The sequence below is a fragment of the Urocitellus parryii genome, chromosome 12 (assembly GCF_045843805.1).
Source record: "Urocitellus parryii isolate mUroPar1 chromosome 12, mUroPar1.hap1, whole genome shotgun sequence".
Lineage (NCBI taxonomy): Eukaryota > Metazoa > Chordata > Mammalia > Rodentia > Sciuridae > Urocitellus > Urocitellus parryii.
Genome location: NC_135542.1, coordinates 59695842 through 59827094, shown reverse-complemented (window position 1 = coordinate 59827094; position 131253 = coordinate 59695842). Strand labels below are relative to the sequence as shown.

The 131253-nt window shown below is 41.5% G+C and overlaps 1 protein-coding gene across 1 annotated transcript; it reads right to left on the bottom strand.

Annotated features, from left to right (window-relative positions):
- Nucleotides 1–22976: 22976 nt before the first annotated feature.
- Vit (vitrin) lies at nucleotides 22977–127961 on the bottom strand. The gene is made up of 14 exons (XM_077791927.1): nucleotides 127793–127961; nucleotides 105555–105624; nucleotides 96095–96160; nucleotides 81740–81896; nucleotides 76019–76152; nucleotides 70681–70758; nucleotides 63396–63587; nucleotides 51569–51613; nucleotides 50012–50074; nucleotides 45571–45718; nucleotides 32987–33090; nucleotides 29267–29493; nucleotides 26037–26550; nucleotides 22977–23527 (listed from the first exon to the last, which is right to left on the bottom strand). The coding sequence occupies exons 2-14, from the start codon at nucleotides 105604–105606 to the stop codon at nucleotides 23349–23351; spliced, it is 1959 nt and encodes a 652-aa protein (XP_077648053.1). The 5' UTR covers nucleotides 105607–105624; nucleotides 127793–127961; the 3' UTR covers nucleotides 22977–23348.
- Between the last annotated feature and the right edge of the window lie 3292 nt (nucleotides 127962–131253).

Genomic DNA, 131253 nt, shown 5'->3' with positions numbered 1-131253 from the left:
CTGAAAGTTTGGCATACCCTTTAATACAGACCCCACAATCACAAAGCATCCTCCACTTATTAACTTCTCAGTTCCAATGACTAGGACATTCAATTTTCTATAAAGAAACACTGACATAGAGCTCTCAGATTCAAAAAATTGGAATCCATATTTTCCAGAACAGAATTTTTTTTTTCCGTATTGGGAATGAATTCAGGGCCTTGTACACAGGCAAGCACTCTACCACTGAACTACTCTTCTGGCCCTTCGGGATAGAAACTTTAATTTTGTACATTCTTTGTATTTGCAAAACCAAACAACGCTCCAAAAATGTGCCAAAGAGAAAATGACTCACTTTAAGTATCACTTAACTCCTACAACAACTCTGTTCACCCTTAGTCTTAGTTGATATTAGACTGATTGATATTAGATTAAAAATGGCTTCAAACTTGAAGAAGGATCAAGTTATTTGAGTGCAGAATCTGCAATATCCTACTGTTTCTTAGAAAATTCTCCCATCCTTGGTGATTAGTCACCTACCTTACATGGTAGAGACTGGTCTAAATGCACTCCACATTGAGTTTTCCTGTGTACTTCTTTAGAAAGCTAATTAGCCCAGTCATGTAAAGAAGATCCCACAGTTAGACATGTTAACTAGCACTTGGAGTACTAGAATTGGTATTATTAATTCATGTGCCATATTTTTTTTCTGCCCTCGTAAGATCCAGTGTTATGTTCCAGATTACTAATCTATAATCTCAAACCAAAGATAGGTAATAGAATCATCAAATTAAGGATAGTGGTAGAAAAACTCGAAAATCACTCACATATAAGAATTCTAAAACTGGAAATGTTAAAATAAAAAGTTTGCACAGAAAGCAAACTTTTACATTAATCATGAGTTGTAGAAATAAGCTTATAGATTTTATATAATGTGCTGAAATGTTAATTTATATAGACTTTCAACTACTCCTTCCTATGGAATTGGGAACAAGACTGTAATTTTTCATACATAAAGATAACTTCTCAAACTACCCTAAGATACCATCTCACTCCAGTAAGACTGGCAGCCATTAGGAAGTCAAACAACAATAAGTGCTGGAGAGGATGCGGGGAAAAGGGCACTCTTGTTCATTGCTGGTGGGACTGCAAATTGGTGCAGCCAATTTGGAAAGCAGTATGGAGATTTCTCGGAAAGCTGGGAATGGAACCACCATTTGACCCAGCTATTCCCCTTCTCGGTCTATTCCCTAAAGCCCTAACAAGAGCATGCTACAGGGACACTGCTACATCGATGTTCATAGCAGCTCAATTCACGATAGCAAGACTGTGGAACCAGCCTAGATGCCCTTCAATAGATGAATGGATAAAAAAAATGTGGCATTTATACACTATGGAGTATTACTCTGCATTAAAAAATGACAAAATCATAGAATTTGGAGGGAAATGGATGGCATTAGAGCAGATTATGCTAAGTGAAGCTAGTCAATCTTTAAAAAACAAATACCAAATGACTCCTTTGATATAAGGGGTGTAAACAAGGACAGGGTAGGGACGAAGAGCTTGAGAAGAAGATTTACATTAAACAGGGATGAGAGGTGGGAGGGAAAGGGAGTGAGAAGGGAAATTGCATGGAAATGGAAGGCGATCCTCAGGGTTATACAAAATGTCATATAAGAGGAAAGGAGGGGTAAGACAAGAGAATACAAATGGAAGAAATGATTTACAGTAGAAGGGGTAGAGAGAGAAAAGGGGAGGGGAGGGGAGGGGGGATAGTAGACAATAGGACAGACAGCAGAATACATCAGACACTAGAAAGGCAATATGTCAATCAATGGAAGGGTAACTGATGTGATACAGCAATTTGTATACGGGGTAAAAGCGGGAGTTCATAATCCACTTGAATCAAACCGTGTAATATGATGTATTAAGAACTATGTAATGTTATGAACGACCAATAAAAAAAAAAAAAAGGAAATTCAGCAAAATGTAATAATATGAATGAACTTCAAGGACATTATGATAAGTGGAAGGAACTAGTTACAGAAGAATAAATACTGCATGATTCCACTTAAAAAAAAAAACAATTAATGGAAGTATGAATAGGTCATTTAGTAAAATTTGCAAAGAATTAGCTCATATATGAACAAGTTGTAAGAAAAATAAACTCCAAGTACATTAAAGAAAAAAAAAAAGATAACTTCTTCTAGAGCAAAAGTCATTTCATCAGAAAGTTTACTTTGGGTGCTAAATAACTTGGGTGAAGTTGTGGAAATAAGTACCACACCAAACTGAAAAAGCAGCTAGCCCTGTAAACTGGGCCACATTGTCTTCCATTTCTCCTTAAGTAGGCTGGAAAGATGATCACTTTTGACCTCAAAAAGCGAACAGCTCCAATCCAGGCACAGTGACACACACCTGTAATCCCAGTAGCTCAGAAGGCTGAGACAAGGACGATTGTGAGACCCAAACTCAAAAATAAAAGTTTAAAAGGGGCCAAGGATGTAACTCAGAGGAAGAGTACTCATAGGTTTGATGCACACACACACACACACACACCCCAAAAAAATCCCACCTTTTTTAATTAAAAAAAATTAATTATGCACATGTTATTTGTACATGCTTATGAGGTATAGTTTACACATGTACTAATCACCCTGAACTAATCATTATCCAATATATCTACCACTTTAAATTTATTTATTTATGGTGAATACGTTCCAAATCCTCTCCTATTTTGAGAGAGAGTGATCATCATTGTTAATCATATTCACCCTGCTGTGCCATAGAACACTAGACCTTAGCCTTCTATATAAATCTAACAGTGACCTGTTGGCTAACCTCTCCTCATCTTCCCCCTACTCTCCCCAGGTCTGGTATGCTGTTCTACTCTTAACTTCTGTGAAATCAACTTTTTTAGATTGCACATGAATGAGAGCATGCAGTGTTTGTCTTTCTGTGCCGGATTTACCTCATTTAACTTAATGTTCTCCAGGTCCATCTATGCTATTGAAAATAACAGGATTTCATGCTTTTTTGTGATTGAATAGTATCCCATTGTGCTGGTCAAAATGTGGAGAAAGAGGAACTCTTACATACTGTTGGGATTGTAAATTAGTACAGCCATTATGGAAAACATTATGGAGGTTCTTCAGAAAATTGTAAAACAAGTAATGTATGATTCAGCAAACCCACCACTGGGTATATATACCTGAAGGAAATGAAATCACCATGTTGAAGAGACACGTGTACTCCCAAGGTCATTCTTTTCAACAAGCAAGACAATGAATTCCTTTATTTCTATAGATTACTTACTTACTGATTGTAGGTGTTCCCCACCCACCCACCCAAGTTTACAAACAGACTTCTTTATCTTTAGAAACATCATGGCTCTGTGGAGGTAAAAATGATTTTACTTTCAAACTTGACTGTGGATCCAGGCAATTTTGTGCCTTCAATGTATAAAAAACGTATATATATATTATCATTCAAAATCTTTTGGAATTTTTTCCTCCAAGGCATGGGGCATAGGTAATGAGTGTTTTGCTGAATGTCTTGACTCTCCTCCATCCTCAACCATCAGATTTTGTATATTAGGTACTGCTCATTTGTCACCTAAAAAAAATGTTCGAAATTGTTTGCTTCTGCCTTTATAAGCTCCTTTAGGCAGGGACCATGTTTATTTTTCTTCTATTCTCTCTCAGCCTTTTGCCTATAGGAAGAATTCAAATATTTGTTGGTAAGTAATCGGAGAGCCCATCTATCCTGATCATCAAAAATAAAGAAAAATAATCCCTGCCAGTCCCTAGATAATGCTCACATGCATTTAGATCTGTGGATATGATTCTACTGATGCCCGGCTGGGAAGGAATTTGGGCCTCACATGCAGGTGCAGCAGAATGCTCAAGGGAACATTCTCATGTTGCACACTTACGTGCTGCTCATCTGGGAACTGAATGGAGCATGTAGGAGAGAAGGAAGTATCAGTCAACCCTGTTAATGGCATCCCTTCCTTCCCTGGTCTTCCTACATTTGAGTGCTTGCTGTGCACCAGACAATTCTAGGGGCTGGCAGTCGTGAACAGACAGAAGTCTTCACCTGATATACCTTTAAGGCTCACTGGGAGAACTGACAAGTAAAATATATGGAATCTTAATAAGAAGTGCTGAAGAAAAAAATAAATTTTATTTGACCTTTCTCTGATAGTACACACTGATGTTCCTAGCTACTCAGGAGGCTGAGCCAAGAGGATTACAAGTTTGAGGCCAGTCTCCACAATTTAGCAAGACCTTGTCTCAAAAATAAAAAAGGGGTGGGGATTTCACTCAAGAGTGCCTCTAGGTTCAATCCCTAGTACTGCCAAAGGGGAAAAAAGTGATACAAATGAAAAGAGTAAGACAATTTAAATTAATACAGTTAATTTGAAAACAAAACAATGAAAGGCATATAACATCAAAATAACTCCCACTTTACCCCTTCATTCCTCCCTAATATGTACCTTTCTAATTGTTCATACAAATATATATACATAATTATTACGTTAGGGGTTTTATCTGTCTTATTCTACATATTACTCTACAGCTTACTTTTTTAAAAATTTAATGTTCATCATGAGCATTATACATACATATATATGTATGTATAAGTCTGCATATATGTCACTTCCATTTTTTAGCACATACACAATCTAGATAATCTATAGATAATTTTTAGTGGGCCATGTGCTATAAATAAATAGAATTATATATTCTCTGAATCTCACTTCTCCTTCAACAATCTATAATGGTAATCCTTCTAAGTCTTATAGTTCTTATTTTATTCTTTTTAATAGTTGTATATTACTCTATTGTGATGACATACCATGATTTATCAAACCTCTTCCAGATTAATGGGTATTTCCTTTGTTACTAGGTTTTTACTATTATAATAAGCATTTCTGTGTGTGTGTGTGTGTGTGTGTGTGTGTATGTATATTTGTGATTGTGATGGTTTTACTTCTGAGGAGTACATTCCCTGGAGTAGAATGCGGATTCAAGGATATGTATATTTAAATTTTAATTCATGTTGACAGATTGTTTCCTAAAAAGGCTGGAAAGATTTATATTTCTATCAATAAATGTGTAAAAAACACTTTTCCCTTTATACCTACTGGCATTAGATACCATAACACTTAAAAGAAGAAGAAAAAGAAAAACCCTAAGCCTGGTGAGTGTAGTGATTTCTCAGTGTTATTTTAATTTCCACTTTCTTGGCTACTGTAAATCTAGATATCTTTCCATGTTACTTGATCATTTGGATTGTCTCATGAGTGAGTAGTGTTCTGTGACCACATAACAAATTACCACAAATTTGGGCCTTAAAACATAACCATTTATTATCTCAAAATGCTGTAGGTTAGAACTTCAGGTGGATTCCCTTGAGCTCTCTGTTCAGGTCCCAGCAGGACTGAAACAAAGGTATTTGCCAGGGTGGACTCTTACCTGAAAGCTTTGGTGAAGAATTCACTTCCAAGCTCCTTAAGGTTGTAGGATGGAGGTTATCTTTATGTTGGCTGTCAATCAGCTCCTGGGATTATGCTCTGGTCCTTAAGCATAGTTCCTTCAATTAGTTAGCAAGGGTTTATCAAATCTTCGCATACTTTGACTGTTTTCTCTTCTGCCACCAGCCAGAGAAAACGCTTTGCTTTTAAAAAGGCTCTTGTGACTTGGTTAGGCACACCCAGATATGTGAAGATTGACTCATTAGTAACCTTAGTTATGTCTTCGGGAGTCCCCTTGCCTTGTAATGTGGCATCGTCAAGGAAGGAACACCAGGGTTAAAGTTCATGGGAGCCATCTGAGACTTTTGCCTACCACAATATTCATAATTATACCTGTACGTTTATTTCTCATCTTTATTCTTATTTTGTTCCCCTTGTGTTTTTTTTTTTAATTTAACTGGTTTATAAGAGCTTTTTCATGTTATATATGTTAAAGCCTTTTTTCTCTTGGTCGCAAATATTCTCCAACTCTTTATTAACCACCTTAATGGGTACCTTTTCCGTATAGCATTTACCCACTTGCAGTTCTCTCTTAAGTGAATTGCATATTTGCATGTTTAAATTTACATTCTAAATTTTTATTAATTTTAATTTTTTTCATTTTGTTAACATTTTTCCCATGTTTCACTTTAATTTATAAGTACTCTTTTTTTTATATGTAAACCTCTTTTATTATATGCTATTTTTTCTCCAACTCTATATAATATTTCTGTTGACTGTATTTATGACACCTTCTGCCATTCAAAACTATATTAGTATATAAGCATATTAATACTGTTTTATATTGTATAAGTATTTACAATAACTTGTAAACTCTTCAAGTACTCTGTAATAAGTTCTCCGCTCATGAGTATCATGTGTAGTCAACTAGAATGGATCTGTAGTTTTTGGTTTGGGGAGAATCTTTTTGTTATTGATTTTCTACAGTTAAGTCTTTACTGCATTTGATTTTTCATGTTTGTAAAATGTAAGCAATAGATCTAATTTTTATTTTTCCCAAGTAGGTTGCCAGTCTAGCGCTCTTTCTTAAATGAAACTCTTCCCAATAAATGCTGACTTTTTCATATGTGAAAGTTTCATGTACAATGAGATTTATTTCTCAATATGCTTCACTTAACACTTTTTATATGGCAGTTTCATATGGATTCAGTTACAGTGGCTTTATAATATGGTTTCATAATATGGTAGAGCAGAACTTTTTTCATCTCACTCTCTGCTGTATCTGCTGTGTTTTTTTTTTTTTTTTTTTTTTTTTTTTTAATACTGGGGTTGAACCAAGGGACACTCTACTACTGAGCTTCCCCGCCCCCAATCCTTTTTATTTTTTAGTTTGAGTCTTGCTGAGAGTCACTAAATTGCTGAGGCTGGCCTTGAATTTACAATCCTCTTGCCTCAGCCTCCCAAGTTGCTGGGATTCCAGGTCAGAGCCACCACACCCAGTCCCTGCTATTCTTTTTACTGCCTTTCTTGTCTGTTCTCAAGCATTTGAAATTTATGACATTTTAATCCCAATTTTACCCAATCAGGGGCTGAAAGTTAATTTGGGGAAGTTTGACATGATATTGTCATCCCATCTAAGAACATCTTATTTTGTTCAGATCTTATTAATAACATATCTTATCAATATCTCAAAATAAGATTTGAATTTTCTTCATTTAAGTTCTGTCTTATTAAATTTATGACTGTTGACCTTTTGGTCATTATTATGAGTGATTTTTTTCTCATTTCTAAGATCTTAGAACAAAGACAAAACCTATTGTTTTGTATACTTATATTCAACAAATTTATTATATATGTTTACTAAATCTTCTCATTAATTCTAGCAGGTTTTTTTTTTTTTACTAGAGTCTCCTGGGAGTTTTAGAAATGTAATTCTGACATTGACAAAAATAATTTTATCTTGTCTTTTCTAATGTTTGACAAATTCTCTCCTTTTCTGAAATCTTAATTGTCTAGAAACTCCAACCAAATATTGAGTGATAATGGTGACAGATATTATTGTCTTTTACTGACCTTAGTTGAAATGCTTTGAATATTTTATTATTTAGGATATTTGTATTGCTCCTTATTAAGTAATCTTTGTCTAAGTCAAATCAGTTTTTTCCCATTTTGCCAAGATATTTTATTAGGAATAGCCACTGAATTTCATCCAATGACTTACCAGCATCTTTAGAGCTGATCAAAATTGCTGACTTGCTAAATTATATGTATAAATTCTGCCATTATAATACCCTTGCCTCCTTAGAATAAAGCCTTTTGTCATAATGTGTTGGACTTTTCTTTAAAGTCTGTTTCAGTTACTGATCTTTTTTATTTAGAACTTTAGATGCATATGCATAAGTGATATTAATCTAGTTTTCTTCAGTGAACTGTTATTAGATATAAAAATTACACAGTTTGGCAAGGATATGAGAGTAACCAGAGGGCTCTCACTGCAGATCAGGGTGTAGATTGATGCAAACCTATTTGAAAACAATTTGGCAGATTTTACTAAAGACAAAAATATTCATACCATGGAATCTAGTAATTCTACCCCTAGGTGTATACCCAATAAAATGAAAACATATCTTCACTAAAATTTATGTGCCAGAATGTTTGTAGCAACACTGTTTGTAATAGCCTCAATTCAAAAACTACCCAAAAGTCCATTAACTGTAGAATGAATACATTTTTTAATATTAACATGAAATATACAGTAATGAAAATGAACGGTTACTACATGCAATATATGGACAAATCTCACAAATGTTATATCAGGCATAAAAAAGCCGAATTTAAAGTAGTACTGTATACTTTTTATTTATATAAAGCTCAAAAGTGGGCAAAACTAATCTGTGCTGTTACAAATCAGAAAAGTGTCTATCCTTGGTGGCAGGGAAGGAGGCTATGTCTGAAAAAGGGAGTGTGGGGGGCCTTCTGGAGTGCTGATCATGTTTGTCTCTGTTTACATCATATTGTTTAGTTTATGAAAGTTCATCCAACTTATTTGTGTACTTTATGTGTACCACACTTTTTAATAGAGCTTTTGGAAAGTTATACTTATTTCATAAAACAAGTTGGGGAATCAGTAAATGGATGGAACTGGAGAATATCATGCTAAGTGAAATAAGCCAATCCCCAAAAAAACAAAGGCTGACTGTTCTCTCTGATATGTGGATGCTAACCCACAACAAGGGAGGGTGGAGAAGGGAAGAACAGAAGTCCATTGGATTAGAAAAGGGAATGGGAATAGGAAGGGCAGTAGAATTAATTAGATATAATTTTCCTATCCTTATATTTGAATACATCACCAGGGTAACTCCACATCATGTACAACCACAAGAATGGGATCCTAATTAGATAAGTTATATTCCCATGAATGTATGTTATGCCAAAATACACTCCACTGTCATGTATATCTAAAAAGAACAATTTTTTCTTTAAGTTGGGGAAGTTTTCATCTTTTTCTACAGTTTAGAGTTCCTTGAAATTATCTGTTAGATTTGATGGAACTCTGCTGAAGAATTTTTTTGGTTCTGTAGCCTTTTTAAAGGTGGGATCTTTAATCACCTTCCCACTATCTTTGGTTCAGAATGTCCTCTTTTTGGATTAACTTTGATCATTTATATTTTGCAAAAAAAGAATTTAGGTTTCTACTTTTTCTACAGGACTATGCTTCTTTTAGTTTTTTCTTCATGTGGAATTATAATTTTTATTCTTTTATTCAAGAGTTGTCTATACGTGTTTTTTGTCACCAAGAGGTGCTTAACCCCTGAGCCACATCCCCAGCCTTTTTTATATTTTTATTTTGAGATGGGAGTCTCACTAAGTTGCTTTGGGCCTCACCTTGTTGCTGAGGCTGGTTTTGAACTTTTGATATTCCTTCTTAGCCTCCTAAGCCGCTGGGATTACAGGACGTGTGCCATCATACCTGGATATATGTGTGTTTCTTAATCTTCATGGAGTTAAGAACTTTTCAAAAACAATTTTATGATATGTTTCAGTTTTCTGTAAATCTTTATAAAATTTAAGGTTTCATTTGAGACCAAGTTTATTGTTACTTTTCTAAAGGTTTTGTGGACCTGTTTATTGTATGTGCATTTTCGATTTGAGGGATATAAGTCTTTTTAAATATCAGTGAGACAGTTACTGATTTTGTTTTTCAGTTCTTCTATAACGTTAGTCATTTTTTTTTTCTGAGAGCTGGCCAGTAATAAAAGAAATATGTGAAAATTTTTTTTATCAAACTTTCCTTACATTGCTAATAGCATTTATTGTACTTTTACCCTTATTTTCATCTTTATCTTATGCTTTTTGATTTATATTTCCTTTTCTAGTAGATAACTCATGCTCTACTCTATTTTCAACTGTTCTTTGTCCCTTTGTTTTAAGGGTATTTTCTATAAGCTCCTCATTTCGGGGTTTTATTTTTTGACCTGGTAGTTCCTTTCAGTAAGTGTGTTCAGTGTGCACACTTACTTTCTTTATTATGTTCATTTTTTTGGTTTATTACATTATTTTCTTTTTTATTTTTCATTCTTTTTTTTCTCATGTTAATGTGGATTTTGTACTGCACTTTTCCAAAAATTATCTTTCCTTTTCTAGCCTTAATAATCAAAGTGATATTTACCTACTATTATATGAAGAAAAAGAATCATAGTAGTCCTCCTCTTATCTCCCCCATCAACTCCCAAAATGCAATTTTTAGAATACTTTGACTCCCCTTCCCTCCCCCAAATATACTTTAAATTTTTTTTTTTTAAATGTTACTGATTAAACCCAAGGGCAATCTATCACTGAGCAACAACATGCCTAGCCTTTTTTTTATTTTTGATTTTGAGACAGGGTCTCACTAAGTTGCTTAGGACTTTGCTGCTAAGTTGCTGAGGCTGGCCTCAAATTTGTGATCGTCCTTCCTTAGACTCCCAAGCTGATGGAATTACTTGTGTGCTCTACTGTGCTCAACTTCCAAAATAAATACTTAAAGATACGTTTACTCTCCTTCCCCATCCTCTGTCTGCTTCTCAAGTTTTACTGATATAAATTTCCAAAGTTCTAGACAATTATCATTTCCAGAGTAAGTGTCTTCTTGATCAGTAATCAGTGCCCAGCATTTAGCTTGTGTATTTCCAGACAGGCCATCATTATCTGTATCTGTAGTTCCTGAGAGGGCACTGTAGCATTTCAGGTGGGACAGTTCTTTGTCATGTAGGGTTGATTCGTGCATTTTGGTTTGCCTTTGTGTCTCTTGGGTTTATCACAGTTTGTTGCTCACCCTCTTTTTCCTCTGCTTGCTTTATCTTCTTATTTTGGTTCTCAGTGTTTTCCTTCGATGAGGTTATAAATTCTCTGAATCATTGGTTAGCCACAACTCTTTTTTTTTTCATCCCAGTTAGTGTTGTCTTGGTTGGGCATAGTTATTTGGGGTTATGTCCAGTGGCCTGAAAAACATTCACCATATTCTAGTTTCTAGTGTTGCAGGAAAGGTCTGATGGCTGGCTCGGATTCTCTTGCATGTCTCTCGCTCATTTTGTCTGGAAGTGGGTAGATCTTTTAAAAATTCTCTGGTTAAGGAATAATTTTTGATCCATGATTTGAGATCTGTCTTCCACATTTTGGCCACTAATTCAAATCTCATGCATGACTTTCCCCCTTTCCTTTTGTTGTTCAAGTTTCAGGAAGTCCTTTTTGTTTTTGCTGTAAATGAATCTACTTACAGGGTCCTAATTTTTTCAACTTATCTGTCATGTACACATTCTTTAAACCTTTTCTAATTATTCTATTGTTTTCCTCCTCATGTGTGTTATTGTCTTTATTAGGCCTCTTAGTTTAAAATGATCTGTGATGGCAGTTCCAAAAGTTGGGGTGGGGGAGCATGGCCATCTCTCAGGATTCTTTGGAAACACCTAGTTGTCTACACCACAAAGGCCAAGGATGAGGGCTTTTCCTGTCCTTGTCTCTCCAAGGTTTTCCTGCCTCAGCGGATGGAAGACTCTCTCTTTACCTTCTTCTCAACCTCTCGGCAGTTAGCAAGACTAGTCCTGCTCAAGCCAATTCACTGCTGCTTGCTATTTGAATCACACCTGGCGAAGGCACCTTGCATTAGCATGAAGGAAGTGTTCAGTGTTGTAATCAAGGGAAAGTTCTAACAGATGACACCCACTTTGGGACTCTATGTTCACAAACAGTAAACAGTGCAAGCCAAAGAAGTATTAATTTTTTATACCCAATTCCCCACAGCCAGGATTTAGGAAAAGCAGGAGTTTTCCCAGAATCCCATCTGAGGAATCCCAGGTCAATCACTGAGGAAAGTGCTCAGCTTCACCATTTCCCTTGCTTTTAGGCAGGAGGAAGAACACTGGCTCTTGCTTTGCCCTCTCCTCAAATTGCATGGCTTTATCCAAGCTCTTCTTTTCTTCATGTCATTGGGAAGAGTTTGCAAAATATTTTGGGTTTTGATATCATAGTCAGTGGACGGGTTTCTCATCAGTTTAAAATCTCTTTGTAGATACAAATGTAAACTGAATGACAATAATACAGACTGGGTCATGGAGTGTAGCCACATTGCCTATCCTATCCTTGGTGTGTTTTATCATTATTACTAAGACTACTTTTCTTCAGTGTTTAGATGAACAAGTGCATCCCTGCCAATGGAATTAGTCTGAAGTTTGAGAAAACCCAACCAATAATGGCCTATTCGACGGGGTTTCTTTTATCACAAGAAGCCCCAAGGAAGGCAGTTGTTGATAGTGCTTCCACTGTTCATTACGAAAGACCCAGGGTCTGTCTATATTTTCTTCCATCTTTAGAGTTTTTTGTCTCATTTGGTCTTGAGATGACTCTCATAATGCAATTTATCCAAATTCAAGACAAAAGAGCAAGGGCAGTACTAATTAGAACTTTTCTCTATTTAATTTTTCTTTTTGGTACCAGGGATTGAATTTATGAGTGCTTAACCACTGAGCCACATCCCTATCCCTTTTTATTTTTTATTTTGCTTAGGGCCTCCCTAAATTGCTGAGGCTGGTCTTGAACATGTGATGTTCTTGCCCCAGTCTCTCAAACCACTGGGATTATAGGCCAGTGCCACTGTACCCAGCAGAACTTTTCTCTTTTGACAGTGCTGTGTACTGGATCATATTCCCACCCCCACAATTTTTACATTGGAACTCTAATCCTTAATGTGACGATGTGTAGCATGGGCCTTATTTCTCTATTCACAAGACGCTTCTTCAGACACCAGGTGTTCCTTTTTTGCCCAAGCAATTCTCCAATTCTCTGGGGACATTGATTGTGTGTCTTATGATTTATTTCAGTTCTGACACTGTCTACCTTGAGTCAGAAAGGCACTGCACTTACATCTGCCACTTGTAATCCCAGTGACTCTGGTTGCTGAGGCAGGAAGATGGCAAGTTCAAGGCCAGCCTGAGCAACCTAGTGAGAGCCTGTCTCAAAATAAAAAAATCAAAAAAAGGCTGGGGATGCAGCTTAGTGGTAAAGAGCCCCTGGGTTCTCAATCCCCAGTACTAAAGTAAGAATAATACAACTCAAGAATAATGAAGTGGAAGAGACACGTAGGCAAAATACGGTGAGGCGGTGTGGAACTTCGATGTCCTGTCTGTGGTTTGAAGTATTCACCTACTCAGAAGTTCTCTGAACCCCATCATTTAGTATATTTTTAATGGAAGATCTGTAAGCATGATGATTAAATCACTGATGATTGTGCTCACTCTCTAGTTCCTCTTCCCTTCCAGAAATTATGGGCTGGGACTGAAAGTCCCCCCTCTGATCACGTGTTTCTCTCTCTAGCTATCAGACCCCAACCTCAAGGAGTCACCTCATTAGCATAAAGTTAGAAGTGGCTGGAGAGGGCTTATTATGATTAAAGATACTGCTTTCACCCCTAGCACTCAGGAACTATTTCAAGAATTTTTAAATGCTCTCTGCCAGGAACTGGGGAGATGATCAAATATGTATTTCTTACTGTATCACAGTATCACAGGAGGTAATCTGACATAGATAGGTTATGAGGATGGGGTCCTCATGATTGTAGAATAAGAGATACCTGCGAGCTTGTGTGCTGTCTTCTGCAGAATGCCTCCACCCTCCCCATGTCATGAGAGAACACAGTATTTGAAAATCAGCGTAATTCACTAATCAACAGAGTATAGTAGAAAAACTACATACTTCTATCATGTAGGAAAAGGAAGTGTAATTCAGATACATGGTGTGAATATTTTCATGGTTATCTGTAGTTCAGGTCATCTCAAAGTGAGAGCTGAAGTCCCACAGTCACCTGCTAGGTGCTCAGAATACCAAGACAATACAAGTTATCATCAAATGGACTTCTTTTACCACCTCCCATGTATAGTACTTACCAAGTTCTCTGGCACTAGGTGTTGTCCCTGGCATCTTCTACAAGTTCTTTCCCTTCTGATGGATCAGACTGTCACTTGCCTGATCTCAAGACACTTCTTTGCTGATTATATATGCCCCTCTGAAGTCTGTTCTGATAGGTTCTCTACACATGCTTGTGACAGTGGGTCAGAAAGAGTACTTGCAGTGCCTTCTCCAACCCAGGAGAAAAATGTAAGAGGTACTAGTGCTTTCCTAGATCCTGCTGGTGGTGGTCTGCTTTCAAAAACTAGGAAGATCTAATAGGTTCTTTTTTTAAAAAAATGTTTTTTTTAGTTGTACATGGGCATAATACCTTTATTTATTTTTATATGGTTCTGAGGATCAAACCCAGTGCCTCACATGTGCAAGGCAAGTGCTCTACCACTGAGCCACAACCCCAGCCCCTAATATGTTCTTCAGTGAGGAAAGAGTGGGATTTCTTGCTTTATCCAGGAAAGTTGTTATTATCTCATTATTTGAGAAGTTTCAATGAATTAATGAATTATAAAAATATGTTTTATGTTTCCATGCTTCAAAACTAAGAAACCTCTCTTCTAAAACAGATTTCTTTAATTCCATATTTCTGACTTCACATTTTAGGCATCTCTCATTTCACTCAATATTCAGAATTTATAAATTAACCTTCATAACTTCACATTATTTTGTTTCACAACATTTTAGCTTATTAGTTTTCTATGTTTTCATCTATGAGGAGCAAACCTTAATTATTTTTTTCAAAGTGTTGATGTATAATTTTTTTGTATTTACTAGAAGTGGGTCAAATTTGGCCGTAGAAAGCCACCATACATTCTTACATAATGAACTGCTAACATAACTTTGTATGTAAACTAAATGACTTACTTTTGTAACAAATGGCTGAGTCTCAGCCAAGCATAGCAGCTAAGCTTCAGTCTATTACAACTGTTCAGCCCATGTTCAAATAAGGCAAATGCCGAGCAGTAACCAGTTCAACTCTGTCTGTACCTCATTTCTGTTTTCTGTCTATAAATGCCTGACCACATTGCACTTCTGGAGTTTCTCTGAATCCATTCTGGTTTTGAGGGCTGTGTAGTTCTCAAATCATTCTTTGTTCAATTAAACGCTGCTAAATTTAATTTGTCAGAAGTTTTCCTTTTAACATTCCTTAAATAATTCTGGAGATAGACTTGATTTTTTGACTCTGAATTTATCAAATGTGTGACCATGGGACAAGTTACTTAACCTCCTTTCTGAGTCTCTATTTTGTCCTTTATAAACTCTGCTTGGAATTGTTATTGTGGGACTTGGTTGGGATAATAGATGTGAAGGCAGCCAAGGTAATGCAAGTACACAAAACTCCCTCTGGATGGACCAGTTTCTCAGCTGCATTTTCCCTCATCCTGACCTCCTGACTTTAGGGCAATTGTTAAAAGTGCCTAACCTTCAGCAAGAAACTTCACTGTAGAGAATTCTGGACCTGGTAACCAAAAGCAACATATTACGAAGACCTCTTGGTTCAAGTTATGAATGTTTCCAGGTGGTTTATTTAGAAGCCTCCTTAGAAAAGAAATCAAACTAAAGTAAAACTAATATTCTCCATCCCTAATATTTTCCAGAAAATAAAGAGGTCTGTTTGAAGAATTTATAGGCAATGACATATTCTGGAAGAAAAGCAAAGAAACCTCCCTTTTAATCCCCTGAGTGCACTTTTTCAGGATATTGCCTTCCTCTTTAGACTATAGAGATGGCTAAATACCAACTATGGGAAATGACACTGCCCCATCCCTCTCCCATGACAGACATGGACAATCAATTTTAACACATCTTTAAGAGCCCTGTCCTCAGGGTCTTTCTTCAACTGATTCTTCAGGTAGTCACTATTACTTGACCTACCCATGTAAAAACTATACACCATCCCAACCAAAAGGTTTCCAGGACACCAGCCCAGCATGGTGGAGGCAGCATCATTGCAAACAATTGTAGATCAGAAGAGAGAATTCTTCAAAATGCACTTTGTTTCTCAGTAAGAAAAAGTTCCCCACTCACTGGACAATCATTTGCAACTGGAGTGGGTGAATGATATGCAGGATCAGGGACATTCAGAAACTTCTTGGAGCTGGGCACAGTGATGTACACCTGTAATCCCAGCTACTTGGGAGGCTGAGGAAGGAGAATTACAAGTTTGAACCCAGCCTGGGCAATTTAGCAAGACCCCATTTCAAAAACTTAAACCTCCCACGAGTTTGGTAAGGAAGGCTTCCTAGGGTGTCTGGGAAAAAAAAAAAAAAAACAGCTGCTGTCCTGTGGTCAAGCAGTCTCTATGACGGTGAAACTACCATGGCTAGGCAGGCTTGCCACTGTGCCGCAGGCTTGGCAGGCAAAGACGCAGGACCAAGTGGATCAGACAGTTTATGGCGAATGTAGCCCAAGCAAGATGAACACAGTGTCAACTCCCTGTGCCCCAGGACACCAAAACAGAAAAAGCCGTGTTTGTGGGTAGAGGGGTAGCCATTCTAGAGGGCAGAGAGCTCACTGTGCAGCCTGCAGCTGTCTCCTAGGGAACAGCATGGTGGAAAGAAAGGCCCAGGCCTCACTAAAGCCAAGGAGACTGAAAAGAAAAGTGCTTGGTGGATGCCTCCCACAAGATAGAAAGCTCCAAGTGGCTCCTCACAAACTGCCTCCTTTGCAGTGTCCCTGAGATGATCTCAGGGCACAAGACTTGGTCAGGCTGCAACTGGGCCTTGTCCACATGGACCATATGGAGCTGTGTAGGATTGCCAGGGTTCCAGGGCAGAGCCATTGCCGAGTGGCTTCCACTTCACTGTGCTCTGTGGAAGGAATCAGGGAACGGGAAAAGTCTTAACCATGGAGGCTGGATTGGAGGGTGCCTCACAACCCTGAACTGACTTGTACCCAAGGAAATTACCCTGAGATACAGTTAGAGTTTGGTCATGAAAAAAAATTCTCAGAACAGCTTGTTTCTAAAATACTTAGTTTTTATAAATGACCAGAGCCCCTTGAAATTTGAAATAATGTATTAATTAAATAGCTTTTCTTTAAAATTACAAGGGGATTCCACCTCAGGGGTCATGCTTTTCCTTTTTACCCCAAGCCGCCCAGAGCATCGATAGTCCCTGCCACACATTTTGTGTGAAACCATTTTTAAGAGCCTGCCAGTGGATGGACCCATGTTCACCAAGCTGGTGAGAAAAGGGACACAGGGAAAAAGATAACCAACAACTTCTAAGTAACTTTCCAGCCTTCCAAGATCTAGGAGTCTAGGTGGCAGGGAGGGAAATAGAGGCATAGCAAAAATATAGGCCCAAAATGTGTGGAGCTGAACAGGTGGTTTTCTCTACTGTGTGAAAAATGGCAGCTGGTGGAAGGGCTGATGGTAAGGCAGTGGTGACTGGCAGGTGAACAGGGAGGAACAGGCAGAGAGGGCAAGGTGGCTGTTCTGTAATGAAGAGAGCATCAGGAGACCCGGGTTCATAGCCCAGCTTTCCTTCCTACCTGCTGTGTAGGCAACTCCTCGACCTCCGTGTCTCACTGTCCTCCTCAGAAAACAGGAAATACTGAGGATGTGATGAGTTATGAAAAGACACAAGGTGGACTCCTAATGTTTTAGTCAGCTTTTTTCACTTCTGTGGTTAAAAGACCTAACAAGAACAATTTTAGGAGGAAAAGTTTATTTGGGGGCTCATGATTTCAGAAGTCTCAGTCCATAGAGGACTGACACTATAGCTCTGGGCCCAAGTGAGGCAGACATCACGGTAGAAGGGCATGGAGGAGGAAAGCAGCTCAAGACATTGCACCAGAAAGCAGAGAGTGAGAGAGCGTTCTGATCAACAAGGACAAAATATATACCCCAAAGGCACAGCCCCCCCAGGGATCCACCTCCTCCCGCCACATGCTACCTGCCTTCAGTTACCACTCAGTTAATCCCTGTCAGGGGATCAATTCGCTGATTAGGTTAAGGCTCTCATAACTCAATCACTTCACCTCTAAGTCTTCCTGCATTGTCTCACCCATAGTTTTTTGGGGGACACCTCACATCCAAATGATAATATCCAATTTTGGTTGATTGTCATATAAGATAGTCTCTCCCAAAAAGATGGTTGTGAAACTCAATTTCTCATCAGCATGGATTCTGTGTGTTTTCAGTGACTAGGGTAAAACTTCTAGAGTTCAGCTCATGGCACCCTGGGGAATCATAACCGATGTCAGTGGTTGGCATTCCTATTGTCACCAAAGTTTCCCTACACCTCTCCAGGCTGTGGGTACATGGGAACAGAAATTGCTCAGTGGTATTGGCTTGTCCTCACTAGCATATTGCAAGATCAGGTGTTTTGGGGGTTCTCTGAGGGATGCCCCCAATCTGCTCATGAGCAAGGCTGAAGGCCCTGCCAGGACGATCTTGGTTGCTGCCCAGGTGGGCGACTCCCCTTGAGGCTGCCATGGCTTGATGGCATTTGCTTCCAGAGATCTTTGTTGACTGATCAGGACTAGAACTTTCCAGGATGAAAACTGGATTTTCCATTTCAGGAGAATGCCCCCTTCTCTCAAGGTAGAAACAGGGATGTGGTATTCCAGGTCTTGTGTGTGGGTCACAGAACTGGAAATGTCCCCTGCAGTTTCCATGCTGCGGTTGTCCCCAAGTTCAATGAAGGTGTTTTTTTTAAATAAATTACACTGCCACTTTGCCCTTTAGAAAATTGTCTGCTCATTTATTTTGCTTGGTGCATATCGCAGTCATTACCACAGTGGTTTGCAACCTTTTCGACTTTCCCTGATCCCTCTTTGGCTTTAAAATGCAGCACAAACCCTCCTATTGAGGTTGGAGAGAACTCCTTTCACCACAGTTCCAAGGAGGACTTGTAAAGTGTTAAGATAATTGAAAAAAATCAATACCATGATATCAGGATACAGCTTTACCGATGCCTTTGGGATGTCAGACCAACAACAATTACATTGATCTTGGGCCTTGTTTTGGCCTTTGAGAAGTTTCAATGGCTTCCAAGCTCTGTGGGTTTCTGTGCCCTGGCTGGTCATGTAAAGGCTCTTTGTGAGGAATCCAGATTCCATTTGCCATTAACCTGAATACACCCTGCTCACCTCAAGCAAGCACAAGGCTGGGGGAGTCTCAGAAAGGAGCTATTCAGCCGGGATTGTGTGTTTTAGCAGTCTCGGCTGCCAAGCCAACAACAGTATTTGCTTACTTGGGCAGCTCAGTGCCTACAGGCCCTGTTTGTGTAAGAGGGGTGGCAGCGAGAAAATTCAGCTCAATGTTTTTCAATTAAAAAGAATTTTTTTTTTTTGTTTAAAGAAGAAACCTACCTTGAAACTGAGGTCTTTTCAACCTTATTTGTTTTCTGTGTGGATGGTGATTTAAATAGACCATTTCTCCTCAGTTAAGCCTTCTGATGGATGTAGAAGTGGATCTCAGGAGCATCATGTCTGCATCCCTGGCCATGGGAACAGCTTTGCCGTAGTCAGTGGTGTGTAAAAAGCAACATCTTGCAAGGCCAAGAGAAGTGACAGGGCATCTTGGAGAGACAGTTCTTGGCTTTCGTACATAAAGCTTTCAAGCAAAACAGAGATTGACTACGGAGCGAGGAGGCCAACAAGCAGCCCACGTTGGTTTTCCAAACTTGGGCCCTGTGGACATGCATTCGTTAGGATTAAAGTTGACTTGATGCTTCAAGGAACTTCAAAAAAACGTATTAACTGTAGGTGCTCAGGTAGGAGATGTGGCTGCCCTATCAGCCACATCAACCTGGATTACCAGGTGGCCTTGATGATGGGGGCTGAGTTGTGGGGGTTGGTCCCTGAGCTGAGGGAAGTTTCCTTCTGTTTTATCTCCCAAACTGTTCACAAACTTCCAAATAAAGATCATTCTGCAGAAGGGTGCAATATAAGGGTGATCTGGTCTCCTTTCCTGCTCCTGTCCCTTATTCCTACTGTCTCCCTGGCCTGGAGTTCATGAGTTAATCCAGTTTCCTTCCAAAAATGCCCCCTCTGCTTGAGCTCCTATGAATTGAGTTCTGCTACTTGTCACCGAGAGAACCTGAAGTAACAGCCTTCCACGGCCTGGCCCCTGCCTGAGCCTCCAGCTTTGCTTCCTGGTGCCCTGGCCTTGGCTTTCATGCTGTCAGTCTTGCAAGGTGCCATGCTACTTCACGCCTCCTAGCCTTTGCTTCCACCACCCCTCTACTGAGACGCCTTTTCCATTTTTCCTCGCCTGAATGAACTGGGATCTTTCAAGAAAACTCAGCTCAGGAAGCCTTCGAAAGCTTGCCCGTCACCTGTCACGTTGATGAGCTGCTCTCCGCGTTCCCATCTCTCAAGCTAGTCTGTAAGCTCAGGCCGGGATCAGGCCTCATTCATCTTTGTATCGCAGTGCTTGGCACACAGTAGGCACTTACTAATTTTGGTTAAACAAAGCCCAGCAAAGGAACAGCCAACAAGGATTTCCATTTCTGCAGGAGAAATGAGAGCAGGAGAGAAACAGAGTGGAAAGAGGATTCTGACCTTAGAAAGACGGTGATGGTAACATACTCTACGAAACCTGAGGAGGACAGCGGAGGGAGTGCATTGTGAATGGGACCTAAGTTTCCTTCTCCTCCAGCCACCACATCCTGCTTCTCTCTTCTTATTTTATCTTTGCCTCTCATACTACCGTTGCCATTGCACTGGGGGTTGCCCACTATCAGGTGACCTAAATTCAAAGTTTCCATTGTCTGCATTCCAAGTCCTTGATAATGTGTGTGGCTTGTATCCTTTAGTGAGAAGGGACTAAAGAAGTCTCTGGAGAATAAATAGGTCAAAATCCTGTAGCCAGAGAGCTTAATCTGTCTGAGCAAGCCAGAGAAGGGTCCACAGAGGCTGTACCATTTGCACTGAGACTTGGAGAATGAGTAGGAGTGTATCAAGATGACAGGAGAGCCTGCTGTGTACCGGAAACTACAGGGACTGTGGACTAGAGATTGAAATCATCCTTAAGTGAGACATGGTGTCTGTGCAGGCAGTCAGGGCAAATCAGGGGGAGAGTGGAGTTTACCCTGGACCTTTCAAAGTCTCTGTTCACTTTGTACATTTAACGTACCCTCAGGATGTATATTTTAAGTTGTCAAACTTTCTAGAGAACTCCCTGGGCAGCCCCTTTGGTTATTTTCCGTGCCACCCCTTTAAGAAGCAAAGTGGGTGAGAGTACAGACCCTGGAGAGAGATTGCCTTCGTGAACTTTTCAGATCTTCCTTGTGCCAACTCTATGACCTCCAGCAAGTTCCTTGACCTCTCCAGGCCTCAGATGTATGATCTACAAGATGTAAATAAGAAGAGTTTCTCAGCAAATCATAGGGGTGAGTTAGCACGTGTGAAGCCTTAGAACAGTGCCCAACCTGTGGCAAACACTTACTTCATAACTACAATTTTATTTCTTATGAGGTCGTTTGCAGTTGCCCTTCATGCATTTGGTGTATAAGTCCATGACGATGATATGGCTTTAATTCTTCATTGTGGTTTCCTGCCGGGCTATGAATTCCTCAAAGGCATTGGTTGAATAAATACCTTTTTCCAAAGCAATTGATTTCGTGCTTTCAGTTTTTATATTTATCTACTGTAATCTAAGGGGAGCTCTTCTCTTAGTATTTTGACTAGAAAACAACATTGTTCTTTGGAAATTCTTCCTTGAGGCTGAAACATCCTTGGACACAGGAAGATTTCTGTAAACCCATGCAGGCCCCTGAGGCGGCTGCCAGGAAAGTTATCTTATGAAGGTGCTGTCCTGTTCAAAAGGATTAAAAAGCCCAAGAAAACAAGAAATATCTGGACCTTGTCATTTTGGCCAGAAATTTGTAGCAGAGCCTTATCCCAAAACTTTGAGACTTGCAGGCATGGTGGCACACACCTACCCGTGATCCCAGTGACTCGGGAGGTTGAGGCAGGAGGATCACCAAGTTCCAGGACAGCTTTGGCAACTAAGTGATTTAAACTAAGTGATTTAAACTTTGGAAACTAAGTGATTTAAAAATAAAAAGGGCAAGGGATGTGACTCAGTAGTAAAAGATCCCTGGGTTCAGTCTCCAATACCACAAGCAAACATTGAGCCTTAGTAAAAAACAAACAAACAACAAAAAAAGCTTTTTTTCCAAAGACCCTAATTCCTGAAAAAAAATCAAGTCTAGTGGAGTTTTAGACATCACATATACCCAGACACTGGGTGAGCCCTTTTTAGGATTCTTTTGAAAGTCTCCCCATTGTACATGTATCTCATATCTTGACAGGTATGTTCTTGGCAGAACATGGAAGTAAAAAGGAAAGTTGAACCAGATTTCTCCCAGCTTATTGTAGTGCAAAAACATCAATAATAACATCTAGCTCTCAGCCCTCTGCGGTGGCACATGCCTATAATACCAGCAGCTCCGGAGGCAGAGGCAGGAGGATCTTGAGTTCAAAGCCAGCCTCAGCAAAAGCGAGGCACTAAGCAACTCAGTGAGACCCTGTCTGTAAATAAAATACAAAATAGGACTGGGGATGTGGCTCAGTGGTTGAGTGCCCCTGGGTTTAATCTCTGGTACAAAAAAAAATTCAAAAATTTAACTATCACTGAAAAATCCAGGACAACTGCTAAACTAGATGGATCCCTTAGGACAACAGGCATGGAAACTTGTAGGAAATGACTGTAACACTGATCCCTCAGAGGTAGTGCAGTGGTTCTCAACCCTAGCAACCTTTAAGAGTCACTGGGGAGCTCTTAAAATATGCCAATACTTGGATTCCAGTTCTTCCCAGAGACTCGGATTTCACTGGTATTAAGATGGAACCTGAGAATCGGGATTTGGGTAGCACCACTTTCAAGCAAGATCTACTTGTTCCTCAAGGGCCAGTGTTCCAAAAGCAGCGTGATACAGGCATTCAGTGATTCAGACAACAGGAACAGCAGGGTCCCTGCTACATTCTCCAGTGGGTATGTTGTTACTTTGGGCTGGAAGAGTGGAGGGTGGCCCCCACCACAGACCTCCCACCCCATGACACGTGACACAGTGAGAAAGAGCACATGTGATCCTTTTAAACATTTAATTAAGCAACTCCTACACCGTCATGACAAAATGAAACTTGTTGAGGGTTACAGAGTTCCAAGAGAAATAAAAATAAAAAATTCTCACAAAAGCTCCATTTAAGCCTGTCAATAAGTGCTGCACTCTCTTCTGAACATGGATTTTGAAAACAACTGTCAAAATGTAAATCCTCAGCACCCTAAAAATGACGTATTATTTTGATTCAATCTGTAAGTCGATGATCATGTTTCCAGTGCCAAGTTTTGACATATGAGAACTGCAATGGCAAAGAACAGAAATGCATCTTGTTTGCCCAAGCCCTCCCCAAGACTCGCCCACCCTGTGGGTGCCCCAGAAAGCACTGTCCAAAGAGCCAGTCAGTAGGGCAGCATTTGCTATGCTTTGCTGCTCTGAATTCAGTTCCGCGGCTGTGCATTGAACTCTGTACAAATGTTCTGGATGATCCTGGGGACGGATTTGTACAGGTTGTCAAACTCATCCACAAAGAAGGAGTGGTCTCTGGCAGGGTGAGTGGCAATGACTTCCAGCTCGTCCTGTGCAGCCCATGCAACCCCTATTGCATAGGTGATCACTCCTGTGGGGACAAAGATCAGGTGAAACAAATGCCCCTAAGAAAAAAGTGTTGCTAATGAATCTTTGCTTTGCTGCTGCCCTGTCAGCACAACCCAACCCCAAATCAGAAATGTGCCAAGCAAAAGAAAAAACTCCCGTGGAACTCTAGGTTCTAGAATTAAGCATAGGTATGGCCATTCATTCATTCATTCATTCATTCAAGAAAGACTTTTGAACATCCACTTCAGAGAGGAGGTAACAATCTTTAGTGGGGAAAGTGGGGAGACTGCCTGCTATGATAGTTCTTGATTTGGTTGGGGGCAGCTGGATATCAGGTACTTGACCTTACTCTACAAAATCTTATTCCTATACCACCTTCAGGTTAACCAGGGTGGATGCACAGGATGGCCAGGAAACAGAGGGCAGAAGCTGGGGTGGTCTTCCTGCCCAGGCACCTACCCTGCAGCCCCCTTTCTGCCAGTGGCCCGTCTCATCTTCTGGGTGTCCCGTCCTGCTTATTAGGAGCTATCAATACTTCACATAGCTCTGGTCTAATATGCTTTCAGTTGTCCATCATGCTGCATATAAGCTGCCAGTCCCTTTTCTCTCTCCTCTCCAGCTTCTTTTCTCTGAATATTATCTCAATTAGGGGAAGCCAGCCTTGGGTTTTAAAATGCTGGCCAAGTGGCCATGGGAACTGAGCTTAGACTGAGCAAGCCCCTGCTTCTGCTCAAAGAAAGAAAGAAAGAATATCCCCCGATAAAGACTACAGAGCAGTATGCAACTTTTCAGATCCTTGAGACCACCCTTGCACAGAACCTTCTACTGTCAATTCTGACAGATGGTCGTTAACTCTGGACTTGGATGATCCTAGGAACACAATGCTCATTGCATTTTTAGATGAATCATAGTGTTTGGCTGAACAGGAACCAGCCTCCATGTAATTTGTATCTATTGATCCCAGTTCTTTAAAGCTTCCCAGAATATGATCCCCTGAGAGCTCCCATTTCCAACAGTCTTCTCATTCCCTCACTTCCTGGGTGAGGCCCAAAGAAGGTACCTAGAGAAATAAGTGAGGGTGGGACTGAACGTGAGCTTGGACAGATGTGCTAGAAAAAGCCCTGAGCTGATGAGCCAAGAGAGCTGGCCCATCTGCCACTCACTCAGAGATTTGGAACAGGTAGCTTATGACCCTTGAACAACTCTGCTGACGTGAGACCAAGAGAATTTGTGACCACTGGCACAAAGAACATCACCATCTCACCATTGTGAAGGTGCCCCAGACTCTGCAAAAGGCAAGTCCCTGAGAAGACTTTGCCTGAATGCATTGTCTAGATACTTTGGTTTCTGGAAGCCAGCACCACCCATTCATTAAGAATTGTCTTAGGAAGGATTTAAAGCAGCTCTCAAGAATACAAAAAATCCTGAAAAAATAACCCATATTAAAAGTATGCACAGAAAAGGGAAAAATAATTGACCACTGCATTGAGTGAGTTTTGTACCCTAGCACTTAGAGGTCTCCAGTTCCACTGACTACTCGATTCAGTTTTATCATTATTATTGTTACTATTTTTCTTTTTTTTTTTAGTTGTAGATGGCTACAATACTTTATGTTTATTTATTTTTATGTGGTGCTAAGGATCAAACCCAATGCCTCACACTTGTTAGGCAAGCGCTCTACCACTGAGCTACAACCCCAGCCCATTTATTATTACTATTATTATTATCATTTTGGGTTTCTTCAGGCTGTTATATTTTCATGCTATTTTATGGCACTTTTTAGAACAGTTTTATATACATATTTAAAATTAATTCATAAATGTGACTTATTTTCTAAACACTAAAGTACTTTGTTCATTTTGTGTGTTTTTTAAAAATAATTATTTCTTAATTTTAGGTGGACACAATATCTTTACTTCATTTTTTTTTTTTATGTAGTGCTGAGGATCGAACCCAGTGCCTCACGCGAGCACACTACCACTTGAGCCACATCCCCAGCCCTTATTTTTTGTGTTTTGAGCCTTTTCTCGAAAAACTTAGAAATTTTTATATGGAAATATCTCTTTTAAATATTCTGAATCAAAATTTCTTTGGGTTTTCCCCCCCAAACCCTCAATATCTAATTTACAAACATAGTACAACTTCCTTAAAGAACACTATTAGGCTTTAAAAGGTACTAAAGACAAATTGGTGTCTTCAACACAGCTAGGGATTTGTTTTTCTTTCATAGAAAGTGACAAGTAGAATTCCTTTTTAGTGTCTCAAGCCCTGGAGGGAAAAGTCTCAGGATGTAGGAGGTCAAGGTAAGGGTCCCTGTTTTCAAAGACACTGGGGGAGCCTCTGGCTGCCCTTCCTCCTTCCCTCTTTGCTACTCGGACACCTGCAGTATTTGCTCCTCTAATGGCCTTGAACATTTTTGAGAGTCACAGACAAAACCAATGCACAGAAGAGCAGAGCCTTCCTTGCCCTCCAAGGTAGCCTCTCCCGGCCCTAAGAAGCCTCAGCAGTTGGCTGAACCAGGTTCCCCCTACCCTTCTGATGGGCGGCCATGGCTGGTATCCGCACGTCGTCGTAGGACCTGCCGTCGGTGATGAGGATCATCAGCTTCCTCTTGTTGGGCTTGGACTTCTTGAAGAGCTGCTCCAGGGCATAGTGGATGGCAGCGCCGGTGCTGGTGCCACCACTCCAGTACCCCACCCTCTTGATGGCGTTGAGGATGTCGGGCTTGGTGCTGTACTTGTCAAACCCAAACTCCAGCCGCTGCTCGTAGGTGTACTGCACGGCCCCGATGCGTGTGTCTGTGTCTGAAATCTCAAACTCCTTGCTGATGTTGGCCACAAACTGCAGGACCGTGCGGAAGTTGCCTGTCCCCACGCTGCTGGAGCCGTCAATGACAAAGCCGATGTCGGCTGAGTTTAAGCAGGTCTTGCTGCAGGCCAGGCGGTCGGTGTCACAGACCCGCTTCACCAGGGGCTGCATGGTCTTGGAGAGGCCCAACCAGCTCTGCACATTGAACGAGTAGAAGCCATTGGTTCTGCACACAGCCTGGAGGACAGAGGGGAGGGACACTCACCAGGTCAGGGGTCAAGTCCCCCAACCTGGCACCCTTACCTTGGGCCTCCAGTTGGGTGAAGAAGCAAACAGACTCCTGTTTGCTGTGCTTGTCCTTGTTGATGGCTCTCTCCCTTTCTGTTCCCCTGTCTGGGCACTTGCTGAGGCAAAGACCGCTCCAGTAATCTCTGAACTCACTCCTGTCTCCGAGGCGGCCAGTGCCTCAGTGGGAAGCCCTTGTGCTAGGCGAATGCACAGGGAGATGGAAGTCACTGATTTCTGCTTCAGATTTCTGCCTCTTCAGCTCAATTCATTTGTACTGGCAGCCAGCCATGACTGGCATTGGTGGGCACCAACGCATGAGAGAATTAAAGACAGCTTTTGTTCTCCTGGGGAAAACAGAGCACACATAAGAAGTGACTGAGGAATGTTTCCAGAGCAGCCTGCACCCACTGGGAAGGGGCCCCAGAGGTGCTGAGTAGCCACATGGGTCAGGGTGGCTCTAGGTGCTCTTGGAGAGATTCTCTCATTCAACCCTCACCTCACCCTACACGGGGGATGATGACCCCCCATTGTTAGAGAACAAACTGAGGTCCCACTACAAGGGACATCCCTGAGTTCCCCAAACTAGACTGCCTTCAAAATCCAAGCTCTGCCCTCCAGACAACCTTGCCTCTAGGCAAACGAATATTTATTTACTTGTGCCCAAGCTTGTTCCAGAAAAAATTCAAGTCCGCTACAAATAAACATTGAGCAAACTCGTTGGTGTGTTCCTGGAAGTGACTGGGCTAGTGTTCCTAAAGTGGGGCATTTCTTCCTGTCCCTTCCTTTGGGGGTCACAGAGCATGTCTGATTTCATGACTATGGATGAATCTGTACAATTAAAAAATTATTTTGAAACAAGTAATGACTTAATCCTTCCCAGGAAATACATCTTTTTCTTGATTTGTAAAATCCTAAAGCAGGTTGCAAAACTTTCCATGGACGAGGCGGCACAAGAGGCTGAGTGCTGGTAGGAAGCTGATCCTATGGAGGAAGAGGATCCCCATCAAACTGCCTGTGGGAGATTCCACCAGCAGAGAGTGGTGGTGCTGGCCAGGGACAGGTGGCCATTGGCTGGAGCACAGGGCCTGTGTGGTGTCACAGCAGCAGGGCCAGGAAGTGGGGTGGACCATGCTTTAGAAGGCTTCAAGAACAATGAGGGACAGTGAAGGATTTGGAGCAAAAGCCCCATAGTTAGAAGAACTCTTTATAAGCATGAGTTGGGCTTCACTGTGAAATCTCTACAAGGGAGACCCAGGAGAAAGACAGGCAAGATGTTAAATACTGACTTGAAGTGGGGAGATGTCACTGGGCAAGAGAAAGAACAGAGAGATGAGGGATGCAATTTGGGAGCTGATGAGGAATTTTGGGATGGATGGGGCTGTTCATGCAAAGTCCCGAGAAGGAGACACTTGGGTGGGAAAGATGATGATGAACTTGGCTTGCTGCATGTAGGACTTCAGGTTCTGACAGGGCTTCTGAAAAGAGAAAGGTCACCAGGTGTGATGGCATATGCCTATAATCACAATGACTTGGGAGGCTGAGGCAGGAGCAACAGCAAGAGACTGTCTAAAAATAAAAAGGGCTGGGATGTAGCTCAGTGGTAGAGCACCCCAGGGCTCAATCCATAGTATGGGGGTGCCGGCAGAGTCTTTCATCTGGACAGAGAAGACTCAAGAGATGAGGACTGATGCTGTGGCCCTGGGGAGACTGGAGGGAGAGAATCTTGTGAGAGAAGATGGAAGAACAGGGTCTAAGTCCTGAAAAGGTCCGTGTTCAGGGTACATAATGGAAAAAAAAGAAAAGAGCAAGTGAAATAACAGCTGCACAGGGCCAGGAAGTCAAGGAAGAGAATTTTATGGAGCAAGAAGAAGTCAGCAGCCTGCTATGCTGCAGGAGGTCCGGCCCTATTAGCTCCAAAAACATAATAATAAAGTTGGAGGAGCATCAAGGACAAGATTTTGCCAGGCGTGGTGGAACAGGCCTGAGATCCCAGCAACTCTGGAGATTGAGGCAGGGATCCCAAGTTCAAGGTCAGCTTCTGCAACTTAGCAAGATCCTGTCTCAAATAATAATAAGTAAATAAATAAATGAAAAGATCTTTTTATTTTCGTACCCCAGTACGAAAAAATAAAATAAAAAAATCAAAGACAAGCTTCCAAGCTGGCTGGCTCTCTTCCTCCCTCCCTCCCTCCTTTCTTCTCTCCTTCTCAGTCCTTCAGGTGAAGCTTTGCCTTTGAAGGAAGGTTTATGTAGACAGCCACTGGAAAACACCAAAGGTGGTGTAGTAGACTGGGAACGGGAGGCCTACTATCCCATGTGTCCTGCCTCATCTCTGGCCAGACATACCCGCAGAACCCAGAAGTAGCATTGGAAACATGACCTGCCCGAAATGTTGCAACACCTCCCTTGGGAGGAGCAAGGAAGAGCCTCCACATGAGACCTCAGGGACACTGCTCCTGCCTTCTGTTCCCAAGCTGCTGGCCTTGGGGTGGGTGTGGGACTTTTCTTTGAGAGGGTAATTTGAGGTTTCCTCATTGGAGACACTACTACCTAGATGTGAGCTTCACACACTTTTGAAAGCCCAAGAAAACAGTCTTCCTGGAATTTCAGCTTTTCAGAGTACAGGGGAGCTTGACTGTGGGTGAGTCTCTGGCAAATTACAAACCTTGTTGGCAAAGTTGGGCTCCATCACATACTGCTTCTCATTTTCCGCAGCAGCTTCCACAGTGATGAAGAAAATGTTGATTCCGGATTCTCTTGCAAGCCTTGAAGCCTCCTCCACTTTGTCTGTGGGCCAACCATCCACCATCACTACGGCCACATTGGGAGCACCACCTCTGTTTCCATTGGCTTTGGAAAAGAAGGTCTTGGTCACAAAGGAGATGGCCCGGCCTGGAAGAAAAAGAGACTCATGCTTGAAGGGATCATGCCAGTGATAAATTCAGAAACAGATCACAACAGCACAAGGAGGTCCAGAAAAACACACTCATTCCCTCCCAGTTTGTTCTATTTTTTGAACCACTTTACTTTCAGGTGTACAATTCAGCGGCATTTGTGGGTGTACAGTTTAGTGGCACTGGGGCATATTCACAATGCCATGCAGTCGTCACATCGTTCCCTTAGTTTAATTTTAAGCCTTTAATTTCTAATTGCTTCCTGCTTTGAAAAAAGTTATAGGGACCAGCAAGTAGCAGGGAAAGACTTTCATAAAAATAAAGGGCCTCTTATCTGCCTGGGTACTAGACTCACTCTAAGGCTCTAAGCTGCCCCCACGTTGTGTCCTAGAGCACAGGATCGGAGGAGTTGAACTGGAGTGACAGTAGCTTTCTCTGGACTTCCTAAAGCCTGACAAGCCCCAGTGTTCCAGGAGCTGCTGGGCCTGCAGGGCTGTATTCTGTGGTCAGCGTTCTTTCCTCCGGTTCTAAGCCAGGGGCCCAAGTCTGGCTGTCCAGGGAAGAGCTATACCCACCAGGAACTGAGAGACTGTGTTCTAGCCCTGGCTGTGCCAACACTGGCTGTGTGGCCCTGGGTGGTCCCTCATGGTCTCTGGGTCTAGACTTCCAGGCCAAGGATCTGCTTCAGCTGAATGCAACAATCATGAGGCTTTGTGAAACCTCAAGATACCTTTCTCCCATGTGCAGGGTCTCAGGACATTTTCAGAGTCAACTAAATGACAAACTATCCTACTTTTCCAGCAATTTCCCAGTCTCAGTGCTTTTAGCCCAAGTTCCTTTGGGCAAATTGGGATGACAAGGCTCCCTTGCTGGGTTGTGTGGAACCAGTGTGTATGTGTATGTGTGTGTGAGAGAGATGTGTATGTATACCCATGCATCCTCTGAAATTATACACAGCATCTTGTGGATGAGTACTATCTGGGTAGCAAGGACATACGTATTCTTTTTGGAGATTCTCAAATGAGTCCCTGATAACAGCTAACAACCACCTTCTTTAGGTGAATATTATTACACTCAATGCTTCTCTGGTTTGGGCAGTATAATATTACCTGTCAAATGAAAGCATCAAATGGTTACATACAAAGTCCTGGAGAAGTGTCTTAGTGAACCCATGTGAACTATCTGCACAGAACCTGGTTGCTAAGGGAAAACGTTGGCTGCTGAAAACTGTTTCCATGGCCAAGGGATAATTTCCATCAAGTCCCAAAGCACCCAGAAGTCCTTTCTGGCTTAATATTAGGTACCATAAGGGAGCCAAAAGATCACTTTGACCCTATTTAATCTTGAGTCTAGTTGAGCCCACAGTGAACCAGTGCTTGATGCACATTCCATCCACCTTGCAGTGGATTTTTATTGTTGTTGTTGATTTCTTTTTTCTTTCTTCCTTCCTTCCTTCCTTCCTTCCTTCCTTCCTTCCTTCCTTCCTTCCTTCCTTCCTTCCTTTCTTTCTTTCTTTCTTTCTTTCTTTCTTTCTCCTCCTCCTCCTCCTCCTCCTCCTCCTCCTTCTTCTTTTTTTTTTTTTGGTACTAGGGATTGAACTCAGGGGCCCTTAACCACTGAGTCATATCCTGAGCCATTTTTTTTTAAAATATTTTATTTAGAGACAGGTTCTTACCGAATTGCTTAGGGCTTTGTTAAATTGCTGAGGCTGGCTTTGAACTTGCAATTCTCCTGCCTCAGCCTCCAGAGCTGCTGGATTACAGGTGTGCTCCACTGTGCGGGGCTTGTAGTGGGTCTTGAAATCAGATGCTGGATGTCTGAAAACTACATTGTCCGTACTCTCTTGCATCTAGATTTTCAGCTCTGTTTTACTTTCACAAATTGATGCATTTACATGAGATTTAGAAGATGACAGCAGGCAGGGGCTGTACTTTCCTTTCAGCAGTTTCTGCTGATCAGAATCTGTAGAGTATTTGACTTCTCTTGGAGCACCATTGACAGACATGTTTGTGTTGGTTGCTAGCTTCGATGGTGTTAGGAGACAGGGTGCAGGATAGCCCTTTTGTGGGTAAGAATGGGTCGGGGAGGACTTGGTTCTGGAGTTGGCAGCTGTAGAAGAAGGTTTCTAATCATGGGCTTCCTGCTGAAGCAGGTTCCTGAAGAGGCTGTGGTGGTCGAATTCAGAAAGTTGTTTCTAGATCTTGGAAGAGGTAGCAGCTCCTTTGGAAGCCCCGTTTCCAAAAGAAGCTTCCAAAGTCTGCTTCTTCAGTCCTTTCTATAATTCTCATAATGTTTCATGCTCTGAAATAAATCACTTTATACCTGAACCAGCTGGTTGGATTCTGTCCTCTGAACCCAAACCCTGAACCAGAGGCAGAGTTCAAACCTGTCCTACACTGAAAAAGGTAGACTGATTAGGTTCAAACACCTTTCTGATCTCCTCGGGGAAGTTAGTTGTCTTCTGAAGTTTTTCTCCAGTAAAATTTTGCTAATGGGAGGATTAAGTGGAGAACAAGTCAGAAATCAACTTTATCATGTTTGTAAGGAAGATGCTTTGGAATTTGGGGGATGGAGAGCAGCAGCTTGGTCAGTGTTTATTTAACATTGTTCAAAAGTGAAAGGCTCTGCATTTGCTTCTTTCTTATGTTTGGTGGCTACAAAATGTTCTCTGAGGGTTGGGGGAAGGAAATAATTAATCAGATTTATTGTAACTCCCTCAAGGATAAGATAGTTCTACACCCTGCACGTAGATTCTCCATGCCAAGCAAATGCGGCCCACATCTCCAGTCCTTTGGATTTTGATGGTATGAACAGGTTCCCTGAGAAGCATAGAATCATCCCCGCTTGTATCCTCCAAAGTCAAGCTACCATTTATACATTAATAACACATTGGCATGGGTTCTTTGACAGCCTGAGCACGGTTAGTGTGAAAATGTGAAACTGTTGTTTCCTAATGCCCCGTCACCTCTGGGTGAAATGATAAAATGGAGTTTCTGAACCTGCTCCAATGAAGATTAGATCTTGAACTTCTGGTTCCCCCTCCAAAGGCTCAAACATCACAAAAGATTCATCTTGAAACAGAGTTCAAGACTCTGTTTGCAAAGTCATTGCTGCAACAGTAGCTGATTGGAACAAGACTTCCAAGGAGCACTGAGCTGCTTCCTGATGGAATTGGTGGTGGAATTTAATGTTCAATCTTGGCAACTTGGAGGCCAACCAGGAAATAGTCACAACAGCAGTCCTGCTTGTCCTGAAGAATGTTGGCATCCCGAGGAACCAAGCAAGCTGGAACTAGATGACACATATGTTTTGACAAGTCTTGCCACCTGAACTCATTATAATACTTTAGAAAAGATACAGATGTTACATTGAGTCATTTCTTGATGGATTCTTTTTTTTTTTTCCTCCTTCAATATAGAATGTTAGAAGACAACCACGTAGAAAGAGAACCATGGTAACAAGATAGAATTATCTGAAGCGGGGTCACATACCTACATTAGAAAGCCCTCCTCGCTGGGTAATTTTCTCAATAGCTGTCTTCAGGTCTCGAGAATTCATGTGAGTTTTGAGGTTAAACTGGGTAGCAGGGTTGTCACTGAAGAGGTAGAACAAAAAAATAAAAATTAGCTCAAAAGTTATTACTGTCAAGAAAGGTAGAAATAACAGTTAATTCTTTTACATACAAAGAGAAGCTGCTTCAAAGCCTTAAACTGTGGTTCATAAAATGTTCCACTGTGGGCAGAGTGATGGGAAGACAGGAGACAGGGATCCTTCACAGGGCATGGAGAGAGACAGGCTATTTCAGAACTGTGACCCACTGTATGGTGTGCAATCCGTGTAGTCAGACGGGGCTTGGTTTACTGCTTTGCTACCACCACCTTGGGATTCTTAACAATTTTGGAAAGGGGACCTGCATATTATGAGGCTATTTTGGGCTATAGGTTACTAAGTCCTCAAGTGGGGGCATGGAGACTTTGTTTTTGTATGTGTGTGTGTGGTTTTTTTTTTTTTTTTTTTTACTTTGATGGTACTGGGAATTGAACTCAGGGCCTCCTGTATGCTAAGCAAGAGCTTTACCACTGAGCTACACTCCCAACCCTGGAGGAGACCTTCAAAGCATCTTTTCCAAGATCCCCAGAAGTAGATCAATGAGAAGTTGTTTGGGGCAGCAGCTTCAAATGGGAACCCCAAGTTGGCTGACAGTGGATCCCTATTGAGTTCTTGGGGATAGACAATGCAGTCACCAGGGAACCAGTCACCAGGATCTAAGAGAGAGGAGACATTCTCTGCTTCTTTCCCACCCTTCCTTCTTCCCTCTTTTCTAATCTTCTTAGGTATCTCAAGGTGATCTGAGTTATTTCCATAAGCTGTGCTAATCCAAATGGCAGGTGATGTAAAGCTGGGGTGGGGAGATAGGAAACCACTTTCAGGGAAGACAGGAAATTTAAAACAAGTTCAACCAAGGTAGGGCCTTGGGGCAACTCCCCACCAGATGAAAACTAAGTCCCGTGGTGAGGATTAAATGAAAACAAGTATAAACAGCAAAGCAATCAGGAAATGGGGAATTTTGGACCTCTGAACTGAGCATCAAGTGTCCTTATCTGGGATGAAGTCATACACTTACACTTTTATAAAGCAATCCAGTTAAGGCTGGAGGCTCAAACCTTTCTCTTTTTTAATATTTATTTTTTAGTTGTAGTTGGACACAATACCTTTATTCTATTTAATTATTTTTATGTGGTGCAGAGGATCGAACCCAAGACCTTGCACATGCTAGGCGAATGCTCTACAGCTGAGCCACAACCCCAGTCCTCAAACAATTTCTTTATAGTAACAAAACCCAGACTAATGTACTCTCATTGTTTGGCTTCTTATTTTGGCTTTCAAAGCCTCCATGATTTGGTTCTAACTTATGGTGTTACTCCTCTCTCTCTCTGTTTTTCTCTCTCTCTCCTCTCTTCTTCTTTTCTAGGATATCCTATATTCTAGTCAAAATGCCAAAATGAACTGCTCACTCTTTCCTGTGGTCTATAACACAATGTCTTGGTACTTTGTTTTTGTTTTGTTTCGTGGTACTGGGGATGGCACCTATGGGGGCTTTGCCACTGAGGCTGGCTCTGAACTTGCGATCCTCCTGCTTCAGCCTCCTGAGGGGCTGAGATTACAGGCATGCATCATTACACCCAGCGAATCTTGTTATTCCTTGTGGTCATGTTTTTCAGTCACCACAAGCACTGGCTTGTAGGGGACAGTGACGTGTTCCCTAAAGGAAACATAGGGATCCGTTCCTGTGTACCTCTGGTCATAGCAGTATCATCAACAGATCATCACATTACCTATTTTACATGTGTTTGTCTTTGAAAATACTGAAAGTTAATATTTCTTACAAATTAATGATATCTAATTTTTTTTTATAATACAACATTAACTGAGAAGGTTTTAATAGTTTTCTTGACCTTGGATAATGTGACTCTAAATGTCTTTGGCTTTCAGCCTCATAACAGTGCTGTCCATTAGACTTTGTTTGGTGATTCTCTTTTTAGTCAGTTGTCACTCATGAATTCCTGAGTTTGGTCTCTTTTCCATCTTTTCCACAGCTTCGCCACACACCGTAGATGTTACTTAAGCACTTTCTGAAGCACACTCACATACCAATCAGCAAATCTCCTCTCCTATTGCTGAATGTACCAAATTATCAATTAACACTGAGCTCACAAGCAATGGCCCTACACCTCATGCCTGAGAGAAGCTCATCTAACTTTTGTGACTTTCTCTGGAAGCCACAGCACAGCCTTCTTGCGCTCACAACGCTAGATGCCATTTCAACACTATATTTGAAGGGCATGAGCCACTGTGTCCAGCTTGAGGGGCATTTTAAATAGTAAAGTCATGAAAGAAAAACCCCAAAATGCAAAAAAAAAAAAAAAATACGGCACTCAAGTGGAGTGAGGAAAGGAAGGAAGGCTGTAAACTTGTTTGACCATGGCTGGAAATAGGTGAGGCAGGTGACTCAAAAATTTTCCCACCTTTGCACACGTGTAGAAAAGACTGTGACAGTGCCTCAACTTGCAAATTTGGTTCAAGTTGAATTTCAGTGAGTGTATCCATTGGCAAATAAGTGGATGCCCAAGTCCTGGAGAGAGACCGTAACCTACTTGAGAACAGGTACTTCTCCTGACTTCTGATCCCTAGTGTTTAGCACGCAAGGCATAATAGGTTAGTGTGGAACACATAAGTGAAAGGAAGCTCCAATGTCCTCTGTCTGTCTCTGGCGGTTGAGGGGGGGGTGGGTAACCAGGGATTGAACACAGGTGTGCTTAACCACTGAGCCACACCTCCCAGATCCTTTTTATATTTTATTTAGAGACAGGGTCTTGCTGAGTTGCTTAGAGCCTTGCTATTGCTGAGGCTGGCTTTGAACTTGCAATCCTCCTGCCTCAGCCTTCTGAGCTGCTGGGATTAAAGGTGTGCTCTACCTCGGTGGGCTCAAATGTCCTCTCTTAGCTCATCTGCAGTGCAACTGAATACTCTGCCTCCAAGCTCCATAATGATCACTCTTTCCTTTGATTACATCATGGATGTAGACAAATCCATCCTTAGAGGTGTATAGTTGAGCTATTCATAACCTAATAAATAGGTGCTTTAATTTCATTTAATGCCATTCCCTCTAAAAATGCCCCCCTGCAAGACCATAAAGTTCTAAAGAACAGAATCTCTATCACATTTACTCATTTATTTTAGTGGATTGAAAAGTTGGATCATGAGCTGGGATTGTGGATTGTTTGATCCTCAGCACCACATAAAAATAAATAAGTGAAATAAAGGCATTGTGTCCAACTAAAACTAAAAAATAAATATTAAAAAAAAAGAAAAGTTGGATCAGGGGACCTCTGAAATCCTTTCCAATTACTAAATTGATGATCATTGCTATTATTAGGGGCAAAACTATGGAGCTTATTCACCAAGAGTCTTACGGGCAGAGGTAATCAAACCAGTTAGATAAATATTATAACAATATTCCCTGCAAACAGCATAGGGCTCAGTACACGGCAAACATTTAATAAATCTTTGTAAAAGTGCACTCTAATTAAATCACAGGAATGAACGATGAATTGTTCATTTGTAGACTATGGCAGCTCTCAGGACCACAGTACATGAATACATGGGTTTATGTGTCCTTCAGAATGTGTATGTGGTGGCCTGTCCTCTTAGCATAGTGTCTTTTCAGATGGAGACAGCTATAGGTTGGGAATGGTTTCTCTCCTAGAAGGTCATGTGCTGGAGGCTTGGTCTCCAGTGTGGCGTTGCTGAGGTGGTAGAATCTTTAAGAGATGGGGCCTGATAGAATGTAATAGGCCATGGGGGTACCGCCCTCCTAAGGTATTAGCACCAGTCTGTGGGACTGGACAGGTTTCCTGTGGGAATGGGTTTGTTATAAGGAATCCATTCTGGTTTCTCCACTGAATTCTTCTATATGATTTTCCATGTATTTCTACCATTCTCACCTGAGCCTTTGCCAATTTGATACCATGAAATCCTCATCTGAGCTGAGCAGAAGCTGCTGCCGTGCTCTCTAACCTCCTCTTCAAGCTAAATAAAGCTCTTTTCTCTCTAGAGTACCCAGCCTTATGCATTTTGTCATAGCAACCAAAGATAGAATAAGACAGAAACTACTTTAAAAGTTCAAAGAGGAATACCACTATTTTATGTAAGCAATCTTTGAATTTTATTACAAGCTCTCATGAAAGGAAAACACATTTTCCCTCTCGACAATATTAAAGATTTCCTTTAAAAACATGTGAAGAAAATAAACAGGTTTATAGCTCAAAGAGAAAATGGAAAATTGTCCTATGTTTGGAAGGAGAACTGGGGTTAATGAAGAGAAGTTAAAGGGAGCCAGAAGTTGGCCATGGACAGAAAGGGACAATTTGTGCAATAAGAAATGGCAACCTGGTACAAAGTGCAGTGGCACACGCCTGTAATCCCAGCAGCTCAGGAGGCTGAGGCAGGAGGATTGCGAGTTCAAAACCAGCCTCAGTAACAGTGAGATGCTATGCAACTCAGTGAGACCCTGTCTCTAAATAAATACAAAATAGGGCTGGGGATATGGCTCAATGGTTGAGTGCCCCTGGAATGCAATCTCTTGTACCCTCCTCCCCAGAAAAAGAAGAAATGGCTACCTGGCAAGGGCTTAAGAAGAACAAATGTCAGACGTGGGCCTAGGTATTTCCTTAGGAGGTCTTAGGGACAGGGGGGCAGAGAAGTGGGTGAGATCATCAGTGTTTCCAAACCTTCCTGATGACAGCACCCACCAGGGGCACTTGGAAAACTATAGAGGTCACCAGGCCTTTCTTGGAAGAAATTCATTGGGCCTGGGAATTTTTTGAATGAATCCTGGTGATTCTTATATCAGGGAAGTTCAGAAGTTCTGGATTCTAAAGAACTTCTGAGGCCCTGTCAGTCCTAACGCTGTCGTTTTGTCAAAGTCCCAGGGTCAACTGATTTGCCCTGTAACACTTTCGGTCATATGCAGTGACCTTGCAAAAGAAATTGATAGCAATACAGAAATATTAAGTAATCCTATTTCCTCCAGCAAGAATCTTTCAAAACTCTTTCCTCCAATAAAGGCTTACCTTAAGGTTACACATCAACTAATCAATATTTAGCCATTTAATATTTTTAAGAAAATATTTTCTAGTTGTAGGTGGACACAATAGCTTTATTTATTTATTTTTCTGTGGTGCTGAGGATTGAACCCAGTGCCTCACACATGCTAGGCAAGCGCTCTACCACTGAGCCACAACCCCAGCCCTTAATTTTTATTACTAGCTAAACTGTAGTGATTTATTGACCTACTCAATGGGGTAAGTATGCCTGTGAGACCAGGAAGATGTTCCAGGGGACATTCCAGTGGCTAAGAGTGGGTGTAGACTTGTCCCTTGAGGGCATTACCTGGCTCTGATTGAAAATGATTCTGCCCCCATCATACAGCTGTGAGCTTTCTGGAGCAGCTGTGACCAGCCTAGGTACAGTGGCCTGGGCCAGCCTGCTCTGGGACTTTGTACAACTAGTACTCAGGAAGACACTGACATTCTGCACATTTCCCAGCATGAAGGAGGGGGAGCTGGGTCTTACAATTATGTTTAATTTTTACATGAGGGTTTTTGCAAAACAGTGGTAATATTTCCACCCATATACCAAAAAGAACTGAAAATTAACCCGTATTAGCCTCTTCCTGCTGGAGGAGATGTGGACATGTAATCTGTTGTTCTCAGAGTCCCTCCTGAACCAATTGGCTGGCCAGCTGCTAATCTGCAACCGCAGAACAGGGCTTCCCCAGGCAAGCGCTGGAATGTGTTAGCAACAGAGCTTCCCAAGATCAGATGCGCATCCGATCACCTGGGGATCTTGTTAAAATGTAGATTTTGCTGCTGTAGGGCCACAGTGAGGTCTGAGGTTGTGTATTTCTAACAACCTCCCAGATGATACTGTGAGTCACACTTTGAGTAGCAATGTCTTAGTGGATGCTTTAAGAATTAGAAAATCGGCAGTGGGGCTGCCAGTAATATGAGGAAGGGAGGAGGATACAATATGAAGTCTAGAGAAGGCAAGAGAAAGACAGGGAGGAAGGAGATGGAGCTCCTTCCTGCAACCGTTAGGTCAACTGGGGGCAGGGGAGAGGAATCAGGATCATGGGATTCATCAGAAGACAGCCCAGGTCTGTGGGAGTCTTCGTGCCTTCACTCCATGGTTACACAATAGAATCATCTGGGGACTCTAAGAAGAATGACGCCTAAGTTCCTCACACAGAAATTCTGGTGTTATTGATCTGAAGTTTGATTTGGGCATTGGGATTTTTAAGAGCACCTCAGGTGGTTCTAATGGGCATCCGGATAGCCATCTATTCCTCAAGGGGGAGAATGATGTCAGGGGGGTGCTGGATAAGCCCAGAAAAGGTGTAATGGGAAATCAAGGGGAATTGCTGGTGGAAGTCAAGTGCAGTCATTTTGATGTACCTCCAGAGAACTATATGGGAAGGAATTGAAATGCCCAAGATTTTTGTTGTATTTGCAGATCAGTGGACTCTGAGACTCTGCTTTCCCGAGGAGTATACTTTCTCAGGCTTGCCTGCCTATCTAGAAGAGAGGAAAGAAATGGCCAGGCAGGGCCTTTGCAAGGGTCAAAAGGCCCTGGAGAGTCAACCCAAGTAGATAGCAGGTAGCTTTTGGGGGATCCTGTTCTGCAATAGGCAGTGTTGGCTGAGAGGGCAAAAGAGCAGTAGGGCAGAGTTAAATAAGAAAGTTAAGTACCAATATCTGGGCCTCATTCCCTTGCTTGATTCTGGTTTCATAGGTCTGGCCCAGTCATTAGCATTTTTAAAATGTTCCCTAGGAAGTCAAGGTCCAGGCAGTCCCTTCCTGCTCAGAAGTCCACAGGGTGGTGGTGATGATAGTACAACTTGTATCCGTCTATCACATCCCAGCTGCATCCTGTACCTCAGCCCCTCCCACTTATTCCTGTGCTGCAGACTCAAGGAATTTGCCAGCTGTATTAGTTTCTTATTGTTGCTGTAACAAATGACCATAAACTTAGGAGATTAAATAACATGCATTTGTGAGTTCTGAAGTTCAGTGGGGATGTCCATTGGCTAAATTCAAGGTGTTGGCAGGGTTCTTTTGCTTTCTGAAGGCTTGTGGGAGAATTTGTTTCCTTTTGCCATCTTCTTAAGGTTGCCTGATCCCTTGCCCACAGCCCCTTCCTCCATCTTCAAAGCCATCAGTGTCGCATCTCCCCCTGATTGACAATAGCCGGGGAAGTTCTCCACTTTCAAAGATGGGTGATTAGATTGGACAATCACTCCATCTCCGAATCTCTACCTTTAATCACATTGGCAAAGACCCTTCTTTCACAGGTTCCAAGGATTTGGACATGGACACTCAGTACTGTTAATCTGTCAGACACTCCAGGGTTGAACTCTTACTTCTTTCTTCCACTCTGACTGTCCTGCCCTGGGCAGCTCAGCTGGCCTGGGCATGCTTGCTTTTTCTAGCAGGAGGGGACGCTCAGCACAGTGCACCGGCTGTGAGTTTTCAGTCTGAGGCTGGGGTTGCTGAGAAGTGAGAAGACATGTGCAGCCCAAGTCAGAGATACTCACTAAAACAGATGGCAACTGTTCTAGACCCATGAGCAAAGAATTCAACTTCATTTTTAAATGAAGAAAAACCAACATTTTGCTTTTTTCCAAAGCTGTTTTCCGATTTTGACATCCGAGGTTTGGTAATGAAATTCAAAAGAACATGTACAATTCTCTTCCATTTATATTGAAATTGGAGCCTAAAGTGAAAGCACATCAAAAGTCTAGAGGACATTTAGCATCTGTGGATCTAGGCTATAGCTAAAGCACAAGCTGTGTGGCTGCATTCGTTCTGGTTGCTAGAGTTCACCTAATAGCTACTTGGTCTGGCTGTTCTTTTACTTAGCCTTTTCGCTTTCCTGTTGGTATTGAAATTGCAAGCCTGTTGGTTGTATAATTTTAACTTTGAATGTACATGCAAGACAGGGATTTGATCCTTGGCTTGCTGTTCAAGCCCAGTGTCTCAGTATGGTGAAAAGCATCAATTATCAGAAACTTTCCTGGCAAATGAGCAACATCTTCCCTCTGAAGTCAATTTTGTTTGACATTTTGGGGATTAACCCAGGATTGACATTTGCACTCTTCCCATGGTGGGGTATTTAGCTGGTGTTCTTGGGAACATCATCTCTAAGTGTATATCATATGCTTCCTGCCTCTCTCACTGGAGGTGGGTGATAATTTTAGTGGAAAGGCTTTGGGTGCTGACAGGTTGATGCAATGGTAAGTTATGAGCCTCTGCAAGTGGGGAATACAGGAGAAGGAGTATTCTAGCGCCATAGTGGTTAGACCCTCCCTGGGCCTGGACCAGAGGTAGGAAGTCAGCCAGTACAAGGTGGAGTATTGGAGGAAGAGAAAGCAAGAGCCGGGCAGAGGATGCTGGTCTGCGAAAGAAGGAATGGAATGGACAAGCAGAGAGCCCAGTGAGATGTCTGGAGAGGAGGGATGGAATGATCAGGGACTTGTCAGACCTCTGAATGTTCTTCACCATAAATCTCCCTGCACCTTGGTTGCCTAGAGTGGTTTTCTGTTCCTTGCACCCAAGGGATCTTTAAGTAGGGTATCTGAGGAATCGGGATGTGTTTGCATTTTTATACATCTTGGATTGTATTTCTTATTTAATTTTTGTTTCCTGTTAATGTTTAGTATGAGCCTTTTAAATTCTAAATTTAAGTCTTTGGAATTCAGAATTTAAGTCTGAATTCTGACTAAGCTCTCCTAAGACAGAGGAAGGGAAGGAGGCCTCTAGGGAGCTGAGTGGAACAGCACTAGTGGTATTGGCTGGGAAAAGCCTGAGAAGAGAGAAATTCCGAGTTACCAGGCTCTGCTCAGGTCCCTGTCAACTTCATCATCTTTCAAGTGCTTGTCCTCAATGGGTGGTCCCTTTTTTGTAGGGCCTCATGTCCTCATCATCACATGAAGAGGCAAAACCAGGAGTTCTCTGAGACCTCCAGGCTTTGTGACTTCAAGACATGGGGGTGATTCCAAGTTGGAGTGAAGAGGTTGTGGTGGTTGATTTTGGTTGACCACTTGACTGGATTGAACACACTTCTGGATTTGTCTATGAGGGTGTCTCTAGGCATGATGTGGGCCAGCAAACTGAGTGGGGAAGACCCACCCTGAACCTAGGCAGCACCATCCCAGAGGCTGGTGGTCCAGATGTAATGAAAAAGCAGAAGGGAGAAGAGTGAATGTGCACACTTGACCCATCTTGAGCAGGCACTATTTTTTTTTTTTTTGCTGCTGCTGCTGTTGCCCATGGACATCAGACTCCTGATTCTTTAGCCTTTCAATGTGGACTCTTGTCAGCAACTCTTCCAGGAGCTCTCAGGCCTTTGGCCTCAGACAGGGGCTGCATGACTGACATCATCCCACATACCCCTGCTTTCATGTTCTGAGGTTTGCAGATTCTTGGACTGAGCAGCTACTGGTTGCCCTGTCTCCCCAGCCCACAGATGGCCCCTGTGAGGGCTATTCTGCCTCTGATGGTACTCATCTATTAAATTCCCTCTTTATAACTATAATATTCTATTGGCTCTGTTTGGAGAAACCTCCCAGGAGGACAATAGAATCTTGTGAGAACCCAAAAGACCATGAGAGGAATCAGATTCCCAACCAGCCAAGCTTTTCCTTTTTGAGGAACACAGACCCCAGTTCCACACCTGCCTCTAACCCTTTCCTGCTCCACTCCCTTCTTCTACACGTACGAACACATTTCATGAAAAAAGGGTTAAGGGAGCTGCCTATGTGAGAAAGACGGGCACCTGAAATCAAAAGCGATTTCAGCTGGATAAACACGTCTTCCCTTCAGCCTCATATTCAGCCTCATGGGCTGCCCTCTGATCTACTTAGTGTCTCACATTGCACAGTTGGATGTGTAACCTCAGCACAACTCCACCGTCTCATCATGGATCATCCTGCTTCATCGGGACCCCAAGACTGGAAGGAAGGAGGAAGCAGCTCACCAGCCCAACATTCATTTGCTGGATGTCTTCTGCATACAAAGCCAGTTGCTGAATTGCAGGAAGCCAGAACCGGTAGAGCTCTAATAAATCATCTCCTGACTGCTGGACTTAGAGGCAGCGGCATTTACATGGAGAGGTTAAGTGACTCGCTTAGGGTCACACAACAGAGCCAAGGCCAGAACCCAGGTCTCCCGTCAGCAGTTCATGGTGCTTTCTTCTCCTTACCATTGCCAAGGCAAGGTGAAGATGATGGATTAGTTCATGTGAGGGTGAAAGGGAGGAAAACACACACATTTCCCTTATGTGCTTTAAATTAATAAGGACCCTGGATGGAAAACATATGCAGATAGCAAGGAATGTTTAACAAGTGAAACTGGAAAGCAAGAAAGTCAATTCTTTCTTGCAAATGGTAATTGTGTTAGGAAAAGCAGAAGAAAATTTAGGGGGGATGTCTTAGTCTTTGAGTTGCTATATGGAATACTACAGGCTAGGTAATTTATTAAGAAAAGTTCCTACAGTTCTGGAGGCTGAGAAGTCCAAACTTGACAAGCCCACATCTGGCTAGAGCCTTTGTGCTGTATCATCCCATGGTGGAAGGCGGAAGGGTAAGACAGTTCAAGAGAGCAAGGGCAAGAGTAAGGGGGGATCCAACAAACTTGCTTCTGTAACAAACCCACCCTTTTGATAATTAATTGGTTCTGTGGATAATGCATTAATCCATTCCTATTCACCTCTTAAAAGTCACACCTCCTAGTGCTGCTGCATTGGGGATTAAGTTTCCCACACATGAACTGGGGGCACAATCAAATCACAGCAGAGGAGAAGGAAACTTCTGGTTTTCCTTCTCTGCCATGTTTGCTTTTTAATTCACATTCTCATTTGCACACAACATTCTCCTTACGCTATTTTTCTTTTCCTTGACATATTCAGCACCTTATTTTCATACCATACTATAAATCTTGGGATATACAAGCTTTTAAAGCAACAATTTTTAATGCAAGATAACACATGAAGCTTTGAACCTCCCAAGAAGAATTGACTAGGGACATCTGTTGTTAAAATACTTACATTATCTCCCTGTGGAAAAGCCTGATATCTATTTTTTTTTATCTTAAAACATAATACTGGAATGAAAATAGTATGGCATTTTGAAAACAAGAAAATAACATCAACAACAAAAATACCCTTCCCCCAAACCCTTCTTTTCTTATTTCAAGTCAAGAGCCTCAAGATAGATCATTTGACATCAAGAAGTGGCATTTGCAGCAATTAGTTATTTTTAGATAACTGACTACATATTAATGCCAGTTAACTAATTTTTCCTGATAGGAACAGAAGATAGAACTAAATGTGCTATTGAAATTTAATTCTAAAAATATAAACCTTGTAGTTTTTCTTTTAAAGCACTTTGTTTATTTTTCTTGATAGCCTGAAAATAAATATCCTAATGTCTTTGATACACATCTTCATTTAAAATGTTTTCCAGAAACCTCTGAAGGGTCTGGGGTCCCTTTGGGTCCTGTGAGGTATGGAAGCTTTTACTTTTCAGGCGTGAAGAAGCTGTGGCTAGAGCTTTGGGGCAAGAAGCATCAAAGCCTTTGTTAGTTTCCACTTCCAAGGGCTAAACTGCAGATCCAGGTGTGGGGGTGGGAGTAGGGGGAAGGTCACCATGCAGGTCCTTTGTGGAAGGCAGGATAATTATCTTGCTCTCAACAACTGCTCATCAAATGACTGCCTATTTGAAATGTGAATCTTGGATTTATGCATGTTCTCTCCCTTGATTGTTCATGATCTGTCAATATCTGTATATCTGTTTTAGGGAGAAACCTCTTCATATTTAAATTAAGATTCATTTATTATCCTAAACAACTGAAAAGAAGGTTGAGTATGGAATGATAATATGACTCCTTAATTTCTAAGTAAAATAATAAAGCAGATTGGGGACAGTCACCTCCATGATCAGTTGAGTGATGGGGCCATAGCTCTCCACTCTTGTCCTTCCCCATTGCCTGGTGAGCTTTTCTGGTATCAGTGCAGAGCCCCAGGGTGATATGGAGAAAAGAGAAAGTGCAACCTGAAGCACCTGCCCTCTAGGTCTTAGCTCAGGGTGCAGCCCCTCAAACAAATTTCCAATTGTTAAGGTTAAAAGAAGACTTAACTTTCCTCATCTACAGAAGAACAGAGAGGCAAAGGCTAGCCAAAGGCCACATGAGTTTGTTAGAGGCTGAGACGTGTACTGAGCTCTCCTTTTCCAAATAAATATTCTATGAATCATGAGTCCAAATGCTATTTACTCACAAACATTTATTAGCCTCTCCTTCCCTTCAGGAAAGCTAAGATTTCTTAAATGGCATACCAAAGGCTTCATTTACACTTGCATTAGGGAAGAGGACAAATCTATGCTCTGACATGTTGGCACTGGTGACGTAAGCATGCAGCATCACTTGGCCTCTGGATTCAGAACATTCACTGCACTTACCCATACTGAACCACACCCATCAGAGGACCAGCAGGGCCAATGTCAAGGGCCTGGGCGATGTCAGCCAGGAATTGCTTCTGGATTTGGAATCGACGTTTTCCAATGCCGGAGCTCCCATCAATTAAAAATGACAAGTCTACTTTGCAGTCTGAGGAATGAAAAAAGACTCTATTATTCTGGTTCTCTCCCATTGTATCTACCTGGGGTTTGTGTTCCTTTCTTTCTCTGCTAGCCCATGGGATTTCAAGGAGAAGAGAGTGGAAAAGAGGTAGTGGTGCAGATGTACTCATTTCTCTATCTCCCGACAATTGCCCTGAACACCAGGTCCTGGATACATGTGCTCACACCTGTTTCCATAACTGTTTTAGAACTCTCTGGATCAGCTAGTGATACCCCTATCTAGCTTGGGAAAACCATCAGAGTGGATTCCCAGGCTCAGATCATAGAAGTGCAGACTCTCAGACATGGGAATTCACCAAAACTGAGTCTGAAAAACTTGTGGCCTTTTACTTTCATCTTAACTTTTTTGAAATATGTGTCAGGTCTTTATAAGAGTGTGAAAGAACCTGCAAGCCCAGTGCTAAGCAGAGAGTAGGAACTGCAGGATAAGAAGTAGATACTAATCTGCTTCCCCAGATGAAGTAACCAAAGGAATTATCCACATTTATCTATAATATCAGCACTTGTTTGTGATTATGTATTTTTTTCCTTTAATTGTGAAAAGACGAGGGTAGTTGTCCTGGCTTAGGATTTCTGGACCTCTGCAGATACAGTGGTCCTTCCTTGTCTACATGGGGCATGTTTCAAGACTTCAAGAAGATGCCTGAAACCACAGATAGCACTGATACTTATATATACTGCATTTCCCCCTATATGCACATACCTATGCTATGGTTAAATTTATAAATTAGGCACAGTAAGAGATTTGTAAGAATAAAACAGAAAAGCTATAACAATAGGCTGTGCTAAAATTTACTTAAGGGGGTAGAGTGCTTGCCTTGCATGCACAAGGCCCTGAGTTCAATCCCCAGTACCAAACAAACAAACAAAAACCTCATGAATTGCTTATTTCTGGAATTTTCCATTTAATACTTTGGGCCATGGTTGACTGTGGGTAGCTGAAATCATAGAAAGTGAAATGATGGGAACAGGGGGGGACTACTGCATAGATAGAAGTTCTGATACAGGTAGAGGCAATGGTGGGGTTGTAAGCTATTTTCAACTTTTCTAATGCTATAGGAATCAGTGAAAAGCCACACAGGATATCAGAAATTAGTGTTTTTTTTTTTTTTTAAACTCTCCATTATCATCTCAGTTTGATAAAGTTGATTATTCAACACTGACCAGAGGTTCTTATTGGGAGCTGTATATCCCTATGATTTTAAAAAAATGAAGAATGAATTATTAAACAATTGCAGTTTGGGAGATGAAAATATTTCAAAACAGAGTTCCATATAAAGAAAAAAAAAGAGAGAGAGAAAGGAATTTCTGGGCTGGAATATCCAAGAGAACATGGAGACTCATACTGTCCTTGTGGGTGGGGATCAGTCGCCCACGCAAGCCTGCATCTCCCTCAGATGTGCGTGATTGCCCATGTTCTCTACACCATATGCTGCTGTGGGACTGCAGTCTCCCCATCTCTAGGGGAGCGGCTCCATAAGCAGCTTTGTTATTATTTGAAATGGAAGCAGTAAGTGAACATGAGTTGAGTTTCAGGTAGGAGAACTGATATGAATATCCATGGATGGGTGACACCGCAGTCTACGGATGAAAGAGGAAAGTTATACCTGAGAATGTGTTTTATTATCTTGCAGTGACTGCATGATATCAAACCTAGAGATGATTTTGAGAAGGAGATGACAGGGACCTCTCTGGGTCTATCTGCCTCTGTTCCATCTGGATGCAGGGCACTAATGTGTGCCCTGGCTCATCAACAGATCTCAAAACTTTCCCCTCTGGTCTGCCTGCACTGGATGTTCAAGGCCTATCAATACTTCTGCTCAGCTGGCTTCCGCTGTCCTCTGCTGCCCCTCAAACTGCCTATATCCAAACATGATCTTTGGAGGAAGATTAAAAGAAGTAAATAAAGTCGGATGTAAAATTTAAAGATATCACTAAATCCTGGGATAAAGAGAACTAGTACTGCTGTGCGGCTTCTCGAGCGGTTGTTCCTCCAACAGGGCCAACTCGCTTTCCTAGGTAAACCTTGCAATGTAAATTATTGCCAGAAGGTGGCAGTGGTGTTCTTCAGGGCTTGCCGCCCACCAACACGGAGGGTTGGTTAGAAATGTGGACCTTCGGACACTCCATTCAAATCTACAGAATCAGATCTGCATTTTAATAAGATCCCCAAGTGATTCATGGACACAGTAAAGTTTGAGAAACACTCCTTAACATGGATTTTTCTTCCAATGTCAGCAGATTAGTTCAATATGCCTTTTAAAATAAAACAACAGTGAGAATAAGGGCTAAAGGGGAATTTCTTCCATTTATTTTAAAAGAAGAAAGTACATGATAATTTTCCCTTCTTATTTCTTTACATCTTGAGCTATGTACAGGATGACACAGTCATTTCATAGCTAGGTGTTATGGAAGTGACATATTTCTCTATTTGCTTAGTTCTCTACTTCCCTGGCCTGAGGGTGGATACAGGGTTGATGCTTGGGAAAGGTTGCTTCCCTTTTCCAAGATGTTTTAATGACAATGGCTCCAACTTATGGCAAATGCTGGTTAAGACCTGCTGGCTTTCTCATATTGCCATGAAACCATGCTGATCTGAAGATGACTGATGGGTAGAACTGGGCTATGGAATGTTCAGTGTGAATGAATTTTTATGATCACAGAGAACAGAGTTTGGAGGACGTGAAAAAAAAAAAGGTAAAATATAATGTCTACAGGAATCAATTATTTTTTAATGATTTTTAAAAATTGTTGTGGTCCAATTCTGCATGGTACAATTCCATAGATTAATGCTTTGTATTGTCCAATATATCAGGCCAGAGTTTCTTAACCCTGGATACTTATCAGAGTCATGTATGTGTCAGAGTTGCTTATGCTGCTTCCATAAATGATGATGCCCAGGACTTACTCTGGGTAGTGCTTCTCAAGGCTTAATGTGCAAAGAGATCACTTGCAGGTATCACTTGTAGAATCAGTAGGTCTGAGGTGGAGCCTCAGATTATACATTTGCTATAAGCTCCTGAGAGATGCCAATGCTGCTGGTCCCCAGACTCCACAATGAATAGCAAAGTATATGGAGAGTCTGACATAGTAGGTGAGGCTTTAGAAAGCAGGATCTCTAATTTAAAAAATATTTTCTGGTGGTTCTCACATGCAGCAGAACAGATTCACAGGCCACTGGTGGCTGACTGGTAGAGATTTTTTAGAGGAATCTGCAAGTGCTTTCTTTTGGTAACTTTCAAGATATTACACCTTTCCGGTTTTCTTCTCTTTCTCTGGTCCCTCCTTCCTGGTATTTTCCAGTGTCTTCTCTACCTAATGCAGTTCTTCAAGTTCAAGTCCTCTATTTCTTCCTTATTTCCTTTGGTCACATTTTCTGTTTTGAACCGTATTTCTTTATCTTCCAACTCTAAATTTCTTTTGTTTATTCTCACGAATCTTAATAACTATTTAACATTCATGATGATGATGAGGAGGAGGAGTAGGAGGAGGATTATTCTTTGAGAAAAAAGGTCAGAGTACTAAGTGGTAACCTGGGTTCCTTAGCTCTTGTGAAAGCAGTTTGGTGTGTGTGTAGCTGTTCAACTTGGTGTGTCCATGAGAACATGATCACCAGAGGATCTTACCCAGTTGCCAGACTTGCTCTAACCCCAACTCTTAATATCTGACTGGGCTGTTCCAGTCAAATATTGGATCTGAGTAATCATCTCTTAGGCTGAGTGTCTCATGGACAATCAGAGGAGAGACAAATGATCTCCCAGCTTCCAAACCTGCTCCATCCTGTGTTCCTCATTGCAATGCCATTTACCTAGTTATTCAGATAATTTTTAACTGTTCCCTCTCTCTTTTTCCACCCCAACCCTATAGATTCTTCCTTTTCTACATCTCTTGAATCTGCCCATTTCTCACCATCACCACTCACAATTCCAAGCCAGCTGCCATCACCTCCATGATACCACTGCCCCTGCTGATCTGCCTGTCCATTCCACTTATTCATCCTTGTCTCCCCAATTCCTTGCTATTCTTTACCTTGTTACCATAGCAATATTTAAAAAACTGGATCCTCTCCCCCTGGTGCACACAGTTGTTTAACTCTTTCAAAAGTTTCCTTTTCTTCTTAGAACAAAGTGACAGAAGAGAGGAGATAAATAGATCCATGGTAGGAGAAAGGCAAGTTTGGGTGGGAGTGAGTAGGTAGAGAAGAGAGAGAACAGATCAAATGTCAAAACTGTCATGGGTTGCTAGTTGTCAATTAACTTACTTGGATCTCCCTGGGATACTGGCTCCGAAGACTGTGTGCTTAATTCTTCTTTTGGAATAAATCCTGGAAAGAACAGTAAAACTTTTGGTGACTTACCAGCACAGGAAACATCTGGCCTGATGCCAGAGACAGGGACAGAGTGGATATTCATGCTCAGCTCAGGGGCTTGGCTCATTCTTCTCTACACTACCGCCTCCGCCCCATTCTGAGAAAAATAAGAGTAAATTAATATTTACCGATAGTCTACTAAAGATAGTACTCTGTTGGGGGGTGGGGCGGAGGATTGAAATCAGGAGACTTGAGATCTACTCTTATTTTAACTTATTCTATTTGAGTCTTAGTTTCCTTATCTTAACTTATTCTATTTGAGTCTTAGTTTCCTTATCTGAAAGCATTAAGCACTTTGCAAGTACAAATGACCCTTCTGTAAAATTCTGAACATCTTGAGGTCTTGAGGAAATGTGTCTGGCTTATATCAACATGTAGTGATTGAGGCAAAAAAAAAAAAAAAGATGAGTAAGACACACGAGGGCAATCTAAAGATGGTTGGATATAGACTAGCGGGGAAGAGCTCAGAAAAAATCAAATGAGAGTGTGCAGGATGCATCCTCTCCACCCAAAAGCTTGGAGGTACAGACACAAACATGTTCTTGCTTGGAGAGGCTGCATGTGAGGTGAGTTTCACCCTGGCAGAGGTGGGGGTGGTTTTTCAGAGCCATTTACTTGGAGCCAAATTCATAAGTATTCCATTCAAGGAAATAAAGGCAATAAATGGGAATTCTCTCAAGCTTGGTGAGACCAATGAGTTTCCCAGGCAGAGCAAATGCGCAGCATCAGAAGTGGGTCTCCCTGTTTCCAGGATGCCTGGAAGCCCCGTGAGGAAGGTGCTGGTCTCTGCCCTTGCTCTTCGCTGCAGTGTGCTTTCTCCTGGCCCTCCTGGCTTGTTATTTTTTCCAGTTTGCGAAGCACATGATTTCATCTTCCCATTAAAGGTCAGCTAGCCCACCCTACTTCTTCACATCATTTAAAATTTTCTCCTTGGGTGTTTAACAGCGTTTCTCTGCCAGAAAAAACCTCTGGGGAAACACCCCAAGGCTCTACTTGGTAGGGAGGGGGAGAAAAACAAGTTCAGGGATGGAGTCCTCTCCATTGGATTCTATCAGTAACATCTTCCTTTCTACCAAGAGCTGGAAGGCTCTGTTTGCGGGAGTTTCAAACATTCAATGCAGTAAACAACAAGACCCACTCAGGTGAGGGGAAACCTGACAAGGTGTGATCGGGAGGGAATGAGGGTCTGAATGCATTTTGGAGTGGGGGACCAATTCCCTCTGGCTTTTTGTCTTCGTATTTCCTTTCTTTTCTTAGCCTCTTACTCCAGGCCTTCCTAGTTGAGGTTTCAGTGTCCTCCACAGGACCTCAATGCCCAGGTGGAGGCCATTACAAAGGCTGCTCTGGATCAATGGGCTTCTCCTGCCACCAGCCGGACTACTAGACCCTCCTGGTCTGTAATCCTGTGTCTCCATTCAGCCATGCAGAGAGGATGGTCTGTATAATTACCTGCATCTAAAAGGACTGATCCAGGCTTCCACAAGTCCATTTCTCCTGATTTTCAAAATTAAAAAGAAACAAACTTGTTATTTAAACCAACCCAGCAAAAACACTCAAGTGAACGGCCGGGGTGATGTTCCCCAATCGTGGCAGAAAGATGAGTGAAGGAGCATGGCACCAGAATTTTTGATGAAGGAAAATGTGTGTGTGATTATCTCATTTAAAGCTCCGAAAGCCAAAGACATAAACATCACCGTCTATTTATTTATTTTCTTTTATTGGACACCAAGAACAATGGTACAGGAATCCTAGGATTATAAAGGACCTTAGAAGCTCATCTAGTCCAGAGCACCCTCTCAGCCTGCTCCTACAACATCCCTACCAAGTAACTGGCTGGTTGGTGCTTTAATATCTCCAGAGACAGGAAACTCATGATATAGCCAATAAAAGTAGGATTTATGTTTATTCTTTCTTGGATTATTGAGACTGTGAGAAAAAATTTCATTGTAGCAATCTGAAACCTTTTGACTTGAATCTTTTTCCATCTATCAATTCATCCATCCACCCCACCCCACACTTATTAAGCACTCAGTATGTGCTTAATATTTTAAGTACATCTGTCCCACCTGTTTGAATTCTCTTCCTTAGAACTACACAGAGCTAATCAGGCCCTTCAGGGAGCAGGCAGTTAGTTCACTAGTTTTTTGAGTTTCAGCTCTTTATTGTGTGCCTTAAGCGGAATAAAGCAACTTGGCACCTGGATTCTACCTGGGACAAGATGTTCACTGTCTTTCACCACCATCTGCTGATGACGCAGAAAGGGTAGAGGGGAGGGGGCGATTCTTACCAAATAACCCTTGATCCATTGGGGGGATTGTTGTTGAGAGAGGCTCAGAGGCAACACAAACATGTCAGGGAACCTCATAAGAACCCAAAGATTGCTGTCCCCCGGCCCCAGCTCTGCCTCCTTTCCTCTCTTAGAAGGCTGAGCGCATGACCAAGTGCTTCATTTCTTAAAGCCTATTCACTTTGCATCTGGCTGAAGTCATTAACACACTCAAAAGAAGAAATCTTTTTTCAGTATGTGATTAAGATGCCGGGCAATTCTGAAGGGCAATTTGTTTTGCACATTCTAGTTTCATGGTGAGACCTGTTTAACTGGACTCAGTCGTTACCCAGGTATGTGGCCTTGAGCAAGTCATGTACCCTCTGTTGTGGACCTTAATTTCTTAGTAAATAACATTAGCAGGGTGGACGAGATGGTCTCCACGTTCAAAATATTTATGATTTAAACACTCTTGCTTCTTTAGCTTTATTACTCTATTGCCACCTACTGGTGAAGAGATACACTGCTCTTTTCCTAAAAATTGGTGCTGGTAGCCTCTGTCTTTTCTCAAGCCCCCTTTCTTTAAATGTCATGAAGATTAGAATTTATAGTTCTGGGTGCTCTAATATTTTATCAGGAGGTTAAAAAAAACCCTGACATCCGGGATTTCCAAGTCTCCTACTTCTTCTGGAAAACTGTCCTTCCATTAGTGCTACTTTTGTCTTGTTTGGGACAAGTTTGAACCAAATCACCTTCATCTAAAAGCTGAGGGCTAAAAAATATTTGGACAGCTGAGACTTGGTGATTTTTGGACTTGGTAGTAATAACAAGTAAATTTGTGGGAACATTTGAGTTCTGGCATCAAGGAGGAACAGGGTGGTATGGGAAAAGAGAAGTCAGAAGACCCATCCAGGGTCTGCCAATCCCAGGCTGGGCCTGGTTCACCCCACCTCTACAGTTCACCTGTGATTTTTTCCTGAGGTCATAAAGACCCGTCTTTTCCTATCTCCCATGGAGGAGACTCAGAGGACATCAATGAGCATAAAATCACTCTAAAAAGCATAAAAGTATAAGTCCCTCTTTAAAAAAAAAAAAGAGGGGCTGGGGATGTGGCTCAAGCGGTAGCGTGGTAGCCTGGCATGCATGCGGCTGGCCCAGGTTCGATCCTCAGCACCACATACAAACAAAGATGCTGTGTCTGCCGAAAACTAAAAAAAAAAAAAAAAAAAATTAAAAAAATTCTCTCTCTCTCTCCTCTCTTTCTTTAAAAAAAGAAAGAAAGAAAACCCAGGGAATTATTTTTGTGACAATCCTCACTTGGCCATACCATGACATATTCAAATCTAAGAAAAGTGTTGATTCTGAGCAATTTCCACGGTAAAAATGCAGAAACCACTAACATTTATCCAGAGCTTGCTCAGTGGGAGGCACACACACTGAATAAGTGTTAGATCACGATGACCCTATGAGTTAGGTACAGCTAAGATCCCTGTCTTATGGGAGAGGGCACTGATGCTCAGGGAAAGGCAGAGCTGAGGGGTGAGCAGCTGAGGGCTTGCATTTAACCACCACCTGTTAATCACAGATGAGGAGGAGTCATTAGCTTCAGCATCTCGGGGTACTCGGTTAGACCACTGAAGAGCTAGGCCTGCCACAGCCACTTGTAGCTCCCACTAATGTGATTAAGTCTTCAAAAGGGCCTGGAGCCAACCCTGGTCCTCAGAACCTAGCAATGAACTTTGTACTGGTTTTAGTTCCTTCTGTTCCTCTGCACATCTGGAAGTCACCAGAACAGGACCCAAGTGGGAGTTACAACACATGGCCCTTAGGGCTTTTATGAGACAAGCCCTGGTGGCCCTTCAACTTCCACATTCTTCCCCACTGGGTCCCCTGGGGTATGGTTTTTATTATTTAAAAAAAGTTTTTTTTGGTACTAAGGATTGAACTAAGGGGTGCTCAAGCACCGGGCCACATCAGCCCTTTTTGATTTTGACATAGGATCTCACTAAGTTGTTCAGGGCCTTGCTAGGTTGCTGAAGCTAGCTTTGATCTTCCTTCCTCTGCCTCCCGAGTCACTGGGATTGCAAGCACACAGCACTGTTCCCAGCTAGGGTACAGTTTTGAGAAGAAGGTAGAAATCTGAAGGACAGGAGGCTTCTTGAGGGAGAGGACCTTCAGGCCTTTCTTCCCTCCCCTGGCTTCCTGTCCTGAGGTCTGCACCTTTCCCTTGAAAAACTTCCTCTCACTGCACTGACATGGGAAGCATGAGAGAGCAGAGCCCTACAGCTGTGCCCAAGGCATTGCCACACCAGCAGCCCACTGCACAGGGACTTTCAGAGAAGACTGGGGACAGTGTGAGGTTCTGGATCAAGCCCTTACACCAGCAAAGCATCAATAGTCCTTGGTTTTTAAGTGAATTACTCTCTAAGACTCAGTGTGGGATATTTATTGGGGACCTGGTAACCTTTTCTCATGGCAGCAACATTAATTCCATGGTTAGGTTTCCAGGCCAGTGCAGGGTATCACGTGTGATAGTCCAACTTGAGTTCACAAAATCAATTGTACGAAGATGAGTTTGGGGTCATCTGCTTCTAAAGAAGAAGACAGAAAATCCTAAGGACTTTATTAATTGCATGCTCAGAAAAAGATAAGCAAGGATGAGACAGAGCTCCCCCCAAGTGGATCCTGAGATGTTTTAGGGGGAGAGCAGTTCTTGGGCACACAAACATTGTGCTTTGCTCTGGGTGCCCTGTTTCACGAATCATTTGCAGGCTATAGCATGGTTAAAGCATGTTCTGCCAAGTCATGTAAGGGCCTGTTGGAGGGAATGGAGAAATTTTTTTTCTGGAAAAGATGAGACATAAAGGAAGACATAAAGTCTAGTTTTATGTATTTGAAAGGCTCTCAAATTTGAGAGATTCTCAGTTTCAGCCTCTCTATCCTCTTAGAAATTATTGAAGATCCCCCTTTTTGTGGGCTATATGTATTGATTTTTATTATTTAGAAATTAAAACTGTGACTTCTCTCATTTGAAATAAAGTATCGACTAACAATGTATTTAACTATTAATTCATTAAAAATAACATTTTACATTTTATCATAAATCTCATTTTTTTATGGAAAAAAGAGGCTGTTTTCCAAAACAGAAGCATTCAATGAAATGAATGGCTACTTTCTTCAAGGTATGTCATAATAGAAGACAGCTGGAATCTGATATCAACATCTGCAATCTGTCGTGATATACTGTTGTTGTTGAAGTATATGAAGGAGATCTGTCCTCATGCGGATGTAGTCAAAAGGAGGACCCCACAGAATCCCTGAAAGTAGGGTCCTTGTAGCACAGTCTGAGAACCACTGGTTTAGACAAATTAGGAATGATGGACTAATTAGTTAACTAATTAACTAATTAGTTAAGAATAAGAATAAGGGTTTTCATGACTAGTTTAAGTCTTAGCACCTTCCTGCTAGGAATTCATGGGAGAGTCAGATGCTCAGAGAAAATATGTAGGGATGATGGTGAGGAGGCGGGGAACATGGGAAATGGGAAGGACTGGAGGGTAAAAAGGGAACTAAGAACCTCGAGTGGGTCAAGGAGTCTGGGTGTAATTACTGGGAGCATGAAGAAGATTGGAGAAGAAGCAGACTCAGGTGAAACAAAGCGAGGATGAGAAAATTGGAAAAAAGGGAGTGGAGTCAAATATGTTTGGCAGAATACAGCCTTGAAACCTCCTAAAGGTTGTGAGTTAGAAATGGGAGATGGAGGTTGTGTTTGTGGCCACTACCTACGCAGACACACTGATTGACGTGGTGTGTCTGCGTATTTGTGTTTTATTCCAGAGCCCAGCCTGGGGATGTGCCAGGGAGTACAGAGCCTGCTTAGGTGGGGAACCTGGCAAGGGGACATAAGACAATAAGAGACCTTGGGCTTCTGGGTTGGTAGAGATGTGCTGTATGATGTGCCCAGAACGGACAAAGCAGACATTTTTTTCAAGGAAAATAACTTGGCATGTCCCCAAACTCTGGCGACCTGGAGTTGAGCTGCAGATGCCAAGAATGAGTGTGGGAGATCCATATGTGCAAATATTGCAGAGCAAGTTTCTAGAGGGTGGGGGGTATGGTAGGCAGCGGGAGGCTCACCGAGGCCGACATCTGCTCCCATGGGTTCCTGGAAGGCAGCTCCTGGAGAATCCTGTTTTGGGGTACCTGAGGGGATTGACCACAGGGTCAGCTGATTTTTACGTGCAGCCAGCAACTGCTTTCTTCCCTTATTTTGCCCCTTAATGAAAGTGACCCTAGTTCAGATTTTCTTTGCAATCTGCCAAATGCTCTGTGGTAGGTTCACTTTGGGTTGTTGCAGAGGAAGCAGAAATCCTGGTCAAGGAGACAAGAGAAGAAAATGCCCTGGCTTGGTCTTCCAAACTGTCCCATGGGCCTGTTGAGGTCTCAGATGGTCTTGGAGATCTTGCCCTGGCTAGTGTTCTGATTCCTAAGCCTGTTTAAGCACACCATTGTGAAGTCCATGAATGTTGCTAGCCCTTCCCAGGGAAGCCAGGGAGCCCCTGTTCACATTTTATATCAAAACAAAACAGAACCTACAATTTATAGGACTCTATTACCATGTGGAGAGCAGATGACTATCCCCAGAGGAAGAAGACTGAACTCTTCTCTATTGTAGGCTTGGATTCTGATCCTACTGCCCTGTGACCTCAGTGCCTAGCACAGGTCCTGAGCAGAGTCTGTGATCCTGCTCTTTCCTTTCTGAATCTGTGCAGTCCTCTCCAGTGTTGCAGAGAAGAGAATTTGCTGCATTCCCAGTTCTAGGGTTGAACCACTAAAGAACTCCCAGAAGCAAAGAGAGGTGAGCCTAGGGGTCACGATTCAGAGGGAAATTCCTGAAGTAGAGAGAATGTGTTTCTGTCCCTTTATTCGCTCCCCGCATTGAATCCAGGGCCTTGCACGTCCCAGGCCAATGCTGTACCACTGAGTTACACCCCCAGCCCCATCTATCCCTGTATTAGAGAAGTACCAAGCACAACTGGCTCTGCCCTTGTCTTACCATTTTAACAGAGTTCCTCAAGCATGAAGCCCATAAAGTATCCCGTTCCAGGTTTTGTAAGAGCCCTGGTTAGGGATCCTTAGGGTTTTCTAAAATACCCTGCATGAAATCACCTCAAGGGAAGGAGACTGGCGAAAGGCCTTGTTTATTTAACAACATCCTCACTTTCCTTACAATATCTTCTAGTGGGCCATTTGGTTCAATACCCTGTCCCACTCTAAATGAAAAGGCGAGGATTTGGAAATGAAGAACCCCCCGTAAAGAAGCAGCTAGAAAGACAGCTCAGGTTCCTACCTGGCTTGGCCCCATGACTGTTTTGTCTGCGCGCGCGTGTGTGTGTGTGTGTGTGTGTGTGTGTGTGTAAGGGGGGGGGTGGGGGTGGCCAGAGATCTGTAATCACATTGGACTGGTCAGAGCATGAATTTTAATTTAACTGTTCTCATTCTTTCCATGAGCCAGCCTAGCAAGACATTACAAGGTAAGGACCAAGGAAAAGCTTTGTCCTTGGGCTCCTTGGGCTCCTTGGGCGGTCTGAACCTGCCCTGCAGGAGACATTGAAATGGGGGGCGGGGGAAAGAAGAAGAAGAAGAAAATAGATTAGCTCAAAACACTGACTGGAAATTCCAGGTACTAATAACCCTTGTATTTCACAATTGTCAAAGTAAGTTTCTTTTACTAAAGTGCCATATTTCTTTATCCTTTATTCTTAAAATAATTCTCGACTGTGCCACTTGTGGGGAGGTTAAAGTAATCCTTCAATAGAAATGTCACTTAACATTTAGCAATTTGCCTAAACTGCATTAACATGGTATTGATGCAAATAGCATTAGCTTTCAGTCATTTTTAGAGGTACACAATGGTTATCCTTAATTACTCCATGAGAGAATCAAATCTACTTCAACACTCATTATTTATTGGGCAGTTTCTCTGAAGCAAGATTTTAAAAGGGAGTAGGGAGATGAAGGATTCTATAAAGAGAAATGCAAAGTCCCTGTTGTGGAAAAGGAGGCCACGTAAGAGCCCGCAGAGGGAAACAACCATGTTTTATAGACAGAAAGATAGAAGAGGTCAGGGAAAAATATCAATTTCTCTTAGAACTGGATCTATCCACAGTCAAAAATTTGACTCTTTTTTGTTTGTTTTTGTTCCAGTGATTTGACATGAAGTCAAAGTAGTTTTGTTTTGTTTTCTAATCATAAAGATAAGACAGGCTTGTTGTAAAAAAAATTATGTACTATGCATAGTAAGAAATCCTCTTTTATTCTCTCTCCAGCAGTTTCTGACATACAATTTTGGTATGTAGAGTTTTTTTTTCTCTGCCTTCATTCTCACCTCCAACACACATTTACAAGAATGGGAGAGGGACCCCCATGTTGCCTTGTCTCCTGCTTCCTTGACTGAACATTCTGGATAGAGCAGACTTCTCATGTCGGTATGCGCACATTTGCAGCAACATTTTCACAGCTGTGTGGTAACTTTAACCGATCTTCTAATGATGGATAATTAAATCATCTCCATTTATTTTTCTATTATGAACAACATCTGTGTCCATGATTCTTTTCACCCTTGGCTAATAATTACCTTAGGATATCATATTTTTGGAAGTGTGACTACGGGGTCATTTCTCCACACTCTGCAGCAAGCTGTGGATTATCAGTTTGTAGTGCAAATTGAGGGAAGAGTAGCATTTTGCTGTTTAATTTGCACTCATTTGGTTCTTAGTGAAGGTTGAACATCTTTTAAAAAATACATTTAGGAGCCATTTGCAGTTCTACTGAAGCTTGCCTGGCCATGACCTTTCCCCATTTTTCTTTTGAAATGCTTATTTTTGTTTTTTTTTTCCCCCCCTTACTTTTGAAAGACTGGATTTTAAGAAAAACCTTCTCCAGGCACTTTGGGGAAAATAAATTTCACAGGTGAGAGAAATGTCGGTGAGAAGGGAAATAGTAGGTGGAAGGACTAGGCTCTCCCTTTCCCAGTTTCCTGGTTTGCTCTTCTTGGTTGCCCTTGTCCAGAGGGTGGAGCAAAGGGTCATGCCATTGCAGTGCTTTGCCACTAGGCTGCACTCTTCCTCCCCTTTCTGGTATATTGGTGGTTGGGATAGACTGGCTAGATCAGCTGAGGCAACCTAGGCACGCAGGTCTTGAAATGGAAAAACAGTACTTAGAGGGCAGCCACTCCACCTTCTAAGCCTGTCAAGTGTTCACCTGACCCTTCAGCGGGGCCTGGAGGGACTTTCTATATTTCCCAGAACTCTTTCCTAAGCATAACTTTGGATCTGCTTTTTAGGCTGCTCCCTCTGGCTCTGGGATGCAGCATGGTGGCTGTTTGGCTCCCAGGGATACCAGTTCCATCCTTGATCTCTCCCAGGAGGAACAGCCTCAGTTCTGCCCCTGTAAGAAGTCTCTGTCACCCTGGCTCTTGGCTCCCTTACTCTTTTCTCTCTTGTTTGGTTTGCATATTCATAGGTCAGTGAAGTGGCTGCAATGTGTCCAGCCTCATCTTTAAATTTTTTAAAAAATTGGTGCATTATAATTACACGTAAGAGTGGGATTCCCTGTGATGTATCTGTACATGCACAGAACATAATTTGGTTGGTTTCATTCCCCGATACCTCCCCTTCCCCTCTTCTCCTCCCTGCCCACGATGCCCTTCCTTTCCTCTGTTGCCTTCCTTCTATTTTCATGAGATGCCCCCAAGCCTTTTCCCATTTTTCACTCTAGCTGCCACATACAAGAGAAAACATATGACCTTTGACTTTTTGAGTCTCAGTCTTCTCTTCTTGGGCTAGGAGAGCCTCTGTCCATCTGCTTCCAAGTTTCTACTCTCCACCAGCCTCCTTCTAAGTTTACACATCTTGATGAGAGGCTGCTTTTGACCTATCGTAGGGCAAAGATGACTCACAGATCTCAAACTCAGGTAGCTCCTGTTCTAGCTACACACTTGTCAGGTGTTCTAAGCTGACATGACCTGTTGCAGATATCTTAGTAGGATGTGCCCAATGTCCTAGAACAAACATTCGACATATATTTCTCTCTCTCTCTCTCTCTCTCTCTCTCTCTCTCTCTCTCTCTCTCTCTCTCTCTTTTTGAGGTACTAGGGATTAACCCCAGGGCCACTCACTGAGCTACATTCCCAGCCCTTTTTATGTTTTTTATAATTTTCAGATAGTATCTTGCTAATTTGCTGAGGCTGGCCCGGAACTTGCGATCCTCCTGCCTCAGACTCTTGAATCACTGAGATTAGTCATGTGTTGCCATGCCTTGCTCAATAAATATTTCTTTCTTTCATACACACACACACACACACACACACACACACACTCCTTTATTTAATTTATTTATTTTTGTGTGGTGCTGAGGATCAAACCCAGTGCCTCGCATGTGCTAGGTGAGTGCTATACGGCTGAGCCACAACCCCAGCCCCAATAAATATTTCTTAAGTGAATAAGTAAACAAGAATTTGCTTGAGTGCTCCATCCACAACCATTTTTAGAACCTTTTGACTACAGACACACACACACACATATATATAAGAAAAAAAATCCCTTAATGAATACAATAACAGCAACTCACTCTCAGAAGCTTGATGAAATTTCTTATCATTGGCAAAGTATTTTCAACTCATTTGAAGCAAAAAAGGGAGTTATCTAAATACTAAATATTTGATATAGTTGGGCTACAGTATCACAGCAAATATGAACTGCCATACATTCATGAAAGTAGAGTGGTAGTTACCTGGGGCTGGGGGGAGTGGTTTAGGGGAAATGGTGAGTGACTGTTCATGAGTGTGGGGTTTTTGGGGGGGATGATGAGAATGTGAGAATGTTCTAGAATTGACTGTAGTGATGATCACACAACTCTATAAAAATATACACTGAAAGTGAGTGAGAAAATTATGGTATGAGAACAGTATCTCAATAAAGCAGTCATTGAAAGCACCCATTGAACACCTTTTTTTTTTTTTTACTACTTTTTATGCTTACAGAACACTCTTTGAGTGAGCTATACAAATTGACCATCGTGGTGCATGATGCACACATGCTTGCTCTGAGGATTCTTCCAGCAGTGTGTAGTCAGCATGAAAGTGGGTGCTGGGCAAGTTCAGAGAAGGAACATTGATGGGCTAGGAGGCCGATGTCCAGTGCTCCTGTCCCAAGCCAGGAATAATGAAGCTTTGCCAGGCTGGGAGCCACTACTTCAAGTTTCTTGAGATTTTCCACAAGCCCAGCCCAACTTGCTCCCAGTGTTGCCAAGTAAATATGCCACATGTTTAATTATATGTGTTATGTAAGAATTGACCTCCTCTGAGAGGCACAGGAGCAACTTATTCAGATACCCAGACATTTTTGAAAGCATTAAGGACTCTAAAGTCAAGAGCCTGAAATTATAAAAAGAAAAACTGGCTATGGGACCTCTGTTAGCCTTGGGTCACCTGGCGTCCTTTCTATTTCTCTTTTTTGCTTTTGTTGCCTGAATTAAGTCACAATAAGATGATGGGTAGGTGTTGTCTGGTATATTTCAAAACTTCAAAAATTATTTTTATGATATTCTGATTTGGAAACTTTATATCACAGCTTTTTCCACGCGTCTTCTATAAAATAGAATAATAATAATCCCTGTTTCATAGAGTTGTTGAGAAGACTAAAACAATGTCTGCAGTGTGCCTGGCCCCTGGAATGTATGAACAGTGTGCATCCTGCCATTTATTAGTTGCAGAAGAAGTTGGGCAGGTCTAGCACTCTCTAATCTGGACATCCCATCATGTCCAGGTGTGCTTTGTCTGGGCCCGGGTGTTTGGGATGCCTCCCTCCAGCAAGGGGAATCAGAGTGGACCCAGGCTGCTGGACTTTGAATTCCTGCTTCGCTATTTTTTGCCCTGTGACTTGGGGCCAGTTTCCTAACTACCCTATTCCTCGATTTCCTCATTAATACAGTTAATACTTCAATTAAGAAGTAATATATTTACTTTACAGGTTGCTAAGGATTCCATAGATTATTCTGTAAGTTGTTTGGAAAAGTGCCCAGCACTTTGAAAGTGTTGATTCACCTTGTGTTAAATAAAAAGATGGATAGAGACGGGGGTCTGCCAGGGAACAGGGAAGGGCCAGGCTACACGGCAGTCATGATTGGAAGCTAGAGGTCAGGCTGAAAATAACAAGTTTTGGGGATTTCTTCCTAGAAGGAAAAAGTGGCATTGGTGGGAAATACTCAGAAAAAAAAAATTCTCAGGACAATAGAATTCCAGCTGTGGAATGCCCCCACCCCGCCAGAAACTCTTTGAGATGAGACAGGTACCTATTAGCAGTGCTGATGTAAGCCTATGTAGAAACTTGAGATTGGATTATCAGATGAGTTTTAAGGCCCTGTTGATGTGATGCTGCTCTTTGATAAAATCTAAAACATTATTTAAGCAACAGATAAAAGTGGTCAGATAAAAAGAAATTAGGACAGGAACAAAAAATTTCAACTATTTGACTCTTCCTCAAGGTGTCCCCCCCCCCTCCATTATTTGAAGACTTCCAACTATAAACCATTTGCCTCTTAAAACTACCAAAACCCAGCCAGGTGCAATAGTGCATGCCTATATCCTCAGCAACTAGAGAGACTGAGGCAGGAAGATGGCAAGTTCAAGGCCAGCCTCATAACTCAACGATAGTTACATAGAAACTTAGGATTCCTTCAAAAGAGCTTTTGGAGAAACTAGGGTTTTTATAATAGGCCAGTTTCATGTAATATCCTACCTTTGAAAGCACTGTAAAAGTAGTCCTAGTTTGATTACGGAAGACAGAACCACATACCAACTCCTGGTGCAGGTCTCAGCTGCTCCCCACTCGCCTGGCTGAAGAGGTGGGGGCTAAGCCCTACATATCAATGTTCAGAAAGAGCTGTTACTCTGAAGACCCCCAAATCCTACTCTTCTAGTACACAGCAACACATGGTTCACCTACTCACCCATCTCCCAGCTCCCGTGGCCCACAGGCTGAGGTCTGGGGCTGCTGATGGCAGAGGTTGCAAATGGGAATGGCTTTGGCAAGGTGGCGTGGGTGACCTCAGCTGCTGGCATAGCCAGAATCTGCATCAGGGTGACTGGCTGTGCAGTTGTCCCTGGAGCAGATAGCCTTTGATAGGCTTTTGTGGTCTCGCCTGTAAGGAAATGGAATTATATACCAGGGCCTGCAAGAGTCTATAGGCTCTTGGAGGACTAGAAATCAAATAAACATTCACTGAACACTCGCTATGAGCAGAGACCTGTGCTGGCTGCTGTGCAGGGGGAAATCTAGACAAACAGCCTGCAATTCCTGCTTAAAGGAATGTTCAATCTCAGAGCCATAGGCCAACCAACAAACCAAAGACCAAATAACAACAATAAACTTAACTGACAGTTAAACACTATAGCAACATAGACATTGCAGAACATGATTCGTTGCCAAATTAATTTGCCAGGCACCATGAAGAGGGTTTGTGTACTCTATGACTTACTCTTAGAGATTGCATTCTAGCTTAAGTTGGTTCATTACCAGTTAACTAACTCCTCTGGGCCCCAGTTTCCTGGTCTATAAAAACGGGTAATGAACTGACTCCATGGTAAAGGAGCATCTAGATTCGTCTTCTAAACTGTGCTCTTCATCCACATGTGATGACTTGGAATGCTTCCACAATTTGAAGCTCTGCCATATAGCAAGTCTCAATTCATTAGTGATCTAGTTGCCCTGAGGGGATCTCTGAAGGTTCAGAGGAAGAGGAAAAGTGGTTACCCATTGACTACTGGGGACTATCTTGAGATCCTAGAAGGAGATGCCCTGCAAGGTCAATAGCACCTCAGTCCTGGTACAGTTGTGCGTGCCTGTGGGCCCCAGTGGGGTATGCCAGCTTCTGTATCTCTATCTCTGGTGTCTTAGGACTGCTGTAAGAAAACATCTCAAACTTGGTGGCTTACAAAACCAAATTTATTCTCTCAAAGTTCTGGAGGCCAGAAGTCCAAAATCAGTATCAGTGGGCCAAATTCAAGGCATCTGCAGTGCTGAGCTCCCTCCGGGAGGGTAGAGGATTCAATGTGTTTCTTGCCTTGTCCTGCTTCACCTGGTGGCTGGCCTTCCTTGGCTTTTGTCCTCTTCAAGCCTAGCAGCCTCAATTATTTCTCAGCCTCATCTTCACATAACCTTCTCCTTTATGGGTATGGAATTATCTCCCTCTGCCTCCCCTTGACAAGTGTGCATATGATGGCTTTTAGGGCCTACCCAGGTATTCCAGGGTAATTTCCCCATCTCAAGATCCTCAATCACATTACAACATATGAGAAAATATTCACAGTGGTCAGGACGAGGGTCTTTGGGGAATGGGGAGCATATTTTGTCCTGCCACAGTATCCTGGCTCCAGCCTTCACTCTGCTTAGGGATGAGGCACTTTTTTGGTACATGGAACAGTAGGCCAAGGGGGGTTGCATCTGAGACAAGAGTAAAGGAAATGTCATAAGTTAGGCAGACAAGGTAATGGAAATGTCAGAAATGTCCCTCTTGGTGGGAACCATCTCACTCACTCTTCACTGTTGTTCAGCATTGTAGATTGCACAGCATCCTGGGAAAGTGGTGTCAGAACCATAGTCCTGTGGACAAACTTGTGGTGGGTGTTCAGATGCATTGCCAGGCACCAGCACCTGCTCCTTTCTCCACCCTGACACTGTCACTTTTTTGAGAATCCCAGCTCTGACCAGGAAGGACAGTCAGCAAAGAGTGAACCTGGAATTCAGCCATTCAGTCCACTCTGTCAGGCATTAGCCAGTCAAGGCAGGAAGCAAATCCCTCATTCACCTTGATGGTTGCTAATAGTTGGTCTCCTTTGAATCTGTCTGTAGATTGTGCCAGACAAGTCACTAAAGAGTTGGAGGCCACCTTGGGGGGTCAGCTTGCCTTCCAGTCTTCAGGCCATTCTCAAGCAGGACCAAACCTGCCTGATTTATGACATTTCCATTACCTTAAAGGGTCTGAGCTTCCAGAACAAGTCTAGGGAAGTGTTTATTTTTTCCGGAACATTCCCCTGTCTTACACTCAGGAAAATGCTAACAGGCATTGATGCCTCTTTAGGGAGATGCTGGCCCGGGTTTAACCTTCATCCAGGGAAAAGCCATATAACAGAATTGCTTGTACACTTTAGGAAATAGGATATTAATTTGAAGAGAAACATGTAAATAAGCTGATGGTACTAAAAAACTTAATTAATCTACAGTATACTAAATATGAAACTTCAACTAGCAAATAGTGAACATTTTAAGTTATTGCATATTAAAAACAAAAATTATCTCTTTTTTTGGGTACACCATTGGCTAATTCCAAGGCTTTAGAATACCCTATCCTTATTGGTGTGCTCATAATGGTTTGCTAGAGAGAAAATATCCTGGGGACAGCCATTGCTGCACTTAGGACGCAGGTGCTGTCAAACATTTTGTAAATTCAACCCACGTGGCCATCTCTCCGGTCTTCCATGAGCTGTTTCTGCCTGCTCCCCTTCACAGATCTGAAATGGCTTTAAGAGGAAGACAGAGAGAGTCACTTTCCCTGCCCCAGCCTTACGAACACAGCGCTTAATCTGGTCCAAAGGGAATTCTTCATGGAACCAGATTCTTTTTGAGAAATTTGAAGTAAAACCCATAAAATAGTTTTTTTTCTTTCCACATAATCTCAGATACTTGGTCTCTCTTCAGAGTTTCAAAGATGTTCATGGGAAAGCTTTTCAAAACTTCCCTTAGACTCTCTATTCTTTTGGACATAATCAAGAACAGCCCCAGAGAGCTCCTTCCTACACCTGGCCCCTCAGCAGAGTCACCGTGGAGGTGTTAGGAAGGCAGACTTTAGGGAGCCGCTCACAGAGATGTCAACTCACTGAATCTGAGGTGGGCCGGGGATTCTGATTTGGGAATCATAGCCAGGGCCAGGCTCCACTCTGGGCTCTCCCTACCAGCCCTGCCACTAGAGCTTTCTGAGCCTGGTTCCTTTTGTTGTACCATGGGCATGGTCATACCTACCTGGGAAGGTTGTTGTCATAATTAGAGGTCAAGTCTATCGGGGGCACATGCACACCATGCTTGACACATGGCAGACATTCCATAAGTGGCAGCAGCTGACATTTATCCCCATACTAAGTCTCCCTCTCTGCTGGTGGAAAACAGTGTTCTCACTAGGGGTCAGATATAAGGTGAAGTGAAGGAGACAGAGGTCAGAAGCCTGAAGCCGGTAGCTGGTTTAGCAGCAATGTCTGGAGATAAGAGTGCTGGGGGAAGATTTGGTTCTTCCTATCACTAACTCATCCCATGCCTCAGGGTTAGATATGAGGGCAGGAAATGCAATATTCATTGAGCACCTACCATGCGCCACATTTCAAAGTCCTCTTTTACACAAACATACACATTTAATATTTATCATGATCCAGGAAGTTGACTGAAGTCTTCCTATTTTTGAGATAAGGAACAAGTTTTCCAAGAGGTCAAGAAATGTATTTAGGCTCACATGGACACATAGGTAGCAGAGCCAAGATTTGGACTCTATGTATTTGATTCCAAGTCGATGCCTCCTCCCTGCCTCCTTTTTCCATAGAAGGGGGAGAAAGTGGGAGGCAAGTCTTGGGAGGGTTTAGGATCCCTAGACATGGTTTTCATTAGAGGTGACCCAGAGCCCTTTGAGATCTCACAAAGCTATTGTCTTCTATGAGAGGGTGAGGAGTGGCCTTAGTGGGTAGGTTTGGGCAGTGAGGGCAGAGGTTCCTAGAAAGTCAAACTTACTGCAATAACCTTCAGTTTGGCTTTCTTCCAGGTGAGGGCCTTAGCATTTGGCCAGAGGAGCTGGGCAGGGGGTGGGGGTGGGGCGGTTTCTGGCTGTCTTGCTCAGTAGCTTCAAATAAAGATTTACTTTCCCTTTTCTTGCTATGGTACCAGGAATGTGCTTTTCATTTTTTTTTTTTTTTTGTAAATTTCTACAAATGAACACTTACCTGATTTTATTTAGCTCAGAGTACATGGAAGCTCTAGCCAAATAACAGTTGCCCGCCGGATGCTTGCTAACTGCCTGGGGGAACAGCATGTAAATCTCAGGTACTGTCTGTCCTCAGCATGAGCTGCACCAGGCAAATCAAGATGCCTTCTATTTTTCGAGTGAGATAATTTTCCGCAGAAGAAGGTTGTTATGCTTTTGGGGGTCGTCCTAACCTGATTTACCTGTTAACTCACATTCTTGGAGAGGCAAGGAAGCATTTTACGTGGGCATGCTGGGTCCTGAATGGTCTCCATCCCTTCTGCTTCAGCCAGATTCTAAAGGAATTTAATCGTTTAAGGCAAAGCAGCAACACGAGGGGCACTCTTTAGTGATTCTCACTGGAATTTTTGATTTGAATTGGTAAAAACCTACTCCATGGTGGGCATGAGATTTTTTTTTTTTTTAAAGCCTGAGGTCCCTCTATCTTGAAACCAGGCAGGACTCCAAGCCTCCCTTTTAGGTTGAAATGCTTATTATTTAGCTCAGGGTCTGGCACACTGCAGGTGCTTAATATGTGGTTACTGTGTGAATGAATGAAGGGATGAACGTAAATCTTGAGACTAGTCATCTAGTGATAAGGAGCTGATAGTAATACTTGGTGAAACTGTTACAGAAAGTTGAAATGGCTTGGTAAAAGGACAAGTGACAAAGCAATGCCTGTTTTAACTGTGGCTTTTGCCAGTTTATGAATTTACATAGCAGCCAATTTCAAAATGAGTACCCAGGCCCACCTGCACTTCTCCGGAATGTTAACAACTGATATTGGGAACAAGCACTTGCTGGGAGTGGATGGTGTTAAGCTTGGCCACAGTGCTGGGGTAGAGGGAAAAGTTTTGGAAATGATCTCTGCTATGAACATAGAAATCAAATGCATTCTATAACACCAGGCATCCCTTGGTTATAATTCCTCTCTCTCCCTCTACAACTTTACCTGTTACCAGGTGATACAATCAGAGTATGGGCCAGTTAGGACAATGCCTTGGGCAAGTTACTGAACCTCTCTAAGGACCAGTTTCCTTATCTGAAGAAACGGAAGACACTGGTACTCTGTTTCGGGGTTATTGCACCGTAGGTGGCACTAGAGAAAGTACTCAGTTCATGGCTGTTGTCATAGAGGTTGTGTGAGACCCTTCCCATTGTTTAGAATTGAGCCAGAAGGGCCGAATGACCCCTTCCTAAATGAGAAGATGTGTCCCCGAACTTCCCCTACGCTGGGCCATTGCAGTACCATCTGTGCCATCACCAACCCCTCCTCTCTCTACCCCAGTGAGCAGAAGGAAAGGTCCAGAAGGGGGAGGGCTCAGTAGCCAGGTTGTGGGGAGTGCAGTATTCAGGGCAAGAGAATATTCCCTCCCTTCCTTCATGTTTTGTCCTCCCTATGACAGAAGAAGGTGCCGCAAGAGTCACTCATCAATGTGCAGGGAAGGGAGCCGGACATCTCACTTCCTGCCCTCTCCCTGAGGCTCAGCAGCACAGGCCCAGCTTATGTGCTGCAGAAGCAGACTTGGCAGGCTTTTAGGAGAGTATCCTGGGAGTCTAGAAATACTCTACCCTTTTGGGGTAAAAAGAGGAAGTGCTTGACCTGTGGCTCCTGAGGTTAGGGGCTTACTTGAACATGGGGATTCACTCTGCTCTAGGCTCTCCAAGAAGGGGACGAGAGGGCACCTGGAGTATCCTAGGCCAGCAGTCCTTAAATGTGAAGAAGAGGAAGGTGACCTCACTCTATCCCACAGTTCTCAGACCTCAAAGGGGACCAAAGGGAACCCTACAATTCCCAGAGCTCATATTCAGGGGCCGCCCAGAAATAGCAACCCTTATTTCACTGCTGTGTACAAGTGTGGATTTCCAGGGGTAGGAAGAAGGGGTGGGGGCCCAATGAGAAGGTCTAGGACAGATGGACAGTACCCCTGTGCCCCACACAGTTCAACTACTCAGAAATCACTTTGTGAATAGAAGTTGCTGGGCTAGGGAAGACAACAGGACACACCTCTTAAGGATGTCTCTGTCATCGGTTCCTCTTCCCTGTGTCCACACTCAAAAAGGACAGGTGATATCTCAGAAATGGTCCATCAGACTGGCAGCTTGTAGATTGGGGTGGAGAAGAGCTGTATCCTTATAACTAACCACATCTAGATCACCACCATCATTAAAGATATAGATGATACAAAGATATAGTAACTAGGAAGACAACAACAAATTCCTATTTGTATGTCAATGCTGGTCAAATTGAGAGTTTCTGTATGCACTGGTATTAAAATAAGAAAAGTCTAGGATAGTGATTTAGGGAGGAGTTTTTGGAGCCAGACTGTCTGGGTTGAACTCTCATCTCTGCTACTTTCTAGCTGTTTGGCAAAAGGAGATCTCTTAACATCTCTGTGCTGCATTTTTCTCAAACTGTACATTAGGGCTAAGAATAGTACATGCAGATGGTAGTCTGGGGTTGATTAAAGGCAACAATCAGGTAAAGGTCTTGGAACAGTGCCTGGCATACAGCCAGTGCTCAGTAGATGCTAGCTTCCACTGCCATTCTTAAACCTGTTCACTCCACATCCGTGACTAGAACCTCAGCTACATCAGCTCATCCTGTAAGCTGCTGGGAGCAAACACCAAATCCCACCAGAAGGCAGGTCCCAGACCACGATCGTGCACATGAGTTCTTGATTAAACACTGAAATACGGACAGAGGAATTCCTTGGCCTGAGGTCTACCTGTCCTTGTCTTGCTGTTCCCATGGAAGCCGGGTGGGCACAGTCCTGTAGACAATGTATTTTGGCTGGGGTTGTTCAGATTAGCTGCTCGCTGTTATCACAGAAGCCGCCTCGTTCTCTTTGCTTCCTCCCTTCATTTCATACTAAGTAAATCTGGCTTTTCTCCTTTTAGTTGCCAGGGAACATTTCCAGGCAGAATGTCATGTCATCTTCTAAAGCAGCAATGCAGTGAAATTCAAGGCAGCAGTCACTCCAAATGAAAATGGCACAAACGCAGGGACAATCTCAAATTGTGAAAACAAAAAAAATTAAACCTTCACTCCTCAGTCCCAGATGTCTGCTCCCATTGATGTCCGTGCCATGCTTCTGGCATCGGGTAAAATATCACCAGAGTCAGTGTGGCATGACCAGTTAAGATGTTAATTTCGACACCATCTCCTAAAACACAATATTGCTTATGTTTACGAACTCAGAAAGTTTAGATTAAATCACAAACGAACACTTGCCTGCTTTGGCATCTGGGCTTTTGGATGATGAATACGTAAGAGTTGATGGGTAGGTTACACCCTTTTGGGGTTTACTTTCTGCAAAAAAAAAAAAAAAAAAAGATTTATTTCTAGAGCTGGAGATTTTAGATGATTCTATACCGGTAAGTTGATTTCCTCCTTCCAATTTATCTCGAGTTCAATAAAAGCAGTCTCCTTTGTACTGACTTGTTGATTACAATAAGAAAGCCAAGTGGCATTTTGTTTTCTTGTATGCCCTGTGTTTTATTAATGTTAGAACGGAAGCAATAAAATCTCCATAACTCAGTCGTTTAGCAGTAGCAACCCTTATTTCACTCATGATGATGTGACCTGTAAGTTAAGGTTTCATGCATGTGGCTTTGAATGCTTAATTATGACAGCAGATGGACATGAAATGCTGCACATTCTCTCCTCCCAGGTGCAAGGGCTCTCGGGTCCCCCACAGGGTATACGTGCATGGCCATCTCTCATTCTCAGACTGCGCTGATCCATTCATACTTTATGGTGGTAGAGAAAACTGAAAGTAGGTAAATATAGATCAGCCTTGAAAATAACCAAGTGTTGCCACCCAGGGAGAGACTTTAGATGCCCAGAGAGGGTGTGGATGGTACTGTCTAACAGGGAAACAATGGAAGCATAAAAAGGAAAAGACATTAGGTGATCCACCGGGTAAGCAGCACTAAGCTTGGCAGGATGCAAATTGCCTGAGAAGGCTGCTTCCTGCAAAAGTCTTCTGACCGCGAAGAGGAGCTGCCTGAAATTCCAAGGGAGCTTTGTTCTGCAATTAAACTGAGAGTGCTGGTGGAATGCAGTAAGCCCCCCAAAGGCAAATAATTTGTCTGAGTTGGTAGCTCTTGAATTCCCAGGGCCTCAGGCAGTGTCTGGCATGTCAGGGCTCCCGGAGTCCTTATTCCTGAGGCTGAGGAATGCCGCCCAGGCCTCTGTGAGGATTCATACACCCCAGGAGGTGGGTGTCCATTGTGATCCGTTATTTACATGGAATAATGGATGCATTGTGGCTCTCGACCTGAGGGAATTCTTTTATTAGAGGATGAAGGTTGTAGAAGACATGGTAAGGCACAAAAATCCTGGCGGGTGGGACTAAATCTTGCCAAATATCCTATTGGCTCAAGAGATTGTAGGGTTTTAGGAAGTGCCTGGGCCTGGGAGTCAGAAAGAAAATCTAGGCTCTAGGCTTCTGTTTCAGTTTTCCTTTAATTAAGCTGTAGCAGCTTCCAAGACTCTTGTTTTTACATTCAGAAAATATGAGTAATGGTATGGCCACTACTTAACAACACAAAGCTGTAAGAAAAAAAAAAAAAGCTCATGGGTGAGACAATGCAAGAATTTTCAGAGGTGAAATGATTGGGTCCTAAGAGCTTTAACCTAATTGGTGAATTAATCCTCTGTTATGGATTAACTAGTGAATCACCTGTAGGCAGGTAGGTGTGGCTGGAGGATGCAGGTCACTGGTGGCATGCCTTTGAGGTTTACAGTTTGTCCCTGGTGAGGAGAGCTCTTTCCTGTTTTCCATGTTCTGAGTTGCTATTCTCCGTCATACCCTTCTACCATGTTGTTCTGCCTCACTTTGGGCCCAGAGCTATGGAGTCAGCCATCTATGGACTGGGACCTCTGAAACCATGAGCCTCAAATAGACTTTCCCTCCTCTGTGTTGTTCTCATCAAGTCTTTTGGTCACAGAGATGAAAAAGTTGACTAAAACAGTATATTTAATGTATATTGAAAAATATATATATCATGTACATATCTATAAAGATGCAAAAACTCATTCTGGTGTAACCTATAAGTGCCACTCAAAGGCAAGATGAGGCAATACATTTGGGGTTATTGGCTGTAGTCACTTCATCTCATTAAAATCACCTGGGGAGTACAATGTGGCATTTCCAAGTTCTCCACCTGGGTCCAAGTATGCTCCCAATAGATACTAATTGGGGCCATTTCAGAACCCATAAGGGCCCCACAGGCTGTGGGCCACATTTTTATTAACAGAAAGTGATCAGACACATCATCTCCCTGCATTCATTATTCTTCTCACCAACAAAACCTAATGTTTCTGTTTCTATTCAGAAGGAAAAAGAGCGTGAGCTGAGTTTTCTGAAATGTGGATCAAAAACAATTGGGGGTCCTTCACTGACTTTTAGAATCCCAGGACTGTCCAAAGATCATGCTGACCAAAAATGCTCATGCCCCTCAAACCCGGTTTCCCAAAGCAAATTAATTATAGGAGCACAGTGACCTGTAAAAATTAGAAATAAAAACCTAGAGAAAGGTCATAAGGATTCTGACATGATCCAGTTAAACTCGTTGGCCATGAACCTCTGAATAACGGGGCGTTCCTTGGCTGCAGCCTTCTGCCGCAGTGCACTCCGTAACTCATCCATTCGAGAGGCTTCCTAGCCACCGCAGAAGCACAGATGTTTATTGTCGTTGGCGAAAAGTACTTTCGGTTAAATGTCACTAGGAGGAATGAGGGGAGATGGAAGTTGAAATTTATAGGGAATAATCTCAGCAGATTGATTTTCATTTTAAAAACCTAAAACATCTCTTACTCTCATGGAATTAATTTTTTTCTTTTAAGCCTCTGGTGGGAATCTTGAGTTGCAAGCTGAGCCCCTTAAGGTTGAAATGCTCTTATTTAGCCAGGGGTTACTTGGAAACACCTATGCGGAGATTATATTTCTTTCTGTTTCAACATATTTGTATTCTAGACAGTAGCATTTTCAGATGGTCTGCTCTGAGTTCTGTTATGAGGCAAAGACACGCAATATTGCAGTTGATGCCCTTCCACTATCTGATAAAAAAACCTATCCAATTTGAACCCAAGTTATATAGAACCTGGCAGGCAACAGGGAACAGGGATTGTTCAATTTGAGAAGAATCCTCAAAGGTCTGTTTTTAGTTGTATTACAACCTTGACAGTTGGAGGGTAGTCGGGTTTAGGGCACAGGATGCCTAACAATGCTAGAGAACCACCCAGGCTGGAAGACCTAGTATGTTAGGAGACATTTCTCTGCTTCAGGTGCCTCTTTATAGGTGGCTCCTACTCAGGAAGGTCCCATGACAGTTCCAGGGAGATTTTCTAGAATCTAGTTTAAGATCCTGCTGAACTGTCTTAGAGAAAATGGGAGATTCAGGTCCTAAACAGTGGAGGTTTAAGTCGACATCGGAGACTGTGTTGTGCTCAAACGTTGATGGGGAATATGTCCAAAGCCTGAGGGGCCCCTGCTGGCCAATCTCATAAAACGTGAGCACCAATCAGGACAGTGATAATAATATACTGTATTTAAAAAAGCAATTCACCAGTCCATAGTCCACATTTAAAAAAAATGCACAGGTTGGGGGAAGGAAGAAAACTCCTCTTTATATAAGAATACTAGCTAATAAATGTGGAAGGATGACAGAATTAGGAAAAATTATGATTTTGCAATTACAGTTGTTTCCCTGGATTCCTGATTCTGTGGATTCAACTAACCTCAGATTGAAAATACTTAGAAAAAGAATTATATCTGTGATGAACATGTATATACTTTTTTCTTGTCATTATTCCTTAAACAATATATATATATATATATATATATATATATATATATATATATATATATATATATATAACTATTTACAAGGCATTTACACTGTATTAGGTATTATATAAGTAATCTAGGGATGACAAAAAGTATATGAGAGGATGTGTGTAGGTTATATGCAAATAGAATACCATTTTATGTAAGGGATTGAGCATCCTGCAGATTTTGGCATCCACAGGGGATCCTGGAATCAGTCCCCATGATATTGAGAGACTACTGTACTAATATAATTCTTACTACAGCAAGGATGAGCACTGGCTATTAAAACTACCAAGTTAAATTAATTTGGGAATCAGTTAGCCAAGTGGTTTTAAAGTATCACTCTATAGATTGTTTACTAATTATGAGTATATTTGTCTGGAGAGAAATGGAATGTAGCCAACTAATCAAATTTACTATCACCAATAATTAGATAAGTCAACACTATGTGCCTCTTGATGTGGCCAATGTGGTATGACCCCATGGATATGCCATATGACCTATCCTTTTCAAAATATTTAACCTGAATTCAATCATGAGGAAGCAGTTGGAAGTGTTTTTCATCCAGATTATAGGACATGCTAGACAACTGACCTGGACTTCATAGATGTCAATGTCATTCATGACCAAAGAGGTAGTGTGGTGGGTGATTAAAGATACTAACTGAACATGACAACCAAATGCAATGCATAACTTTCGATCAGATTGTGGATCCGAATAAAAAATAAATTATAATAAAGAATATTTTGGAGATACTTGAATAAGAACTTTTTATTAGATGCTATTGTTATTTCAAGTTTATATTCTGGTTGCAGTATTGGTATCATTGTCATTTTGGAAAACGATTCCTACAAGATGTGTACTGAAGTATTTAGGGATAAAGTGTCATGTTGCCGGCAACTTTTGTTCGCATGGTTCAGAAAAAAGTATCCATAGATGATAGATAGATTGGCAGACAGAACAAATGTGGTAAAATATTAGCAATTCATGAATTTGGGTGAAAGAAATATGGGTACTCATTGTACTCTTTAAAATTTTCTGTTAATGTGAATGTTTTCAGAATAAAGGCTTGATTTGGGGAAATTCACAAAAATAGAAAAAGGTGGGAAGGCAGGTCATGATAGCACCAAGAATACTAGGTTAGCTTTCACTGGGAAATTGCACTACAGTGGTCATTATAGATCATTGTTATTAACTTTTTGAAAGAGAGAAGAGTGAAAATGATTATCTATAAAAATCCTGTGGCTCTAGATAGGGAGAACTGATTGAATAGTAAAACAATTTTTTAAACACAAATTTAAAAAATTGAAACTAAAGTTGTGGCTCAGTTTTTTTTTCTAAGCACATGCTCCCATTTGTTCATTTACCAGAAATCGTAAAAGATAAATGCCCAGATATGGGGCATATTAGCCTAAAAAAAAGACTAGTTTAAAAATATAAATTATTAATGCAATCCACTTTATTAAAAGTTTGATTGTACTTATAGATAGCAGCAATGTGTTTAAAATGAGCAATTTGAGGCTCTTAATAGTTCCAGATTTGACTTTGTAGTGATTTATCATGTAATTATAATTCATCGTTTCATGATCTTAGAAGAAGTAGTGCTTTGGATTTTTATGAGATGAAGTGGGCCATCAACAAAAGCTAAAAGCTCATTGAAAAGAGCAAACTTCACCCTGGGAGGTCATCCCAAATGCCTACTGTTAGCAGTGTTTCTCCGGCATGTGGCCATACCTGAGACGATGAAGGATTCTCTCCATCTTGGTAGGGATAAGGACTGAACACCATTGGAGAAACTCCCTTTGTAACCGGACTGTCCTGCCACTTTCTGAACAAGTATTTTTCCTCCTGAATTATCGAGCACACCACTATGAAAAGAAAAAAAAAATTGAAGAAAGTACAGAAATGCTCTTTGACATCCCCAAACATGCAAGCCAGTCTCCATCTTTATGTAGACATACAAAAGCAGTGAGGTTAAGGAAAAGTTTACCCTGACCTGCAGCCAAGCCCCAATAAGGGTGCCTCCATCAACCTAGCCTGGTACCTAACCTGTCAGGTTCAGTGTCCTCTTCCTTCTTATAGAACCCCATCTGTCAGTCAGGAATTGGTCACCATGCCTCAAATTTCTTTTTTCCCTGGATTTCTCATTCCTAATGGATTTTCTCCCTTTTTTTTCTTTATTTTTCTTTTTTGTTTGTTTTGAGTCACAGTTTCACTATGTTGTCCAGTTTCAAGTGATCCTCCCACTTTAGCCTCCTGAGTAGATGAGACTACAGGCTGCACCACGATACCCAGCTTCTCATTGGTTCTTTCAGGTAAAACTTCTTTCCTGACAAATTCCAATTTTGTTTTGTGATATCATGGAAAGAATCCAGTCATTACAAATGGCAGTATGAAATTATTAATTTTCTTAACAGATTTATTCCCATTCTGTACTTGCTCCTTCCAAAGTATGAGTTGCTTTAGAGCTCTGCTTTAATTCTAATTCCTTGAAGAGGTATTTTTTAAAAATTATATGGTTGGGAATGGAACCCTGGGCCTCTTGCATGCTAGGCAAGTTCTCCATAATTGAGCGACATCCGTGACCCAGTGTGGAGTTATTAAAAGTAAATTATTCTTTTCGTTTCAGGACAGGGAGGGAATATGTGCAGCTAAATTAAACACATTAAAATAGTCCCCAGTACTGGGAGTGTAGCTCATTGAAAGGATGCATGCTTAGAATACATGAGACCTGGGTTCGAGTCCCAGATCTGCAAAAAGAAAAGTGTTTCCCAAAGACTCAAAATTGTGTCTTTTAATTTCTAAGATTTCTCCAGGTTTTAAATCCTAATGTGATAGTGACTGACATGTCTATGTATTTGTTTCTTCTTCTCTGTTAGGCAAGGGGTCCACTTTGGTTCCTAAATAGCACTTTCACAATGTCATCTCCTAGATGAGATGAAGTGGGCCATCAACAAAAGCTAAAAGCTCATTGAAAAGAGCTAATGTGGCTTCTTTGGGTATCCATACTTCATGGCACTGGAGGCAGGGCATGAGAAAGTATGTGGATTTGTTTCTATCGATATCTTTCCCTGGCTCTGGTAGTGGTAGTTGCCATTTCCCGCCCTCCCACCTTTGTGGTGAGTCAACCACGTTCAACACTCAACTTCCCAATGACCCGGAAGGAAAGAAAGTGATAATAATACTTGACATGTGAAGCACTTACTTTAAAATCATGTCACATATGACATCTCCATGTGTCCTCCCAGAAAACCTCTGAGTTGTGGAGTGGAGGCTGTTTTTATGAGTAACTGATTCACTCAAGGTCTTGTTGTTAATTGCAAGAGGAATTTGAATCCTAACGGACTCCTAAGTCTAACTGACTCCAGTCCTGGACTGGTCCCTTGAGGTCATGCTACCTCTTAGGGTTCAAGAGCATAACTTCATCTCACTCCTCAGAGTCTTTACTTCCTGCTCTCTCTCCACAATCGGGGGAGTCGGGCTGGTCTCTATTTGCCTGGCCAACCACGCATTTCCACTCAACGTGGTTTTGATTATGCTCCTGTTCCCCCTGGAAAATATGGTTCCATGTCTGCCTGACCAGGCCTGAGCAGCTTTCCAGGTGTACATCTATTCCCAGCATCTCCTTTCTTCTACAGATCCTGCCATTGCCCTTCACCCCCGGCCCCCTCAGAATCTTGTTCTCACAACTCCTAAAGTACTTCCTAAAGATTTCTGGAATTAATTTTATCTCTCAATTGAACTGGAAAATTTCTTATGGAAAGGACAGAATTTTATACCTTTGTGTAGGAAGGCCTATTTGTGACCTTTGGGCACCAATTATACCAGTGTTTGGGAGAGGATTGTCATGATTTCAGGATTTTGAGAGCTGATTGACTTGACATTGGTAGCTTGAAATCAATCATGGTAGGAGGAGGTATATGTGGGAAAGGGAAAATCAGGCCTCTCCCCTCCTTGCCTTCTTTTTGAAAAGTTGTTTGTTAAAAACATTTTCCAGCACACTATTGGCTCAATTTGAAAATTATGAGGATTTTTTTAAAAATTACCTCATGCTCTCTTTAACTTATAATGAATGGGGAAAATGGGAAATAACACTTACCCTTTTCTTTTTCTCCAGAGAAATCATTCTGCCCTTGGGTTTATATTATATTACACCTAGGACTGCTCTTTTGAGGAACCATGTGCCTGTGCCCACACTCCTGTATAAGAGTCAGGAGCCCTGTAGCTGTGACATCCCTTGTGAGGGCTATGGAAGACGGAAACCCAGATTTTTGAACAATTGTAAATGTAGAACTATAGGTTCTCATGAGATTTGCGTGTTAGGGTAGAGAAAAGCCTCATCTTCCCTCCTAATTGGAGGGTGCAGATATTTCAAAATCAGAGAGACTAGACCAATGTAGAAGATATACTAGTGAAGGAGGGAGACAGCTGGGAAAAGGCTGTGGGTCCACTTGTTGGCAGATGGGAGCTCAAAGAGGTTGCAATTTGGAGAATGTATGGAAATATGTATCTCCATTCTCTGACAGAGCAAAACAAGTTTTTCTTGGTGTTCCTCAGATGCTCCGCATGGGGCTGCACACGGTGTTGATGTCCACATGCTTCCTGTCCCTGGTACCAGGGGTTAGGGATGAGCTGATTGTAAGTGCCTTGGTTCAGAGAGAAGGAACAGTGCTGCTGTCCTAGGGGTGGGCATTTGGCCAGAAATCAGTGGGAAGAGTATTCTGCATAGAGGTGGCCTCTTCATTGCTCCATCTCAGAGAAATCTCTTTTCCCTAGCACTCGGCTCCACATTAATACAGGGTTAGTTTAGGATAAGACTTACAATGTCTCAAATATGTCCATTATCTTCTTGGTTTGAAGGAAACAAGGAGATGACTGATAAGAAAACATATGAGCTTGATATAGTATATAAATATGAATTCAATATGAATTCAAGTTAACCTGAATTTCTAAGTCAATATATGTTCTCTCCGACCTTCCAGTTCTGACTGTGGGGAATTCTACCAGGACAGTGGCTGTAGGTCCCCAATGCACTTTTGACTCAGTCTTAAATCCTACCTCCTGAAAACAGACTTGCTCTTTTGGTAAAAAACAAAGCTAAAGTAGCAACCAAAATTCCAGTTTTTCCTTTTTACCCTTCCCAAGGATAGCAATACCTCTTTCCAACTAGTTTTCCCATTGTGCCAGGAAGCCACATGGCATTCAGTTGGTTGAGCAGCCAATATTGTTTCTGAAGCATTCAAGCTCTTTTCTTCCACCTTCAGCTATATTCTTCCCACCAAGCCTCTAGTCCATCCCACACCCTGGGACTGCAGAGCCCTGGTCCAGTGAATGCCCTTCCTGTTTTCTTTCCAGGGGTACACCTGTCTTCATAAAGCTTTTCTAACTCCTGTGAAGTCTACATCCTCCTGGAGTCCTCACTTTGTACATTAAGGGATGCTGAGACTCCCTTGTTCTTATCAAAATGGGTCAATTGGGCTCTGAGCTGGAAGTCAGGAGAAATGAGTTCTAATCTTCAGTGTGCAAATAACGAGCAATTTAATTGACTTCCCTATGACTAATGTCCTCTTTTGAAAAATTGGCTAAAAGTGCTAAAAGTGCCTCATAGGACTGAATTGAAGTTAGGAGAGAATCATAACACCTGGATTCCTTATCATTAAAAAAAATGTATTAGCTATAGATGGAGGTAATGCCTTTATTTTACTTATTTTTTATGTGGTACTGAGAATCAAACCCAGTACCTCTCACATGCTAGGCAAGTGCACTACCACTGAACCACAATGACATCTTTGGTGAGGTCAAATTTACTCTGTGCCTCTGTTCTTCCTAGGAAATGTGGAAGGGTAGGAGAGAGTCAGCAGGTACCACAGTCAGCAATGCATCAACCATCTAGGATCCCAATTGGAAAAATACAGGCCACCTCAGGGACAGGCTCAGCCTCTGCAGCAGATGTCACTGTCTACACAGACATGAGAGTCGATACAGACTACAGACAGGAGAGAGCTCACAGTGTTGGTGGGCTGTATGGGCCTGCATGAGTGCGTAAAGCTGTGTGTGAGCAAGCATGTGTGTGTATCAGTATGTGTAGGAGGCATGCACATGGCACAGATAATCACATAGGGAATGCACATGTGTATTTGTGTATGTGTGTATATACACTTATTTTTGGCATGAAATTGACTTTGGGGCAAAAGGGAATTTTTATTTCACAATCTGAAGTTAGGAAACAATGTTTGGTGTCATTTTGTTTACTATTCCACTACTTGCACTTAATAAGTTATCATAGTCCTGCTGCCATTGAAAAACCAATTAGCTCATGAACCCTCAGCAATAGTGGGGAAAAGGGAAGTATGAATGATCAATTTTACCAGTAATTCCTAAACTTTATCTTATGTAACTTTATTTTTCCTTACTGTTTACCCTAAAGTTTAGGACATCTACTGATGCTATGAGAAAGAATGGATTTCACATTGTCACCTCTCTTTCTGGCAGAGAAAATGATTGAACAAACCATTGGCTTATGTGTAAATACAGAAAAGGAATAAGGTACCAGAAGCCTGAAGAATTCAGAGACCTCATCCGGCATCCAGTTGCTGAGCATTGACTTGGGAGTCACCTCTCAAAAGTTGTGCCGACAGCGTTAGGAGCATGGGCACTGTAGCTGGCTGGACTTGGGTTTGAATCTCTAGCTCATACCTTTAAACAGGGTGGCTTAATCAAAGTTATTAACTGGTCTTCATCTTTAAGAGGTGCATAATAGTAGTAGATACCACTTAGGAGAATTGTGAAGACTAAATAAGACAGCCCAGGTGAAGTGCTGGGCCCATATGTGCCAGCCTTATCCTCAAAGTTATTAAGAAAATATGCATTCCCCTGTGTGTTGACCCCAAACTTACGAAAAAGTAGTCTGAAGATTTTGGAAAGGTCACTTTGCATATCTCCTCATTTGAGAAGTGACTTAGTTCAAAGCATGCCCTGTTTCCTGTCCTCCTTCCTGGATCTCAGACCAACACTTGACCAGGTGATACCTCCCACCACCCTTCTTCTCACTTCTTTGTCTCCAGGCCATCACTAGAAGCATGCTGACATTTTTTCCTTCAAACCTCTGAGCATTCTTTGGCCATATCCCTCTCATTTCCTTGCCCAGCACATACAGGTAGAAACAAAAAATGGCTTTGGTTTGCTTTGGTTTCCTTGTCATGAACTTAAAAGAGTAGAATTCTTCCCTCCCTATTAAGGTATAAAGAGAAGTGAGCTGTCTTTTCTCAGAGTGTAGTGGAAGGAGATGCAGGGCCACATATGATGTCTGGGTCCTCCCTTTGGGATGTAGTTGCCAAATAAAATGCAGGATGCTCAAATTTGTATATTTTTGTTTGCTAAATTCAGCAACCCTGCACCATTGGCTCCCTGTCAGCACCTTGATTGCTAGTTATTAAGTAGCTCAGAGCCACCCACCTGTGTACAGCGGCGCCACACACACTGGAGTAAGACGCGTAGATTCCAGTGCCATAAACGTGGTACTTGGGGTCTTGGCATCCTGCTGGACATTTCACAATGAACTCAGGATTGATTATCTTTCCAGCTTTGACATCACAGTTGATCTGAGGCACAGCTGGGAATAGAAAAGGAGGTCAAAATTACAACTGTTGTATCACCTTATATATGAGATGACTCCATTAGGTTGTAAGTGTTCATTTGCTTAATTTCTAGAAGTCAGAACCTGGGCTGACCCTGCATCCCTTCCAAAATAATGAAGGCAGAGATGTGAATAGAACATTCCTCACACCAAATGCACAACAATGTCCACCCATTGCATTCAACCTGCTAGGAGCAAAAATTTATTCCTGTGCTTATTTGGACAATTAATTAATTTAAGAAGAGAACTCTGGGAAAAGGCCCACTTCTAGTGACCAGAAATGTAATTTTGAGTCAATAGTGGGAGGGTACTGGGTTTTCAGAATCTGTGTTGTTAGCTCAGAAAGAGAAAACTGTAAGACAATCTCACATGAGGAAGGAAAGCTATTCCAGGAAGGGCCAACAAAGAAAACCTAAGTCTTGAGGTCGGAGATGACTGGGGTAAGCCTGGTGGGAGGGCAGTGGATTGGTGGGGCTGCATCAGATTCAGGGGGTTGAAATGCTTGTGTTCTGTGTAGGATGTGGGACATCAAGGAAGGTTTTTGGACTGGGAGAGATATGATGAAAGTGACCTTGGTCCTAGAGGATTCTCTAGGCTTAGGTGCCAGGCCACTATGGGAGTGATCTTTTCTCATTTGCTTCAACACTTTGTGGAAAGCTGGGAACTCCCCTGATGAACATCCAGGGAAGCTCATCCACTCTTTTCTCCCTCTCTTTGGCTTCGTTGCTTCTTGCAGACTAGTGCTGTGCAATAAGCAAGTCTTCTGGAGTTGAAAGCTTGCCTGGGGGATCAGGTGGAAGACATGCTCTATTAATAATAACTAAAAAATGATGGGGTTGCATCTTCCCCACAAAGATTTTCCCTCAAAAACTCCTGAAGTAAAAGGTCCCGTAGGTAAGACAATCCTGGTGTCCTTTAAGATGGAAATGTATCCGGTCCTGGGCCCCATTCTTCAGAAGAGACTCTGCAATATAAGCCCAGTTGTGATGGTCCCCAGAAACAGGTCATTTCAACCATGAAAAGGGAAGAATTTGGAAGCAAGTGCAACTGTTGCGTGCTGCGACACTGGAGGGCTGAGCTAGAACTGAAGGGGTCAACTTTCCATAGAGGCAGATTTTGCCAAGAACTTTCTAGGAATTGGCATCGTCCTTAAAGGAATGGGCTGCCTCCTGAAGCAGTGAATCCCCATTGGTGGAGGTCTGCAAGCAGAATGGTTGGAGAGGATTTCTACATTGGGTGGGAGGTGGAAATAAAACCTCTCCCAGTGCTAAGAATCTGTGATTACACGCATGGATCCAGGAGCTCTGCCAGGCCACCCACCCTCTAACTGAGTTACCAAGATGGTCTCAGAGTTGCTAATGGGTTCCAGCTGTTTCCAAAAAGCACACGCTTTTTTTTTTTTTTAACCCTTATGTACCTGAATGAGCTGAGTTACATTTCCTTCAGGCTAGAGAAAGAACAGAAATTAGAACTTCAGCTCATTTCTTACACCTCCCAGAGGAGTTTTGCCACTTAGGGCTAGGCCAGCAAGGTACTCCTTCTGGGAACAGGGGCTGAATTTGATCACAGGCTTAAGCAATTTGTGGTCTATATTAAGAAGTGGAGAACTGTGATTAAAACAGTTGGTTTCATTCTCCTTACCAAAGGTTGTATCCTCACCACTGTTATTTCCTTTATACCTTTTGTGCCTTTCAACTCTGATATTCATGGCTGCATTTACTGTTTTGGGTCTAGGAGTACATTTTTTAAAGGCAATTTTTTGGGGGTTGAAAATGCCAAATCAGCTAATTGCTTGGTCCCTAGGTGGAACTGGAGCACGTTCGATTCTCCTTTCCTTCACAGATCACTTACGCATTCCCAAATGCATCTCCTCCTTTAGATGTAAAGAAAATGAAAAACTTCTTTTGGATCTCAGTTCTTTGAAATAGGAAGTAACCAGTCCTGTGGCCTGGAATTACATTTCTGACATAATTCAACACTTGGAGATTTGGGGTCTCCTGGCAGGCCAACCAAATCTTTTGGGATTGAGTAAAGGGGTGTAAATCCAGAAGCTTCTGCATGAATAATGTACAATGACCAAACCTGTTGAAAGACTTTCTGGTGCACACAGTACATGTGGTAAGATTTTCCATGAAATAGTTGGCTTAAAAGACAAGGGGAAAATGCCACATGGGAATATTTTGCATCCTGCTAATTAATTCCCCCCCCCCCTTCCTTGGAGGGGCATTTGTTGTTTGGTGTGTGTGTGTTTGTGTGTGTGTGTGTGTGTGTGTTTGTGTGTGTGTTAATTACAATGCCTAGAAAATATTTTGAATAAGTTTTGCTATATTTGTACCCAACAGGACCAGCAAAATTGGTGGATGAACTCATTAACTTGAAACAAAGGAAATCAAGCACATATGCTCATGTACTTTGGAAAAACACCAAGCAATGGCAAAGTGTGGTTAAAGGTCAAATATTTGTTAAATTTGTACAGAAAATTAAGCAGGAGAGAATGAACTAATTAAATTTTGCAGAGTAATTGCCAAAATCATTGGAAAGTGTAGTGCACGTCCAGCCAGAAAAAAGCAACCATTTGTATCTTTCTAGCGGCTCTTCTTTAAGAATATTTTAAAAAAAGGCTCATTTCTTTACAGTGTTTCCCCAGTTATATGTGAAGTAGTTTGTTTTCTTTTAACCATCAAAGACTCTTTCATTCCTCCACTTGGTCTTTGCATTTCCTCTGAATGCTTTTGAACTATTCAATGCTTACAAGTTGGGTTTTCCTCTCTCTCTCTCTCTCTCTCTCTCTCTCTCTCTCTCTCTCTCTCTCTCTCTCTCGTTGTTTAGGTTCTTTTTTTTTTTTTTTTTTTTTTTTTACATTTTCTTTTCTCCTCTGGATTTTATCCCTAAAATATAAAAACCAGACTTCCTTGAGAGGACAATTCAATAGCAAGGCAGCTCAAGAAGCATCATTCTCAGGCCTGAATGGAGCAGGCTGACATTTTGACTGAAGTCCAAACAGACATTCAGAGAGGAAGGCTGTGTCCCCGTGGCTAACCTCAGGTAAGAACTTATTTGCAAGTTCCAAAAAGATCTGTTACCAAGAGCACAGGGGAAAAGCAAGACAAAAGCTTCCTCCATTCCTTCTGGAGTGTGCTGTTTCTGGTGGCAGTGAGGAAGACCCCGGGCTGTGGTCACTGAGGACAGGGGGAGTGCCCACAGAAGCCTGTGCTTGGCTGTCTGCTCTGCTCCTCCCTCTGTGTCCTCACCTTCTCCTTTAAATGGTTCCTTACGGTTTCCTGGCCTTCTTATAGTCGCTATCATTTTCATGTCAGAGTTCACGTAAAAGCATCTCAGTATGTGCCAAGGATTCCTTCCCAGAGGTCTTTGGAATCAGCCACCAGGAAAAGAGAAGAACTACTTGCAAACTAGATAGCTAGAGCTGCAGGATTACTTTAGACACAGGTCCAGGTATCAGTAGCATTGATCTCTTAGTGTTCTTGGGCAGAGGTCACACCTCAGAACAGAAAAGAGGTACCATCTGAGCCACTATTTTAATATTGCACATGCTTCTGCTGTGGGTTGGGTCTCCTGCCAGGGTTAGTAACAATGATTAGGTGAAATAACACATAACAAGCCAGGTATGTAGCAGGTAAAATCAAACTGTATATTCTTCTTACTTTGCCATTCATCTTTTCAATGATCCCAGCAATGTAAGCCAATTGCTTCTGGGGAAATGTTTTTCCTTATTAATTACAGAAAGCCTTTATAGGCTTGTCTCATTGATGGTAATGAGGAAGAAATATTATAACATAGAAACACTTATGCACAAAAAGTTTTGATATTAAGCTTGATTTTGTTGGACTGTGATATTCAACCAGTGCAAAATCCCATTTTAAGAGAATTATGCAAAAATTGTTAGCTTAATGAAATAAAAATGACTATTAATTTGAAGATGAATGTGTCTTCCTTCTTGGTTCTGATAACCAGTGAACAGGTCATGCTTGAACAGGTCATGCTAATTCTTCCCTTATACCGACTTTCTTTCACAAAACATTCTTTTCCATTTTTCTTAAACAATTTCTGATCATGGGAAGTCTTTGCTCAAAAATTATCAATAGCTTCTGGTTGCCTTTAAGAAAATCTGAAAGTCCTTAAGACCTTTCCACAGTCCCTTCCACACAATTTCTGGGCTTGCCAATACTACTTCCTAAATGCGTGCTGTCTTTCAGACTTGGCTTCTCACCCCTGGAATGCTTTTTTCTTTCACCTACTTTTTCAAAGTCCCAGTCCCAGTTACAGCTACATGCATCCACTAGAATATAAACTCCACGAGGGAGGGGATTTTTGTCTGATGTGTCCATCAATGGATATAATAGAATGCTGAATGCATGAATGAACAAAGCAAATCCATTGGAAAGCCCTCTTCTTTCATTTCTAAATCTGCTATTTCCCTCTACCTTCACTTGGTCCAAGTCACGGGCATTTCCTGTCTGGACTGTTAAGACAGCAGCCTCTGTCTTGGCTTCTTCCTTCCAAGCCTGCCATCCTTTGCCCCAATCCTTTCTCCATTGGACAGCCACGGGGGTGCCTTAAAAAATGGAATCAGATTATATCTTTCTTCTGCTCAAAACTCCTCATTGGCTACCTATTACTCCTAGCTTAATGTCCAAACTCCATAAGAGGGTCTACAGCCTTACAGGATTTGGCCCCTGTATGTCCCTCTACTTAATCTTCTGCTGTTGTCACATGGATGATGAGACTATGCCGGTCAGAAAAGGCCTGAGAGAAGGAAGAACCAGGGCAAAACCTTGATGTAGAAATGGACTGAATGGTTTGAAGAACATTAAAAACCCCTGTGTGCATAGTGAGTGAGTGGGGAGAGAGGTCCAGGGTGAGGTCTAGGAGGATCAAATTACATGGGAAGTAGACAAATGAATAGTCCCACCACCATCAATACATCAATTATTCAATTATTACCACTAGTCTTTTTGAAAGGACCTTCCCCCCTCTTTTGGTATTTTTGGTATTAAGGATTGAACCCAGGGGTGACCTGCCACTGAGCTACCTCCCCAGCCCTTTTTATTGAAACAGCGTCTGGCTAATTGCCAAGACTGGCCTCAAACTTGCAATTCTCCTGTCTCAGCATCCCAAGTAGCTGGGATTACAGGCTTTACTGCTGTTCCCTGGAAGAAATTTCTTGACAAGTCTACTGGGCTTCCAAGGACCTATGTATGCCTAAATGTTCAGAGAGGAATAAAAAGAGTTTCCCTATGTAATGGGCTCATTGTATGGGAGAGGGCCGGGGGGAACAGGAGATGGGAAGGGGGGGAGACAAAGTGAGAGGGAAATGAGGTGCTGGGGAAGAGCTTGTGCTCCATAAGTTGGTTCCTTCTGTTGGCCCTCGAGAATCTATAGTAAAGGGTCCAGAATATGACAAAATGTCAGGTGAAGGGGAAATTCTCATAGAAGCTGGTAAAGGAGTTGAGCCACAAGACAAGAGGACCACGAGAATGGGACAGGAGGACTTAGGAGTGGCTAGGCAGAGAAAATCATGAGGACATCTATCATAAATTTTCCAGAAATTATGGGGGAGTTACAGACTTTAAAAAAGGGTCCAGGATTGAATTTACACAGGTTTAATCTGACATCTAAGAAGTCATGGAGGCCAAGCTCACATTGGGATGAAATCACTTTAAACTCTGAAATTACAGCTTTGGTCATTGGTGGGGCTAGATTCAAACCCTGATATGTCTGAATTCAGTGCCATACCACACTCCTACTTCAGTTGAACCTTTGCCAGGAAAATGTGCAAGGTTGTAGGTTAAAGAAATATTTCTCATGGTATAAAAAGATTTCAAGAAGAGTCTACAAATAACAATTGGAGAAAATATAGTACAAGCAATGGAAATTGTTTCACATAGACAAATCTAGTAAAGCGTACTTGTCTTGATAGATAACTCCAAGCTCAATCTTTAAGTACCTAAGAAAGTCTATAAAGTTTGGTTCATATGTATTTTTTAATCCATAATCCAAGGAAAGACTGTGATCAAGGGATGATTGAATGACAGAATAATTTACCTGTGGCAACATAGGTAAGTTAGGCAGCTGTAGAAGTTTGTCTAAAAATAACCTATTCTCATTCTTTCCCTTGATTCTTAACAAAACCCTAAAAGACATATTGTATCCATTTTCCTGAGAGGCAAGTGGCTGTACCCAAGCTCAGGAGAAGTAGCAGGGCCAAGACCTGAACTCAGGTCTTCTTGCTGTAAATCCAAAGTTTTGCTAGCTCTATCTGCTCACCTCTTTCATAAGTGAAGAGGAAATCAATTACTGTTTGATCTTTTCTTATAGGGCTATTCTGAACTCAAAGATTGTTGGCAATTACTAGTGGATGAATGCAGGCGTCTGGTAGATAGATGTGTGTGTGTGCATGTGCGTACGCGTGTATCTGTGTACATGCAGGTATGCGTCTATATATTTGCCCCCAAAATACTTGTAAGGCAACCGTTTGAGTGAAATTTTCTTTGCGTGGTTTTCCTGTTACTTCTGGGAATTGAACAAGGTAGAATTCGCTCAACTAAAAATCTGTAACATGGGGAGAGTCTGTTTTCTTTCTCACCCATACATCATGATTGCTAGGAAGTAGGTCTGTTTCCTTTTTCATTGTCTGAGAAAGGGCACACACAGCAATCTGTGTGGAGAATACACTGGTTTGACACTAGGTATCTAAGAAGCAAGCATACACTGAAGATTACTTACTAGTTGTTATACGTGAACCTGCCCAAGCAGCCCTGTGCATGCTATGCCAAATCCTACAATCACAGAGCTGTATTTTTGTTCATCATCAGCATCCAATGCACAAGCTAACCAAGTACCAGAACAATGACCTCTTCATGCTCCAGGCAGTAGGTCTGGGAATCATCCACCCTCTCAAGGCTGATTGCAAAAATCTTTCCATGCCGTTCAAGGTATTAAGGGTAACTTCTTGGAGAGAACTATATGAATTAAAGGTCATACACTTCACCTCAAATTAAGCATATTTCAACAGTCTGTAATGTAATGGAAATATTTCAGAATGTAGCTCCATTGTCTCTGGAGAATATCCCCTTGTTCAGCTTTCTGTTTGTTGTCTCCATCATGTACATTTCCTGCTTGAAAAACCCTCAGGAGACCCTATCTTTTAACTATAGAAAAGAACAACAACTTCTCAGATCATTCTTCCTATGCGTGCTATCTCACCTTCCAGTAGCATCTCCCAAGACTCCCCTACCATGTCACTGTAAAATCACACCATCCCTCCTCTCTGTTTCCTGACCTCATCCTGCCCTTGTTCTCCATGATATCTGGGGTCAGTCCAGTCAGAAAGCTCTCCCATCTACCTCTACCTGTAGAATTCTACTTATTTTTCAAGTTTTGTTTTGAATGTTCCTTCATGAAACCAACATGAATTCTCTTGTTATTTTTGTGTAGCATTTACCACATTTTTGCTTTATTTTATAGTGGTTGTTGTCCATTTGTCTGTCCATCCACCCAACAGTTACCTAATGAGCACTCTGTATGTCTTCATGGTGGTTTTGGTCTTGGTCTTGCTGGGAAGACTGACTATATGAAAATGTTCTTAGAATTCAATGTGGTCAGTACTTAAGTGGGAGTGCCCCCACACAGGAAGCAATTAATCTAGTCTTGTGTCTGTGTTGTGGATAGGGGTTGGGGCCAGGAAGGCTTTCTTTTGCATATATATTGTTCGTGGGCTGGGGTGGGGGCACATATTTTTATTCTGTCTTATATGAGATTGGATGCTTAATGAAATTGAAGACTTTCTGGATGGGCAGCCTGTAACGTGTTGTGCAGTTAGTTGTCCTGGCTCCCACCTGTGTGAAGTACTCTCTCCTAAAGCCTCTTTGGACTGAGGCCATTGCTGCTGGGGCTCTTCTGGGGCTTCTTTTTGTGTGAAAAAAAAAAACTATGAATGAGGCCTGTCTGCAGACACGCTGCCAGGCAGACACTTTTCTGGACTCTTTGGAGGATGTGATTTATGTGGTAACATATGTATTTATTACAGTATGGGCTGAAAGGCTCATGATTGAAGAGCAGGTCTTTCTTTTTGAATGTATAACCTACACATAAATGGGATTAGTCCTTAGAAATTATAACCCTTCTATCATTATCTGCAGCATTAAACAATCAAGAAAAAAGCAACCACATTTGGGTAATTCGTTAGAAACTGCTCAAGTGGGTTTTGGCTAACTAAACCTGCCTCTAAGGTCCTGCTAGGTAGGGTTAGATTTGTGACCCCAACTATATCCGGAAAACCTTGAAAAAAATCACTTCTCAAAGTAAGTGATACACCTGTCATTAGTGCCACAGGTAAACTTTATCTTGAACTCTCCAGCAGGTTAATTTATTAAGTCATTCACATGTTAATTCCGTTTTATTTTCCCCCTTTTACTATACTGAGAAGGTGGCCAGGCTTTCACATTCTCCTATCTTTGGAGCTCAAGGTCGCCGGGCAGAGGGCAGAGCTGCCTAAGGATCACATTCTCTGTGCTTTGAGAATTAGACTCTCTGAATCTCCCTTGTTTGAGGGGAAATTGAGTTCTTTCAGCCCCAGGAGTGATGAAGAGAAAATAATGTTCCAAGACTAGGAAGGTGGGAGTGGGTGGGCAGGTTCCAGGACAGAAAATGTCCTCATTCCCTAGAGCTTTCTTGGAGAAACTGCCTCAGAGCAGCACCCAGAATGATGCCTCTTGGGGTGGAGCCTGAGGCACAAAGTTTCTCCATCTCTGCCAAAGTACTACAGTCCAGAAAACAGGGGAGCTACCCACCTTCCAGGGATAACATGGACTTGGACACCATACTACTCCTGGAACTCTCTCAATCTTTTAGTCTGCATAAACCTTCTAGGGGCTGGAACACAGAGAAAGAAAGCTGCTGTAAATATGGAATTTGAATTCTACACCCTTTTCCCCTTGCACTTGGTGGTTTGGAATCAGACTTAATTTGATTTAGAAAATGAAGTAATGTAATAAGCCAAGTGTGGTAGAATCAAATTGTACCAGATACAACTATTCACATGAAAGCTAAGTGTTGGCTTGGAATGAATGATCACATATAAGCTTGGGGAGTTATCTGTGAGAATCTGTTCAATTGCTTTTTCCATCTTGGCTTTTTCCCTTTGTCAAACCCCCCATGCCAGAGTATTTTCAACATGTTCTCAAGTACTATCTTCTAGGTCTAAAGGGCCCCTGATGAAGGCCACTGGGGACTGTGCCCAGACCAAAGAAGTAGAAAGAAGGAAAAGGGATATGAGGAAAAAAGAAATGTAAATGAAGGGAAAGAAGGGAGGAGAGAAAGAACAAATTGTCTGAAGCAATTGTGACCCTACACACAGACAGAATAGATGCACTGGTACAGCAGATGTTCTCAAGCCAAGTATTCAGGGTATTCTCCTTTTCCTATTTTATCCATTCCTCTTCTACTTTACTTCTCATTTGGTCAGCTGTTGCTCATCCAACACTCTTAGAATCCTCATTCCTAAGTCTACCTGGCTTGGGAGGGGACCACTGGGAAAGCAGCAGAGGTAGAACCTCACCCAGACCTGAGTTTCTAGTCTGGCTTTGACAACTTTGGTATCATGTCTTGGGTACTGATCCTCAAGACTCTCAGACGGTGGGAGTGGTGGGAGTGATGATATGGATCAAGGTGTTTGATTGCCTGTGGTTGTGGTGTGCTGCTTGTGCTGGGAACCCCCTGTGCAAAGGTACAAGCTAAGGTTGCCCAGTTGCTGTGGTAATGCGACCCAAGGAAACTGTACAAAGGCTCAGAATTATCAATCTTAACCTTAAAACTCAAGTTAACACTAGCTAAGTTAACACTAGCTCCCAGGGATAGAGGATTCTGAGCATAGCAAGATAACCATAATGTCTCCCTATAATATCTGACTCTGGAGGTCAGGAGTGGATGTGACAAAGGGTCCCAGGTGATGCTAATGTTTCTGGTGCAGGAACCACATTTTTAAAAGAATGACTAGTCTTGTCTGCCAAAATGATTTGTTTAATGTCCGGCTTTTATAATTCCACTTTGCTTAAAAATCCTTTGGGAGTTACCTATAAGACAGATTCTGACGTGTCAACTGTAAGAATGATGTGGTCACGTTTCTTTGTTTAGTGACTAGGAGGAAGGCCCCGGCTCCCTACCCACTCCTCTTAGGGTACCTTCTTGAAGAAATTGTAGGTCAATAAAACCTTTTGATTTTATAAATCAAAGTCTCTTTGGATCCTTGGATCCATAAACACTTTCCTCTGGAATGAGCTTGGGGGTCTCTAGGTACACAGGAGGCAGGCCTAGGGTGCACAGTTTGTCTCCTAAGGAGACAAGAGAAGTTGTGATTGTTCTGCATTCCACTGTACTACAAACATTTGTGTGGAATTCTGTCCACACTTTGTAGATACTTTCATGCCACCTATATATGCATGTAAATCTCTAATGCTTCTTCACTGGCCAATTACATTCCCTGTCTTCTGCCCTCATACACTGATACAAAGTTTCTTTGTTGTTGTTGGCAGGATTGTTCATTTCCTGAACCACCTTACTCTCCTCTGAGAACCACACTGCTCTCAGAGAAGTGGATCCCTGCCTGTCTAAGCTCATACAATTAGATTCTGTATCCCAGGATCTTGGGGTAGGGAAACAGGGGCGGGAAGGAAATACAGATATGCGGAGAGAAGCAGGGGTGTTCTTGTGGACCCTCCATCTGGGGACCAGTTCCAGGGAGTTCCAGCTGCACTTCCCTCCTTGGGTTCTGCAAGCTACCCTACTTCCTGTCCAAATCCCCTTTTCTACTTAAGCAAATTGAGCTTGGATTTCTGCTAATTGCAACCAAAATAACCTGCATTGAGATACTCCCCGCTGACTCATGATGAAGTCCAGATTCCTAAACACAGTAGTATAGTCCTTCACAATCTGGTGTCTGCTTATTCACCACCTTTTCCTCAACACCTTCAACTTCTACTCTTGTAAGGGTCCGGCGAACGTCGGAGGAAGAGACCACCGACTCATGCAACAGCAAAAGGGGATTTATTGAGGATCCGATCCAGCGCACTGGGGCTCCAGGCTCGCTCAAGAAGGGAGAGTGACCAAGAGCCCCGAGCAGGGGTTGAGCAGTGCTTAAGTACACTTTTTGGGGAGGGCAGGAACTTTACATACGTCATGGTCCCCTTTAACAAATCATCATACACCGTGGGAAAATCAAACAACAATTCCTGAACATGATTAGTACATTCACTGGCGGGAACAGGTCAGGCGGGGGTGATAGGTCACTCCTAAGAAGGGGGGTACATTCAAACTGATTGGTTTGGGCCTTGAATGCCTACGTGCCAAACTGCACAGGGTCCAGGTTATTTAATAACTAAATGGTCAGTACCGGGCATTGTCTTAACTACCTCAGGAATTTCAGGTTCTGTGTGCAGTTCAGAAACTTTACAATACCTAGTCCTTTACATTTTAACTCAGGCTTTGCAGCTTAGAAACTTTACCCTTTCACTCTGTGTTTCAACCAAACCAAAATGCATTTTAGTTTTTTTCTACTTTTCAGACCCTGGATACCGTGTGTTTTCTCAGTTTGTAATGCCTCTGCCTATTTGGCTTTATCAGTGTTGATGTGTCATTTCCTGAAGGAAATACTCCCAGAGGCACAGTTTCTTCTCCATATTCTCCCTGTTGTCCTAGCACAAACATATGAAATAATAATTACCCGTTGGCTTGTCTTTCTTCCTCCCTAGATTGTGAGCTCTGTGAGGGTAAGGGGTGAGTCTCAATCACTGTTGTATCTTGAGTGTCCAACTCCATGTCACATACTCGGTGGCACCTAGTAAATACTTGTTGAATGAAGGAATCCTGTGCCTTCTTTATCATCAGTCACCTGCCTCAGCTATAGACCAAGTTGAATGGGAAAGATGAAAATCACTATGGCCTCAAGCTATAGATTATGATTTGGAAACACTCCTGAGGTCAAGAATCAGCTATCTCCATGGTTTGGGAATATTCTATTACTTTCATTGGATCTTTTTTCCTCCTTATTTAATGATTGTGCCAGAGTTTCAATTAGAGAAAAGACCTCAGGCATTTATTGATTCAAATGTGCTGCATCACTAGGGAGATTTTGAGAATAAAACTAGAATTTAGCATATCAGAAATTCAATCCATCTGAGATCTCTCATAGAGGTTTGCCCTTGGGTCATTTAGCAGAGACTTTCATAGTCACTGCAAACTGTTGTCATGGTAATCATGGAACCTTTCATGATTTTCCTACTTAAGATACTGGAAAGAGCCCAAAGGAATTCATACTGGGGTGTGCATTTGTCTCTATATTAACCCAATCATTGTTTTGAACACACATCTGCCCCAGGGCCTTTCCTCTTGGCTCTTGGTCCTGACAGGAATAAATAAACAACTGATTCCTTTTTAGTATTTCAGCCTAGGAGGCTGCCCTTTTGGCCTCATTTCAACAGGAAATCCCACATAGAGGGTTTAAAGGAGAAGAAGAAAAAAAGGGTGGTGCGTGAAGCAAAGATGGTTCTTTCTTTTCAAATGACTAACGTTGCTGATTTCAAAGCACTTGAATTTAAATGTCTCTAAAGAAAGTTTCGGTTGTGAGAGCATAGAACCTTGACAGTATCTAAAACCTTTATTTTATGGCCCTTTATAAACACACCTTAACTCAAGCCTCCATTGAGCCCACAAATTTGGATCCAGATATCCCAGTGTGCTCACAATATGTGAGTGTGAGATTTTCCATCTGTGTCCCATCCTGCTCATTATTTCTCAGTATCCATTCTTCCTTTTTTTTCCTGCTGGTACTAAAAGTCCTTACTTTTAGGTAGATATGTGGATGTTTGAAATCAAGGAGTTTCCCTCTCTTCCTTACTGCTGGCCAATGGTATTTAAGGATAAGTGTTATACATTCAACTTTCTGGACATCTCTGAGAAGGAGTTATTCTCCTCCTCATGCCTTATTAAGTGGAGAAGTGGATGGAGAGGAGTGTTGAGAGCCACAACCAAAGGGGCCCCAGCAAACTTCCAGCTGCCAGCTGATGATTGGCTCACAGCGGCCCCAGCAACATCTAGTTGATTGGCTCCTCTGCAGTGATGTTCATTGGGCTGTTTCCCTGCCCTTCAGACTGCCAGCTGATGATTGGCTCACAGCGGCCCCAGCAACATCTAGCTGATTGGCTCCTCCACGGAGCTGCTCATTGGGGGACTTCTTTGGCTCCGCCCACACAACCCAGCCAATCGGCCTCAAGAGCAGGATTGTGGGAGGTGGAGAGGCTGGGGTGGGGGTGAGAGGCTTGTGGAAGCCGGTGGTGGTAGTTGGGCTCTGAGGGTTTTTTCCTGAGGAGCTGTTTTGTTTGACGTTTGTAGTTCTAAAAATAAAGTTAGTTTCTTTTGACAAGTGGCTCCTGAATTGTGCCCAGACAGACTGCGGCAGAGGAGACGGCCATCTTGGGTAATGAACTGGAATCCATGTTGAGAAGGGCAGAATGACCAGACAGGGGTCTGGGTCCCTGGAGATGGTGGAGCGTCCATAAAAGCACAGACTCTGTTTACAGGAAACAGAAAGAAACTAAAGAAATTTCAGTCTTATGTATGTGCCAATTGTTTTGGACTTTCTGCCATCTAATCTTAATTGATACATCACCGAAAAGTGAAATTTATTTTTCCTCCTTCCACTGACTGAGTGTGAAATCCTTTGGGCTTTTCTGTGACATTTACCTTCTGATCACAGGGCATGCTCCAGGGTGGGCAGATTTACTGGACTTTTTTTGCACTAGCTGGACTGAATTTTCTAGCATGGGGAATTGAAACAGAGGTTGATGGCAGGGAAATACCTAGTCCAGCTTCAACATAGAACCATGGTGTTGCCTGGTGTGCATTTTAAAATTTTCTGGTCAGTGAAACTACATTCCTGTTACCTTAAAAACAGGTCTCATGTCAAATGCCCTTTGAAACGGTGTACATGATGAGTAAGACTCATCATTGTTCAGTCTGAATGCAAAGCAACCTGAGAGGACAGCAAAAGCCAAACAGAACCAAAACAAAAACCACCTTCCACATTCTCTAAAGCAAGTGTAACAACCCTCCACATGCGAGACAGATGCCTCATACCAGTGAGGAATGATGATTTTACTTACTGAACTTGGGCCTTTTAATCTTCTTAGTCATTTCTTTATTGGAATGTATGCCAGTCACCAGCAAAACTATGCAAAGAAAATAAAAAATGTTTAAAAATCTAATTAATATTATTTCACCCGAATGTTCATTCTCTTTTGGTTCTTACATTTGGTTGGATAATGCACAAAGCATTCTCACTGATGGCACTATTTCCCCATATATTAAGATTAGGGAAATGAGATACATAGTTTGTGTACTTTTCTTAGCCCCTGCTGAAAGGTCTTTTCAAAAAACGCCTCCTGGATACTTGTCCTGTGTTTTGATGCCTTTACATTTCACTATCCCAGTTCTACAGTCTCCATTTTCAAAGGAGGGAATGTGGGTCTAGAGAAGTCTCCTAATTTGCCTGGTCCCAGGAATGAAGGATAGGGGTAGAAGCACTTGTACCCTTCTTGTTGTCTTTTGCTCTGTTCCACAGCGGGTTTCCAAATGACCAATTTCCAGACTACACATGCAGTGTGCATGTGTGTGTTTGTGTGTCCACACAAATGTGTGCTTGTATGTGTGTGTGCCTGTAAGTAACTGAGGTAAGACTGAATGGAGGAGAGATGTAAGAAGTCTCAGGAGACAGGCTGTCTGGGAAAGAAAAAAGAGGAGAAAGAGGTTGGGAGAAGAGGGGAGACTAGACACAAAGTCTGAGAAGTCACCTGATGGTCCCCTGGTCATCTACTCTAGAAGCCCTGGTTCTGTGTCTTCCTGAAATATAGGAGAGAGCTCAGATAGCATTGGGGGCCCTGATCTCCTTCAGGAAGTACAGCAATAGGTGAAGTAGGGGAATTCTTCATCCTTTTAACTTTCAGGTTAGATTCCTGGTTTCTTTTCAAGCATGTAAGATGAACTTGAGCCTTGTATTTTTAAAAATAATGTTGACTGCTTTTATTCTTATTACAAAAATAATATACACTCCTTGCAGAAAAATGTAAAAGGCACAAAAACTAGTACAGAACTCCAAAGTATGTATTTTCAGACTTTCTCTCTTTCTCTCCCCTCATATCTGTATCTACATATATTCATATGGATACTTTCAAATATACATTTGATCATACTCATACTATTTTTAATATTTATAACTTATTTCAACTTCAGGATATCTATCAACATTTTTTTTCTTGTCATTAAATTTTCTTCCCACAGTAATTTTAACTGCTTGCAAAGTATTGCACTATATGGATGTAGCATCATTTAGCCAGTTTTCACTTAATAAAAGTAACTTTAGTTTTGCACAGATTTATTATTATTTCCTTAAAATTAATTTAGGTGAGATTCATGCTCACCTAAAATTTTGGTACGTATTGCAGCCATTTCTCATGGCAATTTTGTATTCACAATGTGTGAACAAACTCATTTTGCCATTGCTGCACTGATTCTTTAACTGTAGACAGAAAGCATTGCTGTTCCAGAATGCTGGTCAGTTCTCTTCTCCTCTTTCTTTCTCTCTTGGCATTCCTCCATCTCACTACCCAGGATGGCTCTGCTTTAACTTACCTCCGTTTTAGCTACATTTCAGAGAAACTCACTTTCTGAGTCGGGACTCAAGATGAATGTGGGAAAATAGAAGAATCAAAATAGGCACTTGACTTCCTAGCCTGTGTGTTGCTTTTTAACAGAACACTGATGCTCAATTTTGGCATAAAGGGACATAGGGGATCTCAAATTGGCAGCCAGTTTTGAAGGAAAAGATGGTAATGTCACCAAGTGTTTAAGAAAACCTTGTGCTTATATTTTAATTGTCTAGCTGCTATAGAATGAAAGTTTGTGTCCTTCCAAATTCATATGTTGACATCCTAAATCCCAAGGGGATGGCGTTAGACGGTGGAGTCTTTGGAAGGGGATTGGGTCTGTCATGAATGGAATGAGTGTTCTCATAAAAAAGGTTCTAGGGCTGAGGATGCATCTCAGGGATAGAGCACTTGCCTAGTATGCACAAGGGCCTGGGTTCAATCCCCAGCGCCACAATAATAAAAAACAGAACAAAACATCAACAACAAATCCAAGAGGCTCCAGGACAATTTCTTGTCTCTTCCATCACGTAAAAAACATGATGAGAATGTGGCTGTCCATGCCAGGAAACTGGCCTTCACCAAACACTGAATCTGCTAGTGCCTTAACTTGGCCTTCTCAACCTCCAGAATTTTGAGAAGGAAATTTCTGTTTTCATAAACCACCCAATCCATGACAGTTTGTTACAGCAATCTGAACAGACTAAGACACTAGCTAATCTGTGTCAATGATGCAGCCACCAAATGATCCCGTTTTGTCCATGAGCTCTAGTTGTATTGTGGACAGTTGACGTACCATGTGCTACAAGAACAGTACCATGAAAGAGAACTGAGTGGGCATCAGAAGTCTAGCCAAGAAGGAGAAAGGAGGACATTTTTTAGGTGTTATTTACTTCTGTGGTTTGGTTGGGTGTGAATGTCCTTTTTATAGTAGTTTCTGCACAGTTTAACTCTGTATAAAGACTATATTTTTATTTTATGTGCAAAAATAAATATCTAGAATATTTTTTAAACAAGCACCAAATAAGTATATAAAAAATTAAGCAAGTGAAACAATAAATTTGTATGTAAGTTCTCAGAGAAAACCAAATACTGTCCTTCTGGGCCTTGTGGCTTTGACAAGTGGTTTATAATCTCTGGTATCACTAGAACGATAATATTTCAGCAAGACCACCCCATCATTTGTTTGGTCACCCAGACCCTCCAGGCATGCATGGCTGGTTCAGTTTAACAGTAGTGGCTAATAAAGTCACAATTGTCATTGGTACACACGGGCTATCCCTTCAGTTCATGTGCTTGTTAATTAAAGCTCCCCAGAAACCACTCCTCCAAGAGAGGGCTGGTCAATAAGGCCTGCAAATGTGCTTGTGCTTTGGAGCAAATCTTCATTTATCATCAGCAAGACTTCTCTTGCTACACTGGATATAGTGAATTGCATGTTGAACTTGGGTGAGAGAAACATCCGTCTTCTATTTGTTTTCCTAGGAAGCCTGGCAGAGCCCCAAGACGGATGGTGCCCACTTCCACGAGCGTGGTGGCAGATGGTTCTGCAAGTCAGCCCCGTTTGTAAGAGTAGTTAATTATCTGGCCATTTGTGTCTACAAACCTTGTGGAAATTAATTCCAGAATCCAAAGTTCCAAGGCAAACATGATTACCAGCTCTGTACAAATGCTTCTCCATTTTTTAAAAATCTGGTGTTCAGTTTTAAATAACCTAAAAAATTCTCAGTTCTCTTTGGTACTGCTTAAAATTTCAAGGAAATTAAATATTAAAAGTACTTTTTGTAATAAAAACTTTCTACTACTTCCCCCTTTCTCTTTTGTAATAGCAAGGACAGTTATATTAAGTGCAACTGTTTTTAAATCAATGTAAAAAACTGATCACATAATTTGTAAGTGGAGAAAATGCAAATGAATAAACTTGAAACAATGTTCAATCTCATTAATGATAAAAAATGCAATGGAAACAAAATGTTTTAGGGAATGTTTTCCTATTTCATGTCAGTAAATATGGAACACAAGATTAAACTTAAGTTTGGCAGGGATTTGGGGTTAGTGAATTTTGTGTGCTGTTCATGAAATCTAAGCAGGTGGAGCCATTCTGGAAAGCAATTTGATAAAAGGTTTCAAGAGTCTTAATTTTTATATTCTTTAACTGAGACAATAACACTCCTAGGAATATATCCCAAGTTACAATCATTGATATAGACAAAGATTTATGTAAAAAGTACTCATTATATCGTTTCTAATGGCAATCTGGAAATAATGAAATGTTGGAAATGCCCCAACAATAGGGAAATCCTAGGCATTTATTACAAATGATGTGTAGAAGAACATTAAATTATCTGTGAAGTGTTCTACTCTAATCTTAAGAATAATTCTGACAAAGTTAAAATATATGCAGAGAAGTAACTGGAACAAGTACCAAAATGTTAACAATAATGGGATTAGGGTTTCTATTTTTATATTTTTTCCCTTTTATATTATATTCTTTATAAATAAAATATATAGTTTATATAGAACATTTCTTTTATCATTAAAAACAGGCAACATTGCTAAATTATGTTTACATTTGCTTATATTGAAATCATATAGGCTTACAATAATGAAAAGTGCTTTCTAAAGTTATCAGTATGATTAATCTGTGCTTATTATTTTTAGTTTTCCTGTCAGTAATAAATTATAATCCATTTTCCAGGGAAGACATGAAGTGCCAGAACATCTAACCAATAATCAAATCGATAAGTACTTACTGAATACTTATGTACCTAGACTTTTACAGAAATGTCTCCTTCTAGCCCAGAAACTTCTTACTGGATATTTTTTAACTCCTCAATATACTAATACAGGTAGTATCCACAATGTTTTCTGGAAAACCGATTTGTAAAGCAGATCTTTTTAAAGCAGTTAAAAACTTCCCTAATAACTTAATTTGGGATTATGTACTTATTGGAACATTTAGCATCAAATAAATCAGAGCAAAGATATGACTGTTTATTTTCTATACCCACATAAAACTTAAATTTATCCAGAATATTAAACCCAGGAGAAGCTTTAGAGAGCATCTCTTTATTTTATGGAAAGTAAACTAAAGTCAAGGTTAACACTTTCCCTAAATCTGTAGTTATCTGGGGCCAGAAGTTGTAACTAGAACTCAAATTTGCTAACAACAGCCTTCGTCTCTTTATTCCACTTGCTCCCGGGGAGCTTACACATTGATTTTACAAGGGACTTCAAAGACAACGAGTAGCGGAACAGCCTAAAATTTCTATGGTGCATTTAAAGACATGTAAAACAAACATGCTTATTTTGAAATATATTAATTAAATAACTATTGTTAATTTAACAATTTGGGGAGGGGGATCATTGGATGGCTCTGATACCTTGAAAATCTAGCATGGCTAAGAGCAATCATTTGTGGAGCAAAACTTATTTTGTATCTATGATATGTGTGGAGCACTGGAGATACCACAGTAAGACACAGCTCCTGTCCTCAATGGGTTTACCGTGTTTGGAGGGTCAGGCTAACGACAAGGCAAATACAGTGTAGCCGTGATGAGAACATAGGGGTCGAGGAAGCACCTAGGAAGATGGCCCCACATAATGGGGCCGAGGGAATCTTCTTGGAGGACCAGAGTCTTGTGAGGATGTGGGGATGTGGGGATGTAGGGATGGAGGAGAAGCATACCTGAAAAGGGAACAGCGTGTTCAAAGGCCTATAAGATGGACATGGACTTTAGGGAGAGGAACACACCTATCCTGGAGAATGAGTTGGAGGTGTAAGGATCTGGGTCAGGGAAGCAGTCATAGTACCTACCAGGGGTGGAAGTCATAAGAGACTCAAGGGAATGGCCCTGACCAGTGGGCTGAGGAGGGAGTTGCCCAGGATGCAGACCTTGGAGGACGTAGAGAAATCTGTGAACAGGAGTTGCCTTTGTTTTTTTCATCAATGGAGTTATTCATCATTTCCTACCCAGCTTTATTAAGGTGTAATTGACAAAAAATTGTGGTGTTCTGTCTGATGTCTTGACACACACACATCTTGTGACGTGATTAAATCCAGCTGATTAACCTCTCCATCACTTCACATACATACTTTTGTGTGTGTGGTGAGAACATTTCAGATCTGCTTTCTTAGCTAACCATGCTGTACCGTAGACTCCTTAATGTTTTGGCTCATAATTGACAAACACTTCCCCATTTCTCCATTCTCCTGGGCCCTGACAACCTGCGTTCTACTCTTTTTCTATGAGTTTGACTTTTTTAGATTCTGAATGTGAGATCATATGGTACTTGCCTTTCTGTGTCTGACTTATTTCACTGAGTATAATGTCTCCCAATTTCATTCATGTCACAAATCAGACACAGGCTGTAGGAAGATTAATACTGTGATCAGGAGGCATTATTTCCTTATTTTTTAAGGCTGAATAATATTCCATTTTATATATATATTCATCCATCAATGGACTGTTGATTCCATATTTTGGCTATCATGAATAATGATGCAGTGATAAAGAAGTGAAGATATACTTTCAACATATAGATTTTGCTTCTTTCGGATGTATACTCAGAAGTAGGATTGCTGGGTTATATAGTAGTTCTATCTTTAATTTAATTTGATATAAAACTCTTTTTCATTTATCTGTTGACCATTCATATATCTTCTTTTGAGAAATGTCTATTCAGGGCCTTTGCCTACTTTTAAAATTAGGTTGTTTTCTGCTAAATTGTATGAGAGTGTGAGATCCTTCTATATTTTGGATAATAACCCTTTCTCGGGTGCTATGTTTTAAAAATATTTTCTCCTATTCCACAGGTCGTCTTTACCCTCTGTTGACTGTTTCCTTTGCTATGCAGAAACTTTTTTAGTTTATGTGATCCCATATGTTAGTTTTACTTGTATTGCCTTTTCTTTTAGGGTCATGTTAAAAAAAATCACTGTACAGAAATATCTAAAAGATTTTTTACTTTGCTTTTAGTAGTTTTATAGTTTTAGGCCTTATATTTAAGTCTTTAGTCAGTTTTGATTTTTTTAAATATGAGAATCTAATTTCATTCTTTTGAGTGTCTTATTTTCCCAACACTGTTTATTCAAGGGAAATTCTTTTCCTAGTGTGTTCTTGGCATCCTTCCTAAAAATCAATTGACTAGAAATGCGTAAATTTATTTCTGGGCTGTCTATTCTGTTCCACTTGTTTAGATGTCTTTTTTTTTTTTTAATTGCCAGTACCATGCTGTTTTAATTTGTATAGATTTAAAGTGTATTTTGAAATCAGGCATTGTGAGGCCTTCAGTTTTGTTCTTTTTGTTCGGAATTGCTTTGTTTATTTGAGATCTTTTGTGGTTTCAACAAATTTGAGGATTTTTTTCTATTTCTGGGAAAAATACCATTGGAATTTTTATAGAGTTTTTTATCAAATCTGTAGATTACTCTGGATAATATGGACATTTTAACAATGTTGAGTCTTCCAATCCATGAACATGGGATATCTTTCTATTAATTTGTGTCCTTTTCATTTTTTTCATTAATGTTATGCAGTTTTTGATGTACAGATCTTTTACTTTCAGAGTTAAATTTATTCTGAAGATTATTTTTTTGCTTGATGATATTGTAAATGAATTTTTTTTTAAAAGATACATTATTGTTTGCATTTAGAGGCGCTACTTATTTTTGTGTGTGTGTTGATTCTGTATTCTGTAACTCTGCTGAATTAGTTCTAATAGCTTTTGGTGTAGTCTTCAAGATTTCCTTTATATGCTGTTATGTTATATGTACACAGAGACAATTTAGCGTTTCCCTTTCCAAATTGGATAACTTTTATTTTTATTTCTTGCTCAATTATTCTGGAAAAGACTTAGTACTATGTATAATGGAAGTGGTATTCTTGATTTTAGAGGGAAAGTTTTGGGCTTTTACTTTCTAGTATGCTGTGGACTGTGAGTTTTTCATACATGCCTTGTTGTGTTGAAGTACAGGAGTCTCCTTTTTCTACATTGATTTTCTGCTATATGAATGAGCACTCCTATATGAATGAGTTTTGCAGAAGTATAGTCCGAAAAAGGCTGAGGACAAAGGATAATCAGGTCTCCCTTCTTTGTTCTGTGATGCTGGGGAACATGGCATAACTCTAAGGTTGGTTTGTTTTGTTTCACTAAATTCTTCCTATTCCCAACCCCTTTCCCAGCTGAGGACAACTCCTATGGTTGGGGTAGGGCTCCTGGTCAAGTACCAAGAAACTTCTTCAGGGCTTTTCACAACCATCTGACAGGAAACAGGATGGTGCCACTGAGGATAAGGAGTGTCCTTATCTTTGGCTCCAGGAGAGTGTGGCCTAGCTAGGTCAAGCAATCTTGACAAAGCTGAACCAGCTCCCGGGCAGCCATTTTATATAGAGCTGGATGATGAACAGCTCAACTATATAATTTATTTATTTTTATTTTTTTTAAAGATCTTTTATGATATGGACACAATATCTTTATCTATTTTCATGTGGTGCTGAGGATCGAACCCAGTGCCTCACATGTGCAAGCAAGTGCTCTACCACTGAGCTACAACCCCAGCCCCTCAACTATATGATTTATAGAAGAAGAAACAGGAGGCTTGATAGGAAGGGTGGCTTGCCAACATTATTAGCAAGTTCATGTTGGAGCCAGGACTCAAACCTGTACCCTCCCTCTGATTTCCAGTTCAGTATTCATTCTGTCATGCTGAAATCTCTCTTCCCTTCTCAGTGGTGCCACCTCCATCTCATCCTGTGCCCAATTCTACCTTGTAGACTCCCTATGAGCAGACCTTGAACATTCTCATTGTGTTATGGATTCAACTTTGTTCCCTCAATCCAATTTATATGTTGAAGTCCTAACCCCCAAGTACTTAGCATGTGACCTGATTCAGACATAGGCTCACAGTAGAGGTGATTAGTTAAGATGAAGTCATACTGGAGTAGAGTTGGGCCTCCAATCTAGTACGACTGGTATCATTATACAGAGGGAAATTGGGAGATAGACCTGCACACGGGAAGGACATTATGGGAAGAGGAAGATAGAGACTGAAATGATACATCTAGGAACCAAAGAATTCCAAAGATTTCCAGTAAACCACTAGAAGCTAGAAGATAGTCATGGAACAGATTTATCATTCATGGTTCTCTAAAGAACCAACCTTGCTGAGACCTTGATTTTGAACTTGTAGCCTTCTGAACTGAGAGAGAATAGATTTTTGTTGTTCTGAGTCACACAGTTGCAGTTATTTTGTTACAGCAGCTCTAGCAAACTGAAACAGGCTATCCAAAAGACCTTTGTGCCTTGTCCTGGCAAGAGTTTCACAATGCTGACAGGGTCACTTTATCTGACAGGGCAATAGACAATGGGGTCAAATTTAACAGATTATTACCCAGGGCCTTGATCCTACGCCCATTAGCAGTTTCCCTATCCTAGTAGCCCCACTGTTCCTTGAAAAACCAATTCAAAATTGTACCCTCTGGTGATAACACAATTAAACAGTTTCATCTCAGGCTGAGTCTCCAATGAAACAAGTGAAGCCAAATCAGTGATAAGAATTTCTTTTTTTGAGAAATTAAGAAACAAGAAGACCCCAAAGTTCAGAATCTGTAAATATGCTATATCCAAAATATTTACCCGTTGCTGAAAAATACACATGAAGACGTGTGTATAATATATAATATATGGAAATACATATGCAATACATATTTGTTTTATATAAAAATGTACATACATCTGCATCCTGAATTTGATCTATTTTTAACATTGCCACTTAAACTTTTCTCCACAATGTTTATCATACAAAGAAATAGTGATTGTTAATGTGTTCTGTCTTGCTTTAAGACTTTTCTTGGCCAAATTCTTTGGACCTTAGGAAAATGTTAAAAGAGTATCCAGATACACATATAAAAGTACTTACCAAGGAACATTTCAATAACAGATGCCTTCATAGTGAGAACAACAATCCCCATAAATATCAAAATGGCACCCTGGGGAGAAAGAAACAATAACATCGTCATGTTTCAGCCAGGAGTCCTGAATTGGAAGCATGCGGGGATAGGCTGTGTCATTGTGCATCAGCTCCGGAGTCTTAGAATTCCACGCTTGGGCTCTCCATACGCAGGTCTGCAACGGTGGTTCTGGTACCCAGGGAAGATCCAGCCCAGCTACCAGCCTCTGATTCTTCAGACGTTTGGTCTTTACACAGAAGTGAAGAGGAAACAACTTTGCAATTTTGAGAGTGTTTAACCAGTCTCCAAATGTGGACCATACCCACATTTATGGTGTTGAGAGAACATTTTTAGATTACAAATAAATCATTCATTCAATAGATATTTATTAAGCTTCTATTATAGGGCTAAGTTTTGTTAGGAAGAAGGTGATAAAATTGAATTAAAAAACAGTTCTCACTCTTAAAAGACTTAGAGTTTTAATAGAGATGGAAAAACATACATGGACAAAAATAATAGCAACATTAGAAAGTAGAAAAGAGTTTTAAGGTCCCATAAGGAGTTGAGAGGGAAAGTTTATAGAGCAGTGGTTCTCACACTTTGCTGAATATTAGCATCATCTGGGAATTTTTAAAAATCACAGGCAGCACCCAGACCAATGGAATCAGAATCCCTTGAGGTCTAGGCATTATACTTTTAAAAAACTCAGATAATTTCAATCTGCAGCCAAGTTCAAGAACCAGCATATCAGAGTATGGCTTCTCTTGATGTGTATACTAATCATGTGGTGATCTTATTAAAATGCAGACTCTAATCCAGTAGATCTGGGGCCCTGTTAGAGATGCCCCAAGGGGCCAAGAATTTTAAAGAAGGGACAGAGTATGTCAAGCAGGAGAACAAGAGAAAGCCTCATGGAGGTGTAAAAATTGGCTGGACTGGGAAGAATTAGTAGAGTTTAAATATTCAGAAATAGGGAGAAGAGGCACCAAATGAGGAACAAACATCTAGAGAGTCCCAGGGGTTGGAAAGTACAGTGGATGTGAAGATGCCATTAATTTATAAGTGATTCCCCTTCAGTTAAGGCTGTAAGGAAACCCTCCAAGGGTTACGAACATTACCATTAATTGAGCATGTAGTATGCACTCTATATTGTCTTGATGATCCTCACTGAATAGATGAGGAAACTAAGAGTTAAAGAAGTTAAATGACATAACCGTGATACATGGCAGTAGGTGGGATTGGAACAGGAGTGGGCGTAGGTGGGAGGGGTCTGCCCTGGACACAGATGATAAGGGAGAACATTGCAGTGACTCCAATGACTTAAAGTTGATCTGCTTTCTATTAACTTTGTGAACTAGTGATTTTAAACACTATTGATGACTATAGCCCCTCCCCCAGTGTCACTGCTGTGTGGCCTAAAGCTGACCTACACAGACTTACACTCTGTTTTGCCTGCTGGTGTGCTGGTGAATTCACTCTCTGAAAAGAAATGTTTTAAAAGCCCTGATTCGTACAGTTTGCACATTTTTTTTTGTGGTGTAAATCCTCCTACAATGACTGATTTTGAAGCCACTAAAGGGATACCTATTGAGTGGGAGGTTTGAAAAGAGGTGAGTACAATCTGGTCCTAGCTGGGTCCAAAATAAACTTTCGTCCAATATTTAGAGGAGGTGCTATGAAGGGTTCATTAGCTAAAAGCAATTGCTAGATTATAGCTGAAGTACTATTATAAGTACCTGATGCAAGGAACTTAAATAAAACTGTTAAGTGTATGAAAGGTTTATTACAAATGATTAAATTAAGCATAAACACCCAAACAGGGGCTGGGGTTGTGGCTCAGTGGTAGTGCGCTTGCCTAGCATGTGTGAGGCACTGGGTTTGATTCTCAGCACTGCATATAAATAAATAAATTAAAAGGTCCATTGACAACTAAAAAAATATCTAAAAAAACACCCAAACAACATTGGATCACTTTGTTCACTTCAAGTGACAATTGCAATGTGTTACCTGTTATGATAGTTCACCACAGGTTAAGTAATAGACCAGTAATGATCGTTAGTTACACAATAAAAAAAATAAAATCATATAAACAATCTATTTGGCAATTTGATGCTTAAACAGCTGGGTTATGTTTTTGGAAACAGTGTGATAACAAGTCATGTTTCCCTTTTATTAATTTGAGAAACTCCTGAACAAGGTACATGTCTCCAGGTCCATAGGTCCAACTTCCAACTTTCCTATCAGATAGATGCGGAATGCTAGCTCCCCTACTGGTCCCCATACTCAGCCCCAGTGCACACAGCACTACAGATTTCCCCTGAGGCATCTGCCTCTCCTCTCTCTCTCTCTCTTTCTCTCTCTCTCTCTCTCTCTGTCTCACCTCATGTCTTCTCGACCACCAAGCCTGCTGCTCTACGTTTATTCATACCCTATCCATAACCAGACCATTTTCCATCCTCTTTACCTGCTCCAGGCCACAACCCGGCCACCTGGATCATTGCTATTAGCCTCCTCATTAGGTTTCCTCCTTCATCTGCCCTCCCCAGGCCAGTCACAGCATCTTCTGCTGAGAACGCTACATGCCTACCCACCTTACTAGGAAGAAAAGTCAAAGTCTTTACAGACAGCACTAGACCCTACTTGATTTGGAGACCATCAATCCTCTGAGCTCCTTTCTCTGTGTTGTTCCTATCACCTATTAAGCCCCAGCCACCCTGGCCTCTTGGCCATTTCTAGAACATGCCTCTGACCTCAGGTTTCTGAGCTTATTGTAGTACTACTGTTTCCTCTGCCTGGATGTTGTTTTCCCAGATGAGTCATGACTTGCTCCCTCATTTTTTTCCAGTCCTCTCTTTAATATTACCTTCTTATGAGATATCCCCTAATCACCCAACTTAAAGTCATAATCACCCTCTTGCCTGCCACCAACAGGTATATCCTATCCTTTCCCACTATCTATTTCTCCATGTCATTCATCACTTCCAACATACTCTATAATTTACTTATTTTATTTGTTCACTGTTTTGTCCCTACCAGGAGCAGGGATATTTATTCGATTTTTTTTAGGTTCTTAGTAAATACATGTTGGATCAGTAACTAAGGGTTTGGATGGGAGATAGGAAAACAAACAAACAAAAAGCGGGGATGTGTGTGTGCCTTCTTGTGAGTACACTGCAGCTACTGAATCATACACTTAACAAGGTGCATTTTCTAGTATGTGAGTTATTTATAATAAAAATAAGTTAATAAAACATTGTTGATAGCCAACAACTAACCCAAAAGGAAGATGAAGAGTGGATAGGAGTGCATTCAGAGCTGCCCTGCAACTTTAGAAGTCACAATGGACATGACCTTTACATGGTGGAATGGATGGATAAGGACCAAGTAGATTCCAGGAAACTCTCTAACCTCAGAGGAGTTATTACCCGGGTCTAACCAGCTCATCAGCAGTGGAAAGTGACCAGAATCATGCTGGTCTCTTGGAACCAGAATGCTTTGGGTTTCTTTCTCACCAGCAGTTTCTCTCCTTCTTCGTCCATTTATACATACACTTAAAACATAAATATGCCTTTTGAAATGTGTGGGAAAAACTCAAACCACCTTTCAGGCTTCCCAGAGGCTGGGGCTGAGGACCCCTGGCAATGTCATTAGGCCACTTCTGCAGGTGGTTCCATGTCCTGGAGTCATAGGGTCCACAGAAATGGAGGAACCTAAATCGTTCATGTGCTCACCTAGGTTCTAACAAAAAACCAAACAATAGGAACTTCCAAAAGAATATGTTAGTGATTCATAAATTTATGGATTGTTCTTTGAGATGTAATATAAAGAATCCTGAATATGAAGTTCTGGTGAGACAAATGAAGCCTGGTTGTGAAAGAAAAAATATACAATTAGTTTAAGTAGATTAGTGGAGACAATTTAATTAGCTCTCATTGCCCAGAGTTAGATGAGAGGAAGTTGGTAATAAATAATAATAGTACCTAATATTTATAGAGCCCTTCATGGTGTTTTAAATAAGGAAACTTCATGTGCATTTCTGGAATGCAGGCTCCATTTGTTTCTCTTGCTTACTGTTCAGTTTCTAAAACTCAAAATACTGCTTGGAGGGCAACCACTCATGTTTGTTGAGAAAAGGAACAAATGCAAATTTGTCCTTCACAGTAATCCTGTGCCAGTGTGGAGGCTTGGATCAGAATTCCCACTTTAAAGATAAGGAAGCCGAGGTCTGCGGCAGGTAGAGGACTTATTCAAGGTTAGGAATCAGAAACAGAGAGTTCAGGGACTTTGCCCAAGCTCCCAAGGCTGGAAAGAAGACAAGAGAATTCAGGCCAGCATTCCCAGTCCCAAAGCCCTGCACTTCTGCCGGCCACAGCTGTTCCATGACAAGCAAATACACTTCACTTACATTCTGATTCAACTGGACTGCGGTGGTATCAACATTGTTTTAGAGCTTCCCAAGAGACTCCATGCACTGCCATTATCGAAACCTTCTGCTGTTAAGGGCACCATGAAGGCCACAAGGGTGGATGACACTGGGCCATGGGGGCAGGGACTCAAAGGGGCTTGAATTTATTAAACTGGCAGGTTGGAAAATAATGAAAGATTGGTGAGGAAAGGACAGGACCCAGGGACAGAGGAGCTTCAGGAACTGGGAGTTGCTCAGCCAGGCACGGAGAGGACTGAGCCTGTTAGAGAGGAAGGAAGGGCCCCTGTCGGCCTTGAATGTCATGCCTGAAGAATGTGAGATTGATCCTTTAGGCAATAGGGAGACATGGAAGGCTTAAGAATTATTTTTGCATTCATCATTTTTAATAAGCCCCCTAGAGGCCTACTTCAGCCACTCACTTGGAAAAAATCTGCCCTGGTGGACGTGTAGGATTTATGTTAATGTTGGTGTTTGTCTAATCTAGGAAGCTGCATGGGGGAGCACCCAACCATACTGTGTCCACGGGGTGGAAAGAGCCGGTATCCATCTGGAAACATTTAATAGTTATGAGAAGCTTGTGCTTTATTTCCAAAATGCCAAAAATCCCTTGAGGACAGACATCTCTGAGTGGGGAGAGGCCACATCTGCAGCCTAGCTTTCTCCATCTCTGCCTGACTGTAAATCCTCAGCCACTTGTTGACGGATGTGGGTGGGTCTGGTGAGGATGGGAAGAGGAGGCTGGCACTCGATGGGTCCTTTGCCATATTGGGTGGCCTCAATCTGCATGTAAACCTTGACACAGATCATATTTCTCTGGACTAGGGCTGAAGCACTGCATTTCCTGTTGCCCTGACACCAGCGGCCACCTCAAAGTTACTATTATAATCCCCAAGGATTCTGTGAAGGAGAGAGAGAGAAAAAAAAAGAAAAGAAAAAAAAGCCAGAAAGGATATGGTAGTTTTTCTTTCTTTCCTGATTTTTCTTCTTTTTCCAACTCTTACATTCTATATTTCCTCCTTTGATCCGGCAGGGAAAACTCTGCCTTTTTTCAAAAGTTGGCTCCCAAGGATGCATAAGGCTACTTGAAGACATGCTGTTTTGATAGTCAGTTTTTGTTACTGTGACCAAAGTATGTGACATGGACAATTTAAAGCAGGAAAGATTTATCATGGCTCATGGTTTCAGAAGTTTCAGTCCACTGTTGGCTGGCTCCAAGACAGAAATATCACGGCAGAAGGGCATGGTGGAGGAAAGCTGTTCAGTTCATGGCAGCCAGAAAGCAGAGGGAGAGACACAGGTGAAAGGGCTGGGGACAATTGCCTAGTTGCTAAGGGCACAATCCCAGTGTTCTGCTTCCTCTAACCATACCCCACCTACCTACATCACCTTCCAATAGTCCATTCAAATCATTAATCCTTCAAATGGATTATTCCACTGATAAGATCAGAGCCCTTATGATTCCCATCACTTCCTTGAAGCCCCACCTCTGGACATTGCTATTTTGGGGACCATGCCTTTAAGAGACAAGCTTTGGGGGGACATACCAAATCCAAACTCTAACAGCTGGGCTTGGCTACATGGACAAGATGCTCTTGATTTCTTACACAGAGCATCCATTCCCACCCCACCTCTTCCTTCCTAGAAAACCCCCAATTTGGTAGAAATGAAGGCAGCCATTATGGTTTAGATTGCTAATGTCTTCCCCAAAGCTCGTGTGTTAGCCAGTGCAGCAATGTTCAGAGGTAAAAAGATTGTATTATGGGAGCTGTAACCTCATCAGTGGATTAATCCTCTTTATGGATTAATAAGATGGATGGACTACTGGGTGGTAACTGTAGGCAGGTATGGTGTGTCTGGAAGAAAGTCACCAGAGATGTGCCCGTTGGTACTACATCTTGTCTCTGACCACTGGGTCTCATGTTCTGCTTTCTAGTTGTCATGAGCTGAAAATTTTCTTCAAACATACATTAATGTCATGAGTTCTGCCTCACTAGGGTTCAGGGTTGGTTGACTATGGACTGAGAACTCTGAAACCATGAACTCCAAATAAACCTTTCCTCTGCTAAGTTATTCTTAGGTATTTTGTTTGCAGCATGAAAAGCTGACTATCACAACAGCTAAGGGACTCATGAAACTTGCCCATTCCCAAATCTCAGGGTATATTCTGAATCTAAGTCTAAGCCAAAGATGGTTAAACACTCTCCTTGCTTATGATTGGGGCCCTTAGGCTTGGGCCCACCAGCATAAGACTCTATCCAGATGATTATTATAGGTGGAGCATCCCTAATCCCCAAATCCAAAATCTGAAATGCCCTCAAATCTGAAGAATTTTGAATGCTGACATGACACCATAAGTGGAAAATTTCACACCATGAAACTTCAACTGAGCACAAAATTATTGAAAATATTGTATAAAATTGCCTTCAGCCCATGTATAGGTATGCATAAAACATAAGTGAATTCTCTGTTTAGACTTGGATACTATCCCCCAAATATATTATTATGTAAATGGAAGTATCCAAAAATGTAATAAAATTCAAAATTGGAGTAACTTCTGCTCCCAAACACATTGGATAAATGATGCTCACCCAGCACTGGTTACTAGTTCAGGTGGGTTGGGTCCTGAATTATAATGAATAAAAAAGAAAGACTTTAATTTTCTGGTTTTTAATGACAAATTGCCTCTTGTTGGAAATGAATGAGGGAGCAGGTCGATTGAGGTCTGCTGGAAGCCATCTTGAGACCATGAGAAAATGCAGACTGAGGAAAAAGCTGACAGTAAAAGGATAAGGACAGCCTGGGTAAATCACAGAGGAGTGGAGCTGGACCTCTGATTGTCTTGTGCCTGGAGGCTGGACCCACCTCTATATTATTGTTATGTAAGATAATAAATTTTCTTTTCACAGTTGATATACCATGCAAATGGAGCCCCAAAACAAGCAGGAGTAGTTACTCTCAAATTCAACAAAGCAGATTCAAGCCAAATTTAATCAGAAAAGACAAAGAAGGTCATGTCATATGGGTAAAGTGAACAATCCAACAAGAAGATATCATAACAACAAATATTTATGCCCAAATATTGGTGTACCGAATTATATAACTTAAAGGCTCAGACCCCAGTACAATAATACTGGTGATTTCAACATACCTCTCTCACCAATAGATAGGTCAGCTAGACATAAATTGAGTAATAACTCTTCAGATCTAAAAAAATACTATAAATCAAATGGACTTAACATTTAACATTTTAACTTAAAACTTAACATTTAACATTTTAACTTAAAACATTTCACTGAACATTAACCAAATTCTAATTTTTTTTAGCTACTCACAGAACCTTCTCCAAAATAGATAATATTTTAGGCCACAAAACAACTGTTAGCAAATTCAAACAAATTGATATAATTTCTTGTATTATATCTGATCATAATGGAATAAGATTAGAAATCAATGATGTCAATAAAAACTAGAGACTATGAAAACACATGGAGATCGAACAATATATTTTTGAATGATGAATGGATAATAGAAGAAACCAGGGAATAAATTTAAAAATTCTTGGAATCAAATGAGAATAGAGGTATAACATACCAGACTCTCTGGGACCAGTAAGAATGTGGTTCTAAGAGGAAAGTTGATAGCTATGAGTGCCTACAGGAGAAAATCTGGAAGAACCTAAATAAACAACTTAATAGTGCATCTAAAGGTCATAGTAAAACAAGAATAAATCAATTCAAAAACCAGTAGAGAAAAGGAAACAATTAAAATCAGAACTAAAATCAATAAAATAGAGAATAAAAATATATTAAGGATCAATGATACAAAGAGTCGATTCTTTGAAAAGATAAGCTGCATAAATCCTTAACCAAATTAGCCAAAAGAAAAAAAAAAAAGAAGATCCAACTTAATAAAGTAGAGATGAAAAAGAGAAATCATCAGAGACATTACAGAAATACAGAGAGTCATTAGGAACTATTTTTAAAATGGATACTTCATATATCAGAAACTTAAAAGAAATGTATACATTTCTCGACACATATGAGCTACCAGAATTGAACTAAGAGGATATAGAAAACCTAAACAGACCAATAACAGGATATAGAAAACCTAAACACATATGAGCTACCAGAATTGAACTAAGAGGATATAAAAAACCTAAACAGACCTATCTTATCTAGCAGTAAGATAGAATAAGTAATAAAAAGTTTTCCAACAAGAAAAGTCCAGGACAAGATGTATTCTCAGCTAAATTCTAGAAGACCTGTAAAGAGGAACTAATGCCAATGCCCATCACATCATTCCATGAACTATCAAATAGTGGGACACTTTTAAATTCATTCACTGACACCAAAACCAAATAAGGCCACAACAATGAAAGAAAACTACAGAACAATATCCCTGATGAACACAGATGCAAAAATTAAGCAAATAATATTCAACAACATGTTAAGAATATTGTATATCATGACCAAGTTTGTTTCATTCAAGGAATTCAAGGATGGTTTAACATACACAAACCAATAAATATAATTCATCACATAAATAGAATTCAGGACAAAAATCACATTGTCACTTCAATAGATGTAGAGAAAACCTTCAACAAAATTTTGCATCCACTCATGAAAAAAAAAAACACTGAAGAAATGAGGCACTGAATAAATCACCTCAACATTATGAAGGCAAGTATGACAAATTCAAATCCAATAGCATAATGAATGAACATGTTTCCTTTAAAACCTAGACCAAGACAAGGATGTCTACTCTCACCACTCTTATTTGATATAGTACTAGAAATTCTATCCAGAGAAATTATGCAAGAGAAGGAATTAAAGGGATAGAAATAGGAAAAGAGGAAGAAAATTATCATTTGCAGATGATATGACCCTATACTTAGAAGATCCAAAAACCTCCACCAGAAGACTGCTAGAACCAATAAACAGTTTCAGCAAAGAAGCAGGTTACAAAATCAGCATATAAAACTAATAGTTTTTCTTTTTTTTTTTTTAAAGAGAGAGTGAGAGAGAGAGGGGGATAGAGAGAGAGAGAATTTTAACATTTATTTATTTTTTCTTAGTTCTCGGCGGACACAACATCTTCGTTTGTATGTGGTGCTAAGGATAGAACCCGGGCCGCACGCATGCTAGGCAAGCACGCTACCGCTTGAGCCACATCGCATCTGCTGAGAAAGAGGTCAGAAAAATAATCCCATTAACAAATGTCTAAACAAAACCAACCAACCAATCAACCAACAAACAAACCCACCTAGGAATAAATCTACCACAGAGGTGAAAGACCTCCCTGGTTAAAATGGCCGTATTACCAAAGCAATATACAGATTCCATGCAATATCCAACCAAATACCAATGATATTACTCACAGAAATAAGAAAAGAAAGAAAAAAATTCTGAAGTTCATTTGGAAGAATTAAAGACCCAGAATAGCCAAAGCAGTTCTAAGCTCACAAGCAATGCTGGAGTCATCAAAATACCCAACTTCAACTTACACTAAAGAGCTATAGTAACAAAAAATGCAGGGTACTTGTACAAAGATAAACACAATGAGCGCAGAATAGAAAATGCAGGTACAGTCTTCGGATCCTTGACAAAGGTACTAAAAACATACATTGGAGAAAATACAGCCTTTAAAATAAATGGTGCTGGGAAAACTAATTATCCATGTATAAAAGAATGAGAGTACATTCCTGTCTCTTACCCTGCAAAAAAATAGAATTCAAAATAGAAAAAAGACTGAAGAATTAGGCCAAAAACTTTGCAACTTCTAGAAAGAAACATAGGGTCAACACTCCAACATATAGGTATGAGCAACAATTTCTTCCACAGAACTCCTAAAGTTCAGAAAATAATATGAAGAGTTAATAAATGGGATTATACATTGTTAAAAAGCTTCTGTACATCAAAGGAAACAATTAAGAATGTGAAGAGAGAACCTGAAGAGTGGGAATCTATCTTTACTAGCTCCTCTTCCTACAAAGGATTAATATTTTGAATATATATATAATGAACTCAAAAACTTTCCACCTAAAACCAAATAATCCCATTGATAAATGGGCAAATGAATTAAACAGACACTTCTCAAAAGACAGTACAAATGGCCAACAAATATATGAAAAAGTGTTCAACATCTTTAGCAATTAGGAAAATGTAAATCAAAACTACACTGAAATTTCATCTTTCTTCACTTAGAATGGCAACCATCAAGAAACAGATAATAATAAATGTTGGCAAGGATGTAGGGGCAAAAGGAAGACTCTTACACTGTTGGTGGGATTGCAAATTAGTACAACCACTATGGAAATCAACATGAAGTTTCCTTAAAAAGACTGGAATGAAAACACCATAAGATCTACTCATTGTTTTTTGTCCTAAATAGTTAAAGTCAGCATAATATAGTAATAGATGCATATAAAATATATATAGCAGCATAATTCACAATAACCAAATTATGGGACCAGCCTAGGAGTCTGTGAAGGAATGACTGGATATATATATATATATATATATATATATATATATATATATATATATATATATCACATTTTCTTTGTCCAGTCATTGGAATTTTTTTAGACATAAAGAAGAATGAAATTATGTCATTTGCAGGAAAATGGGTGGAATTTGAGAACTTTATGTAAAGTGAAATAAATCAAATTCCAAAAGTCAAGGATCATGAGTTTTCCCTTATATGTGGAAGCTAGGAAGGAAAAGGAAAAAGAAAGATGGAGGTTGGGCTCTCATGAAAGTCAAAGGGAGATCAATAGAGTAGAGAAAAGGCCCTGGGGAGTGGGGAGCAGAGGGCAACAGATAATACTGGGGAACAATATTGACCAAATTATTATCATATTGTGTGCAAGTACAAATATATAACAACAAATCCCACTATTATGTATAATTGTAATACACCAATAAATGTATAGGGAAAAGATATCATACATTAAAAAGTTTTTAAGAAATTTATAATTTTCCCTCCCAGGTGGCTTGCCCATACGGTGGTTTTAACTAGAGAAGACTCTAATAATATAGATTTCTATCTGAGTCTGCAGAGAGATTTCTTAACAAACCACCTGAACATTCTCATTTGAACCACCCAAGGGCTCCTTGAGGAGGTAAAACGAACATTACGGTTCCTAGAATTCAGAGTAGTGAAGGGACTGGCCCCAGGTCACACAGCCTGGATCTTTTCCCCCTTAATATTGTGCTCTTCCAAATACATCAGACTTCTCACATGACCTTTATTGTATCTTTCATGATATTATTATAAAATATGAATCCCACTCTTTCATATAGCATTTTTCACTTTACAAAGCCTGTTTAGATCTATAACTTCAATCTCGAGAGATCCTTGAAGGAAGTAGCTCAAATATAGTCAGATGCAGAGAACACTCGCTGAAATTTAGGTGACTCAGCTGCCCAAAAGCCTATAATCTAGCAAGAAAAGATAGCTTAGGCCAATCAAGACCTCCCTTGGGACTTTAGAATTGGAACTCTGAATGTCTTGAGAAGTGTGTGTTCCTAGCCACAGACCCTGCGAGGCCCTGAATGAGATGGACAAGACAGGACAGAAAGAGGGGAAGGAGCCCTGGAGAAACGGGGAGGGCAGATGCCTTAGCTTCTGGCCACTTCCCAGGTCCAGGCTTGAAGGAGGTCCAGCTGGACTCGGTCTCCTGTGCATGACGTAGGTGTTTCTGGGCCCTTTCACTTGAGCCCGTTGGAGTGGGTTTCTGCTCTTTACAGCTTGGATTAAAACATTTTCATGTTTGTTGTTTTAGTTATATCCTGTTTCCTAAAATGATGAGTAGTGAAATGAAAGCATTTTAAGTGAAAAGGACACACGTGGCTGAATTTTGGTCAAAAGACAAAAACGGGGGTGGGGGTGGGGGGATGTCCCTAGAGAGGCTGAACATAATTCTCAAGCCCGTCTCTGGGAAGAGGTGTGGAGAGGAATCCTGTGAGCTGTGGCATCCCCTGAGAAGGTTCAGGATGCTCTGGGTGACCTTGAAACTAGGCTGTCAGATGTTGCTGGGGAGTTTCCCCGTACCGATGACAGTAGTTCACCACCAGGAGACATTGGACAACTTTGAAGACATTTTGGTTGTCATGCTTGGGTGGGGTGGGGACACAGATTTGACTAGCATGGAGGAGGTGGAGGACAGGGGTATGGATTCACCTTCCTTAACACATAGGCCAGCCCCTTGGGCAACAAAGAATTGCCCAGGACAACATGTCAACAATGCCAGGGTTGAAAAACTGATTTGTGAGAATGTTTATTTCCCAATGTATTTATGGGAACGTTATGCTTCCTGATGTTCCCATCGAGGACTTTCCCCTAAGTGTCATGTGCACTTTGTGAATGATAGAGTGGTGAACTACTCAGGGATTTATTCCTTTCTTTAAGATCACTTTGGATCACTGCGTATAGTCAGAGAAAATCCTATAGCAAAGGCCCTGGGTGGATTAAAGGGTTCATGCATGTGTCCAATGACTGATGTATGCCTGTGCCATTGATCCATGTGGCATGTTTCTACAAGTCAGGAGCCCAAAAAGGGAAAGCCTTTTTTGGTGTGTGTGTGTGTTTCAGACCATCATTTTGTACCTCGTTAAGAACCTGACATATGGTAATGCTTTCCACATCCACAAAGGCTTTGACCAATGGTGATTTCTAGGGAGACTGCAAACAGTAATTACATTTCTGAAGTGGTGGTTTAGAATTTTATATTGCCAGTGGGGGAAAAATACTGGGTTTGCAGGCATGCCCCTCTCTAGGACTCCTCCCAGGAGTTATTCATCCTGGGTAATGGTGGGGGCACCAAGAGCAGTCAATGTGTGGAAGAGATGAGGATCTTTGAGATGAGGTGGGCCGGGATTATTTCTTTGGGTGACTCTGGAAACCGAGTACAGTTTAAAAGATTCTCATGGAGCTTTGGAAGATGGATTCCTTTCATCAGAAACTTCTTTACCTAATGTGTTTGACACTGGATTAGCTCCTGCCTCCTCCCAGCAAGGCTTTGAGGTTTGTGATTGCCAAAGACCATCTACTGTGGATTTGGAGCTGGGTATCTGGTTCAATTTAACTGTAATCCCTAGAGCTTCGACTAGAGTGGACACTCTGTACTCTTTGGTCTGCCTTCAATTCCGAAGCACAGGTTTTAAAAACACTTGCAGGTCCGGCCTCACTTCCCAGCTGAGATAAGAAGCTGAGGGTGTGTCTGCAAGGTCCGCGCCTTCCCTTCCGCCTGCCTCTTGGTAAAGAATGGGTTCCTCTCAGATGACAGGGTTCCAGCTTTTCCCTAGCTGCCCAGAGACAGACGGGGGCCGGGGGTGGGGCTTAGGGGTCAAAGCACATTCTTGAATCCCAGCAACCAGAGGCTTGGGGACAGTGGAGGGTGTGGAGAGTGTGGAGGAGTGACTGTGGCAGAGGAATTGAGGGCTGTAGGTGACCAAGTCCTGCACATTTCCAGGGACCAGCAGAAGCAAAGTCATTTAGAAGCAACACACCACGCTCTCTCAGGGGAGCCACCCAGCCTCAGACTCCAGAGCACTTCCTGGGGACCATTTCCAGCTCCGAAGGAGCCTTCAGACCCTCCTGCATGTCCCTCCTGACCATGTGACTCTGTTATTTGGTGATCTGTTAAATGAGATGGGAAATTTTGCTGTTCTTGGAAAATTTCCTTCCTCCCTCTCTCCCTCCTTCTCTCTTTTTTTCTTTTGAGATGGATTCTATGTGCCTGGGTGGATCTCAAACTCTGGGACTCATGTAGTACTCCTGCCTCAGTCTCCTGAGTAGCTGGGACTACAGGTGCATACCACTACATCTAGCTCTTCATGAAAGGGTTTAAGTTTAGAGTCCACTCCAGTAACAGCAACTGCTATCACTTACTGAAGGCTCACTCTGGACTACACACTGCATATATGTGACCATACTTAATTATAATGGTAATCCTATCAGGTAAGTAATATTTGCTCACATTTTCAAAGCAGTATTGAAAGCTTGAGAATTGAAGCTTAGAGAATTTTGGTGAGCTGTCTAAGGCTATAGGATGAATTTGGAGTGGAATCAAAATTCTCTCTCTGCCCTCAGACACTTACTACCACAAAATCCCACTCTGCAGCTTAGGTTCCTTTTTACCTTTATTTATGTATCATAGGCTCTTGCGAGGGGTGGGGGGTGTACCAGGGATTGAACCCCAGGATTTAACCACTGAGCCACATCCCCAGCCCTTTTTAAATATTTTATTTAGATACAGGATCTCACTGAGTTGCTTAGGGCCTCACTAAGTTGCTGAGGCTGGCTTTGAACTCATGATCCTCCTGCCTCAACCTCCCGAGCCTCTGGGATTACAGGCATGCACCACTGCACCCGGCACCATAGGCTTTTTGAAATACTTGGTTGACAATGGTTAATTAAGTTGCAGACTATGAATAGTTGTTTTAGTTATATGGTCAAGGTATTTTTTGGGGGGGGGGTACAGGGGATTTAACCCATCCCCAGGCCACTTTATTTTCTATTTTGAAAGAGGGTCTTGCTAAGCTCCATAGGGCCTCCCTAAATTGCTGAGGCTGGCTTTGAATTTAAGATCCTCCTGCCTTAGCCTCCCAAGCCACTGGGATTACAGGCATGGGCCACTGCGCCCTGTTGAAGGGATTGTTTTCAAGAGTCTTTGGGGGTCTACACTGACAGTATTCGCTCCCTCACAAATGTTCAAATGACGTACAGGCACATTTCTAAATTTAAACAGACACTACTTAAAACATCTAAATGAGCATTTGAGTGTACTGTCATTGACAGTGTGATGGAATATTACAGTGGAGTGATTCTTTGTTTCAGTTCCAGCCAAGGCCTCAAGGCAGCAGTGCCAATCACTTCCATGTTCCAAGGTCATCTCCTGGAAGCTCTCTGCACTGTTGCCTAAAGCAGGGTGGGAGTGAGGGGATCACCAGCTCCCCTCCTGCAACTGGGGAGGAGGTAGAAGGAAGCAAAATGCTAACAACTTTTCTTATAGAAACTCTGGCTCTCTAAGCTACCCCTCTCACTTTCCATACCTGTCACACAGTCTGAGGGAGCTGGTGAGTCAGGGATTCTGGGTCTTTTGGAAATTCAGCTTGGGTGCCCAGGAACCCCGTTAGACCTGATTGTATCCCATAGGCTTGGGGCTCAGTGGACTCCTGTCAGACACCATTCAGTTCTCTATAGAAGAGGGGAAGAGCTTGCTGCGCATGAGTCTCTCTGCTGAGCGTCTGTCCCCTGTGGCTTTAGATTGGCCCCAGTGAGGAGCCTGGAGGATTGAGGAAACAGTAGCAAAAAGTAGCTGGACACAGGCTGCCTGTTGCTCAGGGCTGGGGGGAGGAACAGCAGACTCTGAGCTGGAGCAGATTTATTCAACAGCATCTGCAGAAATACAGGTAAGGAATTCCCAGCGAAGTGGGAGAATCTGCCAGGCACCCACCGCAGTGCCAACAAGAAGCAGCTATAAACTCTGACAAGTTCGGGGACTCTGGATGCCAGCTCATAGCTGTGCCTAGCCAGGCCTTTCTGTCACTTTTGCCTGGCCTCTCTGGACCCACTTCAACTTGGGGCATGAAAAGACCACTGTTAGAAGTCAGGGTAAGCTGGGGTTGTGGCTCAGTGGTAGAGCGCTCACCTAGCATGTGTGAGGCACAGGGCTCCATCCTCAGCACCACATAAATAAATAAATAAAAATAAAGATATTGTGTCCATCTACAACTAAAAAAAATTTTTTTTTAAAAAAAGGAAGCCAGAGTAAGACAGGTAAAGGCAGGAGAAAGAATTCAGGCAGCAAAAAGGAAATCTGGATGTGGAGGATGAAGCTAGAAGCTCTAAACACCGTTTTCAGAAGGGTTTGCTAGTAATATACCTTAATGGCTATAGTGAGAATGTTTCAGGTAGACTATAATCAATTTCTTCTTAAAAAACACTGAGCATGGCCTGAAATATTAAGGGACCTGAGCCAGATTTCATCCAGAGCAGAGGTGAGAGAGAGCTACCCCAGAGGGAGGTTTCTGGGGATATCGAGGACGCGCTCCGTATCTGCTTGTCCAACATACACCTTTGATCCCTCCTGTCCTCCTCGTTCAGTCCAGATCCCCTGCCTTCCCAAGCACGGGACTGCTCAGGGTCTCTGCATTGGCTCCAACCCCACCTGGAATGCTCTGCCCAAGGACCCACATAGGTCACTCCCTGACTTCCTTCACCAATCTGTTTAAATGTCTCTTTATCAGACACTTATCTCATCATGCAACACAAACAATCACCTCCATCTCACTGCTTCCTGTCGCCTGCCCCCTTATCTTCCTCCCTTATCTTTTTTTCACAGCCCCTACCACCACCAGGCTGCTTCAAAATATTTTCCTAGTCTGTGTCCCCTGTGGGTCACCTAGGTGACCCAGGGTGGGTACTCTAGGAAAATGGAAACCGTTCTGTACATAGAATAGTTCATGGCACCTGGGGTGGCCCCCAAAATACTTGTGGTTGCTGCCATTGAATGCTATTATCTCCGCTTCCCATACTCCTTTTACCTTCTGGGGCACAGATTGACTTGCTGCGTTGTACAAGCAAAGCCAGTCTGGGCAAGCTGATGTGCGCCTTTACGTCCAAAGCATGTTTTCTCTGTCTGGAACACAAAGGAACCCAGGGGGAGGGAATTCACTTAGCATTAAGATGCCAGTGACCTGATCCCTTGGAAACTATAGGTAGGAGTCCCCCCCCCCCACCTCCAGGAATGGTCCCCCCCCCCTTTCCTTTTGAATCTGAGAAGGAAAAAATGCAGAATCGCCTGAAGGGTGATTTTTATGAAAATTTGCCACAAGTCCACACAAAACTTTAGCCTTCCTCCAACGGAGGGAAAGAATTCGAGAAATTTTCCTGGAGTCTTGTCCCGGTGGAGACCCTTATCAGGGATGGTGGCTTTCTGCTGCAGTTTGAGTCATGAGGAAGTGTGATTCTTTCTGTGACAAGATGCTGACTTTACCCTTAGTGAAGATAAAGGAAACCTTCTGGGGACAGGCCACCCAGAGGGCTTTGTGATCAAGGCTCCTCAGGCTGCCCCTGCCCAGGGTCAGATCCTCCTTACCCACCTGGGAAGTGATTCTGAAATCACGAGGTCATCCAAGAATGACAGAAACAAAACCCTCCTTTCCCCCCGACAAATCTCCTGTGAGTTCCTTCCTCCAACCTCCCTTCATGCTTATTACTGAGGTGTCTCCACTTGTAAGAAAGGATATTTTTCTTATCAATTTGACTTGGCTTGAGAGCTGTTTTCAGTGACAGAAAAAACCACGACCACGTGTGACCAAGAAGGTGAGCTTGGAATTCGGTTTCTTGGATTTCAAGTTGAGTTCTCTAACAAACTGTGTGATCTCAGACAACTTAACTAACTTCTCATTGCTTCAGGGTTTTTTTTGTTTTTGTTTTTAAATCTGTATAATGAAGTTAGTAACAACCCACCCATCTGTTTGCTGTTAGGATTAAATGGGTTCATATACGAAAAGGACTTAATTTGCTGTTGCAGGAGTAGTGGTTCATCATACACTGCTGCCACCGTCATGGTCACCACCATCATCGTCATCCCACCATCTTATAAAACGTGGCCCACTCAAACACTCGTTTAGGACCTAACAGAGGTCAGACAACTAGCTGAATCTCTCAGTGAGATGCTGTCCAAGGTTAGCCATGATTTGGCTCTTGGATTTCTGGGTGAAGGAACCTACTATGGTCTGAATGGTTGTGTCCCCCGCAAAGCTCATATTTAGAACTGATAACTCTTAAGGTTTTTGTTCTGTCCTCCTCTACTCAAAGGATTTGTAAGTCTCTTCAGTCTGTTGACATAAAAATCTTTTCGATAGTTGTACCATTTGGCCACAATGGTTGAAGAATGATATGTAGTCTTCGAATCTTAAAAAGAACTGAAAAAAAAAATCTAGTGAAAGATATAAACTAGAAGTGGATCCAAATATGTTTTCTTTTAAATTATAAGATCAGGATAAAACATAAAAATACTCTCTAAATGGAATTAACAGAAAATGAATATTTCTGTGTGGCAAGATTCTGAATCAGAGATTTGACTCAGGAAAGGATTTGGGCATCCAGGATCCTGGGATCACCTTTGTCCCTCAGGAATGGGGCCATGCATTTGTGCCGACTCACAACATCTGTGTGTGTGGGGGGGGGGGTTCGCATGTGCAGGTTTGCCACATGTTGTGCAGTTTTTAATAGGTGGCTCCACTCAAGCATCATCTGGTGTGTTCTTGTGCCCTGGCCAGGCAGCCCTGAGAGTTTCAGATGGTCTCCGAGGGTTTTTATAAGGTTTGCCGTCTGTTGAAGCCCAAGAGTTTCTAGCTGATTAAAAACAAATTCTAAAGCCAGTGTCCACAACTGTTTATTTTACAAATGAGGTAACCATGGAAAATGCAGTAAACAGAACAAAAATAGTCCTTGCTGCATTGTGAACATGTGACTCTGGGCACGCCTGGGGGTTTTCCTTGCCTTTCAACCTTTCACCTTCTCGTCTGTAAACAGGACCTCGTGCAGGTGATCCCAGACTGATTTATGTTTGTCTTTTTTTTTTAATTAAAATTTAATGACCAGCACTATCAAAAGTCACTTCTGATGTGTATCTTAACTTCACCTGGTTTTCTGCTTCTCTCGACCCATTTTCTGGAAAATCAGAAGTTGTCTCACTGCCTCTTGCCTAAGGATGGCCCTCGCCAGTAAAAAAACGGTCAGCTTCCCTGTGCCCTTCCTCATGCGCTGTGCTCAGGGGGTTCAGAATTTCACTGTCTTCTTCAGATCAGAAGGAGACACACTTGAAGGCAGCAAGCTTGGCAAGGGACCTTTGGGCATTCTCAAATTATAGTCATCACAGAAGCTGCCTCTGATGCTGATCACTTGCTGAAGGACTGATGAGCTCAGATCCTCTGGATAAAGAACGGACAACTGGTTTCCAATAATCATGTTCATGTCACAGAAATCCACAAATCTATTTGCTTCCCATATCCAAAGAGCTGGTGTTTAAAAAACTTGACAATGATTACAAGTGAATGGTTGCACAACTGATCTGGGTTCTTTGTTCCAGTCACATTTAATAAAGGAAATACATGCTAATATTAGGGGGCTTGACAGTGTGCCAGTCACGGATTGAAGCCCTTTGCCACAACTCTATGCCATAACTCTGTGAGGCAGGCACTAACAATAGATCCCTTGCATGGATGAGAAAGTTGGGCCCACAGATTTTTTTAAGTAGTTGACTAAAGTTAACACATGTAAGCAATGACAGAGCCTGCAGCCGAACAGCCTCCACAGAGTCCAAAGCCTAGGAACAACATTTCGTCTTGGCATCACATGAAAGGCCATAAATTTAGACATTTGACATTGTCTCCACATGAGGTCATGCAGACAATCACAGAAATACACCAGAAAACTGAAAGAAGATTGTCATGGAACTTGGACCCCCTGGTAAGCTATGTGAGATACATGTATGCATATGTATATATAGCAAAAGACACACACACCGTAATCTCCTTCAATTGTCTTGTGAAGAATACAGTTAAAATTCATTTTTGTATACATTATAGTCTTTAGTTAGGTACACATAAATATTTAAAACTTATCATAGATTCCATAACCTTGTTTTGATACGTCTTCAGTAATATACAGATTCTTAACAATGAAATTGTCCTGGGCAGTTTAGACTTTGAAGACATTTCCATGCATAGAACCATATATTTAGAAGGGACTATAGAGACTACCTTGTCCAACTTCTTCATTTCATATGTGAGGAATTGAGGGTCAGAGATGCTGAGTCACCTCCCCAAGGTCACACAGCTAGATGCCCTTCCTTTGACCAACAGACCCATGTGTTCTGTCTGCACCCATAGTTGCTAAAACCTGGCTGTATATGAGGAGACATGTAATGGGAACATCTGGAGGATATGAAGTATTGGTCTTTTTTGTAAGACCAATCACTCCTCCCAATAGAATCTTTTTTTGAGTATATGGGAAAATGCATTTTTATAGAAGTTTTCATGTTTCAAAACTTTGTTGGAACTGAGAATCAATATCAAGCCTTATGGCCACCCTGGGAGAGAAGGTGTACAGGCTTGGCTATTTCTATTTTTCAGAGCAGGAAACAAAAAGTGGAGAACTGTCTCACACCTTTCCCGAGGTAGCCCAGCTAGGTAGCCGCAGAGTGGGTCCTGTAATTTAGGACTCCTGGTTTGGCACATTGGGTCCAACCACACTGCTCTCCTCTACTCCATGTGTCTTACAGGAACTACAGCTGAGAACAGCATAAGCCTTTTTGTTCTCCCGATACTATTTACAAACCATTCTCAAACCTGCTGTAATTTCTTTGAAAGAGCCTATTCTTCATGTGATCTGTAACTTGATGGAAAAGATAATTAGGTCTTCTAAATGCCACTCATAAACACTATTTCAGGACAGATATTAAGCATTTCCAATGTTTCGAAGTTACTTACTTTTCGGGGGTGAGATGTAAGATACATTTAAGTAAGTCTGGTAAAGTAGTGCACTGCAATAAAAATGCAGTCCTACAAAAGCCCTTTTACAAAAAAAATAAAAAATAAAAAACAAACCCAACAACAACAAAACCGGTCTTTTAATTCAATAAATAAATGATGGGCACTTCCAGTTTTTCTACAGGGGCAGCTACTACTTGCAGCTAACACACACACACACACACACACACACAGAAAACACACAAACAAACAGCCTTTGATCCTGTCTTGCTGCAGGGCGTTTCATCTTCCAAGAGACCAAAGGAAAAACAACCTCAGAACTTTACCACCAAAACTTCCAAATTTATTGCAACACAACGTAATGGCAAAATACCATTTTCTGAGCACACAGAGTTTTGAACAACCACCACAGCCAAGAATGCCTGGTTTAATGTTTACAATAAGCCCCAAGAAAATCTTGAATTCCACTCTGGGTTTGGGGATGGCAAAGATGCTATGGGTTGTCTGGAGCAAAGGATCATGTCCAATTATTCAGTCTTACCCTCTCTGTTTAACCTGGGCTTGGGGCGTTTATTTCATGTTTATACTGGTTTGACACAAATCATGCTTAAAAGAGATTTTTGTATCCTGTCTTCCTGTGCAAAGTTGAGCTACAATGGTCGACTGAACAATGCCAGTCCCTTCTTGGGCTTATCAGTAGCAGAAGCCCCTCAGCCTAGGAAAACACTTCTAATGTAAACAAGACACAGAAAAGCACATCTAAGCCACATTCCACTGAGATCTGCCTGAAGAGAGAGGTCCAGACTCACATTAAGTAATTTCTCTTTTAATTTAGCATCCGTGTGCCCATTTCTCACACTGTTTTTCATACACTGTCATACGTGAATTTTTCAATTGTTATCACAGGAAGCAAAGTTGCAAAAAGCAAGAAAAATGTAAATTACTTTAAAAATTCTATACAAATGTCATGCTTTTCAACTTATTTTAACCATCATTAAGTTGGCTTAAAAAAAAACAGTGAAAACTTTGTCCTAATATTGACAATATTTATAACTGATAAACATATATACATATATAAATATAAATATTACTAGTTTTTATGAGGATGCCACCACCCTCTCCCATCCCAACTCTCTTGAAACTAAAATTTACACAGACTGATCACTTAGTAAGGTATGTAATCTAGTTTCTTAATGACAAATACATTTTACCATTTCTATAATCATGAATGGAAAGCAACTATATGCATAGTTTAGCAATTTATCAGACGTACCTTGTTTGAAGAAAGGAATTAGTTTTTGCAAAAATTTTTCCACCACACAGAATGACTATCCCTTTTTCTTTAAGCTTTTCTGCATCACAAATTCCATCCAAATTATTCTAAAGAAGAAACAAGCGGAGGTCCAAGCACCTTTTCTCTTCTCAGAGGAGCTAAGCCAACATTCCCATCCACCTCTCAGCCCTTTGAAAAGCGCATTTTGTCACACACACACACACACACACACACACACACACACACTGCTCCTCACACTGGTTTTAGTGCTGAATTAGGCGGTCCTCTTTCAAATTTCCACTCCCACTTGCTTTTTTGGCGAAAGGATTTCTAAATATTCTTTTCTAACCCAAAGCACACATTTTCAGTAAGTAAATTCTACAATTAGAGGAGCAGTTGGATAGAAAAAGCTTTTTTTTTTTTAAAAAAAAATATGCTTTAAAAACTACTCAAGCAGGGGCAATTAATTTTTCTTTTTCAAATGCTAGTGAACGGCTGGATTAAGGTGTTTATTCTACTGGATTCTCAGTTTTGCACTGAAAACACTTTTCCTACATATGAGTGCTTTTCCTTTGTTTTGCTTTGCGTGACTTGTGTCTGCATTTTGGCAGCTTCCTGAAGTGATTGAGGTCTATGCTGCTCATAGCAGGATCCATGATAATAGTAGTGGGAAGCAAAACCTGACTCAGTTTCAGTAAAACTGCCGATGGGTATGTGTCTCACAACATCAGTGAAATCTGCCAGCGTCAGTTGTTTATATATCAGTGCCATCAATCAAATCAATGAGATTAAGACCCAAAATGTGTGTTAACACATCTCAGCATTTCAAAAAATCAGAACCCCCATCCCCCCAAAAAGTGCATCTGGCCATCCTTGAGATTCCAGGGTCTGTGGGTATAGCAGAACCAGCAGGGCAGAGGTAGCACAGAGCCATTCCTCCTCCTGCTGGGGAGTGTGCACGCACGCAGCCTGGGAACAGAACTTCCATTTGAGTACCCATCCTCATCTACTGTCCTTGTCCCTTACTTAAGATTATTGTTTGAGTGCTGTTTAACCTATTTTTTCTCCTTCTGGTTCTAGATTTAAATTATTATTTTTCAATCCTGTTTCTTCCTTCTCCAAATCCTGACATTGACTCCTTTGGTAGGAAGGACAGTGTTGCCACACGGAAGGTCAGCTGTCCCACTATTTGCATTAGCGCAGGTTCAGATGAAATAGCATCTAAGTAATAATAATGTCAATTAATAATAGTATTCGATATTAACTCACATTTAATAAACGTTAAATAATTCATATTAGTTAATATTATTATTTATTACATTTATCATCTAATTTAATATTTAGAAGACTCTAGAACAATCAGTACTATTATTTCCATTCTATAAACAAGGGAACTGAGACTCAGAGTATGTAACTTTCCCAGCATCACTCAGCCAGTAAAGCAAGACCTAGGATTCAAATCCAAGGCTGTCTGACTCCTAAGCAATGGTGCTATGTTAGAAATTAGAGATTTCTTTTCTTTTACCAGTTGAATTTGCTTTCTTATGGTGAATAGGAAAAAATCAAATGTAAAGGCATGGAAAAGCATCTGAAGCTAATGCAAATTAAAAAGCAATGGTATTTGAGATGATGAAATACACAAAGTTATGACTGTAATTAATGAGACTGAATGACACACTTAAAATTCTTATATATATTTAACTATAATAAAAATAATTTTTTAAAACGTGATTCCCTTAAAAAAATGAAGTATTATATTATTTTCATCATATTGGCAAAAATTAGAAATTTGGACAAAGTCCAGGGCAACCACACAGTGGCCCCAGTGGGCTGCTAGCGGTGTAGGCAAATGTGGTTATTCTCAAGAAAAATTCAGAAGTACTTGGTTGAATTATGTTAACACCCATAAAAAAAAAATCTTTCTGGAGTGTATTCATCAGTGAGCTGCTCACATGGGGCCTTCTCCAGAGAACTCACGTGTCAAGTATGGGAGAAGCACAGAATGAAACCACACTGCAGTTAGAAACCAAGGCTTAGAGCTGTGGCAGTGGCCGTGCTGAGGTCTTTGAGACACCTGCATGGATCTCGAACTTGACTTCTTCCAATCTTTGCCCAAACGTCACCTCTTGAGTGAGACCTTTCCCGACGTCCCTGTTTAAAGTGGCACTGCAATCCCAAGAATATCCTCTTCTCTCTTTAATTTTTCTTCATGGTACCCATTACCCTCTAATGATATTTCCTACTTTTTTTTTTTTTTAATTAAGCATCACTAGAATAAATACAGGCTCAGGAAGGCAGGGGTTTTTATTTGTTTTATTCACAGATGCATCTTAGTTCTTGGAACCACACATAACAGGCATATATTCACTACACAACACACACACACACACACACACACACACACACGATCGAAAGTACATTAGAATGGTTGTCTACAAGAAACGGGAGAGGGAGTGGAGACATGGGATCAGTAGAATTGAAAACATTCAAACCAAAGTCCTGGAGTCTCCTGTGAAGCAGAGACGGTGGTGTCAGGAATGGAGTGAGCCCTCCACACCTGGCCATCTGGCAGCAGCAACAACACCCATGACAAAATCAACCATGCTGCTGGCTTCTTCTAACTTTTTAGAGTAAAACAAGATCGCAACTTCCTGGTGAGTGGCCTTGAGCTTGCTACTTGGCCTAAACTGAAGTAGATTACCTCTAGTTGAGAATAAATATTGTGATTGTGATATTCTCTTTTTCCTGTTATTGCTACGTGAGAGTCTATTTTGCTTATAAACCATCCAGAGTTTCTTGGAAGCATTCATTATTTCCCAAACAACTGTGTGTCACTTCATAAACTTATTGTCCCAGTCTTATATTGTATCTGGTACAAAAATTCAAATATTTTAGAACATTCGGTATTAAAAAGTTTTTATTATTGTCATAAACATTGAACCTGATGGTTCTTTCAAATACTGCCTCATTTTTTTTTCCATTTCAGAGACAGAATGTGAGGAAATCAATGCATTCCTTCTATCACAAATCCATCCTTTTATGTGACTTTTAAAAATGCAGGCTGGCAATTTAAGAGTCTAAGTAATGAGGCAGGCTTTTCAGACAATCCTGATACTTTTATTGTGTGCAGGTATAAAACACAAGAATTACACCTTCATAACACTAGTTCACTGAAATGTCTCAGGCTATATTGTTTGATGCTACATCAATTTTTCATAGAACTATGATTTGCCTTCAAGAGTTTTGAAACTCTTTCCCCCTGTGCTTTGATAAGTAGCTTTCTGCAAATGCTCAGATTTTTTTTTTTCCAGTTTCCTGGACACTGCTGAACATGGCTGGTAAGTACAAATTTTGTGTGGTGTCAATGTGAATGGAAAATCCACCAGTCTAATTAGACTTTGTTAAATTTACATCACTATTATCTATCAGAAGCAGAGAGGTTATTACAAGAAAAACATAGC

Bases quoted from the DNA above. Each gene is read 5' to 3' on its own strand.
- Vit (XM_077791927.1), bottom strand. From the start codon at position 105,606: ATGGGGATTGTTGTTCTCACTATGAAGGCATCTGTTATTGAAATGTTC. The intron at 76,153-81,739 runs GTGGGTGGCTCT...TTCTTTTCATAG, and splicing joins TGTGGCGCCGCTGTACACAG to TGGTGTGCTCGATAATTCAG. The intron at 26,551-29,266 runs GTTTGTAATTTG...TCTGTCCTCCAG, and splicing joins AGCCCAACTTTGCCAACAAG to GCTGTGTGCAGAACCAATGG.